Source organism: Orcinus orca, chromosome 3 (assembly GCF_937001465.1).
Source record: "Orcinus orca chromosome 3, mOrcOrc1.1, whole genome shotgun sequence".
Taxonomy (NCBI): domain Eukaryota; kingdom Metazoa; phylum Chordata; class Mammalia; order Artiodactyla; family Delphinidae; genus Orcinus; species Orcinus orca.
Window position 1 is genome coordinate 130,888,739 of NC_064561.1, and position 144,179 is coordinate 131,032,917.

General features: G+C 41.5%; 2 protein-coding genes and 1 long non-coding RNA gene across 8 annotated transcripts; 1 reads left to right on the forward strand and 2 right to left on the reverse strand.

Annotated features, from left to right (window-relative positions):
• Nucleotides 1-586: 586 nt before the first annotated feature.
• PIK3R1 (phosphoinositide-3-kinase regulatory subunit 1) lies at nucleotides 587-87,569 on the reverse strand. Of its 6 annotated transcripts, none has more exons than XM_004270767.4 (16): nucleotides 87,430-87,569; nucleotides 75,736-76,455; nucleotides 29,122-29,214; nucleotides 28,610-28,684; nucleotides 22,396-22,527; nucleotides 21,414-21,615; nucleotides 21,121-21,200; nucleotides 9,547-9,649; nucleotides 8,883-8,981; nucleotides 8,588-8,768; nucleotides 8,212-8,337; nucleotides 7,354-7,496; nucleotides 6,970-7,146; nucleotides 6,803-6,871; nucleotides 5,945-6,115; nucleotides 587-4,841 (listed from the first exon to the last, which is right to left on the reverse strand). In XM_004270767.4, the coding sequence occupies exons 2-16, from the start codon at nucleotides 76,067-76,069 to the stop codon at nucleotides 4,652-4,654; spliced, it is 2,175 nt and encodes a 724-aa protein (XP_004270815.1). In that variant the 5' UTR covers nucleotides 76,070-76,455; nucleotides 87,430-87,569; the 3' UTR covers nucleotides 587-4,651. The 6 variants fall into 6 exon arrangements, with proteins under 6 accessions (XP_004270815.1, XP_033285821.1, XP_033285822.1 ...); XM_033429930.2 differs by lacking the exon at nucleotides 87,430-87,569 and adding an exon at nucleotides 86,483-86,771; XM_033429931.2 differs by lacking the exon at nucleotides 87,430-87,569 and adding an exon at nucleotides 79,756-80,058.
• LOC125963986 (uncharacterized) lies at nucleotides 56,651-75,726 on the reverse strand. Its single transcript, XR_007476435.1, has 2 exons — nucleotides 63,950-75,726; nucleotides 56,651-63,722 (listed from the first exon to the last, which is right to left on the reverse strand). It is a non-coding gene; the product is annotated as an uncharacterized LOC125963986 (long non-coding RNA).
• Nucleotides 83,017-88,223, forward strand: LOC105748058 (collagen alpha-2(I) chain-like). Its single transcript, XM_012533367.1, has 2 exons — nucleotides 83,017-83,046; nucleotides 86,676-88,223. The coding sequence occupies exons 1-2, from the start codon at nucleotides 83,017-83,019 to the stop codon at nucleotides 88,221-88,223; spliced, it is 1,578 nt and encodes a 525-aa protein (XP_012388821.1).
• The last annotated feature ends 55,956 nt before the right edge of the window (nucleotides 88,224-144,179 follow it).

Sequence of the window (144,179 nt, forward strand, 5' to 3'; positions counted from 1 at the left end):
TGCAAAGTGGCCTCATTATAAATTCATTCAGCAATCAAAACAAGTGGGGAAAGTTATTTTAGATTAAGAATGGTTTGCATATATTGACTAGATACTAGAGTGTGAAACCAGCATCTGTAGTGAGTCTTTGTTCCCTGTCTAGAACCCCACGTCACACCTCTGCCTGCTGCACAGTGCCTCACAGTGTCCCTGCACTGTGCCCGTTTCAAAGACGCAGCCTGTAGAACAGAGAGACAAAGCCAGACACCTTCACTAACGATAGTTTGTAGAGAACCATTCTGAAGGTTTGGGGTTGGATGGTGAAGGGGAGGGATTGAGGGACGGTAGAGATCACATTTTTTTGGACCAAGAACATGCCTTGCAATGACATCACCTAGAGCTACTTCTTTTCATCATTAAGGATACAGTGAACCGATGTAAATGACACTGAACCATCATTCATGTGTTCTTCTCACTTGACAAAAATGAGATAATGTAATGACAGTGAAAGGGGGTGGGTGGGAGACTACAGGAGAAGCAACATTATTAACCGAAAGAGCAAGAGAACATATGTCTTCGGTGATCACTGAAATCTCAAACCATAACCTAAGTTTCAAAACAAACTTTATTCTGTTTGAAGACCTAATACAATGCATTAAAGCAACTTAAAACAACAAGACATAGCTCCATTGAATCTATAGCTTGAACAAATGTCAAGGAGGCACAGTCCCCCCGCCCCCCGCCCCAGGTGCCTTGTAAAGGCAAAATTACAACTGACCATGACATCCTCCCTCTCGTCAAAAGACCAACTTTAACAATGTCATAGAAACAGATTTGTAAAAACGTCGAAGAGATCGTAGCTTTAAAAAATACACACATATAAATGAGATTTTTTTGTTTGTTTTGCCTTTTTTTCTTCTGTTTTTAAATAGCAGCACCCTGGGCAGCTCACGCTATCTCACGGTGACAAGTTCCAGGTGAGGTCGGTTAGTGTTTCCAATGAACCCAATTTTGTTCATAATACTAGTAATTTATACTAGTAACTTATATACCTAGATTTCTAAAAAATAAGAATTTGGCATTTCAGAACTTTGTCCCATGTGAGGCATTATGCTATAAACTGCCCCTTTCTTAAATGACCCTGAACTCCAATTTCAGGGTCTGCTCTCCAACTGACTTGGATACCATGCATAGCAAAAGCACAGTTGTTAGAACCAGCAGAATTTTTCTCCCAAAAAGGAACATCAGTAGGACTTCCCAAACACGTTACTAGCTCATAACCAGCTATATGACAAAGCAATTGGTTCCCCACAGTGACGGCTCACATAAACACATTTTGACTTGACACACTGAAAACGAGGATTTCCGAGTTCAGCGAGTCACGTAGACCAGCTACCCAAGAGGAGTAACTTTTAAACAACAGAAACAAGCCAAAGAATTATGAACTTCTTCTCACTTCACTTGCAAACACTTTTCACCTTTGTAAGACAAAACAAAGCAACTTCAAAGGAAAAAAAAAACCCCATACACACATACAAGAATTGTACTAGACACTGGCTTGTTATGTACTTGAACTCAACGACTGTGGATCTGTTTTGGCTGAAAGGTGTACTGGAAACACAGTCCATGCACATATACATATATACATATATCGAGGGCCGTGAAGTCGTCCGGTGTTGCAGACGCAGGCTTTTTGCCTTTTCAACATGGTTATGATTTTTCCCTCATGTATTGTATCAGATCCCAATGCTCCCAATTCTAAAGCCCCATCACAGCCTCTCTTCAGCTTAGCTTCTGGCTTGTATCTTCAGGATGCTGCGCTGGGTGGGGAAAATCAATGCGTGGATGTAAGCATGTATCAGGAGGGCCTCTGCTGTCTCCATCCCTAATCATAAGCTGCTCAGTGTGGTTAGGAGATGAGTGATTGGACTCAGAGCCCTGCTGGTCAAACATCTACAAGGACAGACGTGATGGCATGCCACACGCTGTCAGAAGGGTACTGGGCACAGGCGTAGCATCACAGGTTAAGTTGTGACTCACGGTGACAGGAAACGATGAATCCTGCCTTTGCTGGTCAAAGAAAAACCTATTGCATTTCTGCTCGTGAGAGGCAGAAATAAGGCAAGTGCCTAAATACCATGCCATCTTGTGAAGTGGTGAAGCAAAAACGTGGACAGAATGGTAGCTTTTTAACACAATATTCCATCTCAGATCTTATATTTTAGAAATTAAAGTTCCTTAATAGCATACACAGATGTGCTACTAAAAAAAACCACCAAGCCTAGTTGATAAACTACTATTAACTAATGGTTGGGCTTCTGTATGACGTGGAAGGATAGTTGTAAAGGAGACACTCAGAGGATAAAACCAGGGGAATCGTCAATTGTCTGGAGATGTGAGGGAGATGGTCAGGTCAGTACAGTCAAGTTTGAGGGCTGACAGTCTGGCTGTAAGACTGACTATTGCTATTGATATGAGTAGCTTCATGTAAAAAGGAAAAAAAAAATACATTCTACAGTTGACTGAGTCAGCCACTAGACTGATTCTTTCAAAAGAATTTTAAAAGGAACAACATTAAAGAACAAAACAAAACCCCCTTCCCCCCAGTAGTTGAAGGAAAGAGAAATAAAGCTGTGGTGAATCTAAATAGGAAAGGAAAACTGAAGTTGTTAAGATTCCATTTTAATCTCCCCATTATTCCTCCCAACACAGGTACAGTTCCCACTGAACCCAAAGGCTTTTGCATATGTAAATTGGGGAGAGAGATCTCTTGCTGTCGCCTTCAGTTGGCAAGAATACTCTAACAAGTCCTTCCTTTTCCCCACGGTGAAGTGTAACACATACAATTATTTGGGTGAATGAGGACTGTTACTATGATTCCTACAATGGCCATGACTTGAACAAGCTCCCCACAATCGGGGCAGGAACGATTATGACCACGTCTATTTGCTTTCTGATCTAAGTTGAGTGGAAAGCTAGGAAAATAGCAGATATCCAGATAAAAATATCTTTTCAGATCATGCTTTTTCTACAGTGGATGTTGGCTGGTTGTTAACGGGTAGTCTAATGTGAAAGAGAGACAGGTTTTCTAAATGCAGCAATGATACTTTAAAATGGGTGTTTCCAACAAGGGTGAACACTGCGCCAGGACCCTGCCTGCCTGCCTTCCTAAGACCCAGCATTCCCATAGGTTTGTATTTGTCATGAGGGTATAGTAAGTAGCAGATCAAAGTGGGAAAAGACTTCACTTTGCAGTGATCCACTTCTCTGTAATCACAAGAAAGAGAACGTGCATGCCATCCTGCCACCCTCCCCCCCACCTGTACATCCCTTTGCTACATTCCCCTCCCTAGAGTCAAGAAGTTCACAATTCTTTATGAAACAAACATTGCCAGGTACCGTATCTTAAGTCTTGAAACAACATTGTTGAACTCAGCCATACTTTGTCATATTCATATATCTTTCTCTTTTTTTATTGAATAAAGCAGCTTTGAAGCTTATCAGGCACTGCCCAACAAAACATTTAGTCCAAAAAAATCTGTTATGAACTTTTTAACCTTGGGCTAACAGCCAAGTACTCTGTACAAGAAAAACTGTAAAATATTTCATAGTTTTAAATCTGAAGCCATTTTTTTTTTTTAAACTGGCATCCTGTACATTTCTTCTTTTTTAAAAAAAAGGTAACGAGTAACAAAATGAATATTAACAAAAAAAAAATCAGGGACAGTGTTTTCAAGCAACAAAAATTGGGACAGTGTTTTCAAGCAACAAAAATTGGGGCAGGGGAAGCTTATTCTGAAGGTACGTTTAAAACAGGTAACGACGATGAAAATTAAGAATTGCATAGCACTGTGAATTTAGCCTTCAGCACAACAAAACAGAAGCTATTTGGTATTGATACAAATCCATCTATTTGATAGTTAGTCATTCAGTATTATGTACATATTTTATATACTAAATGTCATTTTGAAGTCCTATTTTCCAAGCTCCATTTTTCTGTTGGTGGGTTTTCTTGGTTTGTAGAGTTTTAATGAAACACTTTCTGGCACTTTGCTACAACAGAATTTCCTCTGAACGTACGTGAGCGGACGTTCCCCCAAAGTGTCCCCTGTGAGCGGAAGTGCCTTTCTGCTACATATCGGTTCATTTCGTTAGAAAATGAAATAATCCACAGTGCGATGTGTCTGGGGCCACCGTGCACGGCAACACCCAGGCTGGACTGAGCGACCCCAGGCCAGGGCTCGTCAGCCCGTCCCCGCTCCGGTCTCCAAGGTCCCAACTCTTGAGCTGGTAAAGCTTCTGAAAGCACGAACAAGCACCATGGTTAAAGGCCTCTTTGTCCCTGCACGCAGAGATTTTTGCATTTCTTCTCTTGGTGTCGTGTGTGGTTGTGACTTTAAATTAATCCAAAAAACAAAACCAAAAAGAAAGGAAGAGGAAAGGAAGGAAGGCTAATTAAGCACTCCAGACGAGGAACGGTGGTCGTCGCCCAGTGCGAGCCCGCCGCGTATGTGTCTTCCCCTACTGCCGTGTGATCGAGAGCTCGAGTCACATCTGAAGACGGGCGGCTGGGTGTCCGCAGCTCAGTTCCCAGGTCGGGCTGCAGGGGAGCCCTGTGCTTGCTGGAGGCCTCGGGGAGCTGAAGGTGAGAAGCAGGCGGGAGGGCGGCCCTTCATCGCCGCTGCTGCGCGTACACCGGGTAGGCTAGCGTGACGTTGAGGGAGTCGTTGTGCTGCACGAGGGACGTGTGTTGGTAGTGGAGCACCAGTTCCTTCAGGGAGCTGTACAGGTTGTAGGGCTCGGCGAAGCCGTAGCCCGTGGCCGTCTTGTTGATGACGCAGTGCTTGACCTCACCGTCCACCCTGCACATGGAGAGAGAGCACAAGGGCCTGGGTGAGCTGGGCCAGGATGAGGCGTTTTGGGTAAAAGCATCGTGAAAAGCCCCGATGCAGGCCAGCCTCCACCTGGGGACCAGTCCTGGGGGAGCCCTAGACTCGTGGAGTTGTCCCTTGTCACTTACTGGCTGAGTAACTTCGGGAGGTAACCCAGCTTCACTGAGCCACTGGGTTGTCATCTTTAGCATGGATTAAGAGGGAGACAGTAGTCGTCTATCTGTAAGAGGGGCGCTTTGAGAAATGAGGCGGTGTACGGAAGGGGCTTGCTGGATGCCTAGAGCGCGGTGAGCAGGCAACGGTCGGTGACCTTAGCTGTTACTATGAGCGCTGCCGCCCAACCAGAGTGGTACCATTACAATTATTAACAGGATTCCTCCTTTCAGGCAGGAATCGTCCACATACCTCTCCATCTATTGTCCTATTCCCTTGTCCTCACTCAAAGGTCTCACTTCTTTCCTGTAGCGATATTTCTCTGCTTAAATGGAGGGAGGTGATGGGCTATAAAAATACGCGGAGACCCTTTCTCTCCTAGAGGACATTCACGTCTCTGAAATAATGTCAGTGAACCAACCTCACTCTTCAAAGTACCCCCAAACTATTACAAAAACAAAGGAAAATAGGCCATAGGATGGAAATGTCTTCTCTTGGGTGTACTCATCTCAGGGACAGTGAGCAGGGTCCTTTCTCTTACTGTTTTAACCTGTCGCTGATGGGGACTTTGCCTGTGGGTGGTGCTTCCATGTGGATCGCCTCAGATTCTAACTACACGGAAGCCCCCCCAAAAAGCAGCAAGTGTAGCTATTTCCACTTGAAAGACGAAAAAGGAAAACGGGACTTCTCCCAAGCCCTAGTCTCCCACCTAAACAGCAGGTTTCTTTCTACTCGACAGCCATTCCTGCCTAGACTTGAAAACAGTAGGTCTCAGTTCCTCTTCTCCACCGTTGTACTACTGTAACACCCTTAAAGGTTAGAACTTTTCCAAATCCTTGCCCGCACGGTTGGCTGGCTGAATGAATGAAACACCTCCTCGAGCTGTCTGACGAGACAAATAATGGGCTGGGGGTACGTACACTACGGAGCACGCGTAGCAGCCCTGTTTACTGCTCTCCCGGACCAGAAAAGTGCCATCTCGTTTCCCTCGCAACAGGTTTTCGGCTTTGTTTCGGTTGCTGCTGCCAACGTTCCACGTCTTCTCGTCGTGGTGGGGCAAATCCTCGTCATCTTCCACCAGCGAATATTGGCTACAAAGGTAGAAGAGAAGGTTTCTAAATGAAGTACATGGCAGCCAGCAGCCTGCCCCTCTCCTCGCTTCGATCTAGTTCCTGCCCCTCCTTCAAGCAAGTCAGGCCAGCGATTGCGGATCTGACTCGACCAGCCTCTCTGGCCTGAGTTTCCTCATTGAGTTTAGCCTTCAACCCCCACCCCACCCCTGAACAAAGAGTTTTAGTAGCACTAAGTGATACTCTTCCTGTTTTCAAGTCAGTCAGTAGCTACCTGCGGCAGACAGCAAGGTATTAAACCATCCCGTTTGTCCAGTTTAGATCAGGAAGTTGATTGACTAGGAGGAACACCAGTTTTCAAATAATTGAAACAAAACATCTACTTAAGCTTTAAAAATATGCTAAACAGGGTTGTCTCCCCCCAACACCACCCCCACCCACATTGGTCCCAAAATATGTTCGGATTTTCTAGACGGTTCCAGGACATCATCACGGACACAATGTCACTTCAAATCCCCATGGGGGAAAAGGAAATCTGCATTCTCCTTTGCTAAACGTTCCTTTTTGAAAATTCTGGGTAATGAGCCTGATAATATTTTCTCCTACGAGACGTTCCATTCCTCACTTGCTCTGCAAACGGAGCAAGTTGTGCATTTTCCTTAAATGAAAAAACACCCTTGCTACCTCCCATCTGTGCTAACTACTTACTCTTCGGTGTTTTCATTGCCCAGCCACTCGTTCAGCTTCTTCTGCCGAACACCTTTCTGAGTCAACCACCTGGAAAAGAGGTTTAAAAGGAAAATGCATTAAGAACCTATCCTTGATTTTTGCAATGACCAGTCATGCACGTGCAGGATTGCATTTCCAGTACATACATCAAGTATTGGTCTCTTGTCTTTCTCAGCTGAATGAGGTCTGGTTTAATGCTGTTCATCCGTTTGTCGATCTCACGATACTCGGCAGCCTGCTTCTTCAAGTCCTCCTCCAATCTCCTTCTGCTGTCGACAATTTCACTGATGCGAGACTTTAACTTTTCATAGTTATGCATAATCCTGTAGGCAAGAGCAATGCATCCATAATTACCTGGAGCATCAGGAAAGTTCCCCCAAGGTTGCAGTATTGATTCCCAGCAGTTTTCCTCAGGTAAGGAATGCTTTCTCTCCCTGTCGTTTCACAGAAAGCGAGGTCACCTTTAAACAGTTTAAGAGAATTGTGGTGCTCTAGCACATGGGCAGTGGAAACCCTCCTGGGTCACCAACCTTTGGATTTCTTTCTCATTGCCTTCGCGTTTAAACTTTTCTATGTATTCTTTGCTGTACCGCTCCTGGGTTTGGCACTGTTCTTCAAATATTTTTATGGTTTCATTAAATGCTTCAATAGCTGTTCTTTTCATTTGGATTTCCTGCAACCCAATTTTAATAAGACAAGGTCATTCCTTTCACAGAAGACAATTTCTTACGGCAAGACACTACCAGGACATTTGACCGGCGCTACTATCTGGCACGCAAGTATATTGTTGGCAAGGTGGGACTCAAATTCATAAAAGCCCTTAAAATAGTATCACAGAAGCACACATTTCCTTTGGAGACTTTTCCCAGTCTCTGGAAGATGACTGCTTGACAGTTTTCTACAGTTTTCATCTTCTTTAAAAACCATTCCACTTTATCAGCAGCTTATGCCATCCTTTTGCTCCCTCTGGCGGTCCCAGATACGTGATGGTCTAGAGGAGATTAAAGCCTCTAGGAAAACAAGGCAGTAAATGTAGCCTCAACCCTTTCATAGTAAGGGCATCGCAGGGTTAAATCCCCATTTCAGAGGTTAGACAAGTCTGTGGCACTTCCAGTATTATTAGCTTTCACTCTAAGGAGAATTCTTCAATCTGCAGTTATGCCAATCCAACTTAATTTATTATTCTGATACTTACAGGCTTGATTTAAAAGGTTTATAGTAAGTAATTATTAGAATAATCAACGATTCACAAATAAATGATCTCCCCACTTTCTTACTGGCAAAAACTCAACCTTTTAAAGTCTTTTTCTGAAGCTGAATATAACATGCATTAGCTTCTAGTAACTAAGAGCTCTACAATTTTAATGTGATTTTCACAGAAAACTCACCTGGGAAGTACGGGTATAATCTTCATATAATCTATCATACTCCCGACTTTTTTCTTGAAATTGAGTGTTATATTCATGTAATTTTTTCCCTACAGCTTCAATATTATCTTCTTTGACAACTTGATCCTGGAAGGATTAGAAGAAAATGGACAAAATATAAATTCAGTTGATAAGGTACTTATCTGACATGGGAAAAATCCTCAAACAATGGTCATTTATTTTGTGAAAGTATTTTATTGAGCCACTAGACACTTGTGATCACAAAATTACAGTTGGAACGTTTTTCAAGCTTGATTACATGCAATTCATCTGCTTCAAAATATTTTCTAAACATTAAAAGTATCTTTTTAAAATATTAACATGAGTATGTGATTACCTGTTGGTATTTGGATACTGGATAAAGTAATTTCACATCCAGTTTGGGATTATACTGAGCTAGAGATTCATTCCGGTAGTGGTTTATCAGTTCAACCACAGAGTTGAAGGTTAATGGGTCAGAGAAGCCATATTTCCCATCTCGGTGAAATATTTTGATTAATTTGTTATTTCCTCCTTTCCTGCAAATGCAATATATAAATAACGGCATTAGAATTCTCTTTAAAAAAAAAGCGTGTTCTCCCATCCCCTTTAACACGCCAATTTTAGAATTTTAGCCACATGCCTTAACTCACCTTAGTGTAAGAGTATAATCACCGTGCATTTTAGTAGATGCGTCTCGTACCAAAAAGGTCCCATCAGCTGTATCTCGAAGTTTTTCATTCACTTCTTCCCTGAAGTGAAAAGAACATGCGACAATGCTCACCTAGTGGATTTGGTGATTCTCGTGTTACATGTTCTTAACTGTATTTTCAGAGCTTAAGAATTAACACACAAGTCATTCTGACAAATCAGCACAGAAAGTCGTGATCCCCAAAAGGTTTCCTCCCAACTCTTCATTCCCCTCAAAAAAAAAAAAAAAAAAAAAAAAAAAAAAGCTGAGACTAGAAATGCCACTTTAAGCTGATAACATTAATTCTTAGAGTTTTGGTCTAATAAAGAGAGTGACTTTACACTCTGCCTTGAGGCAGTGCCACTTCACCCTGCTGCCCCCCTGACAGCTCTGTCAGTAATGAAACTTCTCGGGTATTTAATTTCCTGTGGCATCCAGCACCCACAATTCCCCAGAGCTCAGTGACTTCTGTGGTCGTCTTTGGAAGGGAACCAGCTTCATGCTTATGTTGGATGATAGCCTAAAAATGGAACTTAGCAAGCTGGTGCGTTTTGCTTTTCTTTCTCTTCATCTAAAACTCCCTAGCTCTGGTGAGAAACTCAAAGAAAGAGTCTCTGTAGCCTTACCTCGAAATATCTCCCCAGTACCATTCAGCATCTTGTAAGGACATATTGTTATTCATACCGTTGTTCGCTACAGTAGTGGGTTTTGGTGGTTTAGGAGGCAGTGCTGTAGATGAAGGAGAAAGAAAAAGTTTTTGCAGTCCCAGCTACAAATAAACGTTTAAAAGTCGACCCAAGTTCCTTTAAGTAACATTTTCTACTGTGAAACACAGCAATAATGCACAAGTCCATGAACCTTTTCTTTCTTAAAAAAAAAAAAAAAAAAAAAATCAGAAATCTTTTTGACTATAGACCATAATGGAAAAAAAGAGAAGAGCTTAGAGACCAACAAATAAAATGGGCTGGCCATGTGAATGAATTTCAAAGTAAACCCAGAGTCAGTCACGACATTTTCTACTTTCAGGTTTGAGTTGAATTAAAAAGTTTCATATCTGGTCAAATCTATCTAAAGTAAGAGACCACAAAGAGAACAGCAGAAGGAATCACATGGCTTGGTTTTAATTTCCTCCTCTTATTTAATTATAAAAGACAAATTTGGTTTCTGTCCTCCACAAATGCTGCTGTGGTAATAAAAAAGCTCATCTACAGGAATATGTTTTAAGAGGCGGAATTGGGTTTCTCTAATCTTAGTATTTCAGGCACTGTTCTGCCAAAAGCCACTTTAAGAAACTCCTCTGTGACCTCAATCTCTTTAGTATTCATGATAATATTCTATTGGATAACTGTGCTCTATATTATGCCAAAAGTGATTAAAAACCATATCCCTCTTCCTCAATGTCAGATCAGTATTCATGTACCAACTGGTGACAAATAAAGACTGCAGTGTTTCTGAATTTCTTAATTGGGAGGAAGGCGAAAATAATTGAGAAAGCAAAATAAGTCTAGGATGTCTAGCTAAATTCTAAGTCATAAGTTTTAAAGCACTGTTGTTATTATTTTAAGCAAAAAATGTCAGGAGTCTAGCAGGTATATTTTATAAAGACCGAGACTCAGTAATGGGAAGAAGCCAACTTCTCTCACTGCAGTATCTTAACAGAAGAGAGAGCAGACAAAGTCTCAACATTTGATTCAGAATAGTTTCAGGGCACCTAGAACTGAGTTGCAATCACTGCTACATTTGATAGCAGCACTGGTACATGCTTTCTAAAGTACCGAGTGTTATCACTGCAAAGTGCCACACTGTCCTCATCCACTGTAAACAGAGAAAGCGGCACCGAGGTTGCATCCTTTTAATTAAAGGAACGACATACAACAATATAACCCAAACAGCAACAAAAGACACCAGTGCAAAACTGGAATCCAATTTATAGCCATTCAACTAAGAATAAGCATTTACCCCACACAGCCTGACTTGCTCCCACAGGCAGTCAAACCATTTGTTTCATTTTCAAGCTATGAGCAAACTCATTAAATTAGAACAAATGAATAAAAACAGACATCCAAAGAGGAGCTGTTAACCGTAGTTGTCAAAAAGATTAAATGCCACAACATTAACCAGCTTTCTACAAGAATACTGCAGTATTACCTGGTGGATCCATTTCTATATAAAACATCAAGTCTGTGCCACAATTTATATCTGGCTTAGCATATTCTAAATCCAGGTCTTCCATATTCCAAACAGTGTTGTACATTTGTGCGAGAGTTTCCTGGGCTGAGCTCAGTTATCAGAAAAGAGTCCGGCTTTCTTTGTAATGGTGTCTTGGAATTCATTTCAAAACCTATAAGGGGCTGCACTGTAACCTATGACATCACACACCCCAGCCAATCAAGTCAGAAAAATGTCACCAGACCACTCCTGCTTCATCATTTCTCTTCTCTACCAGCCTTAACACAGCCCCAAATCTCACGAAGATCCTACATTTAACAGAACTGCAATGTATACACGCTCTTCGTTTCAAAAAGGTGTTTAATCTGACTGTTCTTCTCTAGCCGTGAGTTTTCTAATTCCTTTTTTATTGCTCCATGCAGCATGGTACGCTCCGCTCTTGGCAGGTTGACAAAAGCTGATACGCTGCGGCACGTAGCTTCCCCCCCCCCGCCGCACCCCCAGTGCATCTGGGTTTATAGATAGCCCGGTCATTTCTTGGTTTAAAAATCTTACAAAGGCATCCAAATAGTATACTCAAGATGATATATTTTAAAGTCCTAAAATGCCTCTGATATATATTAAAAGCAGGAAGGATCAAGAACTCTGGATATTTAATTTCAGTCCTCCATAATTCACTGCAAACTCAAACTTATACACTGTCACAAACGTGCTACATTATAGGCAGCACAATGAAAAAAAGGTAGAGGCAAAAGTCTCTATTAAACACTGCAGTTAAAACTATAGAATATGGAATGAAAATGCAAAAAAAAGAGAGGCCACATATCAGAATGTAGAGTACAGGCAGAGCTATCTTTGCTAAGTATTTCTCACTGATGAGCCCATCTTCAGATTTACTGGGCTAAATACTGCTTGAGGGGGGGTGGGTGATGTAATCACTTGTGTGTGTGTGCGGAGGCGGGGGGGCTTTTGTCCCCTCCATCTCAAATGCCTCACTTTGGGAAGAAATGTTATTATTCCTTCTTAGCAGTATTTAATGTGAGGAAACCAATTCCCCTATAAATCTAAATTAATGTTAGTTCTACAGTGAGAGGGGAGGAAGGGAGAAAAGGTTCCCCCCACCCATATAAATGTAGTTAATTTAAAAAACTAGAGTGGGCTGTGTGATCTACGTACATGTGCATGTCACATATTTCTGTGACAATTTAAAGAACACAGAAGCCCTGGAAATTTATTCTTAGACGTTCTGTCAAATTTGGAATCATAAAATATATAGAAATAGAGCAAAGGCAAGACAGCCTCTGAGCACTGTTCACGTGTCTCTCCTCCAGTTTAATTCAGTTTCCCACTAAGGAGGCAGGCAGATTCAACCTATACCCTCCCACCGTCTCCCACTCACAGGCTCTCTTTGCCTAAAGGTTGAAGTAACCCTAAATGCAAAGAAAAATGGTGGTGGGGGGGTTATGTCCTCAGAAAAAAAAAAAAATCTTAATAAAAATGTTGACCCAAGTCCTCCCAGCAGCTGTGGAGGACAGCGCGACAGCCCGGAGGGGACCTGTCCCCCATGCCTTTGGGAGCACTTGGTGCAAACCGGTCCTGCTGCTGGAACCCATGTGGTAGACCCCGGGAGGAGGGCAGGGAGACAGGTGACTTTCCACGTCTCTCCCAGGCCTGGCCAGGCCCCAACTTCCAGACCAGCACTTGGTAATTTCCTCCTTCCCCATTTCCAACCGAAGCCCCATCTCTCCCTCACATTGTGCCCCTCGAGGAAATGGGGGAGTGTCTCCCCTAATCTCTCATCTGCCCTCCCCAGGCAGCGCTTACTCTCTCTCCCGCTCTCCCTCTCCCTCTCTCTCTCCCCCCCCCCTCTCTCTCTCACACACACACACACACACGGAGACAACCTGCAGAAATGAACCTTTCAGAGAAGTCCCCCACGACAGTGAAACAGCCAAGGGGCAGAGCTGTGCCCAAACGAAAGGCAACTTACTTGGCAGGTTATGCATTTCAACGGTTTCCCTTGGAAATGCCTGTATCCGACAACGGAAAAAAAAAAAAAAAAAAATCCGAAAAGCGATTCCTCCAGCCTGTGCGGCGCAGGACCCCGAGGCTCGCACGCGCCGCCGGCAGCAGCGCAGCTCAGCGCCCGCCGCCCGTGCAGAAGCCGAAGCCGGCTGCGCGCCGGGGCCGAGGCTGCGCCGGGGAGGGAAGGAGCCCGGGCGCTCGCACGTCCCTCTCAGATAACGATCGCGGCTTCATGATTAACTTGGGCAGGTTCAAATATTTGCTGAGCTAGGGATTTCGGGTGGGGGAGGGGAGCCCAAGTCCAAGTCGAAGTTGTCATCATCGTTAACAAGTGGCCAGTGCCAGCCCAGGTCCTCCTCCTCCTCCTCGCCGAGGAAGTGAGAAGGCCATTGTCAGGGGACCTAAAATAGGCTCTCGAACCGGCTGCGGCGGCGCGCGGCTCGCAGGCTCGCGGGGCTCAAGTGGCCACAGTGCAGCGAGGCACTAGGCGCTGCCAAACACAGGAAGTGGCTGAGCTAGTTCAGCAAAAAATAGAATCAAAGCCTTGCTTGTAAAGGCCTGAACCTCTCAGAGCTGCCCAGAACACCGTGCCTTGCTCGCGTCCACCTCCTCCCACATACCAGCACAGACAGCCCCGCAGGTGTCACAGGAGAGCCCGGCGGAGCCACCCTGCAGGGAACAGGTTTCCAAACGTTTCCCAGGAGGAGGCTCCTCGGGAAGAGTATTGCGCCTCGGCATGGGTACACTAAGCTCCGTTGTATTAAAAATACACTCCAAGATAAAAACTCTACTCTGCAGCTGTTTGTATGAAGTCAATTTCAACTCCTGTTAAAATGGCCATAAAAGGTCTGCCTGCATGAGGTTGGTGCAGATGCTACATGGAGCAAAGGACGGGAGGGCAAGGAGAATGGCACACCTTTCTAGAGGATTTTTTTTTTTTCCCCTTTATTCGAAAAAGTTGCAAGGAACCAAACTTAGGACTGTTGGCTACTATTTAAAGAACTAAAATTTGGCCAAAGAAAATTTCCACTCACATCAGCATAGACGGCTTTACTGTTATCCCAAGAACCTTAACCCAATGTAAAATCCCAAAATCACTAGCTTTAAAACCAGAAAAAAAATTTAGAGATCACTTCAATTCCCTCATGCTACACACACACACACACACACACACACACACACACACACACACACACACGTGTACGCTTCTCACCCAGAATGAAGTGGTTTGCAATAACATTATAGCACTAGGACCAGAACCCAGACTTCCGATGTTTGGTCCTAAACTCCTTTTTCTCCACTCACTTGCCCTGCTCTTTACTTCCCTCTGCCAGAGAAAGTAAAAATTAACAAGTGAAACTGAAGTTAATTTCTTTTAAGCCCCATGCAAAAACTTTCACACCTACAACAAAACTTTTGTTTTCTATTTTTAGTTTAATTAAAAAAAAGAAAGCTGCTTTCTAATTATCTTTGAAGAAACACGGGTTCTGTCTATAATACCCTCAGACTCTGTATGACAAGGTGACCCAAAGGTCACATGCAGTGACAAAGGAAGATCTAGGGGCTGACACAAGAGTCCACACAGGCAGGAACCAGCTTCAGAATTACTCGCAATATCTGGGAAGTGCTGCTACACTCACAATGAAAGTGATTTTACAAGCTCTCCTTTGGTGCAATTGAGGTCATACGAAACACCTACTTTTCCAATTGGCAAAAAATTAGTCTATAAGTGAATAGACACAGTTCCTGCCAGCTGATCACAGACACAGGGTTAGTTCACAGAATACCCTTGCCTCCTGAGCTGCATAATCTTGCCCTACTTTAAAAAATAGTCTTTCTGAAGCTGGGAACTTTGGAAACATCAGTCACTTAAGCATACCTGTCTGGATTCACAGGATATGTCATGTCAAAACCTTCTAAGATTAAAGTGTTCTCTAGTCTGACAGTCTATTTCCCGTTTCAGAAGAAAATTATCTACTGGGAAGTGGCACACTCTCTACTTAGAGAAAGTCTTAAAATAGATTTGAAAACTTTGCTTCAAATTTCTCACAATATGTACAATCATTTACCCTAGAAGTTCTATTATATTACTCAAAGTGTGAGCTGAGTCTTTTCCCAATTTTAGTCAATTTAGTGATCTGCAAAAAACATGCTCTTCATTAGCTTAAAAAGGGAGCCCTCTGCTGGTAGAACAGAATCAGTAACTTCTGCTCCAGAGAAAACGGTCAACTTTCTGTGTATTTCATTCATCTCCCACTATGTCCAGAAGTTCACACAAAATAAATATAATTGCCCAACTGTCACTTAAATCTATATGATTCACTAAGAAATCACTAATAAATCAAATGCACAGATGTCATAACCTTGGAAATATTTTTCACATGCCTGCTAATAAGCTCTTGTAAGAAAACTTGTATTTTAATTTCTGAAACCCAAAGCCTAGTCTACCACACTGGAAAACTTACATAATTGAAAAACTATCTTTACCTTCTAGATTCTTCAAAACACTAAGTCTTACTACTTTCCTCTCTCTCAAAGTTTTGCAAAACTCATTTCAGAAGCAAAATGAGGCCATGTGTCACTTCTCAGCAGGTGTGATCTAGTCAGGAAAATGTCCCTTAATCATTAAAATAGTGCGAAAGTTACAGACTGAACACTGTAGCTCATACGTGCCAATCACCATCAAGTAGCAAATGCTCCACGAGCAGCTTTCATCCTGCACAGCTTCTTAAATGGTTTTTTGTCAAGGGCCACGATTTATGAACAAAAGCCCATATGAAAAAAAACCCGTTTGAGAAAAAAATAAATGAGCCAAAATCTTCTTTTAGGGGTTAAATTAATGCCTCTTTTCATAATTTTAACTTAAGACAACTTAGGCCAGAAGGGCCCTTCAGGATGATGTCAATTCTTTAGTCCACATCCAGGGCTCTGAATGACCCTGCACTAAGAAAAATGTCCATTTGAATTTATAAATAAACTCAGGTTTACAGATGCATAAAAGTGATACATTCTACAAAGTATCTGAAAAGGTGCGCCCATTGCTTAGTAGAAAAAAGGACCCCTTCTCCACAATTGCCCTCTCAGATGTCCCTTGAGAGAAAGAGAAGGCTGCACCGTGAAAACAAAAGTAAAACTGAACTATACCCTCCAATACATCTCCTGTTCAGAGCACGAATAAAACTTCCTACTTTTTGACAAAACCTAGTACACGCCTTGCCTGCTTACTCCTGCCCCTCTAAACATGTGCAGCTTTTTCAAACTTTCACTTCTCACCTTTGAAACAACCTTCTAATGTCAGACCACATTTTAAACCCAATAAAAAATAAATCAGAGAAAAGTAAAACTCTTTGAAAGTCATTTCCTTCTACCTTAGTGCTTGCTTTAGTCTTGGTTGCAAACCAAGCCCAGAGCATTTAAAACAAGATTCATGAATCGGGCTCTTCAGGATGAATGTTTTGCAAAGGCACCAGCGGTTAAAAATTAACTCTGACAGGTGTAGAAGGGCAGGGGGGAGAAAGAGTCATTTATTTTCCCTCTGGGCTTGAGGGTGCAATATTAAACTTCAATTATGCTACATTAATATTTCTGAATATATCCATGAAATCTGAAATATGTAAATACACTTATAATGGGTTTCATTCAAAGGCACTCAGTGTTAAATGGTCCGTTTTTACCTTAGTTGCCCTATAGAAATCTACTTCAGCGACCTAAGGATCAGTAGGGTAAACGTAACACGAAGTGATTCAAGAAAACCCGCTGTTCAGCTTTAACCCTTTTTAAGACTTTTGGTAACAGAGAACAGCAAACTGTCAACCAAGTTCGGAGAACTTACTCTGTGCTTAGCCTTTCAAACCTCAGTTTCCCTCCCTACAGGGGAAGAAGTCTTCCTTCACAGGTATGCTGGATGCATTAAATGAGCTGGTGTGTTAGAGTTCTTTGAGATTTCATTTGGATGACTATTATGCTGTGTCCAGTTCTACGCTAAGAAGAGCTGAAAAGGAGAAGCCTTTGTCCTTGAGAAATGTAGCTAAGCTGATGAAACTACCGGAACAACTACAGAACAGTTACGTATAAGAGGACAAGGGGCTTAAGGACATAAATGTAGTGAATGGGTCAAAACCCTGCACATCAAGCAGGGGAGGAGCTCCCTGGGTGCAGATGAAGAGGATGGCACTGTTCGGGGCGACTGGGGACGGCTGTGCACTGCGTGCACTGCGTAAAGGCACCTGGGCAAGGTGCGGTGCGGGGACGGGGGGGGGGGGGTGCGGCGGCGCTGGGGCTGGTGCGGAGATCCAGGCGCCTCCACTCCCTGAGTCGCACACGGAGCAAAGGGGGTCAGACAAAGGCATCCTCCTCCCTCCAAGCAATGCGCCCACGGGGCAGCAACTGCCCACTGAGTGTCCTTTTCAGATCTGCGTTTAAGTCCCCTCCAGGCATCCTGAGGCCAGGCTCTGCGGGTCGGGAACATGGGAATGTGGGACCAGTGGGGAGAACGGCCTGGTAGGATTCAGACGGCACTAACCAGGAAGGTGGCTTGAGGACATGGAGCCCTGAACGAGGCCAGCTCCGGCAGGGCCTTAAACGCCAGAGCTGACACAACGACACCAAGGACATACTACAGGGTCGTAAGCTTCAGTACTCCTCACCTCATTTAATGCTCATAACCATCCCAGGAGAGAGGCGTTATTCCCATTTCACAGACTGGAACACCGTCTGGAAAGGCTGAATGGCCCGGTGATGAACTCGGTAAGTAAGCAACAAGAGTTGGGATTCAAACCCAGACGTGACTTGCACTGTTCTTTCCACTGCATGACACACGACGGAGCGACCTTGAGCCTGATCCCCAAAGCTACCAACAGTCGCACTGGGGCTCTTTACTATATGTGACCCATAGGTACAAATATCACCTATTCTTGGTCTATCGCTTGCTGGAAACTTCGGAGGACTTTTTGACTGGACACTACGGGTAGTCCCGCTGCCCACGAAGGTTCCAAAAGCCCGGGTAGCAGACAGAGCAGCAGCCTGGTGTCTGGGCCGGGTGCCCCACCCCCGGCAGACCCATTCCGGCTCACACTGGTTGGGGTGGCACCAGGTGAAACCGTCAAGCTCTGTGGTCTTCAGTTTCTTCACGTGCAAACGGAGAGCTGGACAATGCATTCAGCTCTCAAGTGATGCTTTTTATGACGTTGTCACCTAAAATATTTACTGCTTTTTCAAATCCGGTAAAAATATCAAGCTGTTATTTTTGTCCTTTCCAATCTATTTTGAAGAAATCTTTGAAACTCCTTGAACTGAGATGCTGTTTCTCCTTCCCCTTTTCAAATTGTACCTATTCTTCGAAGCCCACTTCAAGTTCTTTTTTTTCCTATGAGCTTTTCCTGTCTACTAAAAAAGTCACCAACCACATCTCTCAAATTCTTTTTATACTTACAGTACACACCCTCCTGCCCAGAATTTAATGAGACGCTGTGTGCTAACGGGTCTTATTGCAACTGACACGCTGCCTCACACATCATTAGCCCTGCCTATCATCTCAAGTTCTAACTGATAACAACTAGAAAAGGTGTCTATTTGCCCCATAATAGTCTTGCTTGTCCTCCACCCACCAAATATCATTCAAGCACTCATTTCTATTCATGACAAAGTTACTGCAAATGGATGACTTATGAGTGTTCCCTGGAGATGCGCCGGTGCTTCCCAGCCCACTGGGATGAGCACATGCAGGGGTAATGATGAAAGACTCCATGAAAACATCCCATTCCTACCAGGCCAGAGAAGTCATTTCTCTAACCCAGGGTGCCCTGCCAATCATCTTCACTGGAGCCATTCCTGAATACAAAGGTGTTAATGAGGACGCTGTCCTGGGGTGGGTAGTCTGTTTTCACCAGTGAGAGACGCTGAAGCAACCTTTTAATTCCCTAAGTCCCATACGATTTGCAGAATAGTTGACAGAGATCACACAAAGGGGGAAATGCCTCCAACTAGGACTTAAAAATTACGTGGATGCAATTTTTTGGAAGAGGCTGCATGTGTTCTGGGATAGTCTAGCAACGTTCAAGGCTTTATGGATCGTTCTTGAACAGAGCTGATGGAGCTAATCCATCTGCCTTTGAAACTGATACACCAATTTCTTAGTAGAAGGATGTAGGTAGGGTCTATGACATAGCAAGCAGTCTTAAGTGTGCATTATCAAAACAGATGCAGATGAAGTTTTTCTTGGGTGGAATTAGGCTGAAACTGAGAAAGACGTTTAACCAGTTTACACCAGAAGCAGAAGCATTAAACTCCACCACTGATTCTACTACACCCCGTGTAGCAGAAATTCTCGAAAACTCCATGCGATAAATTCGCTTGTGGGTATGTGTCAAGCCCTGTCTGGCTTTTAGCTTCCATGTCTCCCCCCTCTCCAGAGAGCTGGCCACTGAGAAGACTGGGCACCTCCCCCGCCTTCCCTGCAAGCAGGGCCCAGCTCTCCCTCTCTCTGAGGTGGACCTCCACACGGGTCAGGAGGAAGTGAAAGATCGTAGCTCGATCCTTTGGCCGGGGGTCCTGTTCTGTTCTTGCTGGTCCTCTTTCTTCCCACCCATGTGATCAGTCTAGGAGTGGGTAGTCAATAAACGGCTCCAGTGCCACGTTCACACCTGCCCCTGTCCCCTCCCCACAGGGTACTTCTAATCTATCACTGCATCGTTTCCTACTGAGCCCAAAGGCAGCCTTTGAACACCAACACAGAGCTCCCAAATCCATTATCGAGTGACCCAAGCAGTCACACGATATGACACCTTTTGGTCACCCTCTGGAACTCCAGTCCTGGGCCGTACCTGTTGACAGATTTCTCTGATGCGGTTTACAATCCAGGGTATCCCTGTTACATATCCTGCTTGCTGGGATTTGGAACACTTGGAATGGACCAGGCTTGCCTTACGTAGTATTTATGCTGCCACTCTTACCTGTGGATCCCGTATTTTGGATCTGTCGACAGAAGCCCTTCCCAATACCTGTTTCATGAGTGGTTACCCATCCCATCCTTTATCCCATCCCTACAGGTGGGTTTTAAGTCTAGGCCCTCACCTCTCTGTCTGCCCCTTCCAGATGCAAACAACTGAGCCTAGCTATGGAACACCTTAATAAAAAGCACAACATGGTCCGCCATTGCATGACTGATATCTGGGTCCCCACGTTTGCTCATACAGAGATAAGTTTGGTAATTTGCATGAGTTACTCATAATAAATAATAAATTCATGATGTTTTAATTAAATTCCAGACATAAATTCAGACTACCAGCAACACCTTCTACTGGTCCTGAAATTCCACTTCACTTCTAGGGCCCTCATCACTTTCTAAATGACCAGCTCACTTTTAACCAGTATACAGCAAAGTAGGGTTGTTTAGACTTTCCACAGTAGAGGAAAAATACATCAGTGTAAATGAAATCCACTGCTAACTCGGTCTACATTTCCCGCTTTGTTAAACGGCTAATTGAATGCCAGCCTGCTTTCACAGAAGTGTCTGGCTTGCTCGAACTTGTTGCAGTAGACCCCTAGTTTCATACTACTTGCATTATTATAAATGTTTATTTTGACAAGACATTTCTCAGCCTACCTGCTTCCAAAAAACACATTCCAAAATACTTTAAATTATATAGTAATTATAAATCCCCTACTTTGTAAGTATGAGAAAGAAAAACAAAAATGTCAGCAACGAAAATCAACGCCATAATTTATGCAACAACCAGAAGCATCAAGTTAAGGGGGTCGGGGAGCTCTCCCAGCAACCCTCACCTGAAACCAAGACCATGTAAAAGCCACAAATATCAAAAGCTGGATAATACTGACCTATAGCGCTGCTGCCCAGCTATTTTCCCCTTAAGTCATGAGGTAACATGTTATTATGGATCTCAATTCCACGAGAAACTTACAGCACTTCAGAGGAGACTAAAAACCACCATTTTTCAGGCTCTAAAAAACGAACAGTGAGGGAATTTTAAATGTTCCGAAGGCATTACCTGGTGCAGGCTGGCGTTCATTCCATTCGGTGGAGATTAAAATTTCTATAACTTTTATGAGGTGTTCAGGATTCTCAGAACTACAAAAAAAAAAAAAAAAAAAAAAAGATCCATTAGATACCTTTTTCCCCAAACAACAAACTTATTTTCATTTCTGCATATTCAAATGAATGTGTCTGATGGAACTATGTACAAGCATTTGTGAACTGGTATCTTCAGAAGGAGCTTAATGACCCATAAACTTAGGACCACCCTCATCACCCCAAAATCCAGGTTGCTCTTCTATCACTTACCTGGCTGCTGGGAATCTGAAAAGCAGGGGGCTGAAGAGTTCAGAGAGTACTCTTGCATTCAAAAGATTTTTGCTGGACGTTTGACAGAGCTTGAAGAAATGTTTTAGCAAATACTGCAGCGTGAGCCAGTACTGATGAGGTATGCTGGGCGACCTAATGAGCTTCTTCAACAGCTGGATGTATTCTTCAGAGCTTTGCACTTCTACAGGTTAGAAAAAGAAAGAAAGAAAGAAAGCAAAAGGAATAAGAGACTGTTTCTAGCTGTTAGTGAATAAACACCTAGAAAATTTCTGTTCTAGCTACCGAGGGATCATTTAAAACCAAGGCATCAGAAACAGCAGACAATACATTTGCTCTTCTCATTAGAAAAGGCATTACGAGAAAGTCAAAATCTCAAGTCAAATGGAAATGCAAGAAACTCTTGGTGTACAAAACCACAAGAAGTTCTCGGTGTGCTGCCGTCCACAGAGCGGCTTTGAGTGTGATTGGCTAATTCGGAGGAGCATCAGATAAGTATCACAGGTTTTAACTTTGAAGGTTACGAACCAGTTTCCTGTCCCCAAAGCACTTTAACTGAGCATTAGCTCCTAAAACGGAGAGTCCTCTTCCCTCAACTCATTTTCTAATGGCCACTGGAGGAAGCTGATGGGAACATCCCCAGTCCCTGGGTCCTAGTCCGGTTCCCTGAATCCAGGGATGGCACTTGGCACGCTGAGGCATTCGCTGACGTAGTGAACCTTAAAATACTGATAAAAGGTTAACAATTAGCCATTTCAACATGTGGACGGCCTTCCTAAGCAAACTAGAATCTGGTTCTTCTATCGGATGCCCTGGTAAGGGAGGGAATTTGTGCTGATGGGGGTGGGGGCAGACCCCTCCTAACATTTTCTAAGAAATCTCTCTTTATCTGCAGCCCTTGAGTTGACAAGTACATCCACATCTCAATACACGTTCAGGGAGGTTCTCAGAAGACACAACACACCTGGGGCTAAAGAAACCATTTCATTGTAAATGGCAACTGGAATGACAGGATTTGGTAAGTCCAGGAGATAGCGTTTGAAAGCGTCTGCTAAAACGTGCACATCGATCATTTCCAAGTCCACGGAGGCAGCATCTATGGTAGAAATATGCAAAAAAAATTTTTTTCAGACATTTTATGCATTGGTTGGGCCGATTTTCTGAATGTGCGACTTCGGTGTGACACATGAAAGGAAGCAGTATGAGGACATATGTAAGATGCTTGCGTATTTATGAGCAGTGTTTCTTGCAGGGGTTGCTCCTGGCATTTCGAATAGAACATTTTTCCCTTGTGTAGGTCTGTCCCCCACCCTGTAAGCATTTAGCATGAAGGCCCCTGCCCACAATGCCAGGAACACATTCCCAGACTTTGGGGGCAACAAAAAACAGGGCTCCTGCTGTGGGCTGAAATGTTTCCCCTACAATTCATATGCTGAAGCCCCAACTCCCAGCACCTCGGAATATGAATATATTTGGAGACAGGGCCTTTAAAGCGGTGTTTAAATTAAAATGGGGCCATTAGAGTGGACCCTAATCAATTTGACTGGTATTATAAGAGGAGGAAATTTGGACAAAGAGACACCGAGGGTGCACGTACAGAGGACAGGCCATATGAGGACACAGCAAGGAAGCGGCCATCTGTAAGCCAAGGAGAGAGGCCTCAGAAGAAACAAAACCTGCCTTGATCTGGGACTTCTAGCCTCCAGAACTGTGAGAAAATAGATTTCTGGGTTTTTTTTGTTTTTTGCGGTACGCGGGCCTCTCACTGTTGTGGCCTCTCCCGTTGCGGAGCACAGGCTCCGGACGCGCAGGCTCAGCGGCCATGGCTCACGGGCCCAGCCGCTCCGCGGCATGTGGGATCTTCTTGGACCGGAAAACGAACCCATGTCCCCTGCATCGGCAGGTGGACTCTCAACCACTGCACCACCAGGGAAGCCCAGATTTCTGTTTTTTAAGCCACCCAGTCTGTGGAATGTTGTTATGGCAGCCACAGCAAACAAATGCAGCCCCCCACAATGTTTGCAAGTACGTTCTGGACGGTGGTTCTGCCCTGATTGAGAAGGGTTCTGTTCTAGGGATGGTGAATCACACAGTAAATACTTCCTAAAATTGCAACAAGAAAACATGACGTGCAAATCCATAGATTTCCTAAAATTTGAATTGCTCGATACTGCATATCAGAACTAATATAAATTTAATCCAATAAAGTACAGACTGATTGATTAAACAGTAAGCTATTACAGAATTTTAGCAGTCAGTCTCAAGAACGGCCATAAAAATGATGTGAACATCTTTAGCATGTTTCTCCCTAGTTCTGACAGGGTATTTCTGATTAAGGTATTACTAATATAACTGGTGGGCACTGAACTATCTCAGAAGAAAGATAAGACATGAAGTCTGTCCAGTAAATCTTTCATCTGGAAAACAGGTCAGGCAATTCAACACTGGGGTAGTATGAATCACAGCCGCTCTCTGAGTACTTGGGGTAGAATGAGGCACACTGCCTGGTGGAAGGAAGGGGTGCTGCGGGCAGGAGGGACCACAGAAGGATGCACACTGCTGACAGGAAAGATGACTTGAGGGAAATTATCTGGGGACTAGTGCATGTACTCAGTGGAGAACAGGGGCCCTGACGAGCAGAATGCTACATTTCTAAACAGCTTTATTAATCGTGGCATTCAAAATAAGTCGGAAAGGAGCGCTGCTGGAAGTGCTGATACCACTCGGGGTAATCTGGGTTTCAGGACCGTTAGAAACGTGTGAGACATTATCAAGAAGTAACCTAGGGCTTCCCTGGTGGCGCAGTGGTTGAGAGTCCGCCTGCCGATGCAGGGGACACGGGTTCGAGCCCTGGTCTGGGAAGATCCCACATGCCGCAGAGCAACTAGGCCCGTGAGCCACAACTACTGAGCCTGCACGTCTGGAGCCTGTGCTCCGCAACAAGAGAGGCTGCGATAGTGAGAGGCCCGCGCACCGTGATGAAGAGTGGCCCCCGCTTGCCGCAACTGGAGAAAGCCCGCGCGCAGCAACGAAGACCCAACACAGCATAAATAAATAAATAAATAAATAAATAAATAAATAAATAATTAAAAATGAATATCCGGTTAAAAAAAAAAAAAGAAGTAACCTAACTAGGAGATTGACAGGACTGGGTTGTGGCCTAGGAGAGGATGAGAGAGAATCAAAGTTTACTCGCAGGTATTCAGCATGAGAAGGAGAAGTGGCATCCTGGATGCCCATGAACCAGGTGTGATATTATAAAGCACTTAGGCTGAGTTAACAAAGCTTCTTGGACGCATCATCATCAGTCAAACCTGTCCCACTAACTAGGCAGAACTTACGAAAGATAATCGTACAATACCATAGAGCTCAGGAGAGTCCTCAGCTGGTAGCAAATGTGGATAGGTTAGTTTGAGGGAAAGAATGAAAAGGTGGAGAAGCAAGGGCTTAAATCACTTAAGTGTCCCACAAAGAACAAACCAGAGGCATATGACAGCTCTAATAAGTGTGGGGAAGGGCAAGACTGGGTCTCTGCATAAAGGGTCCACGTGGAAAGTAATGCAACTACTAGTGTGACTGTCACACAAAACTGTGCGTGCATCTCTGTTGGAGCATTCCATAGCCACCCACTCTACAGCAAGCGGCTGCCCCTCCCCCCAAATCTGCCCCCTGTATACTTCATTTAATATCACTTTGCCCAGCCAATTCTTATTACTTAATCTGCTCATCCTAAAACACCATTTGGCGATGAGGTATAAACATTAAGATGCGAAAGGTTCCACACGTCCCCCCGGCAGGAGTCATGTCTCTATGACACCTGACACTTCCCACTATGGTAATTGCGAGTCTCTCTCCTAGACTGACAGTCCCTCCAAGGCACGGACTGTGGCTCTCACCTGCTCTTCTCATATCCCTCAGTGCTCAGCAGAGAATGTGCTTGTTGAATGTTTGTGAGCTGAGCTACACAAAGTCCTGAGAGTGATGTTCATTCACTGAAGCCCTTCTCCAACACATGAGGTGTATTCCAAAGAGCCTTTATAACCTTTGAATGAAATAACCTTATTTCAAGTCTTTGGATCAGCTCACCTTATGTCAAATTCCACTAGAGCCGATGTAGTATGTTCTATTTACTTACAGACAACTTCTAAAGCTCCTTGGGGTTTCTGATTTCTATTCTAGCAGTCTCCTTTTCTGCATTAAAGCTATGCTAATGTGCTCTTCCAAGGGCTAGACACATCTGTCATGTGATGACAGTGGAAGTCAGTTCAGAGAGAGCCACCCAATCTTTAGGTCTGGGTTGGGGCGTTTACACCCTCTTCTACCCTGCTTTTCTGAGTCTACTCCTGACGGGCAACGAGCAGACTCTCCAACACTTCACCCCTTCTCCCACTGGAATGGAGTCCCCTCCCCGACTGATCTCTATCTAAGTAAAGGGTTCTCAACTGGGGTCCTCAATTTTGCTGCCCCACCTCCACCCTTAGGAGACATCTCTCAACACCTGGAGACATCTCCAATTGTCACAACCAGGGGAAAATCCCACTGGCATCTAGTGGGTGGAGGCCAGGAGTGCTGCTGAAACCCTACGCACACAACAGCCCCCTCACGACAAAGAATTATCCATCCTAAAATGCCCACAGTGCTGAGGCTGCAGAAGGCTGATTTTTAAAATTGAGGTATCTTGGGACTTCCCTGGAGGTCCAGTGGTTAAGACTCTGTGCTTCCGGTGCAGAGGGGTGTGGGATCGATCCCTGGTCGGGAAACTAAGATCCCACATGCCGTGTGGCACAGCCAAAAAAAAAAAAATCTCTACCGTTTCTTTAAAAAAATAAATTAATTAATTAAAATTGAGGTATCTTGACATATAGCATTATATCAGTTTCAGGTGTACCACATAATGATTTGATATTTGTATATACCATTGTTAAACCATCATCACAGTAAGTCTAGTTAATATCCATCACCACACGGTGTCACACACATAGGTTTTTCTGGTAATGAGAACTTTTAAAGGAAAAGCCTAATTCAGGTTAAGAGAAACCAAAAGAGAGAGAGAAAGAGAGAAAGAAAATAATTCACACCATTAAAATGAAAAAAAACCAAGAAAGAAACATTTTATTTTAGGGCAATATAGTGGGGGAAAAATGAGAATAAGGGCTTTGAGAGTCAGAACCATTTGGATGCAAGTCATGGCGTTACCATCAGCAGTTACTAATATTTATATCACAAGACTGATGTGTGGATGAAATAAAATAACTCAGTAGGTGCTAATAAATGTAGGCTGTTGTCCTCCACCCACGTCTGTCCTTTTCAGACATTGGTAATTCATGGGGTTGGGTAAAAGCCATACTTTTTGCTTTTAGTGTAAGTGACTTATCTTTGAGCTTCCTCTAGGATATTACGATTTTTTTATAGACTGAAAACTCCTCAAGCTGGAAACAGTCCTGGAGGATCCTCACTCCTAAATTGAGATAATGTTTACTCTTTTTGTTTTGCCACAAAATTCACTTTTATAGCACAGAATCCAAGGGAAACCAGTTTTCTATGTGTGTTTTGAACTCAAATGCGCAAAGAAAGCTGTCTGTCAAAATATCTTGTTGAAGTGAATTTGGGTTATTTATTCCATCTTACAGGTGGTGTGAAGATTTTTTTAAAGCCAAACTGCATCATTTTGTTTTTGGTCACATTAAAAAACGTAACCGCTCTTTCACAAATAACTTCCATTTCATCAGTCTCTGAAGTCTAAACACTTCCTGTGACTTTTAACATGTTCGATTTGACCAATTTTCTGACCAAAACATGTATGTCTATTTCAATTGGCTAGGACAAAACTTGGTGTTTCCTTAACACCCTGGTACAGCTGTTAGAGATAAAGAAAAACAAGTCTTTTCACCTTGATTCTTCTGCCAGTCAACTTCTAATGACCTACTCTGGATGTATGTAGGAGGATGTACCCTGTGTGTGTGTAAGACTGACTTCCATGTACAAAGGAAAAACGAAAGTTAAAAAAAATTTTTTTTTTTAAGCTTCAAACATTTGGGCGGTGCATTGCAAGTAAAACTATCGACAGATAGAGATCTAATCTCCTTCTTTTTTCCCAGAAACATCTTTTCTAGAAATTTTCATAAGCTGCCTCGTTTTGAAGCTGCCTCACACTTCAAACTTTTTCGTTTATTAAATGTCATGTGGGCATTCTTTGCATAACTGCACGCCTGAAGGTGCTTCTTCCAAAACTGGGTTTCACTCCCTTTGTTTCAAACACCCAAATTCAGTTAAAATAGTGTGAGGCAAAAAATTATTAATAAAAAGAAAAGTACTGGGAGGGAATGAAGGGTCTGAGAGATGCTACAAGTTGATGTAGCAGATGACTTGCTAGAATGATGGCCAGTCAATTTACATTTGTACAGTTTTATTCTGTATGGCAAAGGAGGGCAGGGACAAATAATAAAGCCACCACTTGGTTAAATTAATTGACGTCATTTAACCAATGGTGTGCTTCAGCCGACTTGTACTGGTTCACAATTCTTCCCAAGAGTTCAGTGATGACACATTGGTAGCTTGAAATTAACCACGGTGAGAAGATTTACACCACAGAAGTAGGTAAATGCTTCCCCCCCCCCCCGAGAGTTGGTTTACCAGCACATTACAGTAGATAACAATATCATGATGTTACTTGATGTAAATATGGCATGAAAAGGCAAGCAAGCAAGGAAGGAAGACAGAAAGAAAGGGAAAGGAAAAGGAAAAAGAGAGAGAAAGGGAAAAGGGGAACGGTCAGAAGAGACCTTTGTTAAATGACATAGACTTATAAATAATTTTTTAACTGGTCCAGATGAATTAGATGTAGCCAATGGCAGGGTCACAGAAAGATGGCAGATAAGCAGAGGCAGAGAAATCCCAAGATGCTTCTCTCCTCTGCAGTTTCTACGGCACCCAGGGGCTCATGGCTGTGATGACAGCCAAGTACCTGCAGGCAGGCAGGCACACACACCCCAACTCAGGAGACAAACATCAGAGGTCTGCCCTCTTACCGTAACAGGGCAGAGGGAAGTGTGCATATTTCTGAGCTCCCTTCAAACTGAGAATGTTGCACAGTTAAGCTCACATGTTTTGTGCTTTACCTGAAACAGGAAGGTAAGAATCGCCTTTCCCATGTGCATTTCTAGCTCTGTGACACTCACCACAATCAAGAAGCTGTCGTAATTCTGCTGGGTTGCTGGAGCTCTGTGTTCTGTATAGAGTTGAACATTCCAGACCTAGGACACAAAACAGACTGAGTATGCAAAACACAGCTCTCTGGAGAATGTGTGAGCCTGCGGCCAGAGAGACATTCCAGTTTCCATCCAGTGTCTATTCTAGATGTGTACCAAATATTCCTGGAAGTCAACTCCTACTGTTCATCTTATGGCATGTCAATAATTTTGGCAACTTCACCTGGCCACTGAGGAGCAAGTTAATTCTCTTTATTAAAATAGGGAGAAGTTAACAGTTTCCATGCAATAACTACATGTTAGTGGAGAGTCAGAAGTCAGACCAAGATTATCTCCCCAGGTCACTGCAACAAACAGCTTGTGGGTCCAGCACAGGTGGCAAGGAGTGTATTTAATGAACGTCCATGAGACAAATACAAATGATAACACCCACGAACTCAGGCCATAACCCGTTAACCGACTCCCTCTACCAGCTGGATTACCTTTCTTTTCAATGGCTTCCACTAGCTTGACAAGAAGCGGTGGAGCAACGTCAGGAGGGGCGAACTGCTCTGCAAGGTCTGGAAGAGTCGAAGCTGCAAATAAACACAATTGTCCGGTTACGTTTAATCGGGGGTAATCCAACGCAGCAAACATCAGTGAAGATGACTAGAACACAAGGTCATGTAGTCCTACTGGGATGGCAGCAGCCTCAGGCCGCAACGAGAGGGAGCCCGTGCTGGGCCCTGTGTTGAGGAGGCTCCTTGCGGGCCGCCCCCCAGCTGTGCCTCTTCCCACAGTGTGATGAGTTTGGGGGGCCAAGGGGACACGCCCACTGCTTCTCTCCTAGGACACACTCAGAACACTTCCCAGAAGCTTGGAATCCCTTGCCCCAGTGGCCTCGCGGGCCTCTTCCCCAGGTCCATCCTCCCCAGGGCAGACCTCCCGGCAGGGGTGCCCCTTTGGACCTGGGGAGTGGGCGAGGGCTGTGGGGAGTGGGGATCAGGATGGAACGGAGTCTGGACGTGCAAAGGTCCTGGCAGCGCAGGGCCAAGCCAGGGGTGGGCTGGGAACCAGCTCTCCCCATATCACCACACTCTCAGGCAGAACTGAGAACCCAAGAACTCTAAATACAAATCTAGCTTGCTGGTCATTGTGAAGAAGTAACTTCCCAGGTAGGAGAATGGAACGTATCTTACTGAACAGTCTGTTAACAATCAATATATGATTTATAACTTTAAAATATTTAGATACAGGCTTGGCCTTCCTTCTGTATTTTTGCCCCACGCCCCACAAATGGCGGGGTGGGCTTAATATCAGATCCGAAGCCAGTACAAATGCTCCCTGGCCACGTGAGACTCAAATTAAATCCCCATGGACCTGCTCTTGAAAAGCCTTTATTTGCTTACATATGTTTTGGTCAGTTAATATCTTCAGAAATGTGATGCTTTCATGAACTTGTTTCCATGCTTTTATTCACATGTTTTACCAAATGATACAAAGGAAAACAAAAGTCTAATTGGATGACACAAATAATGCCCTTCAACATAACACTGATAACTGTATTTTCACTCCAAAAATATACGAAAGTACAAATATTTTTCTCATAATACACCAGAAGAGGGAGCTAAATATACTCATCTCAAAGTGCAAAATATAGGTAAAATGACAGCCTTCATGAAAATACCTACATGTGCAGTCTGTTTATCAGCCATCAATAAATAATTTGTATATACTGTGTATATACAAATGCTGTGTATATACTCTCACCTAGGAATAGTTAATATAATCTAATAAGAAAGACTAAATACTGACAATTTTGTTTCAATGAGATTTTAGTGGTGTGATTTTTATTATAAGCCATATATCATGTTAAATAAGCACATTTCTAACGAAGCCCATCTTTCTAACAGTGAGTCAGAACAGAAGAACAACAGATTCACAAGACAATAGTCAAGTAAGATTGTGTTAAATCTGGACCTTAGAGAATTAAGTATGATTTACGTCGTTTCGGAAACCCAGACCCTGTAGCAGAAGACCCTTTTAGGTGGCACTATTTCCCGAGATAGACAGTAACGTGATCTTGCCACCTAACGCTATTAGCCATTCCAAGTACCCAGGATAAAAGGAGAAGAGCTAAGTTATGGAAGAAAATCCTATAGCAGCACTCTCCAGAAGCACTTTCTGTGATGATGGAAATGTTCTATTGGCTGTGCTACCCAGCAAGTGCTCCTGAGCCCTTGAAATGTAGCTATTGCAACGGAGGAAGTGAATTTTTAATTGTCGTCATTTAAAATGAGATAGCTGTATGTAGCTAGTGACCACACTAGCGAAGAGTGCAGTCCTATAGCCTGAGCAAGGGCAAGTTTTGTCAGCAACAGATGAAAGATTCCTGAGTTGACTTCGTGCTGCAAAGACCCCACTAAAAGCTGTCCCAGAGGACATGGCATCTGGACATGGGGCTTATCAACATCTGAACACAGGGCACACAAAATTTATCACTGAGTTTCCTGGGCCACTTTGTCCTACTGCAACAGCACTTGAACACATTTCGCACTTCATGAAAGCAGGACAGATACGCCACTGACTTGCCAGACAGTCAGGATGCAGAGAGCTGAATGGACACTTCATCTCACTGGTGCTTTCCCCACTGGCCTGTGCCTACGGGTCATCTGGAGGACTTGCCAGGAAGACAGAATGCTGGGTATGACTACAAACCCCCAGAATCAGAATATCCAGGAACGGAGCTACTCATCTGTTTTGGGTTAGTAGTAAGTTTTAGGACATGCTGTATATGATAAGCAAATCCATGCGGGTGACCCCCACCCCCTGCCTGAAAAAATCCAGCAATGACGTCGCTCAAATCTGTTAAAATATGAGTATACCCGAAAAGCACTTAAAAATACAAATATCTTGGGGTGGGGGGAGGGATAAATTAGGAGGTTGGGATTAACATATACACACTACTATATATAAAATAGATAACCAACAAGGACCTACTGCACAGCACAGGGAGCTAGACTCAATATTTTGTAATAACCTATAAGGGAAGAGAATCTGAAGAATATATATATGAAACTGAATCGCTGTGCTGTATACCTGAAACACAATATTGTAAATCAACTGTACTTTAATAAAAAATATCTTGAAAGTTTCATAGTTTTTTTTAGTTAAAAAGCACTGTAAAATAAAAAAAGGAATACTATAAAATGAAAGAGCATAGCATCTCATTCCTCTGATACGTTATAAACTACTTCCCTTTGCCTTAGATTATCAGCTCACAAAAATAGCCTCCCTCATAGATGCCTTCTACACTGAGCAAAATGAAATATCATCCTATCAGCACATGTAACAGAAGGAAAACATAAAGGTAGAGATATACTGCAGAGAAATATTATTAATTGGGACGCACTGTAGCTTCTCTTCTTAGCCCTCTCAAACTTACAGATCTCAGCACAGCCAAATGCAAAAAGCTAAAGATTAAACAGTAAATGCATGAACCCACATATGCACACGACACTCATCCAACTAACATGCCTCGTTCTTCTTTTCCTTCCCTCATAAATTACACAGGCATTTTTTTGAATTAAAAAATGAAAAAAAACCCTTAAAGTTGGCAACTAAAAATGGAATTACTTAATAAAGGTTTATCTCCTTTCAGAATCTTATCAACACAGTCATTTCTGCAGGCAAATATGAAAGTTAAATTAAGTGATAATTAAAGATTTCACCTAATTGTGACTGAAATATGCACCCAAGAGTTGTTATATTACGGGGTTGGCAAATACTACATATAAAATTGTTTCTGCCACTCTTATTTCTTCACTTCAGCTTGAAGAAGGAGGGGGGAAAAAAGCCTTTCCTTAGTCCTTTCAACGTTTCTTTGGCAAAACATGGTAGTTTACTTTCCATGCAGCATACCCTGGGCTGCAAAATATCATTTCTTTCACTCATACAAGTACTACATGAAGTTTCTAAAAAGCATTGTGACGGCTATCAGGTATCTATAATGACATTTTTCTCAAAGTACACCCTAGAATACTTTAAAAAGATAAAAACGAGACATATACATTAGGAAGTACAGGTACTCCTTTGTAACACATCGAGTGAATTTACCACTGAATTTTGTTAATATTGAAAAAAGCTTATTACCCCAATGTATAAAGCATCATAACTGATCAAAGTTTTTCAATGGGAGTTTTAAAAGGTAAATTTTACAAAGAGACAAGGTTTTTTAAAATAACAATTCAAGGATTTCCTATTCTCTAGTACAATATCTATGATTCAATCCATTTCCCCTTTAAAATATTTAAACATATGGGATGTGGAAGCTTCACCCAGTAAGCTTTTAAAGTTCACATTTTCTATTTCGGGCAATAGGATCAATTAACAGTGAAAGTCTAAAAAGCATTCTAAAGCAAAATATTAATTATTTCAATAATCCTAAAATCAACGATTCCTTTACTTTTATTAAATACACAAGGTCAATATTTACGCTTCCGTTAGATCCCATTTTAAAAAATTCCAACAGGAAATGACAATTGCTAGGAAGTACCAAATTTGGCAAGTTGTTCTTTGAAAAGTCCATGATAAAGTACCACATCATACAGTTCAATAAACTAAAACATAATGGAACTATATATATATATATATATATAGAGAGAGAGAGAGAGAGAGAGAGAGAGAGAGAGAGAGAGAGGGAGAGAGAGAGAGAGAGAGACACACACACAAAATGTAGAGATCGTACATGGTGGCTATTAAACAAAACACAAATTAGCAGAGCATGATCCTCACCAAGTTTACATGTAAATTCTCATTTGATTTCACCTTTCAGACAGATTTTTATATCTGAATGAGGAATGTTTTTTGGGTTTTGAATCCTGCTGTAGCCAGTGTACACGTCTGGAGAGCCAAGTCCACTCTTAAAACTGGGTGAATTTTAGAGTCCTCTACGACAAGCCAACACCAGTTTTTCACTTAGCTGAATCACTTTTCAGCAAAAGAAATCAGTGTTACTTAAGGAGAAGGAAGATAAGAAAGAACAGCAAAAGGGTCTAAAAGCAGTGGTGAAGCCAAGACGTGTATTGTTTCAAAAAAAGAGAGGAATCAGCCTTTAACAGGAACACCAATGAAGTAGGTGTCCCAGGTTGTAGAAAGAATTTTTGATGACACGTCGTAAGTGCTGCATTTTCCACTAGTTCTATTTTCCCCCTTTGCCCTGGTGACAACGAGTCACACAGAAGAGAGCCTTCTCTCCCGACTTAGGCCCTTCCCAAATCACTAACATGGACAGGCCTGAACAGTCCCTGGGCACCAGTGGTGTGTGGGAGATAGTGGCATGCCTCACGTTAAATGGTGCCAACGCGCTACAAAGTGCAAGATGAAACCAGCACACAGCTACACCTTTTGGAGGCCTTCTCCATAAAAAAGGATATTTTAGAGTTAGTGCCTGGAAGGGACGAATGGAAAGTTTAAGCTGAAATTCTGGGACTCCAGAGACTGCCCAAGCCAAGTATTCCATTACCGATGGAAGCAGCTTGGACGTACATGAAAAGCTGCCACTTACCTTTTAAAATGTAATACAAATACACAGAAAAGAAAGTATGTGCAAAGTGTGGATCAGTATTAAATCAAGATGCTTGTCTGTTAAATTGTAGCTGAATCAAAACTTTAGTCCTGCCTAACACAGCCTCTCTCATGCCTTCAAATGAAAAATGTACATTCTGGTGGGCAAAAATCTAACAAATCCCTATACTTTTCTTAAATAAACCTTATAAGCATGTTCACCCTTTATGCTTATAACGGTTAACACTCCGAAGGTTTAAACTTCTTAAGTTCTATGGGCAAAGCCATGACCAATGCTGGCTAAGATAATGCACCTAAGACTGACCAATGCTGGCTAAGATAATGCACCTAAGACTGAAACAAAGCCCCCCCCCAAAAGAACACCCCCCCACCACCAATTATGAGTTCCTTAATTTTGGAACACACCTGTTTAATCAGCAGTAGAGAAATTATTAAAAACACAGGTTTAAAGCCAAAGAGACCTGGGTTTTAATCTTAGTTTTGCCACTTACTGAGTGTAATCTTGGGTATGCTAATTAACTTGAATCCCAGTTTCTTCATCTGTAAAATGGGAATAATTTTAAGTGTAACAAGGATTAAATGAATACTGTATCAACAAACATGGGTAAGCACAGTGCCTAGAATGTAGCAAGCACAAACTAATGGGTAGCTATTATTAATTGAGACTTACTCATGTCCTCTTTTTCATTATTATTTACAGATTTTTAAAATACCCAATTGCAATGGCAAATTTTAACACCAGAAATTATTATAAGACAGGAAGAATTCTCAATACTTTTTTAAGGTGGCAAACAGGAAACATTTAATTAGGGTAGACATCTGCATTTTGCCTTTCTACATATAAAAACACTCAATATCTTTTCAGAACTCATATCTAAATTATCACATGATTTTCAATACATTGCACTTTCTCCTATAAGGACTATCTATTTGAGTTATTATACTCCAGTTTTCTGAATGTAAAGGAAAGATGAAGTTGGAAGGATATTGAACTTGGTGGAAACAAGGATTTTTCTTTTGCAGGAGAAGGAAGGAAAAAAAATAGGGGCAACTGAAAATGGGAGTAGAAAGAGTAGATGTGAAAGTTAATCTTCAGCCATAACTACACTACTTTCAGGGATAACTAGTCAGAGGCAATTAATAAGAGTTGTCAACAGATTTAAACAAGAAGTTTGCAGATCTTTTCAGACACCCTAAACTAATTAGTCTTTAATATCTTTAAGTTTATCTTCTCCCGTTTATCTCTTCTGCTTCACAGCTTAAAAACAAATGAAAGGGATCTGAGATCCTCTGCCCATTTAATTTATTTCTAGACAAGAGACTATACAGGAAACAAACAGCAGGCAAAGACTTTATTAAACATAAGCAGACATTACAGCTTCGCTTCTGATGGCCTCGGCTAAAGCCTCTGCGTGGAGATTGAAATGCAAGATTACACTTAATCTTTTGACAGGCTAGCCTAATTGTGATTCTTATCACCTAAATTGGAGTCTGATTTAAAGATTACAATTTACAGCATACAGCAAATTAAGATTCTGGGCAGGAGATAAATGGGGAAGAGAAGGGAACACCCACCTCTCCCCACCAGGAAAATAATTTATAGTTGAGTCCCCGGGATTTCGGAGGCTAATGGTTTATAAGGGAAGTTGATCCTTTGGTCTGTTGGCTTAGAAAGATTTTGTATGAAGTGTGACTGAGAGGCCCCAAAAAGGAAGGAAAGAAGGGAAAATCATGTGACACATACCCAATGGGCCCTGAGTTTCTTGGGTGCATGACTATTACTGAACATCAATGAGGACTCACACCTCCACACTCAGTATTTTACAGACATGCTTTCACTTATTTTTCATAGCAGTTCCTTATCACCCTCAATTTAAAGGTGGGGAGACAGAGAGAAATTAAGTCATTTGGTCACAAAGCTCATGAATAGTGTCCCTGAGTTCAGCTTGGACCTGTTTCTCTCCACCAGAGTCTACAAGTCCCAGTCAAGGAGAGAAACCTGTGATAAGTTTCCCCGAATTTCACACCAAGGCTAATTTAAGGGTAACTGTGGCAAGGGTGTCACATGACACACAGATACTGGATGCCCCATCCTACAAGTGGGCAGCCATAGTACTTTCTGGTGTGTTCAAGTAAAATGACCCTAATGACACGAGCTTTTGAGCTTCCCCCCAAATATACAAGTCAGTACATCACCCGTCACTAGAAAACATCTTGAACTGCAGATAATTAAGGTCATAAAGAGAAAACAATGGGAGCCCCACGAACAACAAGAGGGAGGTTGGGGCCCCAGGTGAGCCATGCTCTCTCCCTAGGGGCAGAGCATGGCACTCACTTCTCTCCCACTTTTATCTGACAGCAGATTTCACCGTCAAAGGCAGAAAATGGTAGAAATGCTTAAAAACAATACAGTAGGCTCTTCCAATGTTAACTTGAGAAACCCCAATCTCCCAAGAATTGAAGGATCCTCTGATCAGGAGAGGGCGGAGGTAAGAGAGAAACTGGACAGAAGGACACTACTGGGGAAACCAGAGACCAGAAAGAAGCATTTCAGTGGAGGCTGGAACCTCACTAACTAACAGCGAAGAAGCAGGACATTGGCTGACCAAGGAGAGCGGGCAGAGGGGGGCACTGCTGAAGAGGCAAAGCTGTCCAGTGAGGCAGTTTTAAGAAAGCCCGGATGGAAATCAGAGAAAAGAACCACCAGATTCTGTTCTAGTAACTAAAGAAAGAGCAGGGCTTTTTCTCTGACAATTGTGAACATACCAGAAAGAACTGTACAGTGAATGTCCATATATCCTCATCCTAGACTCTATAATTAACATTTACTATATTTAAATATTTACTATATTTATTACATATCTTTCCATCAGCCCATCTTACTTTTTTGGATGCATCTCAAAGTAAGGTGTAGAAATCAGGTGCCGTGGACTGAACTGCATCCCTCCAAATTCACATGTTGAAGCCTTAACTCCCAATGTGAGTGTATTTGGAGATGCGACCTTTGGGAGGTAATTAAGTAGACATCATGAGGGTGGGGGCCATCACGATGGGATTAGTGCCCTTATAAGAAGAGACCAGAGAGCTTCCTCTTTTTCTCTCTGCCACATGAGAACACAAAATGAGGCACTGTCTGCAAGCCAGGTAAGGGCCCCCACCAGAACTCAACCATGCTGGCACCTGGAGCTCAGACCTTCTGCCACATGAACGGAACTGAGAAACCAATTTTTGTTGTTTAAGCCACCCAGGATATGGTATGTCACGGCAATCCGAGCTACCTAACACATCAACATGTTATACCCAAAGAGAGGAAAGAAGCTGTAAATCTAGAAAAAAATTAATGCCAAATACAAATTCTACCAGTATTTAGTAAACATCCTCTGTGCCAGACAGAATACTCCCAAGAGCAGATGTTTAGGGCAGTGCTTCCTAAACTTTAATGTGGCTTAATAACCTGATTCAGTAGATCAGGGTGAGGTTCAGGATTTTGCATTTGCAGCAAGCTCCCAGGTGATGCCCAGGCTGCTGGTCCTCAGACCACACTTTGAGTAGCAAGGATTAAGAGTGAATCCACCAATCAGAGAGAGGAAATCCAGATCTCTGTGGGAGACAGACTCCCAACGATTGACCTCCACACTGATAACTTGTTGCCTAAATGTCCTGGCTTCATGGGCTGATCTTATACCAGATCCCGTGGCCCAACATCTAAACATGTGTCAGGCAAGTGAGGCTGCCTAACTCAGAGGGTCTGGCTATCAACTCTAATTAGATCTGCTATTATACCCAATTAGATACCAAAAGAGAGAGGTTAGCATTTTTCTTCTCTTCCAAGGTTCTGGCTGATGGAAGGCTTCAGTTAAAGATCACCGGCAAAACGCAGACCAAGTAGCGTGACCTTATTACTACTGCTCTGTGCATCTGTGGACCACTGTGTGGGGTGAGATTGCGTGGGTCGCAACTTGCCCAAGGTCCCACAGAAGTTCAGGCCAAGGGCTAGAACTCGGTTCTGATGTCCACGTCAGAGCTTTTCCTACCTTGCCACGTTCAAGAAAACTCAGCTCTTTAAATTTAGTGGGTAGGGGGATGGGGGTGGGAAGGCAAGGATGTATTAGAAAGGCTGACCTAACACATTATTACTAGTACTACTACTACTGATAGTTCCCATCTACTAGCAGTATTAGTTCCCAATACTACTGATAGTATTGAACAATAAGTGCTGAAAACTGCTCAATGCTTTATGTGCTTTATCTCATTTCGTGTGCAGAACCTTGTGTGGTATTGTAATTGTCCCCATTTTACAGAGGAGGAAACTGAGGCCAAGTTCAGCAAGTTGGTCAAAGACATGCCAGCAGTCAGTGGTAAAGCTAGGATTTTAAAGAACAGATCAACTTCCAAGCTGGCCATAAAACCACTCTGTGAACCTCATTTCCTCCTTAGGCAGACCTGCTGCATGATGCCATTCTGAAGCCATGAGAAGGGGGTGGAAAATCTGTGCAGGATACTGATGGTGAAGCACTTGGCAACAGGAGACACCCACAGCTACAACCCTTAGTGACAAGAGGTGCGTTTGTTCCACCTGAGTTTGGACTGGAGGGCCGGCTTTTCGCCATCACCTCGGCTTTATCAGGATTAAACTCTTGCCAGCCCACTCAGCCAGGCTAAATATTTTCAGGACAGCATTTATTAAATATTTTCTCATAAGGCTAAACTAAGCACATTCTTCCCCAAGGATGTAATGGGTTTTGTTAAGCTAAATATAGCTGGCTAGCATCACTTTCAGCAAGGTACAAATGGACTTATTTTCGTTAATCATCAGATGCAGAAAGGGCCCAGCAAAAAATTTACCAGAAAAATATTATATATATATATATATATATATATATAGTAACTTATATTTCAAAGACTCCAAAATGAAATATTAATACGATATGCTTAATAAGTATATGAAGGGAGTTAAAATGCTCATGATCAAAGAGGCAGAGAAAAGGAAAAAGATGACGTGTCTATAGGATTGGAAAGAAAAAGAAAATAAAGGCGAGAAAGACAAGGGGCCTGAAAACAACTGAACAGAAAATTCCCTATCAGCTAGCACAGAAAACTAAGAAGGGAAGATAGTATTTAATCCTACTTTTTGATTAAATGTTTTTTAAACACATATACAATAAAGGGTAGCAATTGTGAGACAAAGGTAAACACAACCATTAACAATCATGTGAGGGATCAGAGTTTTTAAAAAACAGAGCAATACTTTCACTACCTCAGACAAATGTGAGTAATTCTTGTGGGCTAATAAATTCTCTCATCTCACAATGTACAAAAACCAACAGTGAAATGAACAAGAGGCTATTCACCTCTCAGCTAAAGAAATCCATGGACTTGTTCTGGATATGATTTTCTTTTTAAAGATAACAATTTTAGATGGGTCAATTTGGGCAGCACTTGGATCATATCATTACATTCTCAAAAAAAAGCACAGGGTAATAAATAGTACTATGCTATAAGACTTATTTGTACCAGACTAATCTACCTTTTAAAAAAAAAAAACTGTGATAGACAGGATTTCCTGTCTAGACCAGAAGCAAAATATAAAACATATTGATTTTAGAAAGATATCTGACTATGTTCCCAAAAAGATGATCAGAAGTGAGCTAAAAAATATAGATAGGTGACATCTGAGGAGTGGGTGTATTTTTATAATTGCTTAAAATTCAGCAGGGCTGACTATATCATAGTGGCTATGTCAAATATAACAAGTGGTCAAAGAAAAGGAATGAAGAAAAAAGTTAAGCTTGCCCCAGATACAGAAGTATTCAATCAGTCATTTTCATCAACCCTTCAGATTCTTGATAGAAAATACGTTGGTAACAATCTGTAGGTCGCACCCTGTTCAAACTTCCAGTGAAAAGTGGGAATGGTCAGAAAAATGCTGGTTTCCTACAATGGAGATATTGCAATACCTGTGATGTTGTTAATGAATAAAAGGACCCAGTCACCTCTTTCTTAACCACCAGAGCAACCTATGCTTCACTTTGTTGCACCACTTCTGTCTTCAGTTAAAAGGGAAGTGATAGGGCCTGAACCACGGGAGCGAGTTTTGTACATTTTGTTCTGTTAGATTAGGCCTCAGTAACTTTATGAATTATGAGCTGTCAACTACTTTTTCATCTGCTATAGAATATGCTTCTTAGAAATTGTGGCTATAAATAAGTCAACAGATGTTTTTTGCTGGCTTCAACAGGAGCTTGGGTAATTCTTTAAAAGGGGCTAGGCGAAGTTAAGCTAATTAATCCAAAAGGCTGTATTAGCTTCCCCCCATTGGTCACTTTTTGCATTAGCCTTTTAAAGACTAAAGACGTTAATTTTAGTCTGTAAAATACTTTTTGGCTATTACTTGAACGTAATCTATTGGAGAAACGAAAAACCAGGGTCTTTTAACACATTGCATCCTTTCTGTGACTTCTGTTTAAAAAAAAGAAGCGCTGGGCTTCCCTGGTGGCGCAGTTTGAGAGTCCGCCTGCCGATGCAGGGGACATGGGTTCCTGCCCCGGTCCGGGAAGATCCCACATGCCGCGGAGCGGCTGGGCCCGTGAGCCATGGCCGCTGAGCCTGCGCGTCCGGAGCCTGTGCTCCACAACGGGAGAGGCCACAACATTGAGAGGCCCGCGTACCGCAAAAAGAAAAAAAAAAAAAAGCTCTATTAAATGCCATACCTATGCAGGATTATTATTCTGTCATATGAAAAAACAATTGAAAAGCCACTGTGCCATAGTAGAAAAAGAAATAGATGATAGGTAAGGACGTGAGTTCTAGATCTGGCAATAACAGATTGGGGAACTTTGGGGAAAACATTTAATATCTCTGGGTCTTGAAGTGGTAAAGTTTAGATAAGAAGTTCTAAAATAATTTCTAGTTCTTAAAATTCCATGATTTGAAGATTAACGTCAAGGAGATCACATGGCCAATATAAAATACTAAATTGCATTTAATCATGAATTACTCTAAAAATAACTCTATATTCCCTTTAGCCACCATATTGTTGCAAAGCTGGCAAAAATCACAGGCACCTGGGGATGGCTGGTGTTGGCATCAAGCAACAACTTACTTCAAATATGGGGGGGGGGGGATAAATTCAATAAATTAAGTAAGTGGGAAAACGGCAAAATTTAGTTATACTTCATTAAGATAGTTTACAATTTCTAACAGGGAAGGGGAAACTTTTTTGAAAGTGTTTTTAAGTGAGATATAAACTTTGACTTTGCCAGAATGAACAGTAAATTCAAAAGAACTAAAACCTTTCTCACATTTCTGTACGTGGATCTAACGGAAGACAAGTAACCACATGTTCTTAAATGTACTCCAAAGCCATGGCTGCTACAAGTCAGGGAATGTAACACTAACTGGCTTCTATATACCATGGTTTAGGGGGGTGGGGGGAGGGCAGATCAGGAAATGGAAAGTGAGGGTCAGGCCAAGTGAGGAAGGCGTGAGGGCTGAGCAGTCACTGGCCTAGATACTGCTCTAGTCCCTTAGGCCATTTCCTTGAGTCACGGTAACAGCCTTGCAAAGTCCATCGGTCTCATTGTGTACGTGGGGAAGACTCGGGAGAGGTTAGATGGCTACGGCAAGATCGCTTGACTAGTGTTTGCCAGGGCACATACCACGACCCACATCTGTCTGAATCCAAGGGCCCTGCTCTTTCTACTTCACCTGTGATTTCTCCTACAGGGAGTTTTCTCCTGTTCACCGTCTTCTGAGTTTCTGAATCAAGTTGCTTGTCAATGCAGTTCCTTTCAACATCTTGAGATTTCCGCCCAATGACCGGCTGGGTTCTAAGAGATGGGCGGGTCCATGCAAAATGAGCTGGTGATCTATGCTATGCAGTCAGTGAGTACAAATATCAGTGATAAAAGAGGTAAAGGGGTGAATTAGATACTCAGAGGAAACTGCTCTGTTCCCCAAACCCTAGATCTTTGGGTTTGGGGAACAGAGCAGTCCCAAGTCCAGTACAACCTCTGGACTTGGGACTGGGACTGGCCATTCAGTCATTTGAAAAATAATTCATTCTCAAAAATGTGGCAGTAGGAATAATCCCAAATCGCACAAGACCAGGAATAAAACATTCAAGACTGCCCTTAGTAGCTGAGGCTCTCATTACCACCATAGTAATAATAATAACGGGTAACATTTGTGATGTGTCAGGTACTGTGCTAAATTGCTTTACTGAAATTATTAGATTATGAGGAAGGTTCTATCAGCATCCCCATTTTACACAGGAGAAAACTGAGGCTCAGAGAGGTTAAGGGCTTTGTCCAGGCTCACACAGCTGCTCCAGTCAGAGCCAGGACTTAACTGAGAGGGGTTTAGAGAACAAGACGGCACCTTCCTTGCAAGGGATCCTTCTGTACTAATTGTGTGTCATTCCCTCTGAGTGCCATAGGGCACATGTTTTCTTTAAAGACTGCACCTTTCCTTGGTGCAGCCCAGTGCACTACTCTGGAAACTGGGAAGGCCAAGAGCCAGACCATAGAGTTAGGAAAAAAGCAAAGCTGACGAGAGTTCTCCAGTCAAAGGACAGACCTGGAAAGCAGAGTTCAACAGCACTCCCTAAGGACTTTCCTGGTGGTCCAGTGGTTAAGACTCTGCGCTCCCAATGCAGGGGACCCAGGTTCAATCCCTAGTGAGAGAATTAGATCCCGCATGCCACAACGAAGACCCAGCATAAATATTAATAATTGATATTAAATAAATATTTTAAAATAAATATTAAATAAATATTAAAAAAAGAGAGAGAGATAACAGCACTCCCTAAGGACTTTCCTGGCGGTCCAGTGGTTAAGACTCTGCACTCCCAATGCAGGGGACCCAGGTTCAATCCCTAGTGAGAGAATTAGATCCCGCATGCCACAACGAAGACCCAGCATAAATATTAATAATTAATATTAAATAAATATTAAAAAATATTTTAAAATAAATAAATAGTAAATAAATATTTAAAAAACAGAGAGAGAGAGAACAGCACTCCCTGACTGGCCCATGTCCCTATTAACCACATTGTTTGAATTCTATGATATTCTACAGGATGTTGAGCATATGTGCTCTGTCCCACAAAGGAGAGAACTCCCCAGGCATGGCGAACACTCACCCTCTCCATCGCTGAAAATCACAGTATGAGATGGACCATTTCCAAGGTCCTGTCTTTGACCAGGTAACAGTTCATTTTGGAAGAAAAGACACAGATATACATGAAAAGAAATCCAACAGAATATGCAAAAGAGTTGAGTTTATACCAGAAATTCAGAGAAAGATGGCTTTCAGTACCTTTGATGGTGGGGTCCAAATGTAAGCCATATACATTAAAAGTTTCTAATAGTCACGTTACCAGCAAAAAGAAACAGAGGAAAGTTTAATCTTTTATTTAATAATATATATCCAAAGTACTATCACTTCAAAATATGATCAGTATAAAAGTTATTAATGAGCTATTTGACATTTTTCATTTCTTTTTTTACACTCACAGCACATCTCAATTTAGACTAGCCGCATTTCCCACACGTGACTGTGACGTGTGGCTGGTGGACCCTGTACTGGGCAGCACAGCCCTAGAAGGACAGCCTTCAGTTTGTCTCAGTGTGAATTTGGTTATCTGCAGAAGACGTTAGCTTTGGGATCAATACAAAAAAGATATACAAAAAAGAACCATATTCCTTATATTCCAAAAGATCAATTAAGAGTTCTGAGTTCTTTACTTTTAGTGTGTAATGAGTACAACCAGCTTTAACCATACTGTGAAGGCACTGAGTCCAGGCTGACTGGGAGCTGGGGTACCTGCAGGGTTCATTATACATTAAGAACCTTCTGGAAGGCTAGGCAGCAGAGGCCTGGTGTCCATCACAGTGCCTGGCCTAGGGTCAGGACATTAGGCAGACCTGTAAGTCGGTTCTTCAGAAATGCCATGATTAGTAAAACTGCTTCACCTGGTGGCTCTCCATCTGTTACTAGTTACCCTTGAAATTTGCATTCAATGTGTCTGGGTACCTCCTGTTAGAGACAGGCTGCTGACTGCAGCTGACAGAAGCTTCCATTATCAAGGGAAGGCTGCTACAGTCTGGCTATTAAGTCAGAAAATATGAGGTCTGCTTAGGTTCACATCCTGACAGCGTGAGCTGCAATAATTTCATTTATAAAATCTGGGATCGTTAACATGCCTGATATTTGCTACAGGATAAATGAACAGAAGTCAGAATGAAAGGGCGGAGGTCAAAATGTCTACCTACTCTCACAGGCACAGGCAGGCACCTTAGGGAGTGTTCTTTCTGATAAGATGGTCCAATGTGGGTATTTTTTACAGCCCAGCATCTTTATGTTCAAAGTTTCTAATACAACCACTCTTTCCAGAACATATAATTTAATGTATCCATTCTTATGAAACCTTGGAGACTATTTGTCGACTGTGTGGGTTTTAACAGTAAGTGTGTTCTGGACTTCAAACTTCTGCTAAAACACACGGCTGTGGACAAGGGTGGAGAAACGTAAGAGGAAGCCTGTGCTGTCAAAGGCTGTCTCTCCTGAAGCAGGTGCCCATGCTGCCTGCTTCTAGTCCTAAAACTTGACTTTGTCCAAGTACATGGAACACGACGCTTCAATCCAGCTCCAGATACTTCTTAAAAACAATAAAAAAAAGTTTCACAGTTCAGATATCTGCTTTCAGTTTGATCCCAGAAGAGAAGCTGTTTCCTTTAAAAACTCAAGCTGCTATTGTTTTCTCCAAATGTGAAATGTTTTATGGGTGGCAGAGGCTGGAAGTGGCAAGCAGCTTCTACCTCAGATGATGTGATAACATCAGAAAGAGCTAAAAGGCACTGAATCAAAACTTCTGATTCAGGAAAGGGGACGAGAAAAGAACAGAAATTTGCAGTGAGCGTCCTGCTGAGACCTCTGGGCTCCTTCTGGGATAAGGCCTCCAGGCCTGAAGGCAGTGAGGGGCACGATGCCTGAACTTCTAAGCAGAGGTTCGCAAGAGTTTGCCCTTTGTAAGGCAGTTGACACAGAGGGTTTATCAGGGTAGCATGGCTTTTGAGGTGTCAATGTGAATGGTTTTAGGGTTTGACTCTGCAGGTGAAACTCTGGTAGAATGTGCTACTTTATGGTGATACCTAGGAAACTGGCTCTCGGGAGGAAGTGTGCGGTTTGTAAAACTGGGTCCATACAGCCAGGGGAGCTTTGCTTCAGATGTAAACCCATATTTCAAGGAAGTGGCTAAAGATCACCAAGAGAATAGGCTTTGGGAGGTCACTCCTGGAATGTGCCCCAAACTCATTGTACCAGGACACAGAGGATGTGATCAACTGACTGAGTGCATTTATAAAGAGGTCCATTTCACCCCAAATGTTCAAGAATTTTTGTTCTAAGAGGACAACTGGAAGATGAAACTTAGGACAGATTACGATCCATTTGAGGTGCTTAATTAAGAGACCTGAGGCAGTTTACTTAATGTCATGAAAGAGCATCACTTTAGAATTAGCTTGACTCAGGTTCAAATGACACCTCTGCCTCTTTTCCACTGGGTGGTGTCTCTAGGCAGGGATCTAGAGCAAGGATGTCAATCACTGGACCCCGTGATTTGTCAAGTGCCTGACACAAAAAACCTTTTGATGAATGAATGTTGGACTCTTCTAAGTTGACTCTTTCTGGACCTCAGTTCTCTTAGACATAAACTATACGGAGTGGCTTAAGATCTTTTCTAAGATCATTTCTAAGATCTTTTCAAGTGCTCTCTGAACAATGTTACGAACCGAACTTGCTGTTTGAAAATAATTGAGCAACTGTGTTATCTATTTCTGTTAACAATACTGAATATAAACCCTAAAGTAACGTATCACCACGATTTTAGCAACCATAAGTAATAGATCTTTCCTTACCCAGCACCTGAAGATGGTGTATAAATAACTCAGAGATTACTGATGAACAATAAAAAGATGTTATGGTGTTAGAAAAAATAAAAAACAAACCAAACAAACAAGCAAAACCCTAAGTAACACCATATACAGTGAATGTTTGAAAATGTCAATTAACCTGTTCTGCAAAAACAGTCTAACAAAGGAAGGAGAATACTGTTTTGCAGGATGCAAGTAAAAGTGTCATAACTTCACAGAGCAGTGAAAGCCCCCTTCCCCGTCCTACCCAACTGTCAAGACTACATTGCTCCCTTTTAGGGTCCTTCACAGACAGTAAGCCAAAGGCATGAAAGGACCAACATTAAATTACTAAAGGTCAGGCCTGTATTATTGGGTTACTCCGTCATGGTAATGGCTGCATGGTAGATGAGAGGGGGTGAAATGTGCAGGTAGACGAAACTTTGGGGACAGCTTCTACTGTCATCTATCACATTTCCTTGAGTTATGAACCCCTTTACTTGCTCTTATAATTCAAAATACCGAAGAGGAGAAAGATGAGACAGGATGTGGAGGTGAGCCGGGCTTGGCTGGGCCCTGCAGCCCTCATCTCTTTCTGGGGCTCCCAGCTCAGACTGTGAACTATGCAGTGGCCTACGTACCACATCTGCTTCTCCCTGGTGTAGCCACGCCCTGAGGAGGCCGCTCTCTACCACAGGACAAGTGCAACCCCAACCTGGCCGGGCATCAAGCTACAAGTGGCCTGGTGGATGCACTGACCTTCTTCAACAGGGCAAGCCCTCGACACAGTTGAAAACCAGGAGGTTTGTCCTGAATGCCTCCATCTTCCCTTCCTAAACCTTCTTCCCAACTTGGCAATATTTTCCTTCCTCCATTATCCCACTCTCTTGTTAAGCCTCCTCCCCAAGCCATGAGACCACTCAGTGCCGCGTGGTCTCTCTTGTCGTCCACCCACTTCAACCCCCCTTCACTCCCCCACTCCCCCCCGCCCCTCCCATCCCCGCTCAAAAACCAGTCTCTTATAAGGGAGGGGTCTGATAAACAATCACACTGAAATGGACATGACAGACAAAGCTTCGTGTATCACATCAGAGGGACACGGCTGATTTTAATAAGGTCTGCTTGCAGAATTCTTCTATAGAATTCCAGGCATAATCTTCTCTGAAAACATACACCCACATATATGGTCCTTTAGTACTCTGCTCTGAAGTGGATCGTGAGAATGGGTCTAATTAAGATCATTAAAATGCTCCAGTTCATGGTGGATTTTGCAAAGCTGAGACCAGATGATCATTTAAGACGCCCAACCATGCTGGCTGTTAGCGCTTCAATAACAATCCACTTCACACCACAACAGTAAAAGAAGGGTGACAATAATGCCTTCAGTTTCTAGACCCCTTAAAAGATTACAAAATGATTTTATATGTTTTTTCTTCTTTTTTTTTGATTCTCGAGAGAGAAACTAGATAAAGAGAAAAGCAGAGGGGGGTGGTCAAGGGAGGCAGAGAAAGACCGGGTTAATAAATAAGTTCAGGGTGTTATCATTTGAGACCAGAAAAACATCCAGCTGGGGTCATCAAAGTTGTTTTGAATGATGTGCTATATGGAATAAACAGCTACTTGGTTTTAAAGATTTAGTGAATACGTCCCTATGAGTTCAGTGTCCCACTACTTGCAACCAGGTACTTCAGAAAAAGGAATAAAACCACACCACAAAGGCACTCAGTTACCAAGCCTGCAAAGCCCATGTCTTTGTGGTTTTTGAAGATGTTATCTGCATTTTAATGTGAAATGTCTTGTAGACCAAAGTCCCAAGCACCACTCTCGGGAATTGTGCAAAGCATAAGTAATGTTCCAGTCGACATAAGAACTCTGATGAACATGTGTATTATAATCTCTCCATTATAAGAGTGATTAAAGACCACAGACACCAATGCTAGAAGGGGAGTAGCTGCTTCACACCGACAGCCGGCATGTTTCTCTCCTGCCCTCAGTTTCCAAGTTATAAGAAGCAGCACAGTGTGGGCAAGTCAGGCTGGGATCCTAAAAGAATACTATGAAAGTAGTGAGGCTGAGAATCAAAATGGAGATACATACAACCATTATAAGCAAGCTTAGGTGTTTTCCCCAAACCCTACTATCATTTATAAAATCACTAAGCCATTTCCCCCAAGGACTGTTTCATGGAGCATGGCTTCAGATTAATGCTTGATCCGTCAGGGTCAGGAAGAAGTAGCTAACAAGTGACATTTGTTTACTCCATTGCTGAAGTAGATGATGAGGGTGAATCAGAGGCTGACCCGGATAAAGATGCTATTCGCACATAGCTGGGTCAAGAATGAATACCTCCAAAGACTCTGGAAAAGCCCTGAATTCACTGTTTGTTCCTGTTCAACACTAGCTTCCCTTTATCAGCAAGAGTGGGCTATTCCTTCCACATCTGTGGCACGGAAAAAGCTTTTAGCCGACAAAAATTTTGAGAGTACTGTAAAGTGAGTACTTTGCAAATCACAGGCCGATACCATTCTCCTTTGGTAATTTTAGAAAATTAGATGCTGTTAAATTTCAACCCCCTTTAGAAGCTCAGAAGTTAAGCTCTGAAATGCTTCTGGAGCCACCCAGAGACTAACATTCCATTCTAGGTTTATTTCCCTTGAAGGATTTCTCTCCCCAGCAAGTACAGCCTCAGAGCAGCATCGTATTCATTCGTGGTACAAATCGTGGCCTGACTCATGTCAACTAGGGACAGAGGCAAGAGAAGGATTTGGAGGTTACCCAGTGGAAAATTTAGGAGTAAGATTCCGGAACCTCAGGAAACCCTGATTTAATTTAAGATACTGCTTCATTTGCCTCGTTGAAAAACAAAGACTGTACTTATGCAATCTACTTTTCTGTATTACATGAAGTTTTAAGACCAAAAAAGAAACATGATTGATTATAGGTATGAACCATAGCTAAGTACTTCCAAGGGTGTCTTCCCTCAAATCACATTAAAATTGTACAAAGTAAGTTACAGATGGCGACTAACTCAAACAATTATCAGTCTATTCAGACCAGCACCAAGGTAAGAATGACTTAAATATTAAACTCATGTTCAGGAAACATACCCATAACCCTGTCCTTAGAATTCCTGACCCAGGGCCAATTTTTAATCTGAAGACTTCACTAAAGCAAAGTCTTTGTAAAGATACCCTTTTGGATACAGGTCTAAGATGAAAACACCTTACGATGATTCCTACTTTATGAAGAGATTCCAGTATCCCAACATGACATCTTTCATCCTCTTTGGATTTTCTTTTTTTTTTTTTTTTCCCAATTTGGACTAGATGATCCCTATAGTCCTTTTCAAATCTAAAATTCCACTCAAAATTCTGTTGAGTAAACTTTCCATTTTCCACCCTAATTAAAAAGGGGAGAGGACAAGAGAAGGGAACTGACCATACCAAACACTGCAACATCTAAACAGTGTGCGTTTAGAGTTAGGACGCAGATCATTCTTTTGTCGAGAGCAAATCTCTCCTGGTCCGCTTCCTACTTGCTGACGGTGCCAGAAGGGCGGGCATTCATAGAACCATCCTCAGAAGCTCGCCCCAACACTGGTGGGTCAACTGCTTTATATCACGTCCAAATGTACAGGCTCCCATTCACTCGCCACATTTACGACCAAATGGCAAACGTTTCAAAATCACTCAAGATTCTAGAAAGGTTACGAAAACAAACCAAAAAAGGGATTTGTGGGAAAATAAAAAGAAGACATTAATAGCTCTTTCTTGGAATGGCTATCGATGGGTTTATACTTCATTGTTTTCAGTCATTCCCCTGACTAAATAAACCTTCCACCTGCTTAGTCAACTGCTGACAGAATCTGACTACAAGGAAGTAGGAAGCACGCGCTTCATTTACCATAAAGAGCTCGGACGAGGCAAATGCGTGCAGTTGGAACTAACTTCTGCCACATTTCGTCCATTCCCCAACTCCTGAAGATCTCTGAAAACACCTCCGTAAGTCCCAGCTGTTTTCAGTGAAGAGCTGATGTTGAGAACATCTCACCTAATTTACTGAACTATCATTTTATTTAAGACAGGATTCTGTATCTTTTTTTTTTTTTAGTAAGGACTAGATCCATTTATTTTCAAGTCAGATAAATGACCCAAAGATAAATTTAACTCTTTTAAAAACAGTAATATTTCACATTGAATGTGCTCCTGAGGCCAGGGGAAATGTTCTTTCCTTTCCGAAAATTTCTCTCCAAGTACTAACAAACCCAGTTTCTTCCCAAGAATATTTGTTTTCTATCTCTCTGAGTCGCGTTTTAAAAGGGCTGGAACCTTTCACAAGACAGAATAATTCCATTTGCTAGTTGGCTCTTTCTCCGAGTCCAGCTCGAATCCTATGGGACACATAAAACTTTGTCTGAAATGTAGGATAAGTGTCATGAAACATACTTGGGAACTGGGACACCACAGCTCAAAGCATAAACACAAAGATATAAGTGAAGACCCACTTTGAATTAAAACTGTAACAGTTATAGCAGAAATACCACCAGCCATGATTCTTTAGCCAAGGAAACAAAAACATTCAAGGAAAAAGTATGCACACAGTGTTAGAACTGAGTGGATCTATCAGCATTTCTACCATGTCTCAAAATATATTTGCTAGATTGCATTTCAGAAAGAAAATTCATGATTGATCACAATTTTGTGCCTCTAAAGGAAGAGTATATTGAAGATAAATTCTCAACAGTATGAGAATCCTTGTTGATCTTCTTTAAAAAAGTGTTTTATGGGAAGTATATGTTATACTGCTTTGATGGAATTAAAAAAATTTAAACAGAAAAAAAAAGTATGCACATTATCAGTAATTTGGGGAGGAAAAACAGCAATGCAGGTAAATAATTAGTATTGCTAGGAAGAAGGGACAAGGTAAGTAAATGCACATTCACCCTGAATTACTGAAGCGAGACATATAGTCAAGTTTTCCCATCAAATACTGTGTCGGGTACTATCTGGGGGAAAGACCCCAAACCAGAAGCAGCAGAAAGATGGACGCTCAGGAAGGGAGAGCAAAACGAGGTAGATTTTACAGCTACCATGCTGTCTGGCAGCTGCCACTGGATGGCAGCGGGATGTCACATAGGTAAGAACTGCTAAGAGTTAGGATGGGTCATTCAACACTCCTAAGACGCTCTGCCCCATAACCCAAGGCTTCAGGAAATAAAAAGTAGCTCCTCTCCACAAAAAGGCTGGGGACCTCCGTCCTAGGAACTGCTAACCTTTGTTCTCGTCATCAGCAAGTCCTGCAAAAAAATACTTATTTACTATAGTATAGAATTGGGGACTGAAACAAATTAAGCCTTCTAAGTAACTTCTAGGATTCTGAAATTCAGAAAACACTCTCTCTCTCTCTGTCCCCCTACAGTTTACTATTGAAACATTATCATCCCAAGCCCAGTACAACAAATTGAAACCACATTTTATTCTACTTTTTCTTGTTAACTTGATGGCTTCACCACACTTTTAAATACTACACACTCCCCTCCCTCTCCCTTGGCATTTGATCCCTCTTTTTTTTTTTTTTTTTTTTTTGGTGAAGTCAGTAATCTCACCAACGACAAGCTTTGCTTTCAATAAGTCTATCTGCCAACTTAAACACCATCTCCTAAGGCAACGGAATAATGAAAGACACATGTAGGTACTTGCCTGTCATCAGACACCAACTCCTCAAGTCGGCCTGAAATTGGGCCTGTAATTCTGAGGATCCTCAGGTTCAGGACAGTGTGCCAGGAGTGGTCTAACAAGCTCTAGGTCTTAGTCTAAACAACACATGAGAGATGCAAGAGGCTGACCTTTTTCATCTCTGCTGGATTTACTGTGGGACAAGGCACAGCTCTTCCCATCCACGGGAGATGTGAGGCATTGCTCAAACACTTGGCAAACTTTAAGGTCTTAAGACACCACATTGTGAATTCTGCCTCATTCCTGCCGGTGAACTTGAGGCAGGGCTTTCCAAGCCCAGATGCATGATCCAACCGGAACATCTCCATGGTCAGCCATTCCTTCTGCACACAGCCAAGGCTCCACCAAACCCCCAGCAGGGTGGGCCCCTGCCGACCTCCGGATCTCAGGCTCTCCTTGGAGGACACCGAGTTTCCTCCTCTCTCTATCAACGCTGTCAACTTCGTGCCTTTCTCTGGATAGAAAAGACTTGATTTTCAAACTGGCAAAGTCTGAAAAATGGACGAATGAAAAGGCTGGAAGATTTGAAAGAAAATTGTTCTAGCCCATAAGAAAGGCCTTCTACTTTTGGCAGCTGGTTCTCCCACCCAAAATCGGCGAATGGATGAATCCAGGGCTCCCGGAACTTGCCTTTCCACACACCCCAACCTCAACCTACAGACTGACTCTGATGCACTTCCTGTGAGTGTCAGTCAACGGCTCACAAATACCCAGCCCGCTAAGTTGAGCCAAATAAGTAAAAACCTTGAGGACCAGTAGGGCTCAGAAAGACATACTCATTATAAAAAAATTTTTTTTAAACATAGCAGAGGACATTGAAAAATCAACTCAGAAACACTGTTTATGCCTTTCATCTGCTGAACCAAGAACCTCTGGGTCATCTCATGCACAGCAGGGCTACCAAAAAGGTTTTAGCAAGAATACTTTTCCACCATACATTATGAAATAGCTATTTTAAAATCAAATCTAGAATCCAGGAATTTTAACCTACCTTAAAGAATCACCTACCTTAAAGAACCTCCCTGGCAGAAAACCTAACCAAACAAACAATACAAACCCTAGGATAGTTTAAATGGGATCCTTATCTGAAAGCAATAGCAGTAGCCCATTGTATGCCGAGAGGTTCTGAAGATAAATCTTTAATACCCAAGAGGTGATTACTGTGTCAGGAAATTAATCATTCCCCTTGCTTCCCCAGTCCCTTGGAGAGTCACAGGGCAACAAGCTGATGGAGCGGCAGGTATATACATAAAAGGCAAACACACACACTTCTGATTTAAAGGACCTTTTCGGATACGAGTTAGGTGTCCTTTAGCTCGGTGGCACTGGTAAGCAGGTTTTGAATTGTGTAACCTCAAGAAGCCCAGAGAGTCAATTCAAAATCCCCAGCAGCATTGCTTTTAGGAACAGAAGGCTGGGGACACACAAGCACGAGCAAAACCAAACTCTCCCAGCGCAGCTGAATGTCAATACAGGAAGTCTCCGACTTACATATGGATTGTGTTTCCCAAGCTCGTTTGTAAGTTGGTTGTGCAAAACTTGGAACACATTTTCCCCCAGAAATGTTATAAAAGGTGGTTAGGTCCCCAGATTAGACCACCAAAGTCTACTTCACAAGTTATTTTCAATAGCTACATTGGTGATAACTACAAATGAGCATAGTTCAGTGGCATCATGGGTAATTGAAATTTTAGTAAATAAACATGGAAACCTAACCCACTTATAATAATTTCTGTATCTAAGCATTTCAAGAGCAATAGGAATAATCCAGTCCTCCCCTCTTTGTCAATGTTGTTAGAGGCGCAGGCGGAGACAGAGCTGGGGGAATTACAACGGGTGGAAAGCAAGGGTCAGAGGAGACCTGGCAATGCCAGGAAGGAACACGTGGGTTCTTCCCACGCTGAGGACTGTCACTGAGACCCAAGACTCTGTGAGAGGCTACCCACTCACTTCTCTTGCTTGTACAATCTGAGGAGGGGGCACTGCAGCCCAAGCAACCTATATCCCAGAGAGAAGGGCAGCGATGCAGGAGAGGAGCTTGTGGCAGAGGTGAGGGAAGGCACCTCCTTCCATTTCCGAGGTTCACTGTTCACACGGCGGGGGTGGCACTAAGCTCATGCTTTTTGCTTCCCTCTACTAGGTTTTGGAGCTTCACTGCAGGCGGTGAGGTTGCTTTATTCATTATGGCGACCACAGCATTCAGCCCAGTACTTGGCATAAAATTAGCGCATAATAAATGACTGTGAACAGAGGCACCCAGGGAATCCCCTCCAGTTCTCTGAGGGAACAACTGAAAGTCACTGGCCTGAGCTGGGTATTCATTTACCCATCTGAATAATAAATATTATTAATTGGTAAACAAATACCATCTGAATATAAATGACTATATTCATTTACTCACCAAATCATCTACCAACTGCCTTCTATGCAGAATGTTCAAATGGTGGCCTGATTGAGAAAGTATCTGTGTTAACTTTTTTTCCCCAGCAGTTTCTATTCAAAGAATACTTGAAACGCTTGGTAAGTGATGCCTATAAACACCTATTAAAATACAGCTTTATGGGAGGTTAAATCATTATCATAGTAGTGCAGTAACAGGAGCTATAGGGGCAACAGAATTCCTAGAATGGCCTGTTGGACTAACATGTCCTTTGGAGAAATAAACTTTAGTCATGAAGTCCAACTGCCTAATACAATATTCTTTATAAATGAATTTGAATTTAATTAGTTTGATTGTGTGTGCTTAAGTACTGGATTCTGTGACAGGACCTCTTACTGCCAAGGCAGATCATTTGGGCAGCATTGAAAAAGCCCAGTACATCTGCTTTCATGGGACTAAACTACAAAAAAGACCAAGGAGAGGTAACCACTATACAGAATTGATGGTTGAAAGAGTAGAATTTTAAAAGGGATAAAAGTTGGATAGTTGGAAAGAGCACAAGTTAAGGAGGGAAGAGTTTCACGTGTGCCTAATTCCACTCTTCTTTAATGGTAGGAACCCCACCAACTGGAACAGGAAAATGACTCTGAATTTTAAATAATGAGTAAGCATATATTCCTTTTCCTAAAGGAAGGGACAAAAATAGAAGAGAAAGAAGGTATCATTACTGGTAAATGGGCAGGTCTTTACAGAAGGAAATTACACAAACTGACTGTAACAATGCATTTCAACTTTCCTACATAAAAACACTCAGGTCTTAAATTCTTTGACAATGTTCACAAAGCTACCTTTTTCTCCTCTATCTCAGCTTTTCAAATTATACACCAGGTATAAGCCTACTATTGATGTCCACAGGAATCAGCTGGAAAATATAAATATGTTTCACCTCCTTCAAAAAACATTCCTTGATTTATTATGGCCTCACTCCAACCACTCTTCTGTTTGCTTTTTGTTTTTACTGTGCCTACTCATTTAAATTCATCAATATGTTGCTTTATAACAGTTTATATATATATATTTCACACATATATAGGTGTACTATGTACAAATTAAAGCAAATAACATATGGTTCTTCCAGTTTTCCTTGTACCACCTCTTCTTTAGCTGTTAGAGTACTTAGTTCCCAGGCGTGTTGGGGGGAGGCGGGAGGGCGGTGTTGGTGGTAAACAGGCTTTGTCAAATTAATTAACCAAATATACAATGCCAACAAAGGGCATCAAATGATTATTTGGGAAGTACCTAAGATAAAAATGCTTAAAATTTCAAATACAAACAGACACATGAGCAAAAAATAAAGAGAGAACACAGGAGCAGTGATGGCCTTAATCCTGAATTTGTTAGGATATATACCTACATATACCTATGTGTACACACACAATCACTGATGAAACACTTACCTATGTAAATTTTAATAATCTCAAGATGTGAAGGATCTGTAGATATTGAGGACACACAGAGGGAAGGTGGATTTAAGATGGTATAATACTATTAACAATAAAAAATTGCTGCACTGCTGTTTTATAATTAAATACAAGTATTCCTAAAAATTGAATTTATATACACATAATATTGGGGAAAAATTATTAAAACGAACATTTTCCCAGTGTACAACCACTTGAGACTTTTCAACATCAAAATATGAACTTTTTTTTTATTATTATCAAATGTACCTTAAAAGGATGTTTGATGACACTGGAGAGAGCATCGTCTATATAGCGCTCATCATCTGGGAAAAACAGATCCTGGCACCAAGAGGTACGAAAGGCCCATGTCACCAAGCCCATCCCATTTTGGTTGGACAGGAAATGCTGGATTTCAAAGCCTGGACTGAAGGGAAGTCCAAACTAACAATAGAGTTAGAAAAATGTTTTCAAAATCAAGCTTCCAACATTTGTCCAATTAAAAATGCACTTAAAAAAATAAAATAAATAAAAATGCACTTATCCACTTAATATTGTATTACAATGGAATTCTGACAGTCTCAAAAAATATGCTTTCAAAAGGGATCCTGAGAGCAGCATACCTCCTCTCCTGAAATACCTGCTATAATTTAATGCTATTGGTGATGCGAAGTTCAAAGCACAGAATAAAGATTCTCATCAAATCACACATTTTCAAGTACCTCAATCCAGAGCACCATCGAAATAATTCTGTTTTGATCACACTCATTACCTGTAAGAGTGGCAAACCTTTTTTTAGTTTTAGTTCTTTTCTTTAACCAATAGGTGGCAATCTTTATTGCTAAGACTATTTAGGCAAGATTCAGCTGAGGAAGATTGTTTTCCCTTCCTCCTGTCAAGGCTCAGAATTTTTTTTGTTTTTTTTTTAACTAATGAGCTATTTGTTAAATGATGAGCAATTATAAAAGTGAAAGAGTTGTAATTTACTAAGGTACTGTAATTTTGGCTTCGTAAGAGAAAAAGACGACCTGAAAACCTCCTCACAAAGAAACATACCAAAAACACGACTTTTTCCTTTTTTTTTTTTTTTGTCCCAGCATGGTTTTGGCAGTATTATTACCTCCAAGTACAGCAAAGAGAAAGTACACAGTATACCCAGATGGCATATTAGAGACTCTGAAACAGCTCTCAACCAAATGGTACAGGTAATGAAGACACACAGATGTAGAAAGAATGCAGGAGTTAACTAGAAAACGTCTTCAAAGCACTATTCCAGTGTTTTTGTGGTTTTTTTTTTTTTTTTTTGCTTTTTGAGGCAACACGTACACAGCTCTTTGGCAAATTCACTGCCCTTTTCATTGAAACTGAAGTGAGTTCAAGTTTATGTCTTACAAAGAATTGGTAGCACTACTGTTGCTATCTAACTTATGTAACTCTGCTGTAATTGAACCTCATTTCTTCTTTGAATAGCCTCAGAGAAGCTAAAAAAAAGTTCATTACTATGGAGACAAAACACTTCTTCAAATAATTTTCAACTGTTTAAATCGGCCCCAGGTCTTTATTTCCCGCAGCTAAACAATCTCAATTCCTTTCATTTCCTTCAGGTCTAAACATATCACTTAAGTCTAAGAAACAATTTTGTATGTGTGTGTGGCAAATGTGTTTTTTAGGTTTTTGACTGGCATCAATGAGTGTTTGGTTTTCACTGAGAAGATTTCCTTTTTAATACTCTAATTAGTATTTTAGGGGCTTGCTTGTGATGATGATGCCTCACTGAAAGCCTTGGCTTGGTAGAGTGTCATTAATTCTGTTTTACAGATGATAAAACCAAAGTTAAGTATGTTACTGTCTTTAGGTCACACAGCAAATTAGTCACAGCAATTAGGACTAACGGTTGGCCAAGGGCATTGTTCAAAGCCCCGAGATGCCCAGCCTGTGCACAAGGGCTCCACGTAAGCAAGAACAATGAAAAAGGACACTGAACAAAAGTGTGATGGTTGCTTTGGTGCTCCTGTGACATCACTAACTCATTCTCCTGTGCATCTTACACACACCCACAAAGGCCAACACTTAGCATATGCAAAATTCAACCATCTTAAAATTTAAAAAAAAAGAAAAATGATTAGCATTCCTAAACTTACCAAGAATTCCTAAACTAGCACTGTTAAATACATTCATTTACAACGCAATAAATAATGATGAAATATAATAAGGATTTGCACTACAGTAGTACAAAATTTTCCTCCAACCCAGAGGCTACTTTGATCAGAAAACAAGAGATAGTTAACAAGACCCGTCACATATTGCACGCTATGTTCTTTCCGGATACTGCGATGTATTTCTTCCTTTTGAAGACAGCAGCTGAGTCTCTGAGAATCTACCCGAAGCAGAGTGACTTGGATGCCTGATTTAATCTGGCAATTAACTGTGAGTCACTTCACCCCTGTTTTGTCCGCTCAATAACAAAAATAATTCCTTGTGCTACAGGGATGCAGGGTGGTTAATAAAACTGCACACTACCTTGAATTCTTAGAAATTGTAAGACACATGGGATGTGTCATGCAATGGAATATTACAGCATTTTAGATGATGTTCAGTTAAAGCTATTATTTCTTACCTCTAGTCCCACTGATTGCCAGGTTAGATCTGAGAAGTTCTGAACAAGCGCATTTTTCTAAAACATACAGTCTTAAGACTATTCTTAGAAAACAAGAAAGAAAACTTAAAATTAACAATGGATCCGACCACTCAACTACCCAGTGAAAAGTAGCATTGATATATTCAGCATGGGCTACAATACGGTTACAGCAAAAAACTCTTCTTTGTACCACAGAAATTTAACTTATGATTTGACATAAAATATGCAGTTAGAAGGGAAGTTTTCATAAGGACCGCTGAGTGAGCTTCACGTTCTAATTCAAAAAAATAAATCCTAAAGTCTGTAATTATGACCCGTTTAGGTGAGAAACTTTCAACACATGCTTCCTGCTGAGTCCCATTGCCTGAAGAACAGAATTTTCCTCCCTCAGTCCTGCACCCATACAAACACTCCTCACAACTGTGTTCCGTGCCGATTCTTTTGTTTTTCTACCTAACTAGAAGAAAAAAAAATCTAGGCGAATTATTCCAGTGTTACAGGTTTTTATGTAGAAATAAAAGACCATCAAGGCTCAGTGGTTAACAGGATCTGGGTTTGCCCTGGATAAGCCACACTGCTGCTTATACGCTTCTGCCCAATCCACAGGAATGCAATCTTAGTAAAGATATAATGAATGCAGCCACAGAACTCTCCAAATCAATGCTTGAAGTTAAGCTACAGCTGTTTAATCTTCTCATTGTAAGAGATCAGAATACCTTCTAGAAGAGCAGGAAGTAAACAAGAGTAAAGAGAGGAAACTGAAGTTACTCAATTGTCCATGAAGTTTAAGGAACCATTTTACGAAGCTTCAATTAAACAGTCTCTTGTCACCGGTCTATGAGGTTGTTCAATGGCAGACTGTTTAGAATCTGGATCCCCAAACTAACGTGCTTCTCTCCCTGAGCCACCGAAATTAACTGAGCACTTGCTAAAGCCCTGGGCTGGGAGCTAGTCTTAATGTCGCTTCTTTTTGGTCAGTAGATCAAACTGCCCCTAAAGCAAAAGAAAGGCTGCACAATGGGATACATGTGTTTACCACAGTTGGTTGTAGAGTCCCACTGAATAAAAGAACAGAATTTTCCATCCCTCAGTCCTGCACCCAAGCAAATACACACTTTTTAATTGTGCTTTGAGCTGATTCATTTATCTTCTACCTGACTAAAGAAAAAATCAAGTCGACCTATTTCCATTTTAAAAGGTTTTTATGTAGAAATAAAAGATCACTGAGGATCAGTGGTTAACAGAATGTTCTCCAGTGAACATTCTGGGGAAGAAGAAAAGGTACAACTATTAATATGAATTCCTAATGGGGCCCCAGACCACCTCTCTCCTCCATGATGAACTGTAATCAGTGATCTCTGTGGACAATTAGCTATAAATTACAGAACTGCCCAGGCTCCAGAGTGAAATGATTTATTTAGCTACAGCTATGGTAGAACAGAACTTTCTGCTTCCTAACCCCGCCCTCTTTTAATTCACTGAAACTTCCCTTCAAAAATGTTCTAGGTTACGACCTTCGTGGATGGTGTTCCCAGAGCTGAATTTTCTCTAAGGAAAATCCTCTCATCTAGTTGGAGTTCATAAGAGAGGATACATTTTTTAAAAAAAAAAACAGGAAACAGAACATCAAAACCTTTCAAAGTTTTATGTGTCTAGTTAGAGCAGAGGGACAAATCTTTTCTTAATCAAAATTATACTTTATGAGTTAAAAGGACCTAGTAGGTTTACAAGCCTATCAGAGAAGTTCAAAAATAACAATTCTTCTGATACCAAGAACAGAAATAAAAGTTACGTTTCACATAACACAGAGGCAAAGGGCTCAAATGGGCCTTCCTCTTTCATCGTGGCCTTTTGTAAATATTGCGACAGTGGACCAGTGGGAATTCTGGCAGGAAAAAAAGTCCCATCAGAGACTGGCTTTTTGTTTAAAAAAAAAAAAAAAAAAAAGCCTTGCTCATGCAGAAAATTCTTGCTTTTTCCATTATGTGGTGTCTGGAGGAGGGTGGGAAGAGGAAGGCTTCTTTCTATATCTGTAGAGCACTGTAATTTAAAATGAGTCATGTAAAACATAAATGAAAATGTTAACCTCTGAGAACAGGGGTCAGTAAATTTTATTCCCGCTTAGATCCAGTTTTCTCTGGCGAGCTTGACTAAACCCAAACCAGGGGCTTTCCCTACAGATGTATTGCAACTTACCCAGAAACTGAGGGTTAAGTCTGAAAGAAGACAAGCTCAAGAAAGAGGCCTTATGAATTTGAGAAATCCTTGGCCATGGCTCAGCTTTGGGCTATCTGGTCAACCCAGCATACCTCCCATTTCATGGGAGTGAATTTTCCCCCATCACAGCTACAGAGCATACCCTCACTTCTAAGAGGGTTTTTCTGCCTTAGGGCTAAGCCATATTGCAGTAGTGGACACTGGGAAAGCATCTGAGGGCCTGTCTACCATTGGAAGACCTCTCTTTCTGAGTCCCCAGCTATGGTTCACTGGAAGTAATTATTCAAATAAAATCATTAAATCCATCCTGATGACTTAAGAAAACCACTAGAACTGAGGACTTTTCCTTTGGCTTCCTACACCATGACTGACATGAACTGAAGTTTGACTGCTGTGTTCCCTGAGCAAGGCTCAACCAGAGGCCAAATGGAAACGTTCAGACCCCTGATCCATGTTCTAGCTTCAAATGCTCTCAGTCAGAGCTGCTCTCTTCTCTGAGTAAAGATTAAACTTTCATTTAAATGATCCATTAAAACACACACATTCTTCTGGACTGGCCCTGCTGTCGAGGAGTCCAACTCTAGGTTCAAACGCTGATACTGCTCCGCTAGCACAACACTTTTGCATGAATGGTATGAGGTCACTGTTTTAACTCATACATGACATATTCTTCCCTCTTTATTGCAAGAAAACTGTTAGAGAGGTTGATGATTTCATACAAATTGTCTAATATAAGTCTCTGGTTTGACATATGGCTCAAGCACATGATCTTAACAGAAACAAAATATTGGTCAATCAAGCATTTTTAATATCTCTAAGATTTTTCAATTAGTTTGAGGGTAACTGAATTATGGGGCAAAAGTTACAAAGATGTGAGACTGTATTTAAAAAGCCTACAATTTATAGGCCACTATTTCCTAATATTTATTTAATTGCTTTCAGAACCTGTGGTAGCTTTAATATGACATGACCTCTGGAGAAGTTAATCCTAACTAGAGGTTCCGTCCTCCCGCATTTCACTTTGAGGGTGGTACAGTGTGGTGCTGGCAAGCACACGTCCTCAAGTCAGAGAGTCTGCATGCAAGTCTCAGCTGTCCACCATCTACTAGTATTTGCCCCTGGGCAGGTTGCTTTTTCTAAGCCTCAACCTATAAATAGCACTAAATTAGATAATGGAGGTAAAGCACAGAGCAAATGCTCATGCGTGCCGGCAAACATATCAATAAAGAATAAACTTCAAAATTTTCATCTCAGAGGTAAAACATTTCATCTGACACGTATTTAAGAAAAGAAAAAGGCAGCGTTCAGATGCAATGAACTAAAAACAGTTATATTTTAAAAACTGCAAATACAACCTTTTTATAGCAATCAAAAATTCATGTAATCATTCAGTTACATGCCCATAGATAAAAGGTCCAGAATAAGGTAACAAAGTTCATCAGAGCCTACACCACCTTTGCCTAAAACACTCAATATCAACTCCGTGAGACGGATTTCTGGGAAAAGGCTAACATCAATCAGTAATGGTCTCTTCACCTCCTATAAACAAAAGATTTTTTTCCCCTTCATTTTAAAAAGGTTTAATTACTCTAACTATTAACCCCCACCCTCTCCATTTCCTTTTCTTAGGAAATTATACATGAATGTGAGACAACATAATCTGAAGACTACTATATTTGCTAGGATATAAAATTTAGAATATTTCAAAATGCGAAAAAAACAGCATCTGACACTGGCAAAAGATGGTCCCTTAGAGATCCAGTGAATCAAGAGACGCTGAAGCAAAAGCGTTGGCTATATTTTAAATTGTTCTAGAAAATAGATGGAGCAGGGGTTGCCTGAGAGGTGGGAGTGACAGTGGTCTTGTATTTTGGACAAAGATCATTGTGAAACTGACCCCATCCTTCTCTTCTAGAGTATATGAAAGGCAACTAGCCTCACAGCTAGACTATAACTAATCACCCCCCACCCCCTGCAAAATAAACTCACAAATATTTTCACTCTTATAGTTAAAGAATATAAATTACTGAAAATATTAAAGGGATGTAATAACTAGGTTGGAATTCACCAAAAGCAGTTCAGGGGATGAAAATAGTTAACTGGTGACAATTGGCTTATGTGACCACACTGCCTTTAGATAAGAAGAGGTCTCAGTCCGCTGCACAGGCTCAGGAAGCTGGTAAAGAAAACAAGAGTAAATATTTTGTGCATCTTGTGAAACTCTTCCTTAATTCAGGCCAAAGTTAGATGATTCCAATCACAGAAGAGCTGGATAGATGTGGTCTGACAAGAAACAGAGTTTTAACCTAAACAACTGTAAATTTTATGTTCCAATATGTTTAAACTTCCTCTAAATGTTAAAGCCAACCAGGTTTCTCAAGTTTCCCTTCAGGGGAAGATTAGACCACAAATGACAGTTACCATGTAACTGTGCATGTAACTACAAACAATGATGGCTAGTAAAGGAGCAAGTTAGAGCTAGCTTTCAATCCTTTCAAGTCTCCTTTAGTGAAGTAGCAAATCAATTACATTTCCACCATTAACTCAATGATGACTTTTCTATATTGCCTTATACACTGTACTAGCAGATAGATGTTTACATAAACATTATCTATATAAATGTTATTATACATAAACATATTTATATAAATTATATAACTTTATATAATAATGTATTTAATATATAATCATTTATATAACTTATATAAATGATTTTATATTAATGTCTTACCAAGTTATAAAGTCATGTTTTCATATATATATGAAAGCACTAGCCAAGTGAGGGCTAACTCGAAGGTTAATATTTTAACCACTTAATAAGCCCCATAGCTTCCAACCTGCCGAGGGAAGGAACTGTCCCTTAAAACTAATCACCTCTTCCCAGCCTGTTCTGATGAGGTTCTTTTGCTGGAAGCAAGAGTAACTCACGCATCTGTTTAGTTCTCTTTAGATTTTCTTGGGTCTATCGCCTGAGAGTGAGAAAATCTGGTTGTTTAACTCATTTTTTTGCATATCAGTCTGCTTCACAGGTCACTGGCAAGCCAGGGGATGACTTGCCCTCCTGGCTAACAGACTGTGGCCAGAAATACAGTAGTGTCGCACAGCACGAACATGACCACCCAAGGGCCCTTCCACTGTATCACACTGCTGCTTAAGAATTCTGGGTCAGGGCTTCCCTGGTGGCGCAGTGGTTGGGAGTCCGCCTGCCGATGCAGGGGACGCGGGTTCGTGCCCCGCTCCGGGAGGGTCCCGCATGCCGCGGAGCGGCTGGGCCCGTGGCTCATGGCCGCTGGGCCTGCGCGTCCGGAGCCTGTGCTCCGCAACGGGAGAGGCCACAGCAATGAGAGGCCCGCGTACCGCAAAAAAAAAAAAAAAAAAAAAAGAATTCTGGGTCAAAAGTCACATGGTTGGAAGTCAAACCCCAACTCCTGCCTGAGCTGTGTGACCATGGGCCATCATCTAATTAAGCTTTAATCTCTTTATCTTTACAACAGGTATAATAATAGTAAGGCCAATGTCATACAGTTCTAATGAAAAGTAACAAGTTAATGTAGCAAAATGTTAGCATAGCATCTGACACAAAACTAGTATTTGTTGAACGCACAAATATAGGTAGGTATAAATTCAGCTTTATATTTATGTATGTAGATATATGTTAATACATGTATTTCTGTAAATTTTCATAGTAATAGTATTGACATTCCCCACGTCAATAATAATTTTATGCTTTGTTGTCTGTTTTTTGGAATACGCCTTGTATTTCTAGGTATTTGGAAAATATATAACTTACAGTTTTATTCTTCTGGCAATTATTCTTTAAGTTAATCAAAATGAATTCATTTTTAAACTATGCCTTTCTAATTATAAAGCTTAACAATGAAATGGCAATTTTGAAGTTCGCCCTTGTGACATGAGAAGTTGAATATATCTCACTGAGCTCTTGCTTATCAGAGAACGCCTCTCAATTCCTTCCACATGATATATAAGGAAGCAACACATTAAGGTCTTGAGTCACCTTCTTTCTTCCTCAAAACTCTGCATCCACCATCTTTTGGCATTTACTGCTACAAAAGACAAGGAAGCCTGAATTCTGCTCCTTGATAGTTAACCAGATATTTTGGAAAGACGTTTAACAGCATTCTTATAATTAAAAAAAAAATTGCCAAAACATATCTAGAGGTGGCCTGTCATTGATTTCATCTAAACAATGTGGACCACGCTTCCAAATCTGCACAAAATGCATGCATGCTTATTTTTATAATGTTTGCTCTTTTTCATTTGATATGACTTATTACTCATTTATCAACACTGAAAAGCCCCATGTTATACCTTCTTACTATGCATCTACAATCTTCTCTTTCATTTTCATCTCTTTTCTCTTTCGATTCTGGAAGAGCTCTGAGTTTCTTCTCTACAACATTAATTTTATTTTCAGCTGTGTTAATTCTACTCTCTATTGCCTCTCCTATGGATTTTAATGTGCTATACTGCATTCTTAATTTCTTTACAATTTTTTTTTTTTAAATGGTTTCACTCCCATTTCATCCCATCCAGTTCTTTTCAGCTCATAATCATCTACTTTCTGACCCTCTTTCATTTGGGCCAGTGCTGGAGGTCTATTCTTCCTTCAAATCTTTGATACAATCTCTCCTTTCCTTTACAGAGCAATGTTCTTCAGTAGGCTCCGCTATTTTTTTTTCCCCCGTTTATTGATCACCATACAGGGAGATATCTGCCCGGACCTGGTGTTTGCTCTGAGCTACTCTTTTTTTTTTTTTTTTTTTTTTTTTGCTGTACGCGGGCCTCTCACTGTTATGGCCTCTCCCATTGCGGAGCACAGGCTCCAGACGCGCAGGCTCAGCGGCCATGGCTCACGGGCCCAGCCGCTCCGCGGCATGTGGGATCCTCCCGGACCAGGGCACGAACCCGCGTCGTCTGCATCGGCAGGCGGACTCTCAACCACTGCGCCACCAGGGAAGCCCTGCTCTGAGCTACTCTTGATCCACGTGGGTGCTGGCTTCAGACCAAGAGTTGGTAGGCAGGTTGAGATGAACAGTTCCCAGGCCAATTTCCAATGTGATTTTCATTTCAATACAGTTTTGCTGAAAGCAAACCTTCTCCTACCTTTACTGCCAGGCTTTCTGAGGCTCTGAAGGATGGAGGACTCAAACAATACTGAAACCCTCAGGAAACACGGGTCTAACTCTACCCCACCTCCAACACTTTACTTTTGTGGAGTAAGATTCTCAAGAGGTAACAGTATTAATAATGCCCCTACCCCACCCTCCCAGCTCTGCCTGGTTATTTTCTGAGTTATGACCTTCCACTGAATAAAAAGGCACTGTTGGGGAGATTAGAAAGAGGAAAGGAAGAGCATTCTGGGGACAGCTGCTAGGCTCTTTCTGAATTACAGGCAGAGTTGGGGAGGACATGTCTCTGCCTACCTATTTTTAGGTGGTCAAAACTTATTCTGCCTGTGTTTTTAAACCCAGTTCCATTTGGTTTACAGTAGACACTTCTCCTGCTAGTTCTAGTTTTTATAACTGTTTAGAATATAAGGACTTTTCTCTACCTTCTTAGAGACTCTAGTGAGAAGTGTGTCAGGGCTACCAGGCAAAGACCTTTTTAAATCAGGAAACTTTTAAATAAGTTTCTTTTTTAACTGGGGGGGAAAAAAATAAAACAATAAAAGCAACCAAGAATTTTTACGGGCACTCGTGTCCTTGGAGAGACTCTCTCTGTGCAATGTCACAGTGTCCTTTTAAGTTAAACACCTAGGATTAAATTCACCTGTGCCTTTCACTTGCCCTCATCTACCCTCTTGTCCTTGGAATTCAGGTAACAGAAACATGATGTTTATGTTATAAACTTGGCAGTGACTAACTTTCCTGAGAAATAAAGTTTGACATTCAAAGGAATTTAGTCATTTAGCCAAACTTTAAAAATGGCGTTTACTGCTCATTTTGACAGAACTCAGGTACAAGACTTCAGATTCATGTGAGTCCACTTCAGATTTCTTACACTTAGGGACTTTAAGCAGCTGCTGTCCACATGCCAAAACACATAATTTTTATGCTGGATATCCTCAGCTTTTGGCTTTTAAGAAGCAAGTAATAACCTGCTCAATTTTAACCAAAATGATTTAATTATGAATCAGAAGTAGGAAAATGTGAAGCTCAGGGAAACATTTGAAGCAAGACATTTAACTTCTTCAAAAATAACAGAAATGGAAGGAAAATCACTTATCAATGGTACATAACTTTTGAGTATCTGATCAAGGTGTATTTGAGAAAAACTGCACATACACACATATAACCCCAAACTTTGTCTCAGGTTCATGGCCTTATCAGTCTCTTTGTAACTCAACTCTTTCATATATTTAGCAGACGTAAGAAAATGCTATAAGCTGTAGGTAAAACAAGATAATTTGTGTGATGGTACGAATGTAACAGCCAATGAAACTTAACAGATAAAACAGACATAATTAGAGACCACCCAAAAAGCAGAAAAGAGCCGGTTCCTTCAGTTACTGATAACTTCACAAAGGACTGCTGAACAAGACCCACACGACTGCCTTCTGGAGTGTTCCTGAACCCTCTGAATGCTCCTCCTAGGGAGCCCCCTCCTTTTTAAATATTTACACAATCATTTGAGCTTTAGTTCCTTAATCTGGAAAATGGTTCTAATGCCATATTTGCAGGGTGGCTGTAGGGATCAAATGAAAAATGTCTTTAAAATGCTAAGCAGAATGCTTGGCAAATAGTAAGTCAGCAAATTTTTAGGGTATATTTGGAAAAAGCCATTTTCAATATTTAAATAGACCCATGGGGAAACATGGGACAATGACTCTAATATATACTTTGATATGTTCTAACCAAATTCATTACATCTCGTTCCTTGGTACTTTGTAGATAATCACGATTATTTAGCAATAAAGTCACATCTTGCTCAAACTTCTTTGCACCTGTCTCCTTTGAAAATGGAAAATTTACTTTTTGCTCCCTGAAAAAACATGGTAAGACCTAAGTAAGCAATGTTGTAAAATACTCGGAAATTATAAATTAATAACGATATAAATATTCAACTACGTTTCTATAGTTAAGAACAGGAATAGAAAGATATTTCAAGTGAACTATTTACTGATAAAGAAGCAACATTCTTAAACATTAGAAAATTTTTAAACAGGTTAAAAAATAAACAGGTTTAATGCGGATTCACAATAGATTATCTTATGAACAACCTCAAGTCATTTTGAAGATTGCATTTTCCAAAACCCAGTAGCAAGTTGGAACCAACGCTGACTGTCTCTCGCTGTGACGGTGGTACCTCGTGCAGTATGAAGGCACTATGGCAGTTTTGCTCCTTAGGGTAAAATTTGGAATATAACACTGACCACCCAACAGTCCCTCTGGCTTTACAATGAAGACTCACATAATGCCTATGCTAATGTGTTATCTCTTGCGTACATATTTTAACACTGCTATCACATAAATTTGAAGAGGTCTGAATAAACAAATCTTTATAACCTGAATAGGCAAATGTTAAAAACATCACCTTCTATCTGCCTTGGAAAATTTAACGAAAAACCCACTAGAAAAATCCCTAGGAACTCTGAGCACATACCATGTCAACAAATGTAGCTATGCCACACAGACACAGTCCAAGAGAGGCATTCCATCAATGTCTTTGAATTCGCTGATAAACTGCAATGTGTAAAACAGGAAGAATCTCAAATCAATTTTGATGTCAGCAACTGCTGAGTGCCCACCAACAGAGTTAGAGCATAATTCTCACACTTGGTGAAACAGATCTTAAAATCATACAGTATGTAGATTTGCAAAAACTTGGTACCAATTTGGCGCTTTCATTAGCAACAATCCTATATCATCCCAAGGACCAACCTCCAATCAGATCTTACAGTGAGGTCATGTGAGCACATCTGCCCAACCATCTTTGCTTATTTCTCTGAGTTCCTTCATTATTTTCCCTTCTAGCTTCTGGGTTGCACTACCGGGGAAACAGTACTAGTGAGAACTTACACTTTCTGCGTTTTGTTTCTCCAACAATTCTTATGAGTAGGAATGGAGAAACTTTTACTGATCAAGTGTCAGTAAGAGGTTAAAATAAAAATACAGCCAGAATTCAGAAGACATAGCGTCTACTTCTTGTTTTAAAAGTAGAGAACACTGGGATTAGAAGGGTTATGGAATTTACAGAAAGCAAAGCAGAGTGGAATTTCTGATTCAAATAATATACCACAGGGATTTATGTTTCACTTATGGCTACATCTTTACCATCTTGGATATCAGATTTGATCATCAAATTACAAATAGTCTTCTACAATACAGTGTTAATAAACTCACAGTGGGAACTTCAATACGCATCAAATTATGATAGGACAGGAGAATCTATAAGCATTGCACAATACAAGCTACCAACTGAGAAGAGATAAATAGATGAATACAAACACCCCCAAGCAAGAAACAGAACAGAGAAGGTATTCCTGAAAACGACAGCCATACTTTAGGTGGCATAAAGCCACTAGGACAAAGTTCTCCATGCAAAATTAAACAGAAAGATCTGCTGCTTGTTTGTTTTGTTTTTAATTGCAAAGTTATATTTCATCAGAACATTTTTTAAATGTACAGTGTATGGAATTATTGTAGCAGAAGCAAAATATCACGGTCTTTTACATCAACCAGTAAGTAGGAATGATGCGTTTATAAAGTATTCTGACAACATTTCATTAAACTCGATATTTTAGGGAAACTGTACCCAAGTAATTAAAATACAGTCAATTTCTAATTCGCTTTGACCTTCTCTATTTAGATTATTTTATTGAAACTGAAAACACTGTTTTGATACTGAATGCTATAAACTCAATCAAGACCTCAAAAATTAAGATATAATCCATCATGCAATTATCCTTCTCATTTCTAGTTAAAATACCAAGTTATTTTCTCCTATTTTAGCCTTCAAACCAATTTTACGTCCTTCCTCATGGAAATTTGTTAGCAACAAAGACACAAATATGCAACAGCCAGCTGTACTGCTAACATCTGCTTTCTTTTACTGAGAAAAACATGGATATGTAAATGGCATCTAATACTTGGTATTCTTATTTGCCAGAGGTACCAGATTCTCCCCTTTTTGGAAGCTACTTAGCATATAAGGTGCCATTTGTTGTTGGATTTCAGAATTTTGAACATTTATTTTCTCAAACTCTGAGTTAGTGGAGAAGTGTTTGTTAATCAGAATTTTGCCTGTTTTAGACAAAGATGCATTCACCTACAAACAAGGGAAGACCGACTTCAAAGTTATCAAAGGATCTGTTGACAACTAAGCTAAAAAGTTAAAAATAGAAACACTTTTAACATACAGAATTCTACTTTTATGACAAAGAAAACTGTATTAGAACATCAACATTACCTTGGTTGCTAGTAAACAAAATAGGATCACTCCACTTACACAGCTCCTGCTCGAATCAGAAGTGTGAGGGCTTTATTTGGTTATACAGACATGGACATTGGACCCTTTACCCATTTTGGAAAAAAGAACACAGAGTGAAATCTCTAGAGCCAGCAGCCTTGATGAAAGCCTCTGAACATATATCTCACTTAAGTAAAAAAATATATATAATTTGCATACTACAGCTGTGATTCTAAATGACACATGCCATGGTAGCCTGGCAGAAAAGCTTTTCCTCAAATAATGTCTTATCTGTAACCCTGAACTTAGCTGTCACCGCAGCTCCAGGAAAGCGAGAATCAAATCCTTCCTGTCTAATAACAGACTGGAGGAGGGAGGGAGGAGTCCTCTCCTCTCTGGGAGACAAGGGGACCTTCCTGCCCATCCCACCTCTGGGAGCCCTGTTAATTTCTAACATGGCTGGGCCAGCTCGGGGCAGAACCTTTCTGCTAAAAAGCAGCAAAGGCGAGAACACTTTCTCTTCTTCTCAATTTCCTTTTCAAATAACTGTGGATATGGAAATTGTTTATTAGGGTTACTTTCTCCTTCACATTTCTGGGGAAACAAAAGAATTAAATTTAAAATTAACAGGGAAAACGTCTTAAAAATCAAGAATTTAGTAAGAAGAATAGAAACGCTGGTGCTCCTGAGAGGGAGAACTGTTATCATATGTAACTAAATGCCTGAGTGATACAGTCTGTCATAAGAGAACTGGTTAGGCTCATCTGATTTTATCAAAAATGATCACCACATTTGTTTTTTTCAGGCCTGCTCTTTAATCAATTATATTGATGACATCTTTCAGATGTCACTTCCTACTAAAACACGAAGGGCAAACACTTACATGTCGGGAATTTCCTGGCGGTCCAGTGGTTAGGACTCAGCTCTTTCACTGCCGGGGCCCGGGTTCAATCCCTGGTCGGGGAACTAAGACCCTGAAAGCCTTGCTGTGTGGCCAAAAAGAAAAACAAACAAACAAACAAATCCCCAAACAAACAAACAAAAAACAGGTATACGTTTACATCTGGGTAAAAATCTCTACTGTTCTGATTAATTTTTCTGGTGGGTCAGAAATTAAAGACAGGACTCCAAGGCCCTGATCTTCAAATATCCTGCAACCAGGCCTGCTTGCTTCCCAAAACACAGTGATCAATGAAAAACAGGGAGTCAGCACCAAAGCCAGAGGTCTCACCCCATCACTGGGGGCGGTTAACCACAGTCCTCCCGCTTCACAGCAAAGTCTCACTTAAGCAGGAGAAAAGGTGAGGAAAGTTATGACAAGGCAGCTTCTGAACTAAAACAGAATTCATAAAGGCAGGAATTCGTGAAGCAAAGCAAACTACTTTCACAGGGACTATTTCTGTGAGTAACAGCAGTACGTTCCGACCAGGGGGCTCAGCAAAGGTGTATAATTTGGGATCGGGTCACCATCCTCTGCGACCTCTGTACAGTGTAGTCAATCTATGTGATGTATTACAGCCTTGCTTTCTAGACAGGGGGCGACAACATGGAGGGACACTCAAATGCTGAGTGTGAAAAATGGAAAAATCACGTGGCTGGGGAGACCATGAAAGCAAACACAAGCTGCAGGCTTTTCTCTTCTTCTGTTTAGAAGGAATTTTGATCAAAGTTTAAAACAGCCCACACCAAATGTGTGCTTTATGTTTTATATGTAGGACCAGCTGGGACCTACTGTCAGAGTCCAGAGTGGGAGCTGGGGGAGGGGTGTGCAGATGGGGGATGGAAGTGGGGATGAACTCAGATTCCTAAGTGCTCTCTCAAGCTAGCAGATTTCAACATCCTATACAAACTGATGTGGTCATGGAATCTCACTAGTCTAAATATTCTGGATTAGTGTGACTTTAATCAAAGGCTCTCAAAATACTGTCTCAAGAAATAGCCCCACTGGACAGCTTACTTATGAAAGGAATACAGTTTGATTCTCTTATCCCTAAATCCCCACTTCCATCAGCTCATTTCCTTGTGTCAGGGGAAATATGGAAGCACCGCTGAATGCAGAAAGAGCAGGAAGATGGTCTTTCAAGAGCTCCCCTAAGGAGCATGTACCACCCATTGTGCACCCCCATCACACCGTTCACCTGCACCAGACGGGGAAGAGGTTCTCTCCAAAGAAGGTAAAACGGGGCTTTACTGGGCTGTGGGAAAATGAAATGTGATGCTGATATCTGTGATTTTAGCTTCCATGCAAAGAGGAGATAAAAGAGGGGGAGGGACAGCATAAAATCTGTGCCCGAGGACACTTGCTGATCTTGACATGTGCTCTATTAACTTTGCTTAAGTGGCTGACAGAGTACACTCTCAGCTCAACATGCTTTCCCACCCGCAAAACTACCCGTCCTAGGAAATGGGGTAAAAAATAACAGCTTTGGAGACACAGCATGCAATGGTCAAGGCCAGGTCAAGATTCCTCAGATGTGAATGATGTGACTAACAATAAACCGTGATGTTTAAAAACAGAATGGGCTGTTTCAGCCGTGTGCCTGCACAAGACATACCAAGCACGTGGCTCACTTCCAGAGTCACATGGGATGTGAAACAGCTGGATGATGCGCTTCCACAGCAAGCATCTGTCCACTTGCTAATCACCTACGATGCTGTTCTAGGTAATTGGGATAATGGAGAGACATCCAAGACCCCTGCCCTCACAGGGCTTAACAATCTACCAGAGTGAACAGATAATAAACGAACAATGCGGTAAGTAAATTCTAGAGTAGGTTAGATGATAAATGCTTTGCAAAAGCAGAAGGGCAGATTGTATGTGAAACGAGATGAGCAGAGCCAGCCTCCTTGAGAAGAAAGCTTTACGCAAAGAGTGGAGAGTGGGTCAGCTAAGAGGACGGCTGAGGAAGAGCTGTCCAAGCAGAGGCCCAAGGTGGGAGAAGAACCGGAAAGGGCATCAGAGGGCACGCCGTCTCTCTCGGGTCCGACTTCATCTCTCATCCCTGCTTTCTAGCACAAGATAGAGGCTCAGTTCATATTTACTGAATGATTTAAACTCCAAGAAATACAAGATTATCCAATATACAAATTCAATCCAAACTAGGCCAGGGCTTCATAAGAAAACTGTATGCAAACTGGATGGGTGGAAGGTACATTCTCCTGAGAGGAGCTGGGGATCAGATCTTCAAATGGGTTTTTGACTCTCTTTTCCCCAAAACGTGAGACATCACAGCCTTCTTTCCAGGAACATGCAAGAAAAGCAAAAAGTGGGTTCTGTCATAAGGGGGAAATCCTCACACAGATGCTACTTGTGGGCAGAATTTAAAGACAACGTTCTTTTAAATACAAAGAGGGAAGCTGGTGAGAGGGGCATAAAGGTAGGTTTATCCCACGCTCATCTCGGGGGCGTGCCCACTGTCCCCATAACACTCCCTCCGCAAAAGAGACCTGCATGTCACCTTCTCAATAAAATACAGTCAAACATGAAAAACAGGTTAAGTAAGGTGAGGGAGTAAAAAGGAAAAAAAGGCGAAAGAATTCAATTACAGTAAGAAGAGAAAAGTACTATCCTTTCTCACCTTCATATAATTTGTCCCTGCAAACACTTTTCAAATAAACACACCCTCAGGCAAAAGAAATTAAAGCCCCACAGGTTCCAACAAATAAGTCTGTCCTTACAACTACTTTCCATAACAATTTGACATGCAACTAGCAGGAGCTGTGGAATCCTCATTTCATAGGAATCATACTTAAATGAGAATGCAAGAGTAACATTTGTAGAAAATCTAATATTTAGTACCTCAACTCCCCACCCAACCCCCCATATTATCTTTACAACCTTTCAATTGCTCCTAATTTCTCATTTATATTCAGGCCTGCTCTAATACTTTAATGCCCATTACCGTGGGTCTCTTTCTTAAACTCTGCTAAAATATTTCATGTTACTCTTTCTATGTATTAAAAAAAAAAAAAAGAAAAAGCTGTTAAAAATCTCAGTTGTTACCACATTACGTGAGAACGAAAGCGTTATAAAATAGTTTAGATCCTACAAAGAGAAAATCATTTTTAAGGAAAGACTTGCTTTTCCGTATACTATATCCAAATGAAAATATCAAATGCAATTTTTGTTTAGAAGCTATTTTTACAAAATCTTTTGGTCCCTAATCTTGACAAGGTACCCCTTTTAAATGATCTTTTCTGACCTGACTCAGATATTTTTATAAGTCTGTAATCTTTTGTATGCCAGGAGAAATTATATCATTTTTCCTTTTGAATTAGACTACATATTAGGAAGTGTATCTAACGTAAAAAATCAAAAGTCAAATTAAAAATATGTAGTTTGGTAGGAAAAAACAATTATGTATATACCTCCCCTCAGCTAAGTGAAACTATGCAAGAAACACAATGGTTGACAAAATTATATATAATTATATATATATATATAAAATGACAAAATCGTATATATATTACATATATACAAAAAACTTTCAGAGTCAAGTTTTTTTGATTCATCTAGAAAAAAACCTAACTTTTGCTTTTGAACTGTCAAGTAAAACATATCATTTGAATATTATTTCTAAAGTACAGTATAATGTTTATAAAACAAGTATCCCTTTTGGGTTGGGATGGGAAGAGGAAAGCTCTTCCCTTCAAGTATCCTTAGTGAGTTCTTCGACATTTATAAAATATTCCCAATTCCATTTACCCTTGCATTCTGCTTCTTCACTCCCGGTACCTCATTCATTTGTGCTAAAATAAGCCAACATTAAAGAAGACACAATAGGAACAGGATCTCTTCCAGAAATACACCATGATGCCCACAGTCAGTTTTACTTGACACATAACCACCGCAGTTGAGTCCACCCATCTGAAACACATCTTTCCACGCCTTTCTCATTCTCTGGGAAAAAGATTATACAGGGGGAACAATGCTTGAGATTTACCAGTGAAGAAATGAATGATCTGACAAGGCTGTTAACAGCAAAGCGGAGTAAAAGGCTTGTCTCTGTGTGAAACTGAACAGAAGAAATACCTTAAGGAACAGCTGTGCTCAGAGCTGAAGTGGGGACCATCTCCAATGAACAATGAGTGGGCTTTGGATCAAGGTGTTTTCCACTTGAGAAAAATATTCAGTGATTTTTTTTTTTTTTCTCATGAAGGCCAAGCACACTATTGGCATTAATGCTACAGATGACACTACCCAGGCAGGAAGAGGACTCCCTGTGCGCCTACACTAACTACAGGATAGAGTTTCAGCTTCAGCAAGTATTCCTGGAGAGGAAACCAAGAGGTAGACACCAGGTTACAAAAGCAATGGTTTCTTCTCTGTTGAGTTCTGTGGTCATTTTATTACTCTCTCCATTTTCCATGCAGATCAAATTAATGTTAAATATACTTACATTAGACTTACCCTCTACTTTCCCAAAATGATTATTTAGGTATATAATACCAGTTACAAGAATAAGAATGCAAAAGGTGTTTAATTCCATGGCAACTCTAATAATAGTGTTTTGAGACACTAACTGAAAAGGTCCTCAGATATCACCACCCTAGTTTTATAACAACCCTCCACCCCACAAACACAAATTTCTAGCCATGTAATGATTGACCAAACTTTTATGAACCATACATAAATTCAGGTAAAGTTGCCAAAACAACTTCTGCCCAGACCGTTTCAGCCCAGCTCAACCAACGTGAGACTTTTCCTTTAAAAAAAAAAAAAAAAAAGCAGTCATGAAGCAATCACTCATCAATACTGACCTTGCTGCTCACTGTCTGCTTCAGTTTTCGAAGAACCTGGTGCAACAGGAAGGGGTCGAGGTGGCCGGGGCTTTGGTGTGGGCGGTGAGATCTTTTTCCTTCCAATGTATTCTACGTAAGTTCCCGGAAAGTCCCCCCTCTCCCCAGTGGTCTCGTTATAGCCATTTAACCAGCCGATTTCTTCAGGCCTGGCTTCTTGTCCATCACTGAATCCAAGAGCTACTAAGGACCCTTTATTCACAGTCAGTACGTCCCCCAAGTGCAAGTCAATGTCTTCTTCCCGCTCCTTCTTATAGTCGTACAGCGCCCTGTACTGGTACCCCTCGGCGCTCATGGCTGCCGACCTGCGACCATGCGACAGCTGAGGCTGGCTGCACACTGCAGTCTAACCTGACGTTTCTATGGAAAGTGAATTCAGAGAGTGTGTTAAGATTCCTAATACACGTCCAGCAGGGGATAAAGGATAACTCTCCAAAGGTTTAAGAGGAGAGGTGATTGGCCATCCGGCCGTCCATCTGTCCTCCATCAAGGGTGTGACTGAAGTCAGGGCTCACTTCCTCTGTGGCCGCAGTCTTCCCACCGGCTTCCTTTTCAGCAACTCATCAACACATTGACTCAGGGCTGACTCTCCCTTCGAGGCCCGATCCTTTCTGACACTCTTGTCACACTGTCCATCTGTCATCTGATTTGACTGTGGCGCACACCACATGCGAGCTGCACCTAGCAAAGGGAAAACAAGACTTATGAATCAACGGCACACTTGGCCATCTGTGTGAATCTGAATTTCGACTTCCATTCAACAAGTACTTAATCAACCTGGCAGACGTACACAGGCCAGTATGCTTTTGCTTGACATGGTATACACAACAAAGATTAGTGAGGCAGGCAGTCCCAGCCTTCTAAGAACACTCGGCAGCGTGGGAGGGATGCTGGAATGTGGCAACATCTCAGAGATAAGACAGGACACAAGGATCTATAACACTAGGTAAATGTCATAAGAGAGCAGAGACTGAATGCTAGGGAGTTCAAACAAGGGAGAGACCACATCTCACTGCAGGCATCTGAAGACAGAAGAGAACGTGTGGCATGATCTTAGGTACAGCTGTGATGAAGCACTTGTCATATTCTGGGAAGAGCTAGAACAGGCAGACCGTATGTGTGAAGCCAAAGAGGGAACATCACGTCCGGGTTAGAAAGATAAGCAGGGGTTGTATAACAAACATCACACACACCCGTGTCGAGTTTATGAGTGATGCAATCTACACTGGGGAGCTGGAAAAAGGCTTGGAGAGAGGGGAACAACAAGACCAGAGCGGCACTTGAAGAACCTCAGTCTAATCCTGGTGCGTGGAAGGGACTGGCGTAGGGACAGAAGAGGAGAGCCATGAAAGGTGTTTTGCAGCCATCTGGGCAAGTGGCCATGAAGGCATGAACCAAAGTGGCAGCAGAAGGTACAGAAAGGGGAGGACTGAAGTAAGGGAGAAAGAAGCATGTGTGGTACGTGGCAATGCTCAAAAATGGATCAAGAAAGAGAGAAGCACACGGTACTGGGTACTGGATCCTGGTTGGGGAAACGGACGGACTGCAGCATATGAGAAACAGGATGGCAGAGAAGCCAAGAGGAAGGGGCTCTTCCCAGGCTGGAGGGCTGAGCCAAGGTTCAAGGTACTAGCTGACTGCTGGACCTTAAAGAGGATCCACTCTGCCAGCTATTTTAGAGTTCATTTCTGCATGACATGAGATAATCAGAGAGATACACTGACCTGTATGTCTGTTTAGCAACATATTAGTATTTTTAAGCCAAAGAAATAAAGACACAATACTTAGTACATAACAGCAGAGCATAGGTCATTTTGTTGGTACCTTCCTAGCAAAAAAGTAAAATAGAAAGTATAAATTGTACAGAAAATACAAGCACAAAATAAAAAGGAAAAACAAAATAAAAAGGAAAAACTTCTCTCTCTCGCACTTTCTCTTTTATCCCAACATTGATTACTGTTTTAATTTTACGTTGATTCCTTTCTTAAAAAGCAATGAAAATGATATATATTTTTTTAAAAAAGAAGAACAAAAAGAAAGAAGCAAAAGGTGCCTGATCCTGAGTTCACAAGAAGAATGGAGCTACCAATATCAGGCAAAGGGAAGCCAGGAGGCCTGATGGGCTAACGGTGATGCTGGGCACCCAAATGCAAGCGTGGATCGTGGAAAACCTGGTCTGTGATTCAGGAGAGGAAACACACCTGAGGCTTGGTAATCAGCCGCATATAAGGCAAGGCCAAGCTCAATGGAATGAAGGAACTCAGAGGGAAAATATTAAAAGTAAAAAAAAAAAAAAAAAGATCCAAGGACCCAACATCAAGGTTCAATGAATGCCATTGAGGAGGGAAAGTCAAGGTCTGAAGACAATGCAATGTCCTGGAAACAAGGGGTAAGAGGGTTCAGGTAGGAAAAGGTGATCTCTAAGACTAAATCCTGCAGGGGCCTCTGGAAGTGGGAAACAGGCAGGGCTAGGTCATCTGGGGCTTTTGTCCATAGTGGAATCATCACGGACTTGAGAAAGCCCACTCTAGTCTAATAGTATTGAGAAGAGTAACCAGAGTTTAAGGAGTTAAGGAATAAAAAGAAAGTAGAGATGGCTGCAGATCACACTATGAAGATAAGCTCAGTGGAGGGGGAAACGGAAATGCAAGTTTTTTTTTTTCTTAAACTAGTAGAGGCAGAGGGCTTAGAGAGTCAGAGGCTCTTTAAGTTAGAGAGGCAGTAAGGCAGCTTGGATAGCTGCTAGAACAGTAGAGAACAATGTGCACACGGACACACTATGTGCTCCGTTCATTTCTCCACGTTATCTTTGTTAGAAAGAGGAAAAGCAAACTCAAGGTTTCAGTTAAGCTGGCTGAACAATAAAGCAATAAAAACAATAGCCTCACAATTTCGGTGCGCTGTGTCAAAGAGAGCTTTTATAAGTTTTCAAGAATGGAGCCCTTTAGAAGTTTATTATTATAGGCACTCTGCGGTGTAGGCATCTTAAGAAGCAAATCTAATCACAGATTAATTGTTATGCTGGCATTCAGAAGTGTAAAGTATTCAACTTTACATGGCTAAAGCCTCTTAGCTGTAATACAATAACGCTCTTAGGAGAGTTACATATTAAAAGAAGGAAAAACAAACACTGGAGATCTTTGTGTAGCAAGAATATTAATTTGCAGTAGTATTCTACTTTGTATTTCAGTTGGCAGAGAAAAAAAATTAAAGCAGCCAGCAGAGCATATGAGAAAAATAAACTATGTTATGTTTGAAGACAGCCTCTCCTTTTGCTAGATCCAGAATCAAATTAAATATTCGCTGCATAAATTCACAAGAAAATGTAGAACTAGCAAATCCCATTTTTAGTACTAATGTACTCTTACAAATGAGACACAGAACATGAAAATTTACATATCCCTAAATGCCTGGAAACCAGGCAATATGCCTGAGAATAATTTAATTCCTCCAAAACTGCCTTGAAATTTTTGTTAGCTTTTCCTGGCAATGTATGTTTTTTTGAAAAAAAAAAAAAATCCTCAACTAGTAGGCTGGGTAGATCTTTCCGCCAGCTGCTGCCTATGTCTTCCTCTATTTCAACAGCCCAGGAGGCCAGTTTGGTGAGATTCTTAACAGAATGGGGAGTATAATAATTCCCCTCTCCCTCCTACTCTGTCCACCTCAATTCCTCCTCTCCCCGCTACACGGCTCTCAGCAATCGCCAAGCCCTGCTCACGGCGCACCTATGTAGCTATGCATGTCCCTCACCAGGGGACACTGCAGTAAGAAAAGATCCAGGTCTGCTCAAGGTTTTACAAACCTAAAAACTGTGTTTACATTGGCCTGAGGCTAAATCCCTGCAAGGAGATAAAGAACCCTGAGGAACCCAAAGACTTCAGTAAGACCAGACTTTAGAGTAACAATTCCCGCCATAGATGCCAGAGATCTACCTGTCTCTACAAAGTCCCCCTCCCCCACCGTTTGTAAGAACCACCTTACTTTCTGTGCAGAAGAATCCTATGCAGAACTCTGGGCCCTCAACTGACCAAGAGAAGCCCAGATCTTCTATGACTCTTGGACCATAGGCAGCATACACCACTCATCTTCAGGGACTCCACCGTCAAGGCCAGGAAGACCAATCCAAACAGTCCAAGGTCATCCATGATGCAGTGCCAATTAAGAGGGAGCGCTGGGCTTCCCTGGTGGCGCAGTGGTTGAGAGTCCACCTGCCGATGCAGGGGACACGGGTTCGTGCCCCGGTCCGGGAGGATCCCACATGCCGTGGAGCGGCTGGGCCCGTGAGCCATGGCCGCTGAGCCTGCGCGTCCAGAGGCTGTGCTCCGCAACGGGAGAGGCCACAGCAGTGAGAGGCCCGTGTACCGCAAAAAAAAAAAAAAGGAGGGAGCACTGACTAGCCATGGGGTGGTGAGTGGAGCGCATCCCATGGGGAGGTGCAGAGAGGCCCTGGCTAGAGGGGGGCGGCCCTCCCCTGCTACACAGTGTACACTTTCTCCTGACGGCCATGCCCATTTTAATGGCTGCCACTGTCGTCGTCACTAAATACTGGAAGCTATAGGTGTATTAACCCATTCAATCATCACCATCGAATATTCAGTGGGAGCTATAGGTGTATTAACATGTTCTATACTCAAGGTAACCATGAGATGGGTACTATCAACATTCTCACTTTACATAGGAGGAAAACGAGGTGCGGAGAGTTTAGTGTCTTGGCTGTGATATCTTGGCCATGATAACACTCACCAAGGGCGAGGTGTAACTAGAGTTCAAATCCAGGCAGGCTGGCTCCAGAGCCACCACTTTTAACACCTTAAAACCTACTGCCCAGGGCTTCCCTGGTGGCGTAGTGGTTGGGAGTCTGCCTGCCGATGCAGGGGACACGGGTTCGTGCCCCGGTCCGGGAAGATCCCACGTGCCGCGGAGCAGCTGGGCCCGTGAGCCATGGCCGCTGAGCCTGCGCGTCCGGAGCCTGTGCTCCGCAATGGGAGAGGCCACAGCAGTGAGAGGCCCGCGTACCGCAAAAAAAACGAACCAAACAAAAACCTACTGCCCAAACTCAGCTAGCTTGCTCGGATGCCCCAGGACGGCCCAGATACATACATGGGGTCAATGGTGCGGATTCCTCGCTTGCACACTCTGACCTCTCAGATTTATCTTGAAGGTCTGCTTGTTGCTCTCTGTGACGGTGGCCTTACCGATAGTGTTTGTGACTCTTTCACAAAAACACCTGCACAAAAAGAAGCATTATAACTCAGCAGGAGTGCCCTCAGTCTGAGACTCAGCAACTTGGACCACACAGATTTTCTTCCAAAGAGACTTCATTAAGATGCATCCTTGCCAAAGAAGTCCATGAACTAGTGAATCAAAGAATACTGGGCACATCACTTCTGGAAGGCTGCCCTCTTCTGGAATCCTGCCCATTTCTGCTCTACAAGCTTCAGCTTCTGTCACCTACATGCTTCTTGGCATCTATGCCCCCTGCTGCTACCCCAGGCCCCTCACTGCACAATTTCTAACAGCTCAGCTCCTCCTTGAGGGGTATGTGAAGCATCGTCCACAGTCACCAGGGCTATCACATTTAGAGGACTGGCAAGTTCTCTTTTCTCTCACCCTCAAATTTCTCTCTTACCCACAGAGCAGAAGACTCAGCAGACTGGGGCACTGGTAGTGCCTAGATCACTCTCCTGTGATCAGTGTGGAGCTGAAACTATATGGTGCCCAGATCCACAAGCTTACCCCTCCAACCTCTTTGGCTACATACACCTGTTCATTGAAATGTTTCCAGCCAGCTTCAACAGAATTATTTCCCCAGTTAAGATTTTTGTATGTGGATAATCTAATGTTTTCAAATAACCAAGGCAGTTTTATGACACATGCTCCAAGACAGTGCATAACCTAAGTTACTGTAACAAAAGGTATAAAGGAGTCCTAGGAACAAATAAATTAACTTACTCATACAGAACATCATATGCAGCAGTTCAAAAGGTCCTTCACAGGAAAAATGTTGCTCCTGTTTTTCAAGCCTTTTACAGACTGCCTGCAATACCATTACTCGGAAGACAGATTTTTCTCTCTCTGCTAAAACACCAACCAATTCCCATTCTGTTCCTCAGAATAAAGTTGTTTCTGATGCCCGACAAGGAGCAATCCATGACTTTTTAATGTACAACTGCTTGAAAGTAAATTTTCAATTTAAACCCTCTAACCCGCAGGCATTTGGGCAAAGAACCAAACAAAATTCTTTGAAAAGTCCTCTGACTTTGTTGACTTACTCATTCCCCTTTCACAAAGGACGGGGATTTAGCAAACTTGGTGGGGAGGCAGGAATAAAGGATATTTTCAAATCACTTTAAATAAATCAAGAATATAGCCTGATCATGTGATTCTATCCTGCCCTGAAATCAGCACTTCGGCCCTGGGTCCCAGCACAGAATGGACTTTCAATCCAGCTGCAAAACTACAGAGAGGTTCCTGGGCCCCCAGACCTATCATTCACCTCTCCATCTTCAGTGTGGTAGCTCTGAGTAGGGCAAGCTCCCTAACTAAATCCACACAGCCTTTTTAAAAAACAAAAGGCACAATTCATTATTTAAAACTCTTTTTACCTTTCAAATAGAGTCCTGGAAATCATGAAAATCAAACCGAACAGTTAAAATTTCCTACTAACAAAATGAATTTCAAGCTAAAATGATGGGCTCAGGGCAACATTTTATGGGATGTAAATTTTACCTCAATTAAAACAAAATAAAATGATGGGCTCGGAGGAAGCCCCAAGCCACAGTCCTCAAGTATCTCCATTCATTTTTCAAACCAACCAGAATGTGTCCCAGGCTGCCGCGCTCAGGGCTGGGTCTGCACTGTGGGGGGAAGCAAGGCACCTAGGGCACAACTCCTGCCCACCAGCCCTCTGGGGGTTGGGGGTATGGGGGTGGGGGGACAGGACAAGCCCCGGTCAAACAACAAGGTCACAGGGCTCTGCAGAAAGCAAAGTGATGGGATAGCGGAGCACTGCCGAGCGACAGAGACACAGGTCCAGCTGGAGGCAGTTCTCAGGCTCAGTGGTCACCACAGGGAGGCTGTGGCTTCCAGAGCCTGAGAAACATATCCCATCACCCAGAAAAGGCCATGGGATGGACCATTCTAGCTCTCTGCGTCATCCCGGGGAAGAAGCCCTGAGGAGATGGCCATGGAATGGGAGGACTACAGCAGACAATCTAGGGTCCCCCCTCTTGTGAAAATACAATGCTACTGTGTAAAATCCTGAGCAAGAAGGTGAGTATAAGCACTGGGTTTCACCCTCAAAGATGCTTGTCCCCATTGGTGCCTAAATTTTTAAACTTGGGCAAGTTACTTAAACCTCTCCGTGCCCCTATTTATTATGAAGAGTAAAGGAAATTATTTATACAAAGACTGCACTCCATGCTTGATAATTAGAGCTTGCTTAACACCAACACAGTGCTTCTTAGGGGCCAGGCACGCTTCTTCCGGTTTTGCATATGTCAACTCATTTAATTACAACCATCGTGGGTATGATTACCATCTCCATTTTACAGATGGGAAAATAAGCACAGAGAAGTAAAATAATTTGCTTTAAGTCACATGGCTAGTAAACCACAGCTCTAGTAGTAGTATTGTTACTACTGTCATTACTATTAATATTGATTGCCACTTCCTACCACTTATACAATTCATTTTAAAACCGGAACATTTGCCAAGAATTTTCTTTGGCCCTGCCTCTAAATGCTGCAGAGTCTACTGAAAGAATCCTCAAGCTAGCCAAAATCAACCTCTCCACTGTTTCTTTAACTTCTTTTCAGAGTAAATAGATAGACAGATAAGGGCTGCTTGTGGACTTTGCCCATCTAGTCCTGAGGCAGAGGGTGGCTCTATAGAGGTCAGGGCAGAGGAGACCTGGGAGGAGCCAGGGCTGTGTGAGAGGGTGGTATGAGGCAGGGGGTGGAGTTAGGGGACAACACTCCTCTCCAGCAGGGTTTGGTGGCTGCTCCCTAGCTGCCCTCAAAGAGGAAAGGTGACAGCACTCATGCGGTTCTCCAGGGACTGAAGGCAGCAGCGTCCTCCTGTTACAGCCCTAGATCCTGGGGCTGAGCGCCGGGGCTAGACCACTGGGGGTCCAGCCAAAAAGGAGAGGGGCAAAGCACTCCAGCCCGGCCCAGGCACCTTGCTTTCTTCACTCTCTCCACCCACTGCTGGAGTCTCCTCACTTTTGCTAGACTCCTGTGATCGCAGTACTCGCAGTACTCACTGGGTGATCGTTAACATGAAAACTATTTTGATTACAGGTGCCTGGGGGTACCTATTGGATTCACTTTAAGGAAAACAATGTTGGGAGGATACAATCTCCAAAGATGTTTTTATAGTAGATTTTTTTTTTTAAAGCAAAAGGTACACTACACTCATTCTATCCTTTCAAATAAATAAAACAGACAAAACCCCTAATATCACCCAAACAGACAAGTTTAGGAGTAATTACATAGTCTATTTTCAGCTGCTTTGGCATAACGTACGTGAAATGGCCTTTAATTGCCACTCTCTTAAGCAAGTAATTCCAATAAGAGGGTTGGCAGAACCATGGCAGGTAATCACATTAGGGTGTAGGTGGAGGAGACGGGGGAAAAAAACAATAAATAGGATGAATATTTTTAAAATCAATTACAACATAAGTTTTTTTATTAAAAGCTGTTATATAATTGATATTATGCCTTTTAAGGTAAAAACGAAGTGATAATCTCTTCCTTCCATTGATAAGTAACTTCTTGTTTTCTGAGGGCTTCAGTAAGATGCTCCATTCTCTTGCCTTCACTGGCAATCCCTGTATCCTCCAAAAGACAGAAGAGCTGTGGGGAGCCCACCTAAATGTATAATATACTGAAAAAGGCACTTCCCTTTTTCTTCTGCATTGTGTATACCCCAGTTGTGGGAGAATTAAAAGCAAAACACCAAATGCAAACATGATCTCAGCTTTCTATATTCTAACTGACCATGAAATCATTTTATTTTCAATGTGCTCACTGACCATCTCTTTATTCACTAAAACTCATTTTGCATATGACAAAATGCAAACACAATGAGAGCTGAACTAGAATTGTTTCTGTTTTAATGAGTGTGTGGACAACCTTTCAGAGTAGATGCCTTTTTAGAATACTCCCTTGAACTACCTAAGAAAAAAAAGGAGATTCTGACGAACATATTAGCCTAAGAATTACGGGGCATTCATGGAAAATTTTAATTAAATATATGGGCAACACTCTTAATAACACAAAATTTGAGTAAGTGGAGCAGGCTTGCACTGAAGATACCAAAACCCTTCAAAAATCAGCTTAGACGCACTTAACATTTCCAGCAAATAAATGCGTACTACCATCATCACTGTCAGTAACCAAAATACGTATCACCTATGACTTATTGTACCACTTCTGTTTCCCAAAACCAACTTAATGTTGTGGGGATTTACTGTTCTTAATAAAGTGAAATTTAAAGAAAGAGCTATGGAAAGACAATATAATTAATCAATGGGAAGTGAAATGCCTTTTCACATTGGCTATCAGCATCACAGAGGTGAAAAGACACAGTGATACCGTCATTTTACAAAAACAGATAAAACAGCAGATAGTAGTGTGTACAATGCAAATTATCTGCTATGCAACTGACAAGAACAGGTCTCAAATCAAGATGAAAGTTATAAAGCAAATGCACATCACACTTTGAAAGCCAGTATCAGATATATAAAACTTTCTTCCAACCACAACAATCTATACACTTCTATGGAAAAAGTACAACTCTCTAGTTGCAATTGTCATATAAAAGCTGAAGAGGCCAGCAGTGACATAACCCAACACTTCTGCAAGGCAGGGAGCCTCCTCCACCAGCCTTTCCAGTTTAAGCCTGATTCTGAACCAAACACACCTTCCCAAACTGAAGAGGGATCCCCCCCAAAATCACTCAGGGTATTTTCTCTGTCACGACCAAAACATTCCCAAAGTTTAAGAACTTTTGTTTCTAAGAAGACTATCATCTATGCTTTTTAAAAGCTGTTTATTTCAAGACAGTGTAATCTATCAAAAAATTATGGCTACGAGGGTGCTTTTTTTCCTCTTCCAACGATAAAAGATGTTTGTGGCCTTCTGTGCAGAAGTCACCAAATTCCTGATGATCTGCCCCATTTACTGATAGCCTGTCTCAGAAATAAACTTGTCTTCCTACTCTGACCTTTTCTAGCTAATACCTAACCATCTTTAAAGCTGCCAAACGCAAGACAAGATAATGAAATATTAAAAAACAAACAAACAAAAACCATTCCACATAACCCCTGGGTCACTTACTTTGTGAATGTCCCGCCTAACAACTAAAACTCCAGCCCCATCACACTGAAATGACAATCTTTTGCTGCATTCAAAACCCGGAACTGCTTTATCCATTCGTACTTCGCACTGACAAAGAGGAAAAGAACTGAAAAAAAAAAAAAAAAAAAGCCCCCCAAACCCCTATCACTTCTAAAGTCACAAAACCCCCAAACAGAGTAAACTCATACTCAGATACCAACAGTGCTGCAGCTCCAACCAGGGATTAACGGTGTAAGTGAGACCTTTCTGATCTTAATTGCGCCCAGAGAAGCAGAAGAATTTCCCCAAATCCAGTCCACACACATTCTGCATTCAACATGTAACAGCCATTCCGCTCACACCCTTACATTTCATGATCGAATTCTGGTTACCAAAGTACATTTCTGCACTGGAGCGGTTGGCCTGAGCTCTCCTGTTCTCTTTGTCTTGTGATCTGCGGGGCAGTTTCTGCCCTTGGGAAGTGAGTGTGAGAACTGTGGATTCCAGACAATTCCCCACGATCTTTCAGCTCGGGTTTGCACGCTCTCTCGCTCTCTCTAGCCGGCTCCATATTGCTGGGCCGGTCCCTCCAGCCTCGCCCCGCGTTACAAAAAACCTGGATTTCCGGGCTGTTCCAAGACCCCATTAAGTCTGCCTCCAACAACCTGCCCAGGCCCGGTCGGCACCACACGCCGAGTTAGGGTCCCAGCGACCGGCCGCCCCGAGGCGCACTTCTCCCACCCCGGAAGAGGAGGGAGGCGAACTTCGGAGGGCGGGGGCTGGGGGCTAGCTCCGGGGACCCCCGCCGCCCCGCTCGCCCCGGGGAAGGGCCCGGGCAGCAACCCGGGTGCAGCCGGAGGGCGCGGGGGAAGGCATAGCTCCTTCCCGCTAACGCAAAGGCAGCGGTCAGGGCGCTCTCCTCTGCTGAAAGGCGCCGGAAAACTGCAGCAAGGCGACAGTGGGGACCCACAGAAGCGTGAGGTGACGGAGGGGTGGCGGAAGCCCGACTTCGCCTGCAACTCCAGGGACGAATGCGCCCGGCGGCACGCACAACCCGCTCGGAAGAGGACTAGGGAAACGGGAGCCGCGAGGTGGCCGGGAGCACGCAGGACGCTGGCCGCGAGTAGGGCCCGCGGTTGCACGGCGGGCGGGAGATGCCGGCGGCAGGGAGGACGGCGGCCGGCTCGCTTCCCCCGGCTCGGCTCTGCAGAAGGAGAAGCGGCTGCTGGTGACAGGAAGAGAGCGGCGGTAGCCGCGCGCGCACGCACCGCCTCCCCCTCCCGAGCACACACCCGGACCCGCTGCTGCCGCCTACCTCCCCCGCCGGCCGGCTTCCTTCCTCTGCGGGGCCCAGGCTGCAGCGGCAGCCTCTTGCGCGCACGGCTCCGATGCGCCCCCGACCAGGCTCCGACCCGCCGGCCGTTCCCGACCCAAGCTCGCCGTCTCCCGACCCGCTCCCCGCCGCCCCGGCCGCGGCCGCCGCTTCCTCCAACTCCGCTCCAGCTGCTCGCGACTCCTTTCCGTGCGCCGGCAGCTCCAGCGCCCGGCGGCCGGCCCCGCCTCCGGCCCCGCCCCTCCCGCCCCGCCCCCGAGCCCGCGCCAACCGGCGCCCGCGTCTCCGCCCCTCTCCGCTGGCCCCGCGCCCTCCGCCGCCGCCGTTCACTTTGCGGGCCCCCGAGCCCGGCGGCCAGCCGGGTGGAGCTCCGGCCCTGCGAACCTTTCCTGCTGCCGGGCTCGCCTTCCGCCCCCAGCCGCGGGGATGCCCTGGGCTGCCGGGCCGAGCGCTCTGGCTTTGCGCCCTCCGGGCCGGCCAGGCTGCTGCCTGCCTGCGGCCGAGCCGGCTGCCGGGCGTCTTCGAGACCAGAGGCGGCGGGTCTGGGGAAGATCGAGGACAAATTCAGACTTAGAAGCTGCGTCTCTAAACGCAGTGTCTTGAAACAAACCCCAGCCTCTTTCGAGCCCCCAGCGCCCCAGCGGAGTGGCCGGGACGGGGAGGACTCGGATTCCAGGCTCGCCAAAGCCGGGAGGCCCTGCAATTCATGGCCTCGCCAGCGCGGCCGCGGGAGTGGGCGGAAAATCCTCGCCACCCCGCGTAGCGCCTGGGGGTGAAGGAGGGGTGAAAGGGTGAAGCGGAGGGACGAGCGCCCGCAGCCTGCCTAGAACTCCAGGAGCCTGGCTGGCACTGCCGCCACCGGGAGCCGGCCCGGCCCGCCAGCAGGGCAGAGTTTTATGAGGAGGGCGCACGCTGGCTGATCCCTCGCAGTCCTGAGATGACAGAGCAAATGTAGGTCGCTCAGGCAGACCGTGGCCCCTTGGTTGCTCATGGGGTCGGTGGAGGAAACTCATGTGACTTGTACGGTTCCTTAAATTTGTTAATTTTCAAATGCACACTCTTCAGCTAGTCGTCATTATTTTAGTTGCTCAAGAAAAATCTGACGTTGATTCGAACCTTCCTCTGACAGTAGGATGGGATGCCAGCACCCTCTGTTCCTCTTTCGCCCGTGAAAACATGTTGAGTCCGCTTTTTAATAAGCTCTTCCCAGATTCCTCTTTTGCGGTTTTGAGACCTGCACCCGCCCAGCCTACTTGCCCTAGAGCCCTTTTCCCAATTTCCTTGCAAGAATATTACTTTTTTTTTTTTTTTTTAAACCAAGCACTTAGACTTTTGTCAAACTTTGAATTTGGTGCTTTATTCCTCTGGGCGTTGGAAGTAAAGAATATCCTGAAATTTATTGACTGTCCTAAGGAAATATAATCATTCTTAAAGGTGACTCACATTCTAACGGACAAGTTAGTTCTACTTTAGGGTCTTCAGGCCCTTGCATTTTTGTTATTACAGCATATTTCTTGAAGTGGAGATACAAAAGCAGACAGATACTTGTCTTGTTTAAGAATCCACTTCATCTAAAAGTAAATATGAAGTTTACTAAGCTACATGGTTCCCACCCATCCTGTGAAATGAAGGACCTCATATATTGTTTGCCTGAGCTTTATAAATGAAATGAGGTGTCTCACCCTGTGAGAGAGTTACTTTGATCCGGTCCAATAAGCTGAGATGTAACTGCTGTGACGTTTGCTGTATTTCCTTTAGGCTTGCGTCTGAAGAAACCTCACCAGCTGTCTCCTTTTATACACGATGAATTCCTGGAAAGACATTTATATACTGCTATAATGGGGTTCTATTCCCCCCAAACCTAAAAATAGCACGAAATCCTTAATCAAGCTTCCTTTTCTAGATAGACTTCAACAACTTATTTCCAGTATATGTTGTTTTTTTCTTTAATGTTTTTCTGTCATATTTGAACACATAGTGTAAGTCCAAAGAGTGTTCCATGATAGGACAGTATGGCTCTCTTTCCATAATTGAATAAGTTTAGTCTTTGTTTCATCTTTATTAAATTGATACCTCCCCGCCATATCACTAATATTCAAATTTTTATTTATTTTTATTTTCTATTAATTTCTATGAAATAATTAAAGCAAAAGTCACCAAAACAGCAGTATTCAAAATTTTAAAAAATAACCTTTTCCTTTAATCAAATCTTATCTGGACTCCAAAAACGTAACTGTTATGAGAAGCCATGTGGTGAGACCAAGGGCGCCTCTAGGTCTTTGGACCACCCATGGCATTACCTCTTGGGAATTTGCTGGAAATGCAAATTCTCTCCTCAGTGAATCAGACACACTGGGGATGGAGCCTATGGGTCTGTTTTAATACACCGTCCAAGTGGCACGCTAGGGTTTGAGAACCATTGCTCCAGGCCTAAGGCATCTGGGAACACAAACTGAAACCACGGCAGTAAAATGCTCAAATAAACGCACAAACACTACCATGCAATCAGTAACGGCGGAACTGGTGGATGAGAGCGGTCCCACCATCAAAGAGCTCAAAATGTCAAAGGAGGTACAGTTTGCCAGAGGGAGAGAGGGTTGTCATGCATCATTGGTGACAGCAAAGGTGGTTTGGAAGGCAGACCTATGGGCGTTAAGGACCCCTAACACCAAAAGGTTTTCAGTGGCCACAGCAAGCTGAGATGTACCCTCCCAAAGAGGACCAGTAGTACATTCTCATTTGCCACCATCACTCCAGCTACTTCAATAATGTGAGTGCTAGAATAAGCTTCCATTAGACTTGAAACCTAAGTCTGTAGTTTAGGGTTCAAAATCAAAATAAAACAAAGGGCTTTCCTGGTGGCGCAGTGGTTGAGAGTCCGCCTGCCGATGCAGGGGACACGGGTTCGTGCCCCGGTCCGGGAAGATCCCACATGCTGCGGAGCAGCTGGGCCCGTGAGCCACAACTACTGAGCCTGCGCGTCTGAAGCCTGTGCTCCGCAATGGGAGAGGCCACAACAGTGAGAGGCCCGCGTACCGCAAACAAAACAAAACAAAACAACAAAGACAAATGCCTTCGAGCCTTACTTCTCATAGACCAGCAGCACTGACACCATCTAGGAGCTTGCTAGATATGCAGAATCCCAGACATGCATGCTGAATCACAATCTGCAGTTTAATAAGGTCCCCAGGTGATTCATATGCAAGCTAAACTTCGAGATGCTCTTACACAGGGGTCCTCAATTTTGGAATTGCCTGGGGAGCTTATAAAAATCCCAGTGCCTGGATTACACAACAGATGGATTATATCAAAATCTTTGGGGGTTGCAACACAGGCATCAGTCGCTTTTAAAGTTCCTCACGTGATTCCTGACAGTTTGAAGCCAGGTTCAAGAACCACCATCTTGAAGAATCCAGGTAGGAAAGGTACCATCAGGAAAGCCAGCCGGGGAGAGACTGGAGCCCAAATGGCTGGTCTTAAAGGGAGCGGCTGGTACTAGAGTTTAGCTGACTGTGGCCACGCAGGAATGTGAGCCCAGATTTGCCAGGCCTCCCAATTCTCAGAGAGAAGCTGGAAATCCAAATTTTTACTGGGCAGTTTCCCAATTATTAAATGATGGCAATTCACTCAACAGTTTTTGAAACCTGGGTTAGGCCACATAAGCGTTATGACAACCAGTAGTTTATAGTTTTAGGACGCTGTACATCATAAAATTAAGTGGGCCAAAAAAAAAAAAAAAAAAAAAGGAAGCACACCCAAGAAGAGAACGGGCTTGTTGGAAGGTCAAACTGTTGACCTCAAGGATCATGTATTTTGAGTCTTCTGTTCTCTACAACACCAAACATTGCAGGCCTTCAATGGCTGAGAACTGGTAATGGGTGAGATACCAGTGCTAGCAGCCCTGGGGCAAAACACTCTGGAATTTCGTCCAGTATTTTTATTTTCCCTATCTCCTGCCCTGATAACTGAAATGGGAGAAAAATCAATCTTTGTATTACTTAGCTGAAAATGTTCCCCTCTTTGTGAGCTAACCAGGTTAAACACATATTAAGGGAAGCATGAAAAAAATTATTGGCTGGAATAGTGCTTCCTAGCAGAGGGAGAATTCAGAAGGCCAACGGTTTTAGAATTCTCATTCTGTTATTTCTGAGCTTGTACCTGCTGTTAACCACGTTGAGGTATTAGAAGGAGAGGCAACTTCCTGACTGTACCCCCAGAGAACACGTAAGATCATAATCACCTGTACTCAGAGTTCCCTGGTCATAATCTGTGGTCTGGGCATTCTTGTCTCTTTCAGCTCTTCAGTCCTCTATACTTTGGGAATAAAACTAAATAAATCAACCAGCAAGCAATGGAAGTAAATGAACCAACTTAGTGATAGTTTCAGTTAATTCTACTCTGTATCTGCTCTCAAAATCCCCTGTAATAAGAAGATGGATTAAAAAAAAAATTACAACACAGTAATCTCAGTTGATAAACTATGAGACACACAAACAAAATTTTGTGCAGTTATTTTCTTGAATGCCAGGGCCACCTTTATTTTTGTATAACTCCGGCAAATAATAGACTTCCTGGTACACAGTGGGCACTCAGTAAAGGAGAATGGTCTGGAGGTTTAAAGGAAACTCAACATGAAATTCTTATATGTGCAACTGTTAAAGGGATAGAATGCAAGTGTTGTTCAGATAGAACCTCTGAGGGCCTAAGTCAGAGCCAGACTTGAGGACGGAGCAACGGGGTCACAAATGCTGCCAGTCTACGAGTGCTGCTAAAACATCACCAGGCTGGGAGCAACTGGAAGGCTATGTGCAAGGAAAAATGAACCTTGATCCTGGTATCCTACCATACAAAAAATGTGACTGGAAATGGATCATAGACCTACATTTAAAAGCTGAAACTATAAAACTTCTAAAAGAGAATATAGGTTTAGAAAAGATTTCTTAGATATTAGGACACAAAAAGCATGAACTATAAAAGGAAGAAAACCAGTAAATTGAATTTCATCAAAATCAGAAATGTTTGCTCCTCAAAAGCCACTGTTATGAAAATAAAAAGCCACATCTTAGAGAGAATATTTGCAAAATATATATCCAACAAAGGACTTGTATTTAGAATACGTCAGGAACCCTCACAACACAATATTTTCTTAAAAAGCAAAAACAGTTTTTAAAAATAGACAAAAGATTTGAACACTTTACCCAAGAAAATAAACGGATGGCAAATAAGCTCATGTATAGAAGAAGCTCAACGACTTTAGTTATTAGGGAAATGCAAATTAAAACCGCAATAAGAAGGAATTCAAATAGATACTTGTATGCAATGTTCAGAACAGCATTGTTCACAATAGCCAAAAGGAGGAAACTACACAAGTATTCATGAACAGATGAATGGATGAACAAAATGTGGTACCGACATGCAATGGAATATTATTTGGCCTTAAAAAGGAATGGAGTTCTGACACATGGAGTTCTAACTTCAGAAACATCCAGAGCACATGGTGGTGGGGAGGCTTGAGGGATGTTTCATCCTGGCTTTGGAAAACCTTACTGAAGTGTCCCAGGCACCCGCTGGAATGTGCCCCTCCCTAGTGAGCACAGTGTTTACAGGTCCCACATCACAAACGTTGCGCCTGGTTCTATTTCACTCTTACTCTCTGACTCCCCTTTGTGTAGGCTCCGTGAAGCTTCCTCATTTTGATTAAAAATCTTTTACAAAGCTTATAGTATACGCTTAGTTAGCTCTCAGCTTCCTGAGCTAACATCATATTCCAGTCCTTCCAGTTTTAGAGGCTAAAATTTAATCACCTCATTTAGACTTGGGTGATACAAGATTTTCTCCATCACCATCGACAGACTCTCCCTCTCAGACTGGTTTATCACATGTTCATTGTTAATATGGATTTCTCTTTCAGAGGGTCACCTTTTCCCAGAGTTCTGGAGCCACCTTTCTCCAACAAAATCAACCCACTTAGATCCATAAGCATGTATCCGTTAAGCTAAGGAAGCAATTCTGAAACATTCGACTACTTTTTTTTAAATTTAAAATGGGCTCACATTTAAAAAATGACAAAAAGTGTAAATATGATGAAAAGCAAGCTGATACATTATATTTCTTGGTGATTCAACTAATTGGAAATTTCGCCCGTAGTTGATTATATTCTACCCCAGCTTTGAGCACTGACACAAATTGTTAGGGTGCTGTTACAGCTGTCTGGGTAAAAGGATTGGCTTAAATATGCTCATGTTGGCACTGCCAACATAAAAATTAAGGGCAAAGTCACACCGATAGATAATGAGCCCTTTATCAAGGAAACTGTGTTGGACAATCTCACTGCTCAGAAAGAATTTTTCAAAAGAAACCCCAGCCTTTGTTCCCTCCACTGGAGGGGATCCAGAACTGTCAGTGTTTCTGACAGAACTGAGCCCCGAGTATTCAGACAGCCTCGCAGAATAAAGGAAACCCATTACCATCAACCTCTCCAGACTAGCCCCTACCACACTGCCTTTTCTCTGGGGCTTGCCAAGCTGTGTATGCAAAGAAAACGCTTTAGATCAGGTAAGGTTATCTTCTGACAGTACCAATTTTCTAAGATTCTTCGAATCTTTTGTTGGGTGACTGTATCACAATGTTAACAAGGATTTCCTTTCTTCAGTTATGAACAAAATGCATTGTGAAGGAATGACTACTCCTCACTTACGATATTTTGTAGGGCATGAGTTTCTTTAACCATGAATATGTCTGAAAAATACATCTTAGGTTTTCTGTTGTAAGAAGGGAGCCGTGCTTATGATGATGGCTTTTGTATCAGATTTTAATGCTTCAAGAGGACTTGAACATGAATTCTTTTATCTGATGCATCATCCCTGGGTCATAGGCAGAGCCTGCATCCTGATTTCCATTTTACAGATGAAGCAACAGACTCGGGAAGACTATGTGATTTGACCCAGGTTTCATAGACTGAGAGCAGTGGAATAAAATCTCTGCTGGGGCTTTCCGACTCTAGGACTGCGGCATGTGCTGCCTCATTGTTCAGTGACACCTCCCTTCCGGTTGATGCGCTCCTTACCCTGAATCTGTGATCAGCCACTTCTAGGCAACTTTCAGTCTAACTATGGCAATTATCAGCTAATATAGCATCACTACCAATCCAGGAGAAACTGCGAAAGGGCCCAAAGGGATCTAGGCTGATCAACAGAGAACTTCAGACCTCTGAGACCACCTCCTCTCCCCCCTTGGGTAACCCTAAATCACAGAGTTGGCAAGGGCCTGCCTCATCTAGCTTAACTCTCTCTTTTTCAGAGAAGGAAACAGAGTCTCAGAGAAGTTAGATAACTGTCTCTATGACACAGAGTTAGGTGATGCTCTAAGTCACACAGCCAGTTAGTGACAGAATCATGAAAAGAACCTATGTCTCCTAACTCTGGCCGTAGGCCTCACTGGGCTAGCCCGTGGCATCACAGTACGATTCTGGTTTAACTAGTGCCCGGTGAGCCCTTGCCAAATATAACAGGTACTGCTGACCTATGGAAGACAAGATTCATGATGTGTATGCATGATTATGGGTCTGTCAACAACGGCCTTGTAAAGGATTAATAATCTTGTACGTAATTTAGGCACTGTGCCACATGAAAGACGGGAGGAACCATGCAGGCTGATGATACGCTCTAAGGACAAAACCTCTTTACACCTGAAATGCTGTAAAAGACTCTTAACACCCAGTTCCATGGCAAAGAGATGGCAATTCCTGCTATTTCCTCAGTCACTGAATTCGAGGGGAAAAAAGACTATGTACCTGTTTCCCAAACCATTTACCTGGCCATGAATGTCGGCACACAACCCCCCCCTACCGCCACCGACACCACCTCCTTTCTGCAAGCCATGTTGGACCGCATTAAAAGCATGCCCTGATAGTCCCCTCACGTGGGGAACGTTCCCTCACCAATCCCTGTGTGATACTAAAAACCTAGTATTCTACCCATCATGAGGCTCAGTACTTTGACAGAGGTGGCTTTGCCAAGCTTTTCCTTATTCATCCTTTCTTGGAAGGGGGTTCAGAAACTTCTTGGCTTACCAAGAGCTACCCCGCAGGAGGCTACAAGACCATTTGTTTTAGAGTCAAAGTAGCATCCGACAAAGGAGCACAAGAGCCATTAGTTTGAGGCAGGCCAAGTTCCTATGCTTTTGCTCTAGTAAAAGAAGCTTTGGAGAGACTGATGACTGTTCACCAGTAGAAAGTTCAGAAGACAGAAGTTTCTCTACGGGGACAGGTCCTCACCCGGCAAGCGAGTGCCTCTTGCCTTAGTACCATCTCCCTGCAGAAAAAGTTGTTGTGTCATACTCGTGAACAGAAAGAAAGTATGCAGAAACACAAAATGAAGTTGAAAAGAGGGAGAAGAATGATAGTTAACCACACTAATCACCTAATCAAGCACTGGTCCAAGTGCTGCACATATATGAATTCATTTAGTCTCCACAGTGCCATTCCTCCCACTTTACAGATAAGGAAACTGGCACCAAAAGGCTAGGTAGCTGGTAGAGCTGAGCTTTGAACTGAAGCAACTTGGAGCCAGACAGCATCTTCTAAACCAGGGGCTTACAAACTCTACCTTAGAGGCTAACTCCGGCCCATTACCTATTTTCATAAATAACTCCCATTATCTGTGTGGCTTTCACACTCGCTTGGCAGAGTTAGTAGTTGCAACAGGGACAGCATGGCCCACAGAGCCTAAAATATTTACTGGTTCTTTACAGAAAGAGTTTGCTGACCCTTGCTCTGAACTATACTGGGGAAGGAGCGAGACTGTCCCTCTCACACCTTTTAGAAGTACAAACACATCTGAAGGCTGTGGTTATGTACACTAACAATTTAATATCTGGGAGATAGTTTAGCATCTATCAAATTCTTTCTCGTTTATCTTCAAGGAGAGGGAACTGAGGTCTGGGGACATGAGAAAAATGATCCCTAGATGACACTGATAACAGCAGATGCAGGTCCAGAACACAAATCCCCAACCCACTGTCCTGCTGTGTTTGAGACAGCCCCTCAATTTTCAGTTAGCGCCTTAGCAGGAATTAGTTGAAGATGAGTTGAGAACAAGACTGGAACAAATCAGAGGGACCATCCAGCAGATGCAGAAGGAAGTTAAAGGTAAGTACAGCGAGGCCAACAGGGAGAAAACCCAGTCTGTGCTGATTAAGGTGTACAGAGGCAGCTCCTTCTTCACAATTCTGTTGAGGGCCAGCCAGGGCAGGGCCACTCAAGCCTGCCTGGGCTCCCAGCCCTTGACTTCTCTCTAAACTAGTGTAGACTGTCTACCGGACACTCAAAAATAGATGATTTTATAAACATTATTAACCATGTATTCATTTAGTCCTAACTGGATTGTAAATGGCTTGAGGGAAATTCCAAAGGTCATGAATACGTGAGGTATAGAGTCTGCAAAGGGGGCCCCACCCTGAGAAGTCAGAATGGAAATATCGACCTGATTATTTCCTAGTATTTTTCAAGGCCCACCCATAAGAAAGCTCAGCTGAGATCTCTATTTCTGTTCATTTTCATCACCAGTCATTTGCAAAGCCCTCATTTTATCTTAGAGCTTCAAAAGAATACTGTCAAAACCAGCTTCTTCATGACTTGTCACTTAACATGTTCTCCTTCATTTCCAAGGGAACAAAGTACATATTTTCCCAAAAGCAATTGAAATCACAACCCCTGCTCCTTCTTTTAGGGCTTTGGGGAGTCAGTGTTAATCAAATACTAATGAGAATCAAAAGAGCTAGAAATCGTTATATAATTTTCTATCTACAGAAATGCAAATGACATTTAAAATCAGCATAATTTCACGACTAGTGTGTTGCTTTGTTGAATCCGTTCAAAACTTCATAGTCCAAATCATATACAAATGCAAATTTATTGGCGTACATCACTATCTAATATGAAATTCTAGAAATTTTGGAAACTTCAGATGCCATAGTAACACCAGGCCAGAGAGGGGAAATCTTTTGTAAAATTATCAACCTTCTTGGGACTGTTTTCAGTTAGAGCTGATGGCTCACACATGTTAATTTACTCATTGGGATGTATCGGTAAACTTGCACTATTTGCCTAGCCCCTGCTTCTCCAGGATTTGCAACCCGGTCCCAACGCAATTCCCAAGGGTTATCACAGAAGCATCCATTTCGGCCACAGTTCAGTGGGGTATATGAATCAATGTGGGATGACCATCCCTTTTTCCTCAAGTCTTACTTTCTGGCCATGGATGATTGGTCCAAAGGAGGACATGTGGCTCAGCTGAGCCAATGAGTTCCTTCCTCAGGATTTTGGATTTTTCTGTTGAAAGAGTTAGTCTGAGCTCTAACACTTAAACTTCAGAAGCTGTCAGTTGCCATGTTTCCTTTTATATTGACAAAAAAGGTCATGAGGAGAGAGAAAGAAGAACAAAGCAGATGTGCAGAGAGAGGAACTGAGGAGAGCTACCATGAAGTCCTGAGTTCCTGATTTCAGCTTTTCCTGCACATTCACCTTTGTATCCATGAGATACCTTTATATCCTTATAATAAGATGTTCTTTCTGCTTAAGCTTATTGGAGTGGGGCTTCTGTCACTTGGCAGGCACTAAACATCTCAAGAAATACACAGCATTAAAAATTTTTAAGAAGATGAAATGAATTTTGCTAGGAAAATATGTGTATTTACTAGGAAAGCTTATTTACTCATTAGTAAGCTTCTTCGAGTTACACTTGAAAGCAGATTAATCAGACCAATGACTTGAACTTTGTTAGCGCTCAACAGTTTTGTTGTTGTTGTTTCTGCTGTTTGTTTTAATGAATAATAAAGAGGAAGGACTAGTGAGTGACATATTGCTGACGTGGAGAAAAGAGAAATAAAGCATGCGATGAAGGAAAGCATACTCCACAGGCTAAAATTGAAGCCCCACCCTCACTCTAACCTTGTCTCAACAAATAGCCAATTATCCAGTCTGTTGTGTAAGCCAAACCCAGGTAATCACCCTCTCTCTTTTCTCCTGTACCAAGTCCATCATTTCACCATTCCACCAGTCCCAGTGGTTTAACCAAGTAGAAATCTCTCATCTTTATCCATTTCATTTCCATTGCTGCTACCCTAATCCAAAGCTGCATCATTTAGTTGTCACTTAATTGGTCTCCTTTCTGAAACCTCTTAACTCCTAGCATCCCTAACTCCACAGTTCTAGACAAAGGATGCTTTTTGAAATGTGAATTTGATGATGACATCCATCTCCCCCCAAACACGCACAATACACATATCCTCTTTTAAACATTTTATGATTTCCTCATTGCTGTTAGGCAATGATTCTCCTTCCTGGCTTCACAGTAAAATCACCTGGAAGCTTTACAACAAACCAACATACAAACAAATGAACAAACTTATGCCTGGATCTCACTTCCAGAAATCCAGATTTAATTGTTCTGGAGTGGGATCCGAATCAGCATTTCTAAAATGCTCCCCAGGTGAGTCTAATGAAAAGCCAGAGCTGGTCAAGGTATATAAGCCAAAATCCTTCACATGGGCCAGCCATGCTCTTGTCTCTGCTTCCTTCTCTGCCCTCATCACCTGCCACATCCCCATCCTCAGTTCTCCGGCCATGCTGGTCTTTTCTTGGTTCCTCAAAGTCCCCACACTCCTTCCTGCCTGGGTCTAGGGCCTCTGAGCAGCTTCTACCTGTGACACACTCTCCTTTTTCTCCAGATCTGCACTTTGTATCACCTTCTTAGGGAAGACTTGCTTGACCTCCCCAAGTAGGTCAACTTCCCATTCTGGGCCCATCGAACTCTGAACCCTTCCTTGACGGCACTCGTCACAGTAGGCTTTACCTTTATGTGTAATTGTTTGAATCATGTTTGTGTTCCCCATTAGGCTATAAACTCTGTGAGCAGGGGCCATGTTTGCTTTGCTCACCACTGCATCTCCAGTCCCCAGTCTACCTCTGGAATAGAACTCCCTCCTTCTTTGTTATGAGGACCAAGGGAGAAGAGGGTGATATTTCCTGAGGGCAGCCCTACTGCTACAGAAGTTAAAATTCAGCACCAAGATTTTTGTTACAAAACTAACAAAAACTTCAGAGGGAAACCCAAGTCTTGAGTGGAATGGGCAGCACAAAACTTTAAGGGGCATGTGGTTGATGGCAGATGGAGGGAGTGGGGTGTAAAAGACTCAGGACAGGTGAAGGGTCTGGAGGAAAGGTCTCTGACCCCACCGGGTCTGGTCTTCCATTTCATCCCCATAAACTTCTGCCTGTGGCTTAAGTGGCATGGCCTGAAAGCAAAAAAGGAGAACGTGTGCCCAATAATCCCTGTGGGCTTGGCAGGACAAGGCAGCAACCATGTGGGGTCACTAGGGCAGACTGTGGGTTTGTTTGACTTACAAGGAGAGGACCCATCCAACCACAAGACATCTAGTTTGGTGATTAGACTTGGAGCCAGACTCTTTCTTTTCAAACCCCTACAGGGAGCTCTGCTACTTACTTGCTATGGGACCTTAGGACAAGTTACTTATGTTCTCTATGTTTCTGTTTTCAGACTGTACCATGGGAAGGATGAGAGTGTGTCCCTCACAACGGGTATATAACATTATATAGATATAATCTCTGTAGAGATTCATTACAAAGACAACAGATTCTAGCTAACACGAGCACAAATTCTAGCTAACACAAGCCTTCTTCAGCTATTGTTTTTATAATTTTATTCCTACTCTGAAACTCTGCAAGGTTCACCATTTTTGCTTCTGTGTTGGTGGATCTGCAGTAGGTGTCCCGGTAGTTGCATGCTCTGAACCACTGCAACCCACACCCCCAGATGCTACAGTGCAAACTTTCTGCTATCCAATGAGAAAAGCCTTCTGGTTTCTGAATAAGACCAAAGTGAAGCACATTTACAACGTCTGAATCTTAGATCACTCATAATTGTGCAGATGATCTGCCTTCCAACTACGTGCACTAAAATGTCATTTCTGTCCACGAATGTCCGTGAAGTGTGCTATAATCTCCATGTCCTGTAACACCTCTAAAGGCAAGTCTCTCACCTTCTGAAGGGAAGATGGAGAGCTTGCATCGGCATCCCTTCCTGGGATAGTGATAGAGGCGACCCTTTGCATAGGACATCCTCCTCCATCTGGCCTTGCATCATCCCTGTAAATATGTTCGCAGGGACAGGGATGGGGGGCATCCCATTTATTCACATGCCCTAGAATGAAATGTTCTGAGCACACAGTAACACCTGACGGCACAGATAATTGGATACAATACACATCCTTGGCAACACATCCATTTTAACTGGAAAGTCATTTGTGTTACAACCATACAAATTTCATCTCTAAGTTCAGTTTGGACAGCACTCCTTGGAAGAGGAATGTAATGGTTCATTTCATGTGTCAACTGGACTGGGCCATGGGGTACCCAGACATTTGGTCAAACATTATTTTGGATGTGTCAGTGAGGGTGTTTCTAGATGAGATTAACATGTGTGTAGGTAGACTGAGTAAAGCAGATTGCCCTCCTTAATGTGGGTGAACCTCATACAATCATCTGAGGACCTGAATAGAATAAAAAGGCTGACCCACCCACAGATGAGAGGGTATTTCCTCCTTGAGCTGGGACTTTTTCTCCTCCCTTGGGACTCAGACTAAAACATTAGCTCTTCCTGAGTCGAAAGCTCGCTGGCCTTTAGACTGGAACTACCCTATTGGTTCTCCTGCTCTTAGGCTTTTGGATTCAGATTGGAACTAAACCATCGGCTTTCCTGGGTCTCCAGCTTGTTGACTGCAGATCTTGGGACTTGTCAGCCTCCATAATCACCAATTCTTTCCCTATGTACATATATATATATATATAATTTTTTTCTATTGGTTCTCTGGGGAACCCGAATACAAGGAACTCAGAAGATTTTTCTGCCTTAGTAAGGTCAGAAGGCCAAATATTATTGACATTTCATTGCTAACAAAGATTCAGAAGATTTTAGAGAAACACTGTGAACATGAGTCAGTCACTGTTCGGTCCTGAGGGGGTGGAAAAGGGGAGTTAACATGTACTGAGTGCTTGCTATGAGTCAGTCTCTTTCACAAAGATCAATGTAATGAATTAAAGGAATATTGACTGACCCATGAAATTAGTTTAGGAACAAGTCTGAGACACCAGTTGTATTGCTTGCCTTTCCCTATAACTATGGAATTTATTAAATTGAACAAGCCTCGAACATGGCCCTGACAGAGGCTAAGGCAGGAGCCTTCTCCTGCTAAGGGGAGCTGTAGACGCTTCAAAGGAGAAGATGTGATTTCCTTACTTGTGTGAATTAACTGGGTGGTCATTCTAAAAATACTGTTCTTCCTGACAAAACTGCATCTTTGTGATGCAAAATAAGTGGCTTGACTTTCTACCTCCAAAGACCCCAAACAGCTAGGATGGCGTCGCACACGATCACAGTACGCTGTGTGGTCACTACCTAGAAATACAGCCAGTCCCTGTGACAGGTTTTAGGCAGTCTCAGGGACATCTCAGTTACCTCGCAGCTTTTTGTAAATTGTAGGAAGCCTTCCAGACTCAGCACTTCCCCAGATATAGAAACTACAAGATTTTATTGCAAGACAGGAGGAAAGTGTCAGGAAGTTAGGTTTTCTGGCCTACGTCTGAAGAGAGTCACTTGGAGTCCTGGGGCCTCCCGGTGAAATCTTTCTGGGACTTTTCTGTATCTGCCCGATGGAATGGATAGAAAGGTTCAGAAGGAAAGGGACTCAGGCTGAGGTCAACAGGTGGGCAGAGTCTCAGTCTCATTCACCTTCGTATGTAAAAAAGATCTAAACTTCAGGGACCCTACAGTCTGATAAAGTCATAACCCCAAACAGTGACTGACAAAAAGTATTACAATGGAAAAGAAGCAATGACTAGAATTTATGGCTAGAGACTCAATCTCTCTCAGTTACGTCACTTAACTTCTCTGGGCTTCAGCTGGAAAAAACGGGTGGGGTGAGGAGGGCTGGGAGGGAGGAGGATGGGACCACGGGATCTCTGAGACTCCTTTACCTTTAAACCCCCCAGCTTTTCTGTTATCTCCATATAGAGTGGTTTTATCAGCATGATAAGCCTTGCAGCTTACCAAAGGTAAGAATTTGGCAGCCATGAAGTCCTTGGTTTGGATTGGAGGGTCTTTAGCTTGTCAGCCTTATGTTTAGTTTAACATGTACTTTGGAGCTTTCACTACAACACAGTGCCTGAGCTAGGATCCAGAAGTACAAAATGAACTCACAGACTTGTGGGGTCTTCAGGAGGATCCAGGCTGCTAGTTTAAGATAATACACTCTAAGTTGTTATTTTTAAAGAAAAACACAAAAACACATCTGGCGGTTTAAGAAGGTGTCTTTGATATTCCTCCCAACAGGAGGGGCCCAATCTTAGTGTCTCTCTTGTAACCAGCTGAGTCTTGTGACAGTGATGCTGTGTGATGTCGGAGGTTAGGTTGGCAAAGGCTACTGCCTGGTTCTCTTGGGACGCTGGCTGTGGGGAAAGTTGTGCACCATCTAGGAAGTCTGAGTACCCCCGGATTGCCATGCTGGTGTAGGTGCTCTGTTAACTAACCATGCTGAGCTCCCAGGGGGATGCTGCAACCACGGACTCAGGAGAGAGCACAGTGGAGCCTTTGATGGTAGGAGCCCCAGCCAACACCTGACTGCAACAGAATGAAAAATCCACAGCAAGACGTGCCTAGGCTGAGCTCTTTCTGAATTCCCAACCCACAAAACTGTGACCAAAATAAAATGGTGGTTTTAAGCTACTGGTTTTAGGGTAATGTGTTAATGCAGCAATAACAACCACAACAACATCATCACCAAAATTATTCTTAATTCCTCCAGAATCAGTTAACATAGAAACATTTATATTCTAAGAATTTTTCCAATAAGTATATAGTGCATACTCAAGGAGAGAAAGATAAGCGTGGTACAAGTGACCTAAAACCCACATAAAACAATCATGCAATGTTCTACAATGCCTTATTTTTTTAAAGTATAGCCTTGAAAAGTAGTTTGTTTCCTCAAACTAGAAACGTATCCATGGAACATTATATTGTGAACAACAAAAATTCAATTTAAGAAAAATGAGACCAAGATGATACCTTAAATAACCACCACAGTTGTCCTCTTTTATATTATCAGGGCTCTTCTTCAGGACAAATAATTTTTTGTGTGTGTGGGAAAAAAAAAATCACCTCCTGAGTCTTTATTTACTCTAACTGCAGTGAAACACACTCTGGCCTGGGGGTCAGAGGAAAAACACACGCAGGCAGGAACAGACTCCTATCTCCTCTCGCTTCAGCTAGTTCGTGGGGCAACTGACCATCCCACCAGAAACTCATAGCTATTTTCAGTACCATCAAGATTTGAGGGCTATGATTAACGTACAGGGCATGATCCAACTCCTAAAAATGACTGCGTCATAACTCAGCGGACCTAGAGCTTATCTGAGGATGCATCCTCCCGTCACTGCAGAAAATACCTCTATTTAACGGGTGACAATCTAAAGGCCTACCTGGGAGAGCAGCTAACAGCTAACCTGGCCTCTTCATTTTGGTTTCTCTACTTGCCACATTGTAATTCTAGTCCTGACCTACCTTAACTGTCACTGCGTAGGTTGGGGGAGGTGGCAAACTGACTGAAAAAAAAAAAAAAAAAAAGCCTGAGAATTAAAAATACCACATCAGCTTTGCAAATGCGGTAGTTTTCAAAATCAACTCAATTTGTTTTTTCAAAAGAGGTTAATCTTTAAAACTTGCATTCACCCTGGCCACGTCTGCCTGTGCTGTTACCTGCCTCTTGTCATCTGAATTTTAATATGCACTATATAAGTCGAGTAAGAAAATGGGTATGTATATGTGGGAGAAGGGGCGTCAGAAAATAAACATAAAATTCATTCAAGGTCCTTTTGGGTTTGGAACTAATGAATGAAACAAGTGGGGAGACATCTATCTTCACGATTATACTAACTGCAGGTGGTATGTAAGACCCCATATTAAAAAAAACCCATACGAATAAGGGGTTATCTAGATAAACAAATTCAGTAGGGTTTCTTTAAATGGCTGTCCCTTTGTTTATTTGGAATATGCTTAAAATTATCAAAGCTTGTCCTGTGCAAAACTCTTCAGGAATACTTCAGAATATTTATCATTTATTTATTCTGTACATATGTTACAGAAAAAAAGGGCAAGTCTTTATCAAATAACACTGGGTCCCAAGCCTGTGACAAAAAGACATTTTAAAATAGAGTTTTTTCTTTGCTAACTCGACTGTTCCCCTATGATTTTTCCTTTCCTCCTAGGTTTGTAAGGTCTCATTCTTCTCAGCTTGGCTCCAAGGTTGCATCTTCTCTGAGACATTCTGATCGCACGTGCATCCTCATCCGTCTGCTCCCGGGCTCCCCCTGGGCTGCCTTAATTTTCCGTCCATGCAATTCTCACGTGGAGCTGAAATGACTTGCTTATATCCTGTCTTCCCCATTAGGGTGGGAGCTCCATGGGGCCAAAGACTGTGGCTTATTCTTTCATATTCGTATCCAATGTATGGCTCTATGTGTAGCAGGTGCTCAGACAATGCTGGAAAGCCAGTCCCTGGATCTGCCTGCCATCACTTCATTTGCTCTGCATTTCTAATAAGTAATATGTCTTTTTCTCTTAATCTTTGTTATTTTCACTGGATCCTTTTGAGTTTTGATTCCAAAGTTCATAAGAGACAGACGTCTCATCAGCTGGTGCACGGTCTGCAGAAGTCGTGTGCGTGTGTGTGTGTGTGTGTGTGTGTGTGTGTGTGTGTGTGAGCTGAGTCACCGTCTCCCATTTCTGGCTTCACTTCTCACATCCACAACCCGCTCTTGTGCTCTATTTCCATTCCTTTTTCTCATTTCCCTTTTGGAGTACATCTGAAGGTGAGAAAATTTCATCTTACTATTATATTTGTACTTGCCAAATACTATGCTGAATCCAGCTGCTATTCTTAAATTATTCTGGAGAAAGTGGTATATATCTAGTGCAAAATAAATTTCCTTATAACCTCTAGCTATAAAAATCCTGTTCTATTTTTTTAAAGTATGGCATGGTATAAATAAAACTCTGTTTTGAACATTTTCTGGCATTGAGAAACATAGGGTGAAAACATTCCAAAGTAATTACGAGTCATTCTTTTAAAAATAACTAATGGTATGGAGAACGGTCATTAGAAGTTAAAAAAAAAAAAAGGCACAGTATAAAGCTAAATAGAATTGGATTCCATTAAAGTGTGTTAAAAATTACCTTTTTCTCTTTCTCTCTTTCTCTCTCTCTCTGCGTGTATAAAGATTGAAAGGAAATACTAACAAGTTCTAATTCAAAGATATGGGCTTATATTTTCTTCTTTATACTTCTTTTCTGCATTTCTCAATTTACCACAATGATAATGTACTTTTTTATAACCAGAAAAGACCAAAATCCTGATATGTTATTTAAAGAAAAAAAAAACCTGAAAAAGTTAAAAACACAGAATAAACTGGGACATTTAAAAGAAAATCTATGTTTTGTATTGTAGCCTGGATAAAGGAGAGAGGCAAAGGGTTTTTTTTTATCGTAGCATTTTTTTAATGAATAAAATGTCTAACTTCTCGAGAGCAGAGAACAGTGTTATGAGGTCCTAAACTTCCATCCTGCAGCTCACCCCATTAACCACACTGCCATCCTTCTTTCCTCTCATTTCCCCTCCCCACTTTTTCAAAGCAGTCTTTCAAAGGATCCCAGTTATCCTGTCATTTGTTTGGATATGTTTTATTTTATAGAGCTTGGGTCTTCTCTTTGGGGATGGTTTCCAAAGCCTCAAAGCTTCTGAACGCCCACTCACGTGAGACAGCATCTTGATTCCGCAAGTATGTGCCCTTCAACCCCGCCTGGAGACGAATCCCATTGAAGTCCTTGAGAGCAAACATCTATGAAAAGCAAAGCGATCTGGTATTTACTCAACTCTACTGCTGTCGGGTGGGTCAGAGAGCAGACTCCAGTGTCCAGGATAAAGCCGGGCCTCGCCGGGCCTTGGCAGCTCAAGCCGTCCCATTGTGATTCAAGATTCGGGGTGTAAACACATGCCGTGTTTAACCATCGCCAGTTTGCTTTGAATGTTTGATAGCCGTGACTGGGGCTCAGGAAGAACACAGTAGTGACTTCTTCGCCGGAGCTGAAGTTGAGGCTTTATGTAGTATTTGGGCAACCGGCACCGGCAGCTGCAAGCCCTCAATGGGTGCTTTCTAGTCGCTGAGTGAGCTGGGCGGCGTTGCTGGGAGCTGAGGGGCTGGAGCTGCCGCCGGGGCTGGGCCACCCTGCCTCACTGACAGGTGCTGAGGAAGAGGAGAAGGAGGGGCCCCTCCTCACCGGCTCCCAAGTCTGGGCTCAGTGTCTGCCACTAGCTGCCATTTTTATTGCGTTTTTGTTTCGGGAACACAGGACCTTGGCAGGCAGAGATGTACCCTGTGGCTTGGTCTTTCTCTGCTCAGTAGCGGTGATGAAAACAATAACAAAGGCCCTGACTTTGCTAAGTGACCAAGACTCACTTAGATAACAAACCACTTGCAGCTGCTGCCAGAGAGCCTTCTAGATGCTCGATGCAGAGCGACCTGCTGGGGTGTGAAGGAGGATTGGAAGGGAAAACCTCTGCGTTGTATTTCCGTACAACCAAAGGCGATGCTCGCCTCTTGATGTGGACTGATGACCCTGTTTATTATTAACTGTCGTTTACTGAGAACTTCTATGTGCTGGGTACTGAATTAAGTACTGCATGTTGTTGTGCTCGCCATAATCCTGCAACGTCTTGCTGTTTTTTTTAACAAAGGAGAAAACTGAGTTTCAGAAAGGTTAAGTGATTTGTTCAATATTCTTACACAGCTTATAAATGGTACAGCCAGGAATCCAATCTTGGTATGACTATAAAGTAACTTTTACTCTTTCTGGGGGAAATATATAGCTTCTGCCTTGTAAATTTTAAATTCAAGGTGCCAGGTGGCTGTGACCTAGGAAAGGCAAGTTGGCCATGGGAATACAGGGTAAGTCAATAATTTATATACTCTTTTCATCACAGAGAATTTCAGGAAAATTCAGATGAGGTAGAAATCATTAGGCAGAATGGCAGAAGGATCCCTTCTCAATACTGAAAGAATAAGACCCTCCCCTCCTCCCCCCACCCCACTATGGGCTTGGTGAACCTGTAAAGAAAAAATGTAATGTCATTGTCCTTATTTTAAATAATTGCTCCTGAATTTTTTAATAAAAAAATAGATACCGGTTTTTAGAACAATTTAAGATTTGCAGAAGAAATTGAGAAGATAGTACAGAGAGAGTTCCCCTATACTCTGCACCCAGTTTTCACTATTATTAACATCTAATAATTAATGCACCTTTGTTATAATCAATGAGCTAATATTGAAACATTATTAACTAAAGTCCATAGTTTATTCAGATTTCCTTGGTTTTTACCTAACGTCCTTTTCCAATGTCAGGATCCATCCAGGACACCATATCACATTTAGTTGTCATGTCTCCTAAAGCTCCTTGGCTGTGAGAGTTTCTCAGGCTTTTGTTGGTTTTGATGACCTTGCCAGTTTTGAGGTGTACCAATAAGAGGTAAGAGAACGCCCCTCTTTGGGGATAGGTCTGATGTTTTTCTTATGATTAGACTAATTTAATGGGTTTTGGGGTAGAGGAGCTCAGATGTAAGGTACCATTTTCATCACACCATATCAAGGGTATATACTAACAACATGACCTATGACTGTTGATGCTGACCTTGATCACCTGGCTGAGGTAGTGCTTGTCAGATTTCCTCACTGGAAAGTTACCTCTTTTCCCCCCTTCCATAGTGTGTTCCTTCAAAGTCACTATGCACAGCCCACACCTAAGTGGGGTGCTCGTTGACTTTTAAAACAGTCTTATTCATTTTCCCCCATTGCTCAAAGTGATTTCTTCTTGTTTAGCCTGATTTGTTACCATTTATGTTAATTAATCTCTTCACCTCTGCTCCCACTCTCCAAATTTTAACTATCAAATCATAGACTTTCAGAGCTCAGAGAGTATAAAGTGCACTAGCTCTTTTGTGATTGAGTTATCAGATAGCCAGAGGAAGCAGAAATACATACACGTCTTGAAAGAATTTCAGATTTAATATTTCCTGAAAGCAAGGAAGCAGTCATCATGGGATATTCAGAAATTTGTTGGGTGTCCTGACATTTATTTTAGGGACCAATGTTGTTTTTATTTTGAACAACATAAATATGGCAGAGTGTTTTCAGGATCAATGTCCTAAGCGCCACAGCCCCCCGCCCCCATCTTTCACAGAGGAGTTAGTGAGGTGAAGCACATTTTACCGGGTCTCAGGGTGATGTTTCAACTCAAGGAAACAAAGTCTGCTCGCTGCACGTAGGAACAGATAGCTACTCTAAACATGGATTTCCCAACAAAACACAAAGGGCAGCTGATTCTTTGATGCTGCTGAGGAGGACAAAGGTGATGAAGGAGGATAGAAGTTTGAGATGGAGGAAACATCACTTCTTCAATGTTATATACACAAGCATTTGTTTGGATGTCAACAGTATATATAAAAGAAAAGAAAATATAAACAACCATAAAATAACCTCAGATGTGAGCACAATCATTATCTTCCTAAGCATTTCAAATATTAATCACCTCTGTCTAGACTAATGAGAACACGCTTTCTTTGTATACTTCTGTCTTGTTTAAATGTTCTACAGTATATTTTTGTAAATTAAACAACTTTGAAACAGTTAAACTTTATGTTAGAAATATAACTAAAAGTTGTCTGAAAGTCAACTTACTTTAGTAGAAAGGAAACTGAACAAAGTTAGCGGGATGCCTTTCACCTTGAACTGTCATTTGACTAGTAATCTTAGTAGCAAGCTTTTTAACATGTTATCAAGGTCCCAGATTACTTTGGTATATCTTGCCTGTAGGTCACATTTGCCTACATTTGTGTGTGTGTGTGTGTGTGTGTGTGTGTGTGTGTGTGTGTGTGTGAGCAGGAAGATTCAGAAAGCAGAGTTCAATTTTCTCTACAAGAATCTGCCTCCAAATCTATATAAGGAGCTTGTAGGCAGGATGGATTAAGCAAATTCACCCTAAAAAAGAACAGAAATGACAATCCTCAATGAAAAGACACTGAGTGATATTTTAAAGGAAGTTTTTAACAGACACATTGGTTTGATTTACTTTATACAGTATTCAGAAGAGGACACCAAATACACACTCTCTGGTGGTAAAGGTGGTGGGCAAAGGTATCGTATTCATAAACCTATGATTGAAGCACACGGCAGTGGCAATGAAAAGGCAATGATGTAACCCAGTGTTTCCAATCTTTTCAAGAACAAGAATCTCTTTTGAAAGTCAAAATAATTTCATGGGCCCCCATATGAGAATAGTTGTATTTTACTATCTATTCATTGCAAAGTAAATAATTATAAATTAGGGATGATATTAATCACATTACCACACTATAGCTTCCATATGCATTTGAAAAGCCAATGGCATACATATGTGAAAACATGTTATCTGCTAAGTCTGTAGTTAGTGCTTGCTGCATAAGGCCTTGTAATAACCCCTGGGACCCCTAATCAGGAAAGCATGCACTTCTGCTGTTCCCCACCCCCCCCACCCCGCCCACTCCCATGCCCATCACTAGGTACCTGACCTAGTTCTTCTCTTCTAGTAGATGAACAGGTCCACCTGGACTTCCAGTTTCTATGGATCCACTTCCTCCTCTCATCTCCAGAGAACTTTGTGAGAAGGAAGTGCAGAAGGGAACGCCACATGGGCTGATGGATTGACCTGGCTGGAATTCTGGTGCTTTTCCAGAGACCAAGTAACTCTTGGTCACATTGGTCAATGGCTTCCTTCATCCACAACTCTTTGGACAGTGTACCAACCCTGAGAGCAGCAAGAGTGGGCAGCAATGAGTGTCTGTGTCTTGGGGTCTTGAATCTGTTCCTGCCCCAAGACACAGAGCCAACTCAGATTAAAAAAGGGTGTGACCTCTGGGCTCAGACTCATTTCTGAGGTTATTTGTGGGTCACTCTGTCCTATTCTGGCTTCTTAGATATGATGCATGCTTTTTGTTCTCAGTAAAGGCCCTGTTTCTTGGTGAAGCCACCCTCCAACACCACTCTTTGGTTCCCCTGAAGGCAATTCTGATTTTCTACCCTAGCTGGGCTACCTCAGAAAGTCCTAGAAAAAATGCAATACTTCTTCCCCATCTGCCCACCTGGTTAGCTCACTCCCAGTCTGGAGGGTGGAACCCGGATTTATGGGAAAGACATGGGTTTCCCCGCTTTGTTTCTCCCCAATCCCATACCGGCAACACAAAACCAAAGTGTAAACCTGTCCCACTCCTGACTGATACCAAAACCCTAACATTAGAGATCCTTTGGTTTAGGCTTTAACCTGTTGTAAAACTGCAAAATGTCCCTAAAAGCAGAGGTTACTGGTTAAGCCTTATCAGTATGTTACTAAAGAATAAGCTTATCAGATCCTTTCCTGGTGGCAGATTTCAAAAGTGAGAGGGTGGGAAGAGGAGAACACCGAGCCTTCCTCTTTCTATTTCCACCAACATTCAGGAAAAGGGAAAACTAAAGGTTAGATGGATTAAGACCAAAATTACGGGTCTTGTCCTACTGTCCCCCTTGCCTCATAGTGCAGTGATCAAAAGTTCTTTTCTAAAGCAGATATAGGCAGATGACTGAAAGACTGTAAGTCAGTTCACAGTGAAGGTAACCAGAGTATAACAAAGCCCCTGAGAGGTGCTCAAGATGAGGCCAGGATGCGAAAAGAATCAGTGCCACTGAGACCATGTGCTGTGAGCTGGTCAATGATAAGAAACACAGAGCACTCACTATGTTCTTGACACTGTTTTATGTTATTTATATCCAAGAGAGAGGTGCTGTTATTTTGCCCCATTTAACAGGTGAGGGAATAACTTGCCCAACCCACTCAGTAAGTGGCAGGGCCAAGCACTGAATCCAGGCAGTATGGCTCCAATATTGGAAATCTGAAATAACACTATGCTATGGACCAGAGAGGTGGAGCTAAAATCACACTCTGTTTCTAGTTCAAGCACTGTCTCTAGCTGTGTGACTTTAGGGCGGGTCATTTCATCTCCCTGGATTCAGCTTCATCAACTGTAAAAGGAAAAGATCAGAGTAGATGACACAAGTTTCTCTTACTGCTCCAACATTCAGTGATTCTGCACTGAACGCATATGGCCATGAGACTTGACAGCCTGTACAACCAACAGAGTGAAGCTGAGGGTAAGTCTTATGCCCCCAATCCCACCCTCAGGGCTTTATGTGCCCAGAGTTGCTTTTATGCCTTCCTTTCCTTATCCTCACCGATAATTATGCATAATGGTGGTGATAACAGAACTGATATGAAAGGGTGACTCTGGGATTGATCAAAGGAGAGGGGAAGAGAAAGAGCTTTGGAGCCAGATGGAAGACCTGCCTGATACTTAGCGATGTGAGCACGATGTTTGCCAAGTTAGTTACCTTCTCTGAGCTGCCCCTTCTACATCTGCAGTGTTAAGAGTAGCTACTCAAAAGGTTTTTGTGAAGATTCAGTAAGATATGTAAAGAACCAAGGCAAGTGTCTGGCACATAGTAGGGGCTCAGTAAGTTTTAGTTTTAATTACTTTTTCTATCATTCTCCCTTCCTAACAGGTGACACGCAGAAGCCAGAGTTGTGATGGAAATAGGGATACCATGTGACCTCATATCCTCCTCTATTGTCCCAAATTTCTGTGCTTATGAGCTCTTGATCTAAGTGAAAGGGAGTCACATTCCTTTTTGTAGATACCTCTTGAGGTATTTGCCTAGCTCATAAAAATTCTCTCTTGTTTGGTAATGGCCCTGATACAAAGATCATTTCAGACATAACTAACAGAAAACACAACTTATAAAGGTTTAAGTAATAAAAGAAATTTACTATCTGTATATGTCTGTTAAGTCCATCTGGTTCAATAGGATGTAAGCTTCAGGTGAGGCTTACTCCAACAGCTGAGTGATAGTACTGAGTGCATGGTGGTCAGAGCTCCCCATATAAAAATACCTTAAGGTTTAGGGCCCAAACTATTACAATATCCTGTCTGTTGCATTCTGTTAATTGAAAACAGTCACAGAAAAAAGGGTCTACAGAAAATCATTGAATCACAAAGGAAGAGAACAAGAGAAAAAGAAGGAACAAAGGCATTACAAAACTGCCAGAAAACAATGAACAAAATGGCAGTAAGTCCATATCCATCAGTAATTACTTTAAATGTAAAAGGACCAAATTCTTCAATCAAAAGACACAGAGTTGCTGAATGGATTAAATAAAAAACACAACCCATCTATATGCTGCCTAAAAGAGATGCACTTCATCTGTAAGAATACACACAGACTGAAAGTAAAGGAATGAAAAAGATACTTCACACAAATGGGAACCAAAAGAAAAGTAGGGTAGCTATACTTGTATCAGACAAAATAGGCTTTAAAACAAAAACTATAATAAGAGATACAGAAGTCATTATAAAAGGGGTCAATCCAACAAGAGTATATAATATTTGTAAATATTTGTGCACCCAACTAGGAGCACCAAAATATTTAAAGCAAATATGGAAAGACCTAAAGGGAGAAATATATAACAATACAGTAATACTAGGGGACTTTAATAGCCCACTTTGGTCAATGGATACAGCATCCAGACAGAAATTCTATAAGGAAACACTGGCCTTAAATAACATTAGATCAGATGGACTTAACAGACATATATAGAACATTCAATCCAAAACAATAGAATATACATTCTTCTCAAGCTCACACAAAACATACTCCAGGATAGGTCATATGTTAGGCCACAAAACAAATCTTAATAAATTTAATGAGTCTGAAATCATATCACACATCTTTTCTAACCACAATGATATGAAACTAGATATCAATTCAAAGAAGAAAACTGGAAAATTCACAAATATGTGGAGATAAACAACATGCTTCTAAATGACCAATGGGTCAGCAAAGAAATCAAAAGAAAAATCAGAAAATATCTTGAAACAAATGAAGATGGAAATACAACATACCAAAACTTGTGGATTGTAGAAAGAACAGTTCTAAGAGGAAAGTTCATAATGGTAAACACACTAAGAAACAAGAAAGTTCTCAAATAAACAACCTAACTTTACACCTCAGGAAATAGAAAAAGAAAAACAAACTAAGCCTAAATCACAAAGAAGTAAAACTGTCACTATTTGCAGATGACATCCTACCATATATTGAAAGCCCTAAAGACTCCACCAAAAAACTGTTGGAACTAATAAACAAATTCAATTAAGTTCCAAGATACAAAATCAATATACAAAAATCAGTTGCATTTCTATATACTAATAACGAACTATGAGAAAGAGAAATTAAGAAAACAATCCCATTTACAATTGCATCAAAAAGAATAAAATACCTAGGTATAAATTTAACCAAGGAGGTAAAAGACCTGTACATTGAAACCTTTAAGACACTGATGAAAGAAATCGAAGAAGGCACAAATAAATGAAAAGATCTTCCATGCTCATGGGTTGGAAGAATTAATATTTTTAAAATGTCCATACTACCCTAAGCGATCTACAGAGTCAATACAATCCTTATTCAAATTCACACAGCATTTTCACAGAACTAGAACAAACAATCCTAAAATTTGTATGGAACCAGACAAGACCCTGAATAGCCAAAGCAATCTTGAGAAAAAAGAACAAAGCTGGAGGCATCACACTTCCTGATTTCAAACTATGTTTAAAAGCTAAAGTAGTCAAAACAGTATAGTACTGACATAAAAACAGACACATAGATGAATGGAACAGACTAGAGAGCCCAGAAATAAACCCCCACATATATAGTCTATTAATTTACAATGAAGGAACCGAGAATACATAATTGGGAAAGGACAGTCTCTTCAACAAATGGTGTTGGGAAAACTGGACAGCCACATGCAAAAGAATAAAAGTGGACCACCATGGTCCACATGGTGGATGACATCCACATGGTAGATGTCAATATGGTGTTGACAGCCATTCAACACCACATTTAAAATTCAACTCAAGGGCTTCCCTGGTGGCACAGTGGTTGAGAGTCCGCCTGCCGATGCAGGGGACACGGGTTCATGCCCCGGTCCAGGAAGATCCCACATGCCGTGGAGCGGCTGGGCCCGTGAGCCATGGCCACTGGGCCTGTGCGTCCAGAGCCTGTGCTCCACAACGGGAGAGGCCACAACAGTGAGAGGCCCACGTACTGCCAAAAAAAAAAAAAAAAACAACTCAAAATAGATTAAAGGTTTGAACATAAGACCTGAAATCATAAAATTCCTAGAAGAAAACATAGGTTCCATGACATTGGTCTTGGCAATGTTTTTTTTTTTTTTGGATTTGACACTAAAAGCAAAGGCAATAAAAGCAAAAGTAAACAAATATGACTACACCAAACTAAACAGCTTCTGCACAGCAAAGGAAACCACCAACAAAATGAAAACAGAATGGGAAAAAATAGTTGCAAATCATATATCTGATAAGAGGTTAATATCCAAAATACATAAGAAATGCACACAACTCAATAGAGAAAAAACAAAAACAAGCAATCTGCTTTTTAAAAAAAGGGCAGAGAATCTAAATAGACATTTCTCTAAAGAAGACATACAGATGGCCAACAGGTACATGAAAAGATGTTCAACATCACTAATCATCAGGGAAACGTAAATCAAAACCACAATGAGATAACACCTCACACCTATTAGAGTGGCTATTATACAAAAGACAAGAAATAACAAGAGTTGGTAAGAATGTGGAGCAAAGGGAACACACGTGCACTGTTGGTGGGAATGTAACTTGGTGTAGCTACTATGGAAAACATTATGGAGGGTTCTCAAAAAATTAAAAATAAAACTACCATTTAATACTGCAATTTCACTTCTGGGAATAATTATAGCCAAAGAAAATGAAAATACTAACTCAAAAAGTATATGCATCCCCATGTTCATTGAAGCATTATTTACAATAGCCAAGATGTAGAAACAATTTGTGTCCATTGAAGAATGAATGGATAAAGAAAACAGGAGATATATATATATATATATATATATATATATATATATATATATATGTAGTATGTATTTCAGCCATAAAAAAGGAAATCCTCTCATTTGTGACAACATGGGTAGACGTTGAGGGCATTATGCTAAGTGAAATAAGTCAGACAGAGAGAAACAAATGCCATATGTTTGACCCACTTATGTGTGGAATCTAAAAACAAGCAAACAAAACCCAAAATCATAGATACAGAGAACAGATTGGTGGTTGCCAGAGATGGGTGACTGGGGCAGGCAGAATGGATAAAGGTGGTCAAAAGATACAAGCTTCCAATTATAAAAGAAATAAATCCTGGGGATGTAATGTATGGTGACTATAGTTAATAGCACTGTATTGCATATTTGAAAGTTGCTATGAGAGCAAATCTTAAAAGTTTTCATCATAAGAAAATAGTTTGTAACTGTGTGTGTTGACGGATGTTAACTAGAGTTATTTTCGTGATCATATTACAATAACATACATACATCAAATCTTTATATTGTACACCCTAAACCAATATAATGTTAAATGTCAATTATATCTCGATTTTTTTAAAAAGGAAAAAAAAGAAATTGTGGTATGTATACACAATGGAATACTATTCAGCCATAAAAAGGACAACCTGCCATTTTTGACACCATGGAGGAAACTCGAGGGCCTTATGCTAAGTGAAACAAGTTTGACAGAGAAAGATAAATACTGTATGATCTCACTTATATGTGGATTCTAACAAAAACCAAACTCATAGAAACAGAGAACAGATTGCTGGTTGCCAGAGGCGGGGTTGGGGGTTCAGGGACATTAGTTGAAAGTGGTCAAAATGTACAAACTTCCAGTTATAGGATAAATTAAGTTCTGGGGGTGTAATGTATAGCATGGTGAGTATATTTAATAATACTGTATTGTATATTTGAAAGTTGTTAAAAGAGTAGATCTTAAAAGTTTTCATCACAAGGAAAAATTGTAACTACATAAGGTGATGGATTTTAACTAATCTTATTGTAGTAATCATTTTACAATCTACACATACATCGTTATTTTGTATACCTTAAACTTATACAATATTAAATGTCAATTATATCTTAATAAAACTAGACAAAACAATACAAACAAACAACACCACCAAAAAGAGTGACAGCACCAGCCCAGATTCAGTGTGGACCTATGTAAGGTCACAGACTCTGGGAAGTGTGGTTCATTGTGGGCCATCTTTAGAGACTAGCTACTGCAATTGGACAACCAGTCTTCTTCTAGTAATTTCCCCTTTTAATTCCCTTGAATTAAGTAGAGTCAGATTCTGTTGCTTAAACCCAAAATCTCTTTAATTAATAAGTGCCCGAACATTCCTAGTATAAAACGGTAGGATAAGCAAAAGAGAAAAATATGGGAGAAGTTAATAGAAGTCAGTCACCAAGAATCAGGTGTATATTTCTGTGTGTGCATGTGTGTGTATGCACACATGCCTATCTCCAAAAATCTTAAAACCTTTTGCAAAATAAAAGTTTACTACTATTTTTATTTTTTTAAGACATTGTATCATTTTATTTATAAATGTGTCCATATGTATTTTTGATATATTCTTTTTAAAAATCCATGATACCATTATGACACTTAAAAATAATTCTTTAATATCATTTAATATCACATCAGCATTCCGATTTCCCCAACTGTTTAATAAATAACTTTAAATTTTATATTTTTAAAATCTCTGATGGGTAAGAAAAAGGTAGGTGAGAGGTTCCAGATTATACAATGCTCATAAATTAGATGGTCTATCAATCAAAATATTTCTTAAACCTTATTTATGAATCCATGAGCAGACTTGGTATGTTGAGGGGGAGGGGAGGGAGTCCCCAGAGGTGGCATGCTCTGTGAACTCAACGAAGAAATAAAACACACACACACACACACACACACACGAGACTGCCCTTTATCTATCTGTTGCACTCCTATTCATTCTCCATGATCAGCTTAAACTTTACCTTTTCTCTTACCTTAACTCTATCCATTTCACTAGGCAGAGCTATTTGTTCACTCCTCTGGGTTCTCATAGCTCTTTGTAGCTAGTTTCAACATATCATTCACCTTGGTGGATTGTAACCTTTTGTTATGTTCAGTAGGCAGAATTCTAAGATGATCCCCCAATGAGCTCCCTGTATAATTCCCTCCCATTGCATGTGAGGAGGACCTGTGAATGTGAGGTGTTACTCCCATGATTATGTAACACTATATGGCAAAAGGGATTTTATCGATGTGCCAAATCGGTTGACCTTAAGATAGTAAGATTACCCTTTGTGGGACTGACCTACCTGATCAGGTCAGCTTTGAAAAGAAATGAGGCTGTTCAAAAGAGACTTAAAATGTGAGAGGGATTTGATACCAGGGAGATAATCCAGTATCGCTTGGAAATGGAGGGGGCCACAGGGCAAGGAATGCAGGCAGCCTCTAGGATCTGAGGACAGCCCCTGGCTGATAGCCAGCAAAGAACTTCAATCCTACAACCTCAAGAAACTGACTTCTGTCACAAGCACATGAGCCTGGAGTAGGATCCCAGCTCCAGATGAGAATGTAGCCTACCTGACACCTTGATTTTAGCCCTGTGAGACCCTGAGCAGGGAACCCACTTGTGCTCTACCCAGATTTCTGACCTATAGAACTGTGAGCTAATAAATGGGTGTTGTTTTAAGCTGCTAAATTTGTAATTTCTTACACAGCCATAGAAACTAATACATGATGCATCTGTCTTCACTGAACAGTGATCTCCTGGAAGGCAGGGTTCATGTCTTAATTATCAACACAGGCCCGTGAGCAAAGTGCATGACTTAGAGTAGTGGTCTAATAGGTGTTTGCTGAATAAATTTTCACAGTATCGTATAGGCAATTAGAAACAAGAATTCAGTGTATTCAACTTATTTCAGTAAGTGTTTTTCAAATGCCCACTAGGTGCTCATCACCATGCCAATGTCAATCTCCTCCAAGGCAGCATCTCTGATGCACTTGGTTTCCCAGCGCGCCTTATAAAACATGGGGTTTTCAAACATTACTGATGCAGAGACAGTTAACTGGGGTTATGGTATTAGAGATAAGAGCTGACGGGGAAATGAATATAAAAGATAAGAAAAGTTCCAAAACTTATATTGAGGAATAGCTTTATTATGCTGCCCTCATAGAACTTCTGATTAATGCCAGTCATGACTATAACTTTGGGCAATTCATTTAACATTTCTGAGCAGCAGTTTCTTCACTAATAAAGAGGTAGAATACATGAGGTCACTCGTCACCATGAGCCTCTATGTCTTCTACGAGTTTCATGCGTTCTTTTTGTCACTACTCACTATCTGGATAATGATATGGCTACATTGTGACTTGCAGGCTTCAGAAATGAAAAGGTCACAAAAATCCCCACGTTAAACATGATGACTCTGTTATTTTCTCCCCACAGGTCAAAAGGAGCACCCCAGAATCCTCAAGAAACAAGAAGAAAACATGTTCATATTTTTAAAAAATCTCTCGATATTTTAACTAAAATTTTTTTTTTTTTAAAGAGTAAACAGCTTTTTCACTCTGAAAAAGTTCAGGGCATTATAGCATAACTGGAAGAATCCCAGTCGAAAAGGCTTGACATTTGACTATCTGGGCAGCAATAGAGCACGTACTCAAAATGAAAAGAAAATGACATGTTGCTTAAACTATGCATTAAAGTTCCCCCCTGCCACCCATTTGGTGGGAGGAGCTTGGGTGATGTAAGAAAGAGTATCTCAAGGGTGGATGAAGACATTAAAAGTGAGCAATACCCAGTGGCTTCCAGTTGGCTGGCCTGTTTTAACCCAGGAAAATAAAAGGCATTTGTAACTAATTTTGGTCCTCTCTGTAAACGGAAAAATATTCAGAAAAAAAGACTTCTCATTCATTTTGCAAATATTTACTGAGCTCCAACTATGTGCTAGGTACTGTTCTAAATGATAAGGATACAGCTGTGAACCTGCCTGTGGACCCTACAATTTTAAGTATATTAAGTTAGGGGTCACTTTGGCCAGGGAATTCAGTGTTATTTTCAGTTACATGAACGCCCACTGTATACTACAGAGCTACAGAGTTAGATTCTCAGTAAAACTAATGAACTTTAAGCTTCATGGCTGCGTGCTTTCATGGGCCCCTTCTAAGGTTCTGTGTGTCCTCCTCAGGGATTTGGGACTCATGGATACACAGACCCTTCCCCAGCAAGGGGGTTGCCTCTATATCCTGATCTGCAGGTGAGGTCAGTGGGCTGCCAGTAACCCCTTCATTTTGGTTGGCCCCCAATGACATTCTACATTATGTGGGACCTCCCCAATATCCTGAACCCAACTCTGGCATCAGGAAGATTCTGAATAAGATGCTGCTCCCCTCTCTACTGAGGGCCTGCCAGACTGAGGCTCCACCATGAGCACCATTGCACCTGCAGTCCCCTTCCCCCTGCCCAGGACCACTAACCAGACGCCGGAACTGGCTGAGTTGGACCAGCCACTGAGGCAATGGCCAAAGGGCCAGCTGAAGCCCACTCCAGTGATATCAAAGGCCTGCAGCCTCTGAGGGCTTTTCCTAGGACGCAAGGCACCTCCACGGCAAGAAATTGTTTGAGCTGTGGCATGACCAAGAAGTTCTGAAGCTTAAGGAAACTTTCCTAAACCATCAATAACAAAAAAAATATTTCTATCTACTATGCCAGAAGAAAGGCAAAATTATCTTTCTATTCTCTCTGCACAAAATGGTACTATAAAATTTTTACCATGTGAAGAAAGATCAGAGAGTATAAAGCCAAAAATATAGGGAAAAGATGTATTATATAGGCGGGTCAAGCACTTAAGTTGCAACAGTAACAATAACTGTTAATTAATAATAGTGATAATAATGGTATTTTCCTGCATGCTTTTTAGAATTTGTAATTTGTTATGGTTTCTTTTTTTATTCAAAATAGATCTATACCTTGAACCTAGTTTCATATTCTCTTTCATAAAGAGGGCTCCATAGTTGAGAAGTTTCAGGCCTTGTAAATTTCTGGATCTACTCTGACAGAGCTCTTTTTCCTGAAGAAGTGGGCAGGAGAAAGAACCTAAGACATCACTAAAATCATGAGAAACCAATTCACACAGCTTTTCTTTACTCCATTAAATCCTCACCTTCTCCTATTTGGTCTTGCATCTATTTAAAAAGCCTAGAAGGGTCCAATGAAGGAGTATTCAAAATATCTAAATACAAAAGACCTGCCTGACCCAACCTCACTGAAAAGTCAACGACCCAACTCCGTCTTCCTGATTTGGAAGAAGACAAACTGGCCTGAATTGGTTTTTGAAATGGGAATTACTTTAGAAGTGCAGAGTTCCAGAAACTGAAGAGCGTATCATTTTGTTGGTACATTTCTTTTAAAATGAGTTATTAATACAGAGGCAGCCGCTATCAAATGTCTTCCTGCAACACATCAACCGCTATTTTCCATCTATTCAGGAGGGAATGGCAAGGCCGAGAGCCAATGAAGGGAAGAGAAACGACTGCCCATTTTGTTGCAACGAAACCAAAGGACTCTTGAGTTATCAGTACATTTGGCACACTCTTTTCAGGGGTGGGAGGGAGGAATGGGGTGGTGGAAATTAAGGGTTGTAAATTTTATAAATCAAGCCCTCTAAAGTAGGCCAATTGGTCAGCTGCAAACTTGGCAGCATCGTGAAGCATGTGTGCCGGGGCAGCTTCAGAACACAGTGTTCTGGTTCACTCTGCGAGCAAAGGAAAGTGGAATAAGGGCGCAACCCAGGACAGAGAGAGGGCTCAGCACAGACATGCAAGAGGGCTGAGAGACAAAGGAAATGCTAGGGAATAAAGACGACATCCTTAGACTGCTGGCCACATGAAAGTGTGTGTGTGTCGGGGGGAGGGAGAGGAGAGAGAGAGATTGATGAGAGCCCCCGAGAGAGGTGCTGTGGTTCTGATGTTTACTGAAACTAAATTCTGGAAAATTCTGAGCAGTTCTGTGATTAATGATTAAAAGTAATAACTGAATGTTCTATGTCAGAGTAAGGATGAAATTTTGCAGAAGTGCTTGGGAATAATGCTGAATCTATAAACTTTGAACCATCAAGATGTGTGGCATGAAGAGAAAAAGAATATTAAAAAAAAAAAATGAATAGCCTGAAACACAGACTTTTTAGCTCCAAACTTAATCAGGACCTGCTTTTTCAAAACCAGATTTACATTTCATATTGTTGCAATAGTTACTTGGCTGCTACTGAATAACAGAATAATGTGTAATATATAAAAATAATTTAAAATAGTTGGCATATTTGAGTGTCCAGCCTTCTCAGATATTTTCAAATGGTTTATAAGAAAGTAAACTGAATGCTTAAAGTACACCAAAATAAAAAGAAAGAAGGAAAGAAATAGTGTTAACAGTTCAGGAAAAATAAGGAGCCAATAGTAGTTTATACTTTAATTCATAAAACATTCTGTGGAATGGTACTGGCCGCCCATAATCTTGAGATTTTTATTTTCACTCAAGTGATTTTGAATTGTGCTATGGTGATATTCCATTAGACGGAATCATTTACAATTGATAGCATGCAATGAATAAGTTCACATATGTTTTTCTTCAAATATCTGGTACTATCATAAGCTTGAAAGAAGGAAAGAGATAAAACTAGTGATAATTGCTTAATTCCAAATGTACACTATCATTTAAAACCTTGAAGTTGAAAATAATTTCTTAAGGAATGTCTCTATCTTTGATTTACTGCACAGAAGAAGTCAAGTGTAAATGCAAAAATGGTTTTTACTTAATAGCATCTCTTCCTCCTCCACACAGAAAAAAGAAAAAAACCCACCTTCTTTATCAGTGTGAAAAACCAGAGACCATAGTGGCCAAGACTCAGCTGGTCTTTGTAAAGGAGTTTATAGCTTTCAGCTGAAATCTCTAAGTGAGAATTCTCATTCTCAGCTGCTGGCTCCCTGAGAGCTCCCTGTGGCCTCTGACCCCATTTCCATGGAGACAGAGGTGGGAAGGGTAAAAATAAGTTAAAGGGGAAACTTTTTTTTTTGAAGGCAGTATTTCCAAATCCCCACTCCTCCAATACTAATGAGTGTCCACGTTGAAACTGACCACACACTGAAATATACTTTGTTCTTCAGGGTTAAAGGGCTGAAAATAAGGTATTTGATTGTAAAGGTATGTTTGCATGAAAAGACAAAAATACCCACCCTGTTTGGTACTGTTTAATTTAAGCTCAGAATTGGAGCTCAAAATGAAGGTAAAATGGTTACTGCCAGTTAACAATGGAAAGGGAATCCTACCGTTTTCCAGAGTCTGGGTTTTGGCTGAGAGCTATGACTGTTAAGCGTCAGGATGCTACAGATTTCTGTAACGGGGGTGGGAGGGTGGGCTGGTGTTTCCCCAAATGTCAGAAAGCTGGGATCTTCATCAGGAGAATTAAAAAATATGACAGTTTTCCTCACATGTATCAGTTAATCCATTGTTTGCTGCAAGCTTTTGTTCCTGACCATCTAACTGAGGCTAATAAAAATAGATAGGATGCTACAACTCCTGTTAGCCACCAGCTCTACACCCAGCTTCCAGAGCCATTCACTGAGTCATGACTGCATTCCTGCTACTGGAGGATGTATTTTCTCACTTAATGACAGCCTCTTAGGAAAAAGCTTTTTATTAGGAAAAATCCAAGCATACACAAAATCAGAGAGAGTTGTCTGATGATCCCCATGTGCCCATGACTCAGTTATGGCAATCATTCATTCATGGTCACTCTTTTTGATCTATGCTACCATATATTCCTTTCTGTATTTTTTTTTGAAGAAAAGATTTTCATCCATGAATATTTTAGTATGTATTTATAAAATATAAGGACCCAAAATAAACACAATACCATTACCACATTGAAAAAACATTAACAATTATTTTCTAATATCAACAAATATCAGTGAGATGTCTTCTTGAGTTAATTATTATCGTTTTTTTTATATTATTATTATTCACATTTTACAGTTATAGAAACTGAGGGCAAGAGAAGTTAAAAATCCTCACAGAAGTAGGAGAACCTACTTAGAGGTTGAGGTATAGATGAACACAAGCCCATGTTCTCAAGATCACAAGGATTCTAGCAAAACAAATAATGACACTAGCATTTTTTTTGTATGTATTTACTATGTGCCAAACTTTGTTCTGACAACTTGTCTTATTTAATTCTCAGAACAACCCAGTGAGGTAGGTGCCATTATCTGCATTTTACAGATGAGGAAGTGAAGGCACAGAGGGCTCAGACAACAGCCAGTACCTGGTGCATCCAATGAGGGGATACATTCACTCACTCTCTCGGTCATTTACTCATTGACTTCCTGTCTATATCTATCTATGCATCTGTATATCCATTTATTTGAATAGATAATATATTTTCATGGCTCAAAACTCAAGAGGTTCAAAATGGTACACATGGAAAAATCTGTATCACCTCTGTCCCCCTCCTCTCCCCGCTGCCATCCAGTTCCTATCTCCAGAGGCAAGCAATATTTTGGACTTCCTGGGTATCCTTCCCTTGGTATGTCATGCACACACACAAGCGAAGGCATATCCATCCCCTCCTATTTTTACATGGAAGGCAGCACACTATACACACTGTTCTACCCTTATGGGTTTTCCCTAGCATATTGTGAAGCTTTATTATCCTCTTTTACACAGGGCCCATACTGCTCCATCCTGCCTATTCACATTGGGAAGCAAACCAGGTCTGAATCTCTAAGTCTCTAAGTCTTAACTTCCATGTAAATATTTAATGTTGACTTGGAACTTCCACGTTTTCCTCATTCATATTTTGAGACTGCCTAAGCGCTCTTTAAAATCAATTCATTCTATCATTGCCTTAGGCAATGCACTAAACTTACTTTAAAAGCATGATACCTTGGATTGTGTTGCCTGAGATCCTAACAAAGTTTTATTTTAAAATAATCCAATGTTATAATTAACCAGCCTTTAGATGTTCTTTATCCCTTTCATTTTGTAGGGATGATTGAAAAGTGTTCTCAAAGAGGATATAAGAAGGTTTGCAGTAAAAGACACTATCAACTAATGTAGTGTAATACAAATAAAAAACAAGGATAGGAAAATATTTTTAAATGTTTAAATATTTTTAAATGTTACCCCTAATTGCCAATATCTATACAGAGTTTAAAAAGATCCCAAATTGGTATTGTCCCCAGACACCTAGCAGAAGCAACACAAATTCTCCTTAAATCCAGGCTTCAAATGAATTCTTACAGGTCAAGTTCCAAGGAACATCAGCCATCATCATTCTCTCCACCTCCACTTCCCAAATCATAGTAAGATGGAGAAACAAGCCACCATGAGGAAGAATCAGCAAAACAACAAACTACAGAAACAGATCCACAAAGGCAGGAGAGATTGGAATTATCACATATAAATAAAGTTAAAAGAAAACAGAAGGATTTGAAAGGGAGTGAAAATATATAAAAGAGAGGCCTAGAGGTACTGAGCAAGGGGTGAGATGATCCAGTGTAATCAGACTGCTAGAAAAGATCATAGGAAAACGTAACAGAATTTAAGTTACATGAAAATTGTATAAATGAATTGTTGTCTCCTCAAAAAGACCAAGTCTTAGATTCAGATATCCCAACAAATCCTAGGAAAATTAAATAGAAATCTTCATTGAGACACACTGTAGAGAAACTAGAAGTATAACAAAAAAGTAAAAAAAGAGTATCAGTTTGAGGAAACGGCAGGTTCACTACTAAAGAACAATTAGGTAGTTGACTTTTCAACAACACAGAAATGGGAAGATATTAGAATACTATTTTTAAACTGCTGAAGGTAAAACAACTCTCATGGTAGAATTGTTTACCCAGTGAAACTTTCATTTAAATGTAGGATAAAATAGAGAACTTTCATTACAAAAACTGAGAGAATTTGCCACCACCAGAGCTTCCCTAAAAGAGGACCTTCATGACAGATTTCGTGAAGAAAAGGATCCCAGAAGACTTAATTTACAAGGAATAATAGTAAGCATCAAAAATAGCAATGCGTGGTTTATAAACATGAACAATGGAATAAAACAATAAAATCTAGTTTATGGAGTTAAGACATAAGTTTAAAAATTAAAATCCTTGATTAAGAAAACACATTTCAGGAGGAGTTCCATTCAACATTAGAATGTCATATGCTTCTTATATTGTTCAGAGTAGAAATGCTGATTAAATTCAGACTTTAAAAATTAAACATGCATTTAAAAATTATTTCTAGGAAAAACACTAAAAGCATAAAACAAGCAGAGGAAACAATAGAATGAGGAAAAAGTAAATCTCAAATAATCCAAAGAAGCAAAAAAGGAAAAAGAAAAAAGGAAAAATGAGAGCAAACAATATGAAAATAAGATGGTAGAAAGGAATTAAAATAGACCAGTAATCAGTATAGGTGGACTAAACTGAACTACAAGACTATTAGACTGGATTTTGAAAAGGTAATATATTGTTTTACAAGGTCCACATTCAACCAAAACTTAAGTACAGAAAGAGAGTAAAAGTCAAAGGATGGAAAACTAAACAATAAGCAGAGAGCAAAAGAAAGCAAGACTGTTCTAATATCAGACAAAATAGATTTTAAGCTGGAAGCATCGCTAGAAATAAAGTGAATCACTACATTTTCATAAACGTTTCAATTCACCAGGAAAATACATCAATTCTAATTCATATATCCCAATAATGTAACTTCAAAATATATAAACTAAATATGGACAGAACTACAAGAGGAAGCTGACAAAGCCATGATCACACTAGATCTGTGGTTCTCAAACCTGAGTGAGCATCAGAATCACCGTCAGGGCTGGTTAAAACACAGATTGCTGGGCCTGCCCTTATAGTTTCTGATTCAGTAGGTCTGAGATGGGGCCCAAGAACTTGTATTTCTAGCAAGCTAATGCTACTGGTCCAGGGCCCACACCATGAGAACCACTGCTCTAGAGAAGTATGCGCCAAGAGACATGTTTATGGAAGTTTACGGCAACATTGGTCATTATTGAAAAGTTCTGACACCAACCTGCTAGTCAATGAACAACAGATACTATAAATAGCTCATAGTATATTCAGACAATTGAACACTGTAGAATGATGACAAAGAAGGAACTATAGCTTATATGCACCAACATAGTTAATTCTCAAAAACAATGTTTGAGCAAAAGAAGAAAGTCTAAGGAAAAATACCTAAAGTAGGATTCCATTTATATAAAGTTCAAGGCAAAACAAATTAAGAGATTATGTAGGGATACACCTAGTTATGATAAAGCCATAAAGAAAAGCAAGACAATGAATAACCCAATAGGGATAGCAGTTCCTCCTATGAGGTGGGGGTGGGGAGATGCAATTCTGAAGAGTAATGTCCTGTTTCTTAAACTGGGAGGTGAATTATGTGATGCTTATTTTATTCTAAGCTGTACAGATACATAATGCATACTTTTTATATCGAAGGTACATTTTACAATAAAAAGTTAGAAGTTAATGAAACCAGATAGTATATGAGAAGGAGCAAATCACTTCCAACTGAAGTGGTCAAGATTAGATTCCCAGGACTTCCCTGGTGGTGCAGTGGTTAAGAATCCGCCTGCCAATGCAGGGGACATGGGTTCGAGCCCTGGTCTGGGAAGATCCCACATGCCGCGGAGCAACTAAGCCCTGCACCACAACTACTGAGCCTGCACTCCAGAGCCCACGAGCCACAACTACTGAAGCCTGCATGCCTAGAGCCTGTGTTCCGCAACAAGAAAAGCTACCGCAATGAGAAGCCCATGCACTGCAACGAAGAGTAGCCCCTGCTTGCCGCAACTAGAGAAAGCCCACATGTAGCAACAAAGACCCAACGCAGCCAAAAATAAATTTAAAAAAAAAAGATTAGATTCCTAAATGTTCATCAATAGAGGAATGGATAAAGAAGATGTGGTATATATATATGATGGACTACTACTCAGCCACAAAAAAGAATGAAATTTTGCCACTTGCAACAACATGGATGGACCTAGAGATTATCATACCAAGTGAAGTAAGTCAGAGAAAGACAAATATCACAGGATATCACTTATATGTGGAATCTAAAAAAATGATAGAAATGAACTTATTTACAAAACAGAAAGAGACCCACAGACATAGAAAACAAACTTATGGTTACCAAAGGGGAAAGAGGCAGGGAGGGATACATTAGGATTTGGGGATTAACGTATACACACTATTACATATAAAAGAGGTAACAAACAAGGAGCTACTATATAGCACAGGGAACTATTTTGTGATAACCTATAAGGGAAAAGAATCTAAAAAAAAAATACATGTATAACTGAATCACTTTGCTGCACACCTGAAACTAACGCAACATTGCAAATCAACTACGATTAAACAAAAAGAGTAGATTCCACAAGGAATTAGGATTTGGGCTACCACCGAAAGCTTGGTAGGCAAAGACTTGGCGGGGTGGGGGATATTTTAACCTTGGCCAAATGAGAATGACATAATCAAGTGGTAAGAAGCAGAGCAGCCTGGCCAGAGAGAATGGTTCACATGGGATACAGCGGGATCAGGTTGGAAAGGGAAGTTAGATCAAATTTGCAATTTAATTAATTATATAAAGTCAGAATTTTGAGGAAATAGGATGCACAGCAGATACATTTTGATGGAAGGATGTCAGGGAAATTCAGGAATGTGGCTGCTAGTGGTCTCTACATGGAGAAAATCAAAACAGAGTCATTTAAAAGAGATTCTTAGGCACAAGTCTAGTTATGCAGTCAGACCCATCTACATGGAAAGTGAAATGCCCTTGACTTGCTAACTTCCATTTTTTATATTTATCAAGGTAATTGAAAACCTATGTAGGAAGGTTAAAATCAATAACTCTATAAGGTTTATAATGAACAATAATAGTTACCTTCCCTAACTCTGCCATTCTTGAGTTCCACAACCTAAAGGAACTACTTTCAACTTTCTATGCTCTTCTGGGTTTAACTTCCATTTTTTGAAGTACCATACCTATTCTGCTACTTTTTGATTAGACATGATTTTCTCTACTAGATCAGGATCTGGCTCTTTTATAACTACCACCTCTAGACTCTAGTACACACATATACTTTACCACCACTCTCCTCCCAGCATAAATCTTTCATGATTTTTGGCTAAATCAATGTACAGTGTTTACATTATGAGGCCCATATAAACATTGTTCTCAGCTGAGCCATGTGGTACATGGAACACATTTCTTGCATAACTTTAAAATTTTCCAGGAGTTGTGTTTTTTATACTTGCATAGTTTTCTATTTACCTATTAATTTATCCCTAAACTCTCCATTTAGGTCTCTAAAATTTCCCTCAATATGGTCAAATTCAATGGGTAATTTCTATGTTCCATTTTACCCCCCTTGGAGACATCCCTCTTGGACTGCTCCAGCTTGTATCAATCTGACTTACTTGTTATCCCAGGACTTCATTCAGTAACATTCTAGAAATTCTTATCACCTTTCTTCTGCTGGATACCATCTTCCTCTTTCTTCTGTATGAAGTGGGGCTTCTCAAATGGTAGACCTTTCTGTACATAAGACCCATCTGGTTCTTTTTTTTTTTTTTGGGCTGTGTTGGGTCTTCGCTGCTGCGTGCAGGCTTTCTCTAGTTGCGGCGAGCAGGGGCTACTCTGTTGCAGTCTGCAGGCTTCTCATTGCAGTGGCTTCTCTTGTCGCGGAGCATGGGCTCTAGGGCACGTGCGCTTCAGTAGTTGTGGCACGCAGGCTCAGTAGTTGTGGCGCATGGGCTTAGTTGCTCTGCGGCATGTGGGATCTTCCCAGACCAGTGATCCAACCCATGTCCCCTGCATTGGCAGGCAGATTCTTAACCACTGTGCCACCAGAAAAGTCCACCATCTGGTTCTTTGGGGAAAACTCCAAATGCAAGTTATCTTTTTTTTTTTTTTTTTTTTTTTTGCAGTACGCAGGCCTCTCACCGCTGCGGCCTCTCCCGTAGCGGAGCACAGGCTCCGGACGCGCAGGCCCGGCGGCCATGGCTCACGGGCCCAACCGCTCTGCGGCATGTGGGATCTTCCCGGACCGGGACACGAACCCGCGTCCCCTGCATCGGCAGGCGGACTCTCAACCACTGCGCCACCAGGGAAGCCTGCCAGTTATCTTTAAGTCTTATCTCTTGGGCTTATCAGTTTTCTCAGACAGAATCATTCATTTGCCTGATGATAGGAGTGTGTGGATAAGACTGGCAGCCAGGGTCTTGGCTGCCATGGCCATGCCTTGGAAAGGCCTTGGGTAAGGTAGCAGGTTTACTTTTTAGTATGTCGAAATTTCCTTAGTCATTCTGTTTTTAGTATAGAGCCTTAATTTGCCTCCAAATGTTACAGAGGTCTAAAAATAGTCCTCTTCTGTCTAGTTGGATGGAGGTTGAAAGTCATCATCAGACCATAAAACTATCAAGATTATAAAGGGTAAACAAATTAATTCTATAGTCAACAAATATTTATTGAGTGCCTAATTTGAGCACAGCACTGTGTTGGAAAATGAGTTAATGCATACTTCTTTACCAGATTCCTTGGAACTGGAACCTATTCTTTTTTTTTTTTAATTTATTTATTTTTGGCTGCGTTGGGTATTCGTTGCTGCGCACAGGCTTTCTCTAGTTGTAGCGAGCAGGGGCCACGCTTCGTTGCAGTGCGCGGACTTATTGCCGTGGCTTCTCTTGTTTCAGAGCACGGGCTGTAGGCACACGGGCTCAGTAGTTGTGGCTCGCAGGCTCTAAAGCGCAGGCTCAGTAGTTGTGGCGCACGGGCTTAGATGCTCCTTGGCATGTGGGATCTTCCCGAACCAGGGCTCGAACCCATGTCCCCTGCATTGGCAGGCGGATTCCTAACCACTGCGCCACCAGGGAAGTCCCGGAACCTATTCTTTAAGGGGAAAAAGGGCAAGAAAGTAGTGCTGACATACAAGGTTTCAAAACTTACTAGTCCAAGAGTGTCTAGGCTAAATGTGGAAATAATTTCAAAAAAGATATAGGTAAGTTCACAAATATCAGCTCCATCAAGAAAAACTAAAATGAAGTAGACACATTTCTAACCTCCGAGACTCTTGTCAAGGAGAACAACCATATCTTCCCAAAATTTTGGTGGCGGTGGGAGGTATGCTCCTGGAGTGCCACGTCCAGTTCTTGGGATATACTGAGTTTTAGTTTGAGGAAGTATATCTGCTACTGTGTAAGTCTATCAGAAGATATATTTCTATATATTTCTATATTATTTTCTATATTATTCAAATGAAGTATGGAGTAGAATGATTTTAACAGACCAGCAGTTCTCAGAGTTAGTCTCTGTGGGCCTCTGGAGGTCCCAAAGGTAAGCAACATTTTTTATAATAATTCTAAGACATCATTTGCCCTTTCCACTGTGTTGATATTTGCGCCAACGGTATAATTCCTGCTGGTGCTTGAGCACAAACCACGACAGTGGCATCAAACCATGGGAGCAGACACTGATTTCTTCAATATCAGGCACTTGCAGTGAAAAAAGAACGAGTTTCACTTAAGAACGTCTTTGATCGAACATAAAAATGATTAATCTTATTAAATCTCAACGATTAAGTACACTTTAAAAAGTATTCCATTAGACAAAATGGGAGGGGCACATAAGACACCTCTACTGCCCACTGAAACAAGATGCTCATCTTGAGGAAAAGTGCACATTTAATTGTATGGGTTGCAAGCTAACTAGCTATTTTTCACAGAACACAGTCGACTGACACAAAGAACGACTAACACATTATGGTTATTCAAACTTGAGTATTTGTCAAATATTTTCTCAAAAATTAATGAAGTGACTCTGTCACTTCAAGGGAAACACCCGGCAGTATTTTTGCCAATGATAAAATCGAAGCTGTTTGGGGTCTCCCTGGTGGCGCAGTGGTTGAGAGTCCGCCTGCCGATGCAGGGGACATGGATTTGTGCCCCTGTCTGGGAAGATCCCACATGCCGCGGAGCGCCTGGGCCCGTGAGCCATGGCCGCTGAGCCTGCGCGTCCGGAACCTGTGCTCCGCAACGTGAGAGGCCACAGTGGTGAGAGGCCCGCGTACCAAAAGAAAAAAAAAAATCGAATTTGTCAGGTGAAAATTAGAACCTTGGAAAACTCATATCTACCACTGTGAGCTTGACAAAACCTAATACTTGCTGATGAGATTGGTGGTGATGCTAACGATCATGAGTGTTCGATATTAGAACAATAAACTTTATTAATGTGTCAAAAATTTTAGAAGCAGCACGTAACTCAGTGAACCAGTATTTTTCACCTGACCAATGCATGGATAAAAGAGCCATTCAAAGTGAAAGACAGACAAAAGAATTTATTTTTTATACAGCAGGTTCTTATTAGTTATCTATTTTATACATGTTAGTGTATATATGTCAATCCCAATCTCCCAGTTCATCCCATCATCGCCACCCCCCTGCCACTTCCCCCCTTGGTGTCCATATGTTTGTTCTCTACATCTGTGTCTCTATTTCTGCCTTGCAAACCGGTTCATCTGTACCATTTTTCTAGATTCCACATATATGCGTTAATATACGATTTGTTTTTCTCTTCCTGACTTACTTCATTCTGTATGAGTCTCTAGATTCATCCACGTCTCTACAAATTACCCAGTTTCGTTCCTTTTTATGGCTGAGCAATATTCCATTGTATATATGTACCACATCTTCTTTATCCATTCATCTGTTGATGGGCATTTAGGTTGCTTCCATGACCTGGTTATTGTAAATAGTGCTGCAATGAACACTGGGGTGCATATGTCTTTCTGAATTATGGTTTTCTCTGGGTATATGCCCAGCAGTGGGATTGCTGGGTCATATGGTAATTCTATTTTTAGCTTTTTGAGGAACCTCCATACTGTTCTCCATAGTGGCTGTATCAATTTACATTCCCACCAACAATGCAAGAGGGTTCCCTTTTCTCCACACCCTCTCCAGCGTTTGTTGTTTGTAGATTTTCTGCTGATGCTCATTCTAACCGGTGTGAGGTGATACCTCATTGTAGTTTTGATTTGCATTTCTCTAATAATTAGTGATGTCAGAGAAAAGAATTTTAATATGACAAAGTAACCCTTAAGAAATGACTACATATATGGAGAGTTTGGCGAAGTATTAAAGAAATATATCCAAAACTACTTGAAAAGGCAATTGAAATACTCCTCTGTTTTCCAACTATGTATCTGTGTGGAATTTTCTTTACATACTTCAACCAAAGCAACATTTATCAACAAGATAAAAGTAGATGAGAATCCAGCTGTCTTCTATTAAGCTGGACATTAAAGATATTTGTAACAATGTAACAATGCTACGCTTCTAATTTTTCTGAAAAATATAGTTCATTTTCATAAAATATGCTATTTATATAAACATGTAATGGGTTTATTATTGTTTTTAAATGAACACATAAATATTAAATTTTTTCTCATGCAGTATATATGGATGGATTATACCCAACATAAACAAAAGCTCTTTGAGGTCCTCAGCTTTTAAGTGTTAAGGAGTCCTGAGACCCAGAAGCATGAGAATTAAACTAACCTTAATTAGTCTCTCTGTTCATGGCTTAATCTGAAATCGAGTTACAGATTTGAGTGGCTTGAGGAGACACATTTGGAAGCAATAACCAAGAATATCAATTTAAAAACTGTTGGCAAAGCAATGGTTCCCAATTAGGGGTGATATTGACCACTCTCCCCTCTGGGGACACTTGAGATGTCTGCAGACATTTTTGGTTGTCACACTGGGTGGATGGAGGTTGTGGGGAAAGGTGCTATTGGCCTCTAGTGTGTAGAGGCCAAGGATGCTGCTAAACATCTTAAAATGCACAGGACAGCCTTCCCACAACAAAGAATTATCCAACACAAAATGTCAGTGGTGCTGAGGTTGAGAAACCCTCCAGTTAACCCTCCAGGTATAAAAACTGCCTGTCAAAACAAAACAGGGATGCTAAATCACTTAAATGTATGCATCTAAAGCACCACAGTTTGCAAACAAGATACATACGAATCAGTATAGGATAGCAGGTGTAAGCCATGAAGCTGTTTTCTGATCTACCAGTGAGACCAGTCGGTCATTTTCTAAAGGCAAATAAAGGCCTAATATTTGTGGGCTGGTTTATTATTAAAACTCTAATAAATTTTTAGAAGTTTATTCTTTCTCATGTTCAACATATAAGTCTGGTACTGTGCATCTGTATTTCTGAATACAAGCAAATGTGAGGCCGGGAAGCTCAAATACGAATTAAAAACATACAGAGTGAAGTAAGTCAGAAAGAGAAAAAAAAATATCGTATATTAAGGCATGTACGTGGAATCTAGAAAAATGGTACAGATGAACCTATTTGCAGGGCAGGAACTGAGATGCAGACATAGAGAACAGATGTGTGGACGCAGGGTGGGGAGGTACGGATGAACTGGGAGATTGGGATTGACGGATGTGCACTGCCACGTGTAAAACAGATTGCTAGTGGGAACCTGCTGTATAGCGCAGAGAGCTCAGCTCGGTGCTCTGTGGTGACCTAGGTGGGTGGGAGGGAGGTCCAAGAGGGAGGGGATATACGTATACATATAGCTGATTCTGTACAGCAGAAACTAACACAACATTGTAAAGCAACTATATCCCAATTTAAAAAAAAAAGCAACCAAAAAACACAGTAAATAACATCTTGTGCTCTGACTCAAGACAGCATCCGAAGTTTCCCTAATCATTCATAAAACACAAGACCTAAAGAATTAGCAAGACCTCACAACAACAAAAACAACAAAAAACCAAGAAAAGTCCTTTCTATTCTCTTTATTCTGTCTAGTACTAAGGGAGCTAGTTAACAACTGTTGGGCTAACTAATGACATCATTTTGGTAGAAAGGAATTATAAACTCCTAGAATCAGTCAATTAGTCATACCTACTGTTGTCAGTTGAACTATGTGCTCTCCCTACCCCCTAACCCTGGGTTGAATTCCTAATACTCTATACCTGTGAATGTGATCTTATTTGGAAATAGGGTCTTCACAGATGTAGTCAAGTTAAGATGAGGTCATGCTGGGTTAGGGTGGGCCCTAATCACGATGACTGGTACCCTTAGAAGGAGAGAGAGAGATTTGGAGACACTCACAGAGGGAAGAAGTCCCTATGAAGACAGGAGTAGAGCCTGGATTGATGCAGCTACGTGCCAAGGAGCAGCAAGGATTTCTGGCAACCACTAGAAACTAGGAAGAGGCAAGAAAAGATCCTTCCTTAGAGCTTTCAGAGCTCTACTGCTTCCTTGATTTTGGACTTCTAGAACCATGAGACAATAAATTTCTGCTGTTTTAAACCACCCAGTTTGTGGTACTTTGTTATGGCAGCCTAAGGAAACTAATACACCTACCTATATCTATACCAAAGTCTCTTCTTCAAACCTCTTGCAGATTATTTTCGGGCATTGACCGTCAAAGGTCCAGTGAAAAATCACTCACTACCTACAAAACAGACAGCTTCATTTCTGGATGGTTCTAAAAGCTATAGAGTTCTTTATATAATGAGCAAATAGACTTTTCTGCTCGGTTGTTTAACTTATTTTACAATATTTTTATCAACCACCCCATCTAGAATTCTGTCATCTATATCACATATCATGATGTACTTTGGTAAATGGGTCAAAGTGCACCTTATCCAAAGGCAGAAGCTGAGATCCCCAAAGTTTACATCAACTCTTTATCTTCAGAGCAGGTGGTAGCATAAATGTGTGAAGTTGCCAATGAGTTTGTAAGAAGCTACAGGTCTTGCGAATGAGAATGGGTGGCATCACCTCAAGCCACTCAAATTCACTTATAAAAAAGTTTGCAGGGGGAATTAGGCCAACAGGATAGGTAGGGGTCCAGTTTACACAAAAAGGATAAGTGACTTTTTAACCTTCACAAAATCAGTAGCAGAAATGGGATTAGAATCCAGTTTGTTACACAAAACTTCTAGCGGTTTTCTGACTCCCACGCAGAATGCCTTCCCCGAGTACACGGCTGGAATACCCATCATTTAATACACTGCGCACCATCCCTTGTGAGCTGAGATCTTAATAAGGTTTTTAATAAATGCTCACCAATTAGTTTACTCCCGTGCCATTGAGGGTCCTTTCATGCAATAGAAATTCTATTTATAATAAATTCACTCAGTATTCACGTGGGCGATGCATACATTTCAAAATGTTCAGCTGCAATTTGGATCTAATTAGTTGACACTTTGAGTACTGCCAAAGGTTTTTTTATTCAGGAGTGGATTGGCTGTTTCAACAACAAATTCTCGAAAACATCTGTAGAATAAAGCCAACTGACAAAAATATTTATGTTACAGTTTTCAGCTGTGACATAAGGGGACATTCCGTCTTATGTGCTCTGCATTTACTGCAAGAGCTTTGGCCACAAGGATGCTCTGTGGCACGGGCTTTCCTCATTACCATCTTGTCTTGTCCTTCCTTCCTGTTGGCTTAAGTTTACAAGATGCTTCAGATGGAAAATCTGATAGCCTCCTGTCTCAATATCTCATTGTCCATACTTAAAAATTAAAAGCAAGGTGAGAGCCACATTGAAAATCATTTTTAATGCTGAAGAATGGTGACAAGAGAGCAGGTGTTGGCTAATTATGATGAGATGTTGAAGATAAAGATGATGAAAACGGTAACAGCTAACAATTATGGACTGCTTACCAGTCACTGTACCAGACATGGTATCTCATTTGACCCTCTCAACAACTCGGTAAAGTAGGTATGTTTTTTCCCCATCTTGAAGATGAAAACACTGAGGCTGAGGGAAGTTAAGCTACCTTCCCAAGGTCTCAGAGCTAGTAAGTTGGGGGCTCAGCATTGAAATCCGTTCTGACTTCCAAAGTCACTACATTACTTAGACTCAACTGTTTCCAGAGACATTGGATGGTTTTGCATAGTAGGAACTCTGACTTCTGCTATGTATAGTAAGTATGTATATCCTATAACAGTGTTACTATTCCAGTCAATATCTCACTGATTCAGATAAAAGGCAAACTAACTTTCCCAGGGAAGAACAGTGACACCGAGTGAAAGTCTGGTCTTTCAGATTCACAGAGGAAGTGGGTATCCAAAGAAATGTGCTCTTCTACGTAGGTGTCTTGCAGCAGAGGGTAAGAAAACCCTGAGACAATTATCTCGGCAACTTAGGCAGCTTGATTTTTGTTTAATTCCATACTAGAATGTGGGACTGATTTTGCCCAAATGATTGTTTCAGCTATTCATTTTGAAAAGCTAGGTAAAGGATGCAGACCTATTTCTACAAGTCTGATAACTTGATACCCCATCCGACCCCACCCCATCCCACCCCGTCCCAAAGGGATCTGGGCTAGGGAGGCCGGTCTCCAAGGTGTGGTGTTGTGTAAGAGCCCTAGAACCAGACTATCTGGATCCAATTACCAGGCTCATTACTCACTAGCTGCATGATCTTGGAGAAGTTTGAAAATTTCTTTATGCTTCAGTTTCATTCTCCTAAAACAGAGATAATACTTGTAAGTCCTCATAGAGTTGCTGGATAGATTAAATTAATTCACATGTGGAAAGCACTTGGAATAGTGCCTGACCTAGAGTAAGGCTCATTAAGTACTAGCTATCACCGTCATCATCGTCTTCCAGCTCCTTGCAGGAATTTAAGTGCCTGACTCTGCTATAAACTCTGTTTTTCACCACGGAAAAATGAAAGAGTCCAAAGATCTTCATTTATATTTCAAAACTTCCTAGAGAAATTTTAGTAGGTATTAGGACCTTTCTTATTATTTATGTCTGTACTCAGCAACAATTTTCTAAACTAAGTGATGAGCTAGAGAAGTCTCAAAAGAAATCTAATTTTTATGAAAAGTAATCAGTAAAGGAGCTTGTTTTTAAAGAAGTTACTTCTGGCTAGAGAAAATGGAATAGAGCATACAGCACAGTGCCTGGCACATGGTAGGCATTCAATAAAGGTCACCATCACTACTACTAATGGAACATCTTCATTTCTGTTTTGTGGTTCTTATTAGTACTTTATCCCATAGTTTTTTTTAGAAAAGAGCTTTTCTTTTGTGGATTATAAGTTGTTTTTTTTTTTTTTACAACTTCTGAACATGGCAAATGTTGACTTTTTGAAGCAGTATAACCATAATTTCCCCTTCTCTGAAATTTCTGGCTAAAAGTATCTGCCTTGCCCTCTTCTCTAAAGCTGGAATTAGAAAAATTTAACCTGGGTGTGAAAGAATAAATCAATTAGAGCATGTACACCCTTCACAATAGCATTCTGTTGGGAGCTGCTTATAACCAAGTTCTCCAGTTTCAGGTTCCTCAATAGAACCTGTCTCAAATGTCATTGTGGACAGTGGACTATTAATGTCAGCTCAAAGTAAGTAAGTGCACGGAAGGATTCGAGTTTCAGCCCTTTTCTTGATGAGGATCAGTAACTCTAGGAACAGGACCATGGGGGTAAAATACCTGCTATGAAAACATTTCCTTTGCCTGAGCAAACATATTTAGTCTATGGTTTACTGGAAAATGGTGTTTCAATAGGGAGTCATTATTGTAACATATCACAAATTATTTCTGATGCAATCTAAAATAAATCTATTACTAAGTACTGCATATTAAGTTTAAGAAAAAAACACCCAGGAAATAAGAAAAAAGGACAATTAAAATCACCTGCATAATACTGCCACAAAATCAAGCTACTGTGAATGCTATGGTACATGGCTTTGTGGATTATTTTTCTGTGTGTGTACAAATGTATTTTTGTCATTATTTACATTTGGGGAAATTTTGAAGGCTTTAATTTTTATGTAGTTAATTATTCAACCTCTCCTTCATAGCTTCTCTATTTGTGTCATACTTGATATCCTTCCCCATGTCAAGATTATAACACTGTTCAGTTTTGTTTTTAGCTATTGCTATAATGATTTACTTTCTTTTATTCACCTTTTTAGTCTATTTGAAATTGGTTTGGTTTAGGAGTGAGCAAGAGACCTAACTTTATGTTTCTCCAAATGGCTGGCCTGTTGCTCAGGTACAACTTTTAAAATAATCGATCCCCCTTGTTGATTTGTGGTACTTTTAGCGTATGGTAAGTTCACATATAGCCTAAGGTTTGTTTCTGAACTTTCCATTCTGTTGTTTTGATTCATCTATCTATTCCTGCAGAGAACCACATCTACTAATTATTATCAACTTAGTATTTTTAGCAAAATTTGGCAATTTATACAAGGCCTATGCTTAAGTGTAATCGTAGGCATTCTACCATTACCTTTTAAGAAATACTAATTTGTTTTTGTGATATACACACAGTATGTACATTTAAATGTCATAAATGATACAAAAATGTAAATAGTGATAAATAAGTCTCCTTCCCTTTCCTCCTCTGTCAGCTACTTCCCCATCCTGGAGTCAACCACTATCTCTTACACATCCTTCCGGTGCTATTCTACGCATATATAAATATAGAAATAAGATGTTAAAATGGCGCTTTCAGGGCTTCCCTGGTGGCGCAGTGGTTGGGAGTCCGCCTGCCGATGCAGGGGACGCGGGTTCGTGCCCCGGTCTGGGAGGATCCCACGTGCCGCGGAGCGGCTGGGCCCGTGAGCCATGGCCGCTGAGCCTGCGCGTCCGGAGCCTGTGCTTCGCAACGGGAGAGGCCACAACAGTGAGAGGCCCGCGTAATGCAAAAAAAAAAAAAAAAAAAAATGGCGCTTTCAGCTATGACTCTGAAATGACAGATATTAGAGTGCCAGATTCCAATTTGAATGTCATACCAAAATATAAATCTTCAGTGGAAATAGAAACCAGTTTTATGACGAACTTTGTACCCACTTTGTGGGTATAAAATGGTGGGTTGCTGATGGAAGGGAAAAGTGAGATGGATTTGTGATTGTGAAGATGATTTCTTTGGAGACAGCAGTGCAGGGCATCCTATTGCCCACCCACCTCAGGTGTAGAGAGAACCTTCCATGGGACTCCCTTTGACACGCGGCCCTGCCAAGTGACAGACAAGTGATGGTGTCTCCCTCTCACCTGAGAGCCAGAGACAACAGATGGGTGGAGCCATGGGAGTTTGGGTCATGTGGGTTGGGTCCGGAAGCTCACAGTGTGTCAACACAAAGGATGTGTGATTTTCATGTACCAGGTATGGGCCACACAGGAGACAGAGACAGAAAGATGGGGACGGCAAGGGAGAAAATTATGTTAAGTCACACACAATAGTCTATCAAGATGGGAAAGAGATCTCAGGATTCAGAAGCTGGAGGTGGACTGTAAATAGGAGGAAGAGTAGGCAATGCCCCTGAGGAGAGTGTATCACATGCACCAAAGGAACGCAGGTGAGATACCTCCAATAGTGGGAGGGTTGCCTCCAAAAAGCCACAGCAGTATCCTCTGAGTAGGATGACAGCCATCCCAACTGACGTGGATTGAGGGAATTTCAGAGACATGGCTTCATTTTAAAACTGGGAAGACCCTGGCAACCTGGGACAAGTTGGTCACACTACGCCTGAGTAAAACTCATCTGTTTCAATCACCTGTGAGACATAGAGCGTGTAAAGCCATCCTTAGAATGTCGAGTCTTTCCTGTTCCCCTTTCTGACTACCCTAGAGTAGTCAGAAATAATTAGTAATAAGTAGCAGCAGAGTTGAGCTAAAGAGAGCAAGCCTCACTTGGGAGAGGGGTGCAGCAATAACTTCACATGGGTTCGCAATTTTGACGATGATATGGGTCTGGGCATTCTAATTTCTTAATTGAGGCTGAGAAATCTATATTGAGATTGGTGATCTAATGTGATACAAAACTTTGTGTAATTCACAAGCGATCAGAAAAATCATGGAACTGAATTGTCATCTAGGGGCAGGAGACCTTCCCCACTGAATACATTTTAATGGGTCAGTGGGACACAAAATAAAGTCGCTTTGTGATTTCACTCCATGAGTCACGCTGTTTCAATATGCTAGCTTTGTATTTGTGCAGTAGGTTACACATCCTGCTCTGCTTTACTTGTTTCACGTAACAATGCACTTTGGCGCTTATCCTATGGATAGAGCTGCCTCATTCTTTGTTCATGTTACGTGGTATTTCCATAGTTGGATGATCATGTTTTATTTACTATTCAGTAGTTCTCTAATGACGCCTATCTAGGTTGTTCCCAGTATTTCCCTATTACAATCAACCGTTAATATCAATTCCCCATGTTTGAATACAATCTAGCAGTGGAACTGCTGGGTTGAAAGATAATCATTTAAATTTTTGCTGGTTACTAATGAACTGCCATGCGAAAAGGTGGCACTAATTTACATTCCACTCAAAACTATATGACAGAATGCCTACCCCTCCTCCCCGCCACTCACCAATATATGTGCATCAAGCCGATCTGATACGTGGAGAATAGCGTATGATAGTCTGAATTTGTATTTCTCTTATTATGAGTGAGACTGAGCATCACTTTAGGTATCATCTCTTTAGAACCAGCTTTGCTTATTTTTCTAATGTGCATTTGAATTTTTAGGAATTACTTAAGAATTAAGGTAATTTGGGACTTCCCTCGTGGCGCAGTGGTTAAGAATCCGCCTGCCAATGCAGGGGACACGGGTTCGATCACTGGCCCGGGAAGATCCCACATGCCGCGGAGCAACTAAGCCTGTGCGCCACAACTACTGAGCCTGCGCTCTAGAGCCCGTGAGCCACAACTACTGAGCCCACGTGCCACAACTACTGAAATCCGCGCGCCTAGAGCCCATGCTCCACAAAGAGTAGCCCCCGCTCACCGCAACAAGAGAAAGCCCGCGCACAGCAACAATGACCCAATGCAGCCTAAAATAAACAAATAAATAAATTAAAAAAAAGAATTAAGGAAATTAGCCATTTGTCTTTTACGTGTTTTACAAATATTTTCACGCACTTAATTTTTCTATTCATCTTATTTATGGTATATTTTTACATGTAAAATCTGACTTTTACATATTCTAATTTTTCAATTTTTAACAGTGGTTTCTGGGTTTTGTATCATACTTAGGAGATACTTCATACTCTGATATTATAGAAACATTATTTCATATTTTAATGATTTTTTTAACATTTAAATCTTCGATCACACATACATTTTTAATGTAACAAGATGGTGGAAAAATTTTTTCTAAGTTGTCCCAATGCCTTTATTCAAATAGTCTCCATTTTCTCCCACTGAGAAAATGTCTTTTTTTTTTTTTTTTTTTGCGGTACACGGGCCTCTCACTGTTGTGGCCTCTCCCGTTGCAGAGCACAGGCTCCGGACGCGCAGGCTCAGCGGCCATGGCTCACGGGCCCAGCCGCTCCACGGCATGTGGGATCTTCCCAGACTGGGGCCCGAACCCGTGTCCCCTGCATCGGCAGGCAGACTCTCAACCACTGCACCACCAGGGAAGCCCCGAAAATGTCATTTTTATTGCAGAATTACTCCCTAAAAAATCACCAGGCCCAAATTAGGTTTCATAGTTGAATTTTACCAAACTGTTATGGAACTAACTCCACTGTTATATAAACTCATCTGAATAGGAAAAAAAGAAAGCTTCCTACAAATAAATGAATGTTTTTAGAGCGTAGCTCTTTGACATGTTTTCCTATTTCTTCTTTGGAAATTGATCTACTTTTTTTCTTTTTTCTGGAGTCAGTTCTGGAAAACCATACATTTCATCCAGATTTTCAATTTCACTTGTCTAGAGTTCAGTTTATCATTGTTTGTATTCCTTTCTAGCTGCAATTATTTACCCATTCTTCCTTCCTTTGAACATGTTTTTGCTTTATTTTGTTCTTGTTAAGATTAACGCATATATGTGGAATCTACAAAAATGGTACAGATGCACCTATTTGTAAGGCAGGAATAGAGATGCAGACGTAGAGAATGGACGTGTGGACACGGTGGGGGGAGGGGGGCGGGATGAATTTGGAGACTGGGATTGACGTATGTGCACTGCCATGTGTGAAACAGATAGCTAGTGGGAACCTGCTGTATAGCGCAGAGAGTTCAGCTCAGTGCTCTGTGGTGACCTAGGTGGGTGCGATGGGGGGATGGGGGGGTGGAAGGGAGGTGGGAGGCAGGTCCAAGACGGAGGGGATATATGTATATGTAGAGCTGATTCACTTCGTTGTATAGCAGAAACTAACACAACACTGTAAAGCAACTGTACCCCAACTTAAAAAAAAAGATTAGCTAATAGTCTATCTCTTTTATTGGGTTCCTTGTTCTTAGATTAATTTATTGGTTTTACCACATTGTTTTGCTTTATAATTGATTAATTTGTGCTATTATTTTTACTTTTTCCTTGAGTTTCTTTTCTAGTTCATTTTCTAAATTTTTTAATTAAGTACTTCTTTCTTATTAATATAAATACAAAATTTCCTTTCAGCATTGCTTTAGCTATGTTCCATAGATTCTGCTACATAGTTTTTAAAATTTTTTTTAAAAATTATTTATTTATTTTTAATTTATTTGTTTTTATTTTTAGCTGTGTTGGGTCTTCCTTGCTACGCATGGGCTTTCTCTAGTTGTGGCGAGCAGGGGCTACCCTTCGTTGCGATGCACGGGCTTCTCATTGCCGTGGCTTCTCTTGTTGCGGAGCACGGGTCCTAGGAGCATGGGCTTCAGTAGCTGTGGCTTGCGGACTCTAGAGCGCAGGCTCAGTAGTTGTGGTGCATGGGCTTAGTTGCTCTGCAGCATGTGGGATCTTCTCGGGCCAGGGATCGAACCCGTGTCCCCTTCATTGGCAGGCAGATTCTTAACCACTGCACCACCAGGGAAGCCCCATAGTTTTTTTTTTTTAATTGAGGTATATTTGATTTACAATATTGTATTAGTTTCAGGTATACAACATAGTGATTCACAATTTTTATAGATTATACTCCATTTAAAATTATTATAAAATATTGACTATATTCCCTGTGCTGTGCAATATATCCTTGTAGCTTATTTATTTTATACATAGTAGTTGTACCTCTTAATCTCCTATCCCTGTCTTGCCCCTTCCCCCTTCCTTCTCCCCAGTGGTAACCACTAGTTTGTTCTCTATATCAGTGAGTCAGTTTCTATTTTCTTACATTCATTCGTGTGTTTTAATTTTTAGATTGATTCCACACATAAGTGACATCATACAGTATTTGTCTTTCTCTGTCTGGCTTATTTCACTAGGCATAATATCCTCCAGGTCCATCCATGTTGTTGCAAATGGCAAATTTTCATTCTTTTTTATGGCTGAGTAGTGTTCCATTGTGTGTGTGTGTGTGTGTACCACATCTTTATCCATTCATCCATTGATGGACACTTAGGTTGCTTCCATATCTTGGCTATTGTAAATAAAACGCTGCTATGAACATTGGGGTGCATGTATCTTTTTGAATTAGTGTTTTTGTTTTCTTCGGATGTATGCCCAGAGTGTTGCTTTTCCCTTGCTGTTTTTAATATTTTCTCTTTATCTTTAATTTTTGCCATTTTAATTACAATGTGTC

Coding starts and splice junctions, on each gene's coding strand:
- PIK3R1 (XM_004270767.4), bottom strand. CDS start 76,069: ATGAGCGCCGAGGGGTACCAGTACAGGGCGCTGTACGACTATAAGAAG. Junction 28,685..29,121: donor GGAAGCCATTGAAAAGAAAG/GTAATCCAGCTG, acceptor TTTGTGTCCTAG/GTCTGGAATGTTCAACTCTA. Junction 21,201..21,413: donor TTCAGATTCCCAGCAGCCAG/GTAAGTGATAGA, acceptor TTTTTTTTGTAG/TTCTGAGAATCCTGAACACC.
- LOC105748058 (XM_012533367.1), top strand. CDS start 83,017: ATGCTACTGTGTAAAATCCTGAGCAAGAAG. Junction 83,047..86,675: donor GTAAAATCCTGAGCAAGAAG/GTGAGTATAAGC, acceptor CGCTCTCTCTAG/CCGGCTCCATATTGCTGGGC.